This window comes from Ananas comosus, linkage group 5, assembly GCF_001540865.1.
Source record: "Ananas comosus cultivar F153 linkage group 5, ASM154086v1, whole genome shotgun sequence".
NCBI lineage: Eukaryota > Viridiplantae > Streptophyta > Magnoliopsida > Poales > Bromeliaceae > Ananas > Ananas comosus.
The window spans coordinates 6790604-6930132 of NC_033625.1; the positions used below are offsets into that span (position 1 = coordinate 6790604).

General features: G+C 37.6%; 14 protein-coding genes across 18 annotated transcripts; 8 read left to right on the top strand and 6 right to left on the bottom strand.

Annotated features, from left to right (window-relative positions):
• Window positions 443–4750, bottom strand: LOC109710851 (ribosome-binding factor PSRP1, chloroplastic). The gene is made up of 5 exons (XM_020233631.1): window positions 4328–4750; window positions 3252–3392; window positions 2653–2949; window positions 1248–1356; window positions 443–876 (listed from the first exon to the last, which is right to left on the bottom strand). Exons 1-5 carry the CDS (start codon window positions 4583–4585, stop codon window positions 740–742), a joined length of 942 nt encoding a protein of 313 aa, XP_020089220.1. The 5' UTR covers window positions 4586–4750; the 3' UTR covers window positions 443–739.
• Window positions 7130–14686, top strand: LOC109710954 (long chain base biosynthesis protein 1b). The gene is made up of 13 exons (XM_020233779.1): window positions 7130–7299; window positions 7578–7809; window positions 7922–8016; window positions 8756–8847; window positions 9681–9774; window positions 9962–10034; window positions 10480–10612; window positions 10856–11030; window positions 12579–12719; window positions 13022–13117; window positions 13220–13361; window positions 13844–13971; window positions 14297–14686. Exons 2-13 carry the CDS (start codon window positions 7704–7706, stop codon window positions 14462–14464), a joined length of 1443 nt encoding a protein of 480 aa, XP_020089368.1. The 5' UTR covers window positions 7130–7299; window positions 7578–7703; the 3' UTR covers window positions 14465–14686.
• LOC109711029 (phosphoglucomutase, chloroplastic) lies at window positions 15598–23868 on the top strand. Its single transcript, XM_020233904.1, has 22 exons — window positions 15598–16010; window positions 16127–16192; window positions 16280–16324; window positions 16422–16514; window positions 16697–16749; window positions 18050–18101; window positions 18210–18278; window positions 18519–18587; window positions 19571–19693; window positions 19769–19821; window positions 20613–20691; window positions 20784–20848; window positions 20923–20990; window positions 21218–21336; window positions 21446–21520; window positions 21852–21967; window positions 22639–22780; window positions 22896–22977; window positions 23072–23118; window positions 23228–23305; window positions 23396–23501; window positions 23596–23868. Exons 1-22 carry the CDS (start codon window positions 15780–15782, stop codon window positions 23661–23663), a joined length of 1899 nt encoding a protein of 632 aa, XP_020089493.1. The 5' UTR covers window positions 15598–15779; the 3' UTR covers window positions 23664–23868.
• Window positions 24112–29213, bottom strand: LOC109711031 (stress response protein NST1). Its single transcript, XM_020233907.1, has 7 exons — window positions 28942–29213; window positions 28826–28857; window positions 27301–27398; window positions 27074–27156; window positions 25815–25892; window positions 25614–25709; window positions 24112–24983 (listed from the first exon to the last, which is right to left on the bottom strand). Exons 1-7 carry the CDS (start codon window positions 29026–29028, stop codon window positions 24705–24707), a joined length of 753 nt encoding a protein of 250 aa, XP_020089496.1. The 5' UTR covers window positions 29029–29213; the 3' UTR covers window positions 24112–24704.
• On the top strand, window positions 30374–31759 carry LOC109711030 (probable carboxylesterase 8). The gene has a single exon (XM_020233905.1). The coding sequence runs from the start codon at window positions 30390–30392 to the stop codon at window positions 31386–31388; it is 999 nt and encodes a 332-aa protein (XP_020089494.1). The 5' UTR covers window positions 30374–30389; the 3' UTR covers window positions 31389–31759.
• On the top strand, window positions 32447–38099 carry LOC109711032 (UTP:RNA uridylyltransferase 1-like). The gene is made up of 6 exons (XM_020233908.1): window positions 32447–33379; window positions 34594–34965; window positions 35391–35614; window positions 35713–35776; window positions 36623–36819; window positions 37518–38099. Exons 1-6 carry the CDS (start codon window positions 32984–32986, stop codon window positions 37771–37773), a joined length of 1509 nt encoding a protein of 502 aa, XP_020089497.1. The 5' UTR covers window positions 32447–32983; the 3' UTR covers window positions 37774–38099.
• On the bottom strand, window positions 41626–44186 carry LOC109710377 (receptor-like serine/threonine-protein kinase At4g25390). The gene is made up of 2 exons (XM_020232898.1): window positions 44098–44186; window positions 41626–43996 (listed from the first exon to the last, which is right to left on the bottom strand). The coding sequence occupies exons 1-2, from the start codon at window positions 44184–44186 to the stop codon at window positions 41803–41805; spliced, it is 2283 nt and encodes a 760-aa protein (XP_020088487.1). The 3' UTR covers window positions 41626–41802.
• Window positions 49824–53515, bottom strand: LOC109711033 (general transcription factor IIF subunit 2). The gene is made up of 6 exons (XM_020233909.1): window positions 53165–53515; window positions 51838–51946; window positions 51559–51689; window positions 51393–51467; window positions 51146–51295; window positions 49824–50408 (listed from the first exon to the last, which is right to left on the bottom strand). The coding sequence occupies exons 1-6, from the start codon at window positions 53405–53407 to the stop codon at window positions 50289–50291; spliced, it is 828 nt and encodes a 275-aa protein (XP_020089498.1). The 5' UTR covers window positions 53408–53515; the 3' UTR covers window positions 49824–50288.
• Window positions 56693–62494, top strand: LOC109711102 (synaptotagmin-5-like). Its single transcript, XM_020234004.1, has 11 exons — window positions 56693–57078; window positions 58262–58363; window positions 58821–58871; window positions 59462–59582; window positions 59689–59807; window positions 59987–60085; window positions 60216–60296; window positions 60409–60494; window positions 60734–60959; window positions 61182–61349; window positions 61763–62494. The coding sequence occupies exons 1-11, from the start codon at window positions 56974–56976 to the stop codon at window positions 62090–62092; spliced, it is 1488 nt and encodes a 495-aa protein (XP_020089593.1). The 5' UTR covers window positions 56693–56973; the 3' UTR covers window positions 62093–62494.
• On the top strand, window positions 63269–78252 carry LOC109710153 (protein MICRORCHIDIA 1-like). Of its 2 annotated transcripts, none has more exons than XM_020232616.1 (19): window positions 63269–63655; window positions 64598–64687; window positions 65832–65866; window positions 66110–66188; window positions 66288–66377; window positions 69936–70011; window positions 71213–71291; window positions 71372–71500; window positions 73720–73818; window positions 74234–74335; window positions 74427–74576; window positions 75122–75214; window positions 75574–75625; window positions 75722–75833; window positions 76124–76395; window positions 76999–77069; window positions 77456–77541; window positions 77753–77795; window positions 77910–78252. In XM_020232616.1, the coding sequence occupies exons 1-19, from the start codon at window positions 63544–63546 to the stop codon at window positions 78006–78008; spliced, it is 1869 nt and encodes a 622-aa protein (XP_020088205.1). In that variant the 5' UTR covers window positions 63269–63543; the 3' UTR covers window positions 78009–78252. The 2 variants fall into 2 exon arrangements, with proteins under 2 accessions (XP_020088205.1, XP_020088206.1); XM_020232617.1 differs by having other exon boundaries at window positions 76124–76383.
• On the bottom strand, window positions 78350–101150 carry LOC109710155. 2 transcript variants are annotated; one of them, XM_020232621.1, is made up of 8 exons: window positions 100780–101150; window positions 100513–100610; window positions 99963–100012; window positions 99640–99873; window positions 79195–79344; window positions 78910–79005; window positions 78791–78811; window positions 78350–78680 (listed from the first exon to the last, which is right to left on the bottom strand). In XM_020232621.1, the coding sequence occupies exons 1-8, from the start codon at window positions 101034–101036 to the stop codon at window positions 78513–78515; spliced, it is 1074 nt and encodes a 357-aa protein (XP_020088210.1). In that variant the 5' UTR covers window positions 101037–101150; the 3' UTR covers window positions 78350–78512. The 2 variants fall into 2 exon arrangements, with proteins under 2 accessions (XP_020088210.1, XP_020088209.1); XM_020232620.1 differs by having other exon boundaries at window positions 78356–78680; window positions 100498–100610.
• LOC109710154 (zinc finger CCCH domain-containing protein 46) lies at window positions 101296–106250 on the top strand. 2 transcript variants are annotated; one of them, XM_020232619.1, is made up of 11 exons: window positions 101296–101583; window positions 102013–102220; window positions 102846–102928; window positions 103055–103150; window positions 103387–103480; window positions 103731–103948; window positions 104119–104360; window positions 104875–105070; window positions 105260–105323; window positions 105586–105652; window positions 105772–106250. In XM_020232619.1, exons 1-10 carry the CDS (start codon window positions 101540–101542, stop codon window positions 105622–105624), a joined length of 1284 nt encoding a protein of 427 aa, XP_020088208.1. In that variant the 5' UTR covers window positions 101296–101539; the 3' UTR covers window positions 105625–105652; window positions 105772–106250. The 2 variants fall into 2 exon arrangements, with proteins under 2 accessions (XP_020088208.1, XP_020088207.1); XM_020232618.1 differs by having other exon boundaries at window positions 105586–106250.
• Window positions 106628–117767, bottom strand: LOC109710152 (pentatricopeptide repeat-containing protein MRL1, chloroplastic). The gene is made up of 19 exons (XM_020232615.1): window positions 117401–117767; window positions 115519–115993; window positions 115199–115412; window positions 114961–115024; window positions 114731–114875; window positions 114537–114652; window positions 113498–113626; window positions 112383–112556; window positions 112136–112300; window positions 111913–112053; window positions 111344–111443; window positions 110578–110686; window positions 110405–110496; window positions 109899–109989; window positions 109216–109447; window positions 109034–109126; window positions 108206–108254; window positions 107705–107798; window positions 106628–107241 (listed from the first exon to the last, which is right to left on the bottom strand). Exons 1-19 carry the CDS (start codon window positions 117704–117706, stop codon window positions 106998–107000), a joined length of 3033 nt encoding a protein of 1010 aa, XP_020088204.1. The 5' UTR covers window positions 117707–117767; the 3' UTR covers window positions 106628–106997.
• On the top strand, window positions 122158–126273 carry LOC109710157 (cytokinin riboside 5'-monophosphate phosphoribohydrolase LOG1-like). 2 transcript variants are annotated; one of them, XM_020232622.1, is made up of 7 exons: window positions 122158–122560; window positions 123037–123134; window positions 123321–123351; window positions 123607–123706; window positions 125327–125397; window positions 125606–125749; window positions 125849–126273. In XM_020232622.1, exons 1-7 carry the CDS (start codon window positions 122405–122407, stop codon window positions 125939–125941), a joined length of 693 nt encoding a protein of 230 aa, XP_020088211.1. In that variant the 5' UTR covers window positions 122158–122404; the 3' UTR covers window positions 125942–126273. The 2 variants fall into 2 exon arrangements, with proteins under 2 accessions (XP_020088211.1, XP_020088212.1); XM_020232623.1 differs by lacking the exon at window positions 125849–126273 and having other exon boundaries at window positions 122160–122560; window positions 125610–125728.

Genomic DNA, 139529 nt, shown 5'->3' on the forward strand with positions numbered 1-139529 from the left:
ATCTCTTAAAAAAAAAAAAGAAAAAAAAGCATGAACATATATTAATATGATGTTGCCAACACAAGTAGAAATACCAAGTGGGGATTGGCAAGCAGCTGGTAGGTAGGGTGGTTATCATGTCATAACATTCATAGCGAGCCATAAGAACGAAATAAACAAAGACAGAGAGAAGAAGAGTTGCCATAAAACTGATTAAGACAATTCTAATAAGTTATCTAAAATTGATGAGATAATTATAAGATTGTTAGGTAGTCATGGTGTTCGCGAATAATGATTGTTATGATAATGAGATGACTGCGTACCCAATGAACAAAAGTTATAATACTGTGTTTTCATTAAGCGGCAGTACGTGATTCCACAGCGAAAATTGGGAAAACACCTTCCCTTCTTTTTATATATACACATAGATGACAAAAAAACGCTGATGAAGAACATTGGTCAATTCACTGGGTAACAAAAGCAAAGCATATCTTTTTTTCTTTTCTAAGGTTATTACCACAAACAACACCAACTGTACAAGTACAATTATCAGCAGTTGCAATCAATTATCAGTAGTAATTGCAACTATAACAAAACTTTCCAAGATACATTCTCACATATAGTCCCATATTCCTGATGCATGGAGGAAAAAAAGGGCCGAAAATTGCCCTTGAAACTGCATTAGGGACCTAAAAGCTAAGGGAATTAACTTGGAATAACAAGAGTTTACAATTTACAAATCGCAGTGTTCCCATGAAGATCACCCACTTAACTGCTCGGCCACGGTTTTCTCTTCTTTTGCAGGCTCTTCTGTGATTTTCTGAACCTGGCCATCATCCTTAGGTATTATCAAGCCATATCCTCCATCTTTTCTCTTGTATAAGATGTTTATCTCACCTAGAAGAGAATACAGTTGTCAATTATCACAAACAAAAAGGAAGGGGAAAATGATACTTCGACTACCTAGAAATAGTCAATTGGGTCCTGAACTTCAAGTTTTCTCAGTGAATCTCTCAACTAGCAAGTTGTTTGTTTCAAAAAGCCTATCAAGTTTCTCAGAACTAAATGGTCCTGGTGATTTTGTTTGGCTAAGATGTTAAGTTTTGGCAAAACCAAACAATTATTCCTTTTCCAAATCAAACAATATACTAACTTAGGGCTTCATATACAAAAATTGAAAGCGTAAGTTCACGGACTTAATATCTAAATTACCTACAACTTAAGAGGTGTCAATATTCTTTTATTGCAATACATCAATATAACTTTACCAGTTTCTTCATTCCTGAAGGCATAGAAATCGTGATCGACATTCTCCAACTGCTCTCGTGCCTCTTCAACAGTTAAAGGTGGCATGTCGAAGTACTTGGTGCGCACAACCTGAAATTAAGTATTTCGCAACATTTGAAAGAATAAGATGGCTGCTTTGGAGAAGAACTCGTACCGCTGCTCAAGAGTATCATTGGATGAATTATCACTAAAAAAAAATGTTATAAAATAGCAAACTTCAATAATAGTTCTTTTTTTTTTTTTTTTTTTTTTTTTTTTTGGTCTATGACTCCTTTTTACATGAGATATGGATACCTTTCAAGCAAACCAAGAAACAGGAACAAGTTCAACCAGACTAGATTGATCCCGACCTCAAAACTGAAATGTGTCGTGACGTATTTATTGTTTCTCTCCTTATAAAAAATCCCAAGGCTCGCAATGGCCAAATATAAAAAGCACATATCATAGTGTAACATAGATTAGTATGCAGTCAAATACAACATATTATTTTTTGAATGGTGCATTATTATTCCAAGCTGTTAAAAAGGTTGCCACACTGCAGAAAAGAATTGTGATACATGAGAAAAATATCAATCTATTTCAAAAATCAACAAGCTGAAACATTCATTCTGACATAACCACATCTTAAATTTAATAAACATAAAGATAGTTGAAGAGAAGAGAGCAGTTTACATCTTAAGCAGACCTCCGTTTGAACAGCTCAGTTAACCTTGTGAACAATACTTTTGTCTTCATTTTGAATAAAATAAAACTTCATTGATGCCTTAATTAATTGCTGGTACTAACGACTCATACAGTCAAGATGATCATACTCTGAAGAGGCCAAACAATGGCAGAGTTGGAGAAGCTGTTTCCTTACAATGCTGTTCTTAAAACATAAATTCTGGAGCAATATGGAAAGATCATCAACTAAAGTTCCTTATATCACAAGTGCGACTTAGTTTGAATCTAATAATAACTAGCTGAACTCTTATTTCTGGAACTCTACCCTACATGCACAATGTGTTTAGTCTGGTGGATATTCAGAATCAATTGTTTCACGTGAAGTATCCAAAATCTCTTTCAATTACATATTATGAAGGAACATATAAAGAATTATGCAGCATTCAAAATTATAAAAGATTTGGAAAAACAGCTACTCACAAAAATGAACATTTTAGAAGTTCTATAATGAGTTTCTACTTTCCACTAACACTCTTTGTTTCAGTAACAGAGAAATGGGTTAAACAATAATGAAACTATATATATATATTAATCAAGGGAACAATGCACTGAGTAATAATACTAGCTAAATCAACTATGGATCATCAGTATTAGGCACAAGCTCTACTTATCTAACTGAAAAGAAAAGGGAATAAATGATGACCGCTGATTGGGAATACAAACCTTGTCTAGTACTTCTCCATCCTCTTCTTCGAGACCTGGAGCAGCCAAATCCTGTTCTTCTTCCTCATCCTCCCTCTCAACCTTCTGTACCTCTGGCTCCCGAACACTCTGTATCTCTGGTTCCCGAACCTTAAGACGGTTAAACCCTTTCATGTGCCGCCCGTGGTCCGAATCTTTCTCCTTAATCTTCCTCAGCTTCCTCTGTATGATTGATGCAGCTGAGTCTATGCTCCCGTACGTCGTGTCTGAATCCTCCTCTGCACGAATCACTCCATGCTTCTTGGTGAATAGAGTAACCTTGCATTCCAAAACAATTCGAGTGCTAACACATTAAAGCTAGCGAACAACCATTTTGATAAATGGTGATGAATGAGGTATAAAAATGTTAAATTCAATACCATCACTCATCCCAAACACAATTATACAAATGACAACCAATTTGAGTGCTCAATACATAAAGCTTCTTAAAAGAAAAAAAGCAAATGGCAGTGAATGAGGTAATTCAGCAACTTTGTTCATTCCAAACACAAATCACCGCATATAAAATACACAAGAACATTTGTGAAGGAAGCAAATGCGATAAATGGTAATCTTGTTACCTCGCATCGACGGAGCTTGGGACCTTTGAACTCTCCAGTGCGAACAGACAATCGAACATCAACCTCCCGGACGAGGTGGCTGTGCTTCATAACGGCCTTTCCTACCTTGTCTTCTATGTGCTTCTTCACCTTATCAGTCAACTTGTACACCACCAAAATCCAAAAAGAAGCATGGGTTACTCGAAAAGTTCTTGGAAGCCAAAACAACAGCATATTAAACCACCTCCTTCTGTTTATATAGGATCTAAGGCTACAGTGACATATTGGTACCTTAGAATTTGCTAATTAGTCAAGATTGAGTTAGGCATCAATAAGGCCCAAAGAAAAACACGGGCTCCTCAAAATTCGTCCTAGAAACCAAAGCAAAGCAAAGCAAAGCAAAAGAAAACACCTTTGCATTGAGTAGCATGATGAAAGGCCAAAGATTAATACTGAATAAGCAAGATAAAGCAGAATAAAACAATAGGTAGGGACCGTAGGGCGACTACATTAACAAAAAAGATAGACATAGTAACGGAAATCTAAAAAAAAACATAAATAGCAAACCAAACTCAGCATATTGTCAAGTGATTAGTACGCCATCAAAGTACAAAAGTACGAAAATGGGTAATTTTAAAAATTTGTACATAACATTGAAGAATGCTGCGGCTACAACAAAGCCTAGAGAAGAAGAACAGGTGGTTCTTCAAGTAAAGGTCTGCATAGATCAAAAACAAAATGAAAGGGGCGCTATATCACCTAAGCAGGGTAGTGATTCAATTGCAAGTCTACGTCGTGTTCGACAATAGTGTTGCTCATGTCACCTTGAAATTTGGTGTAAATGTCTGCAATTGGAGCTTAAAAAATTCTTATTCATGTCATATGTTGTCCGTGACGCATCATGTTCGTGTTAGATGGATTCATACCGCATCAATTTCAAGTTTTTTTTTTTTTTTTTTTTTTCAGTGCCTTCGTGTCATTTTCAATTCGCGTTAATTACCGTGCCTTGTTGCCAAACAAAGCATAATGGTACCTTGAATTAATGCTAAAACTATGAAGATAAACAAAAATAATTCAACTTGTAGAGGGATTATTACGTCGAGATTTTTGCCCTGGACGATGAGCCGAACGGAGGAGAGGGGCCCGTCCCACGACATTCGGATTCCGCCGCCGCCGCCGACAGAGCTCTTCCTGGCGACGGAGCGGAGCTCCTCGGGCTTAACTAGCAATGCGTGCCCAAGCAATTCCGAGCGAAGCAACAAATTTCGCGAAAACGGAGGATTCTTAGGGTGAATTAGAGAAGGGACTTGGGAGTGGAAACATGCGTGGCCCGTGGCCCAAGCGACCGTAGCCATTGACACAAAACAATCGCACCAGTACTAGTAGAAGAAGAAGAAGAAGAAGAAGAAGAAGAGGAGGAGGAATTAAAAAGTAGAGGGTTTAGGGTTTTGGGGGGATTTGCGAGGGGTGCGTGTGCGTGAAGGAGATAACAGGGACGAGTAGGGGAAGAGGCCGGAAGAAGAGAATATCTTTGGATTGGATAGAGTCGACAAGTTGTTGCGCGGACCGGGTGTATAAGTCCACCTTACACACCGCACCCTCCCAAAACTCAACTTACTTTATGATATTTAAACTTTCTATATCTAAAAAAAATTATTAATAGTTGTCACTAACATATTTTACATCCCGTCGATTTACGAGATTGCTTGATGTAGATTTTAATATAAATAGTTTTATATAGATGAAGTTGTTTTTTGTTTTTTTATATTCAAATCGACTGAGCTAGAGTATTTTTATAAATATATATTTTTATTTTTTTTATACAAAATATTACTATTCTGAATAGTAAACTTTAGGCATTTAAAAGAGTTCAAAAGTTGGAAGCATTGTGATTCTAAAAATATTCTATTCCGATTTTGTTAAAGTTAGATTTATTAAAGTTTTTAAAACTTAATTAATTATCACGGCATGTGGTGCATAGAATGTGGGTATACACTGGGTGCAACTGCAGGCGCATTCGACAATGGATGGGATATTTGGAGGGGAGGTGGGGTGCTGTCCGCGGACCACGTGGAGAGGAGAGGCTAATCGGGTATGCAGGGAGAGAAGGAAAAGAAGAGGATTTGTGTTGAAGACGCACGGGGAAGGAGTAGTGAAGATGAGGGTGCCAGCATTTTTGTCATGAGGTTGAACCTGATGGTTGGATAGTGATGGAATAAGATCTTGGATTTATCACACCATTGTCATTTTTTTTTCCGGTTTTTATGAAGTTTGCAATAGATTCCTACCCTCACAAATCTATACTTTTTATACATTCTGAGGACCAAGATTACGGAATCTTATTTTTCAAAAAAAAAAAAAAAATTATCGAATCTTATTTTTTAAATTTAACTGAACGTACAACTATTATATCAACACCGAACTATGTTTATCATAGAAGCAGTAATGCTTTCCTCGTGGTAAGTTTAATTAGAATAACATATAGCAGTTTTCATGAATAAAAACTCAAACTTAAAATTTTCTTAATTTTAACATGACTGTAAAAAATTTAGAAAACTCAATAAAAAATTCCTTTCCTTTTCAAGTAATTCCACTCAAAAGTTTACTTGTATAATAATCAAGTTAAAAAGAAAAGAAAAGAAGAGAAGCTTTACCATCACGAAAGTGAATGAATGAAATTCCAAACCCAAACTAGACAGTGCGGACTCTTTGCCTCTGTTGAAAAAAAAGAATTAAAAATTATTGTTCAAATAAGACTTGATTGAATAATACAAATATCAAAAAGGTCCTTTGACTACGCCAAATTGCAGATCGTGACTGATGACCCCCATTTAGGGGTGGAAACGAGCCGAGCTCGAGCGAGCTTATGTCAGCTCAAATTCGGCTTGAAATTAATTTCGAGCCTAAATCTAGGCTCAAGCTCGGCTTGAAATTAATTCGAGCCGAGCTCGAGCGAGCCTAATTTCGAGTCGAGGCCAGCTCAGAGCTCTAAACGAGCCGATTGAAATTCTCGATATTATATAATCAATAGTTTAATTTTTATAGAACATTACCTATAATTTGATGCAACATGTTCAATAGTTTAAAATACAAAATAATTGTAAGAAATGTGAGCTAGGGTGATTGCCTGACTGGATGAGGGTCAGAGAGAGAGAGAGGGAAAAAAGTTTGAGATTTGGAATTTGAATGTTATCATGTTTTAGGTTATGTGCAACAGTGAAAGTCTGAAAGAGAGAGTGTGTTATGTAAATTAAGGTTTGGCTCAATTGCACGGTTGTACTTGTTGGGTTTATTTTATGGGCCAACAATAATGGCCCAAATTAAATTAAAGCCAAAATAATTAAAATACATTATATATATATAAATATATATATATATATATATATATATATATATATATATATATATATATATATATATATATATATATATATATATATATATTTTCGAGCTTTCGAGCTTTTCGAGCCTAATTCGAACGAGCCGAGTAATACTCAAGCTCAGCTTGAAATGAATTTCGAGCCTTTTATTTTGTTCAAGCTCGGCTCATTTAATTTCGAGTCGAGCTCGAGCGAGCCGAATATCGAGCCGAACACGAGTCGAACGCGAGCCGGCTCGCTCGTTTGCCAGCCCTACCCCCATTTCCTTCATTCGACTTAACGGTTCAGTGGGCTTCAGTGGGCTGTTTGGACATTGGACCCTTATTGGGTTTAAATTTGCTGAGGGGGTTCATTTGTTCTTTTTAATAAAACTAAGGTTTTACTTTTATATATATCTTTTTCGTATAAAATTTACGACCGCCGACACCATCACGATCCCCAAAACACCCGTTATTTGGAAAGCCGACGAGGGCAATTCAGTCATTTCGCAACAGAATAATGGTGATTGACCTCCGAATCGTTGTTCAGCAACAAGCTGGGACTCTCCCCCGAACCCTTTTCCATCGTTCGCTTCTCCCCCCCCCACCACCGTTTGAATCCTTCTTCCTCTCCCACGGCGTAGAAAAATCCCTGCGAAGATCTCAGAGATCGATGTTTTCTGAGACAAAGCTAGGGTTTCGATCCAAACGGTGAGCCAATTTCTCTCTCTCTCTCTGATTTGGTTCCTGACCCTTTCAAATATTGGTGTGGATTTACGTGGGTTCGGTAGCATTCGGAAAACCCAATTCCATTTTAGGGTTTTAATTCAAATGATGAGCCAATTTCTCTTTTTGTTTGCTCTGATTTGGTGCTTGGGTACCGATCGTGGGTTTCGTATAATTAAGAACACCCAGTTGGATTTCGCGACTTTTTTCGCTTTGATTTGAGCAATGGAGTTGAAATATCGCATGCTGATTTGTTTTTGCAGATCTGGGGGAGTGTCGAAGAAAACCGGTTGAGATTTGGGGCTAAAATTTTCATTTAAGTTGGTGATACAAAATTTCGGTGGATTTGGGAATTTAGGTTTCCTTGTGTGAGAGGTGGGGTGGAAGGGATGATGTCAGCCCTGATGAACATGACGACAGCTTTGCGGGATTGGGTGTCGGCGTTGTACGATGCTCCTCCGACCCGTGCGGTTGTTTTTGGGATTCCCATTGATGGTGGGTTCTAGTCTGCTCCAATGCACTTAATTGAAAAGTTCTCCTTTGTTTGTTTACTTTTCTTATTAGGAGAGGGGATTGTGTTGATATTGGTGATCTTTTGTGGTAGAAGGTCACCTTGTGGTCGAAGCGCTCCTCATTGTGGTCATATTGTTCCAGCTCACAAGGAAGAGCTATAAGCCCCCAAAGAGGCCGTTGACAGAGAAGGTTTGTTATTTTTCGGTATTAAATCTCACTCTATGTTCATCTAGCATAAACTTGGAAAAAATGTATAGAACTTTATAATTAATGATCCAGTTTGAAACAACTAACTGACTCTTCGAATTTTATCTTGCTGCCTAACCTCGTAATTCATTTGATTTGAATTATTCGATGACCTTTTCCGTAAAAAAAATCGGGTACATCATTTATCTTATTAAACCATTTTAGAGTATCTCACATGATTTATGTGACTCTAAGTCAGTTAAAACAAGCAGAACATCTTAATTTCATAACGAATGAGTCAATTTTCAAGTAAGCTCAATGCATTGTTACCCTTAATGTTTATTGAAACTACAGCTAATGTGCTTCTCAAAGTCTAACTACTTCACTAGTATAGGCTACTTATCGAGCCTAAATCTCAAGAATCCATGTGGGTTTCCGGTACTGTATGCTAGTTCCCGGGGGAATGGCTCTAATACCATATGCCATAGCCAGTAAGCCTACCAGTATTCGCAACTTGTTGGGCCTAAATCAGCGAAACAAAATACTTTAGTAGAAGTTCCGCATGCAAATGTATTAAGTCTTATATACCAAAGAGATCTCTTGCTATCATCTAAGGCGGCACTATTGGTGTTCGACAGTTGTGCTTGTTTTTCTTTTTCAAATTCTTGTTGTCTACTTTGTTAGTAGATATTGGCTTTCTCGGGCTCTTCTCAAATAGTAACTCTCTTGTTGCAAAGTGCAGGAGATAGACGAACTTTGTGAGGAATGGATGCCAGAACCTCTTTGCCCACCTATCACGGAGGATATGCAAACAGAACCTCCAACCTTGGAAAGGTTTGAAATGATTCATCCCTTAATGTTTCAACTGGAGTAATTTATAGCACAGCGTTTGGTGGACAGAAATGCCTCGAGCTTCTGTTTTTGAGGGAAGCTGTAATGAGATTTTTAAGCCTTAAATGCAGAAGCTCCAACTTAGAGCTTCTAGTTCTGCTGAAGAGAGAAGCTGCTGTGCGTATTTTAATCCAATGCTTCTCCTAAAAGCACTAGACAAATAACACTTTATCAAACAATACTGCAACCTACAACAAAGCCAAACATGCTTTTAGTTGGAAAGATCTCGGATATATTTTCTACCTGCTTGCATTGATGCATTTTCTGTTGAACTTAAGCATAATCTTAATAATTCGTCATGTTCTTGAAGGTATTTATCATTTGGTGGCAACCACTTATTAAAAGTACTATTAGTGCAAATATTAGCAATTTAGGATGAGATTATTAGGGTGTGTTATTCACTTATTCTCCTTTCAAGATTTCATCCATTCCGTTGGCACAATTAAGATAGTGGAAAATGAGTTTGTTAAGCTTTCTTTGAACAGAATTACTGAGAGGACACTTCTGTGAGGCTCTAGCCCAAGATTTTCCCATTTGACCCAGCCTGATCCTTCCTGGCCTTGGTTATTTGGACCGGGGCTGGCCTAAAATAGCTGTAATATTTTCAAGTTAAGCCTGAAACTAGGCCTAGCCTTTTGTTTAATTAGGCTTTCTCCCTCACTCTGTGTATGCATGTGGGTGTGAGCATGCGCATTGATGTATGTATGACCAGAATTGGGTGTTGTTTCAGAGATTTGAAATAATAGTCTTCTCTGATGAGGTACTACATGGTGCAGTGCTGCCAGACCGCATACAACGATTGGTGGAAAAGAAGTCATCAACTTTGCATCAGCAAACTACCTTGGGTTGATAGCGAATGAGAAGATAATCGTGAGAAAGCTCTCCATCTTATTGTTCTTATTATAATTCATTTGTTTTTTTCCATTATAACCCTAATAATAAAGTAAATGGCATGATTCATGCATTGCTCCTTAGAGAATGTACTCGCCCATTACATTTGTATAATTACTTATTTGTTTCATTTCACTCAATGTATGATATGATTTTTAATATGCAGGGTTCATGCATTGGTTCATTGGAGAAGTATGGTGTTGGTTCTTGCGGTCCCCGTGGTTTTTATGGGACAATTGGTAAGCCTGCTTTTTTCCATCCACTGTTTATGGCTTTGTGCTAAGGGCATGTTTTGTCGAATTGTAGCTTGTACAGAAATGTTGTTGGACTAGAGCTGATCTAAGAAGCACTAGTGGCTTTGTTTTTTTAATTAAAATCCACTCTATGGCTTATTCCGGAGAAGCTTCAATTTTGTTTTTCTGCTTTTAGAGGCCTAAACGGCTCAATTTAGCTCCTCCGTAGTATTATCTCCAGAATAGTTGTTAAATAAACACCTTGTTTCTGGAACCTTCTGCTCTTTGGAGCAGAGAGGCTGTTCAAAAGCCAGATCAAAACAAGCACCAACTCCCAGAAATTGCTACAAAGATGGCAGTAAATTATATCTTCTATTCTTAATAAAGTTTTTTTTTCAAGTACCAAAATTGATTTTAAGTTTTATATCTGACAAAAGTGCATAATTTCCAGATGTTCACCTTGATTGTGAGACCAAAATTGCGAAATTCCTTGGTACCCCAGATTCCATCCTCTACTCTTATGGCATTTCCACTATTTTTAGTGTCATTCCTGCCTTCTGCAAGAAAGGAGATATTATAGTGGCGTAAGTACACCTTTTCCCTCTACACTAAATAAAGAACCTTCACAGAAAAATTCATGAAAAAAATTAATAACTCCTTTTAGCTGTACTCATTGTGATTCAACCAATATTGTGCCTTGTACCTAATATTTGCAAATTTAATCTATTAATATCAATGACTACTTGCTCTCTTTCTTAATTACTTCTTGGTGCTCATACATGTCTGTTCGCTTGTTTTCTTTTTTCTTTCTTTCTTTCTTCTTACAGAGATGAGGGTGTTCAGTGGGGAGTGCAAAATGGTCTCTATTTATCAAGAAGTACTGTTGTTTATTTCAAGCACAATGATATGGCCTCACTGGCAAACACTTTGGAGAAACTGACTCGAGGAAATAAACGAGCAGAAAAGATACGCCGTTATATTGTTGTTGAAGCCATATATCAGGTTTGTAACATTATGATCCTTCTATATCTAGATGACTTTTAAGTCTCTCTTTGGACCTCTATCAAGTTAAACTACATGAAGTCCATAGCCAAGAAACAATTTTGTAGTGCATCCATCTGCCTTTGTTTTCTTGCTTCTTAACATGTAGTAATTCTTTAAGCTACTTTCTCCAATATAAGCAGATGCGAAGGTTCTTATTATTAATTTCCCTATCTGTATGTTGTTATGCATATTCATACACATGTACATGCATTTATACATAGTGTTTGCATATATATATATATATATATATATATAGAGAGAGAGAGAGAGAGAGAGAGAGAGAGAGAGAGAGAGAGTCCAGCTACTATCCTTTTAGGAGAATGGAGGCCTTCGTCCTTCTAAGTCGTTTTAGATGATAGGAATCTCGAATCGCTGATCAGAATCGTTAAAGTTGATCTAGAGTATTTATAACGTCTAGAAACTAAATTTCATAAATTTTAAAATTTGTTATCAAGTTCATTGAAGAGTCAAAAAATGAATGGTCAAAAACAAATAACCTTGTGAAAATAGATGTTGGACTTGTTTAATTTATGATTGGAGTTATCAAACGTTATCTAAATAGTATAAAAAATTGTCTATCAAAAATTCAAGTTGTTTGGATTGTTCTACACCGTTAAACAAGCAAACGGCTTATATAGGCTGTCAAAACTGTCGATTTTGTAATCCTTTCATTACTACACAAATAATTTTTAAAATTCATGAAATTTAGTTTGTAGATACTTTAAATACTCTAGATCAACTTTAACAGTTTCGATTATCGATTCGAAATTCCTATCATCTAAAACAAATTAGGAGGACAAAGGCCTTCGTTCTTCTAAAAGGATAGTAGCTGAATTCTATATATATATACACGGTAGGATTGGAATACTATCGGCAGTAAACGGCTCAGTTGACTACCGATTGTTTTCGATGATAGAGTTTCGAAACCAATGATCGGCATCGTTGAACATGGTTTAAATCTTTTAAACTATCTAGAAATCAAATTTTATACTCTTTTGGTATTGTTCCCTTATCCATCAAGTGGACATCAAATGAAGGGCTGAAAATGAATATCCTACAAAAAGTGATGATACAATTTTTGTATTCAAGATCTAATGTCTAGATCTTGTTTTAAACAGTTTAAAGAATTTTTTAACAAAAATTCAGCTTATTTGGACTCTTTTATACTGTTAAATGATCGAACGCACCTTATTGGCCATTAAAATTACAAGTTTTGTGACCTTTTGCTAACAATCTATTTTCCTGGTATAGCAACCTAACTGCACTTGCCACAAAGCACTTCCTTCTTCCATATGAATTTTTTATATATGTATATAGAGCAAGCTACCTGTTCAAAAAAATTTAAAATTTTGCTTATACTTTTTCCAGTAACTTCATTTGGATGCTTAAAAATAGATTGTTAACAGAGTAGTTTAAAGAATTCATTAATTTCATTTCTATTTTTGAAGTTCTAAGCCAATGCCTTCCCTATCTCTAATAATTCATTTTGTTCATCAATGGTCGCAGAATTCTGGTCAAATGGCCCCATTGGATGAGATTGTGAGATTGAAGGAGAAATATCGCTTCCGTCTTATATTGGAAGAAAGCCATTCCTTTGGTGTGCTCGGTAATTCTGGGCGAGGTCTCGCTGAATATTATGGAGTTCCGGTGAGTTCAATTGTATAGATAACCCATTAAATGTTTACCTGTGCAATCATTTATTTACAATTATATTTTTGCAAAATTACATATATAACCTTGTACTACAAAAGTAATCCCTCTTTGAGAAACTTCTAATAGAAAATCAACTTTCCGTCATAATTTGGGTGATTCCCAACTTAAGGTTATGTTTCTAAGAAACTGCACTATGGAGGATGTAAATTAGAATTCAGATTTTTCAAGGGTATACTGTAAATAGGTGATGACGATATTTTTCCTGGACATTTTTTTTATTTGTTATGTTGCTACAGATTGAGAAAATTGATATAATTACTGCTGGAATGGGTAATGCATTGGCCACTGATGGGGGTTTCTGCACTGGAAGCGTCAGAGTTGTTGATCATCAAGTATGAACTGTACTGATTTGTTTTGTCGTCAGCCATTGTTTTATTTCTTTTTTTCCCCCTTCAAGCTAAATTCTTGATTACTTTTCTAATTCCGTTTTGTAGCGATTGAGTAGCTCTGGCTATGTGTTTTCTGCTTCCTTGCCTCCATATCTTGCTAATGCCGCGATTTCGGCTGTTGATTACTTGGAAGAGAATCCGTCTGTTCTTACCACACTGAGGAATAATATTGCTCTACTGTGGAAAGGTGACTTTCCTCTCATGCCCGCCATTATACAAAGTTTTCGCTAATTACTATACACTAGTCAATTAGTCCTGAAAAATTTGCAGGTTTGATTTGATCAATTGCTGTACTATAGATATCAAGAAGTCAGTATCTTTTCTATTAGGAGAATTAACTGTGAAATGAAGATGGAAATTTAATAAAGGTTAAATTTGAAAAACCGAGTCAGATATATCGTCTATAAATAAGAGCTAATGAAAGATATTTAATAAAAATAATATGGACTTTTTTTGGTTGTGAAAAGCATATTTAGAGACTGTCTGCATAAAGTTTTTCTGCCAAAAATTGTACATGTGGAGCTTTCGGAGATATCCATGTCGCCAAAATCAAATTTAATGAACCATCCACATGGTGAAAGCTCAGGGGGCCTTTCACTTCTGCTTGTCTACACAGAAATGTAGATACTCGTTGTAGAGACACTCAGTTTTGACGGTGATACTTTACAGGCTTATCAGATGTGCCGGGACTTGAAATTGCGAGTCATCCTCTGTCACCCATCATCTTTCTAAAGCTGAAGAAATCAACTAGTTCGCCAAAGGGTGACCTGCAGCTTCTCGAACAAATTGCAAAACGAGTAAGTTAATCGATATAAGATCGAGCCCTGTACTTTTGAGATATTGTGACTTTAGTCAATTTGAAAGTCAATTTACAAGAAAAAGAGGCGGAGTGGTCATTTGAAAGGATAAAGGTCACGTGCTGAGCACCTAAGAGTAATGTAAGCCAGAGATTCTGGGCTTTAAATGGGGGCTCAGCAATGCACTTGCAAAGTTTGTGTAATTAAATCGCAATGTTGTGGAAGTAAAGGGATTATCCATGCAATTCACCCTATAAGTTTTAAGCTTAGTTTGTATGTTGAGTATTGAATTGGTCCATCTAATAGTGTTTCTGTTTACTCGCAGGCCTTAGAGGAGGATTCAGTCTTTCTAGTGACGACAAAAAGGTCTTCTCTGGATCGATGCCGGCTTCCAGTGGGCATCCGCTTATTTGTCTCAGCCGGCCATTCTGAATCTGATCTCGTGAAAGTATCAAACTCGTTGAAGAGAGTCGCAGTTTCTGTGCTATCTTAGCTTCTTTTCTCTATTTCTCTTCTATTTGCAGTTGGAGGAACACATTCTATGTATATAAGTCGGTCAACTTCTTTAATTTGACTTGGATAGATTTTTGTTGTTTTAAGACGAATTTTACAAAGAAATTTTTGTTGATTGTAATGCTCTAGTCGAGAAAGGGTGTAATTGTGCTCTACATTTTTTTCTCCTTTCATTTTTGTCAACAGTTGTTTTCGTGCTCTACATTTTTTCTCCTTTCATTTGTGTCAACAGTTGTTTTCGTGCTCTACATTTTTTCTCCTTTCATTTTTGTCAACAGTTGTTTTCGACGCTGGTCTGGGGCCTACCAGTTAAGTGGGCCGTGGAACGCAAATCCTTAAATCTTATAATTAAAATCTAATCAATGTGTGCGTTGGGTTAAGAGCTAGCCTACGGAATGCAAGATCAACTCCAACAATGTCACAATCCTTTAATTCGTAATTTTTAAATTTCACATAATTCGGGTGATGGTTCCAGGTGTCTGTGTGCTGCTCCACTTGAAATCCCAGCTGCTTCGATGCCACGCTCCAACAAACCCACCACAATCCGCCACGTGATCCTCCGTCCCACAGTTTTTTTTTTTTTTTTTTTCTTTTTATGTCTTTATTTTACGTGTATACTAACTGAACGTACCCGAAACTGCACCCCGTTCAAACCACAGGATTGTAATCGTAATTTCATCCCCCACTCTAAGCTTCACACGCACCGTGAACTGCGATGCAGCGTTTTGCGGGGGACACTTTGGTGGCCCCATTACGAGTCGGCGAAGGAAACGATCTCGACGTGAGGCGGAGTCGTGACGACACGTGGGCTCCACCTAAAAGTTGGTCTCTTCCAGGTGAGCCACAACGGACCCCGAGTGCACCCAATTCGAAACCGAGGGTCGTAATCGTAATTTCGCCCCAGCTAACGCCTACCCCACGCACCGTGAAGTGCGTTTTAACGTTACTCGGGGTACAATTTGGGAATTCATTGCGGGCGCCCGTAGCAACACCCGTTTTGGACGGATCCGGACTCAAGAATGCTCAGGCGCTGAAACATGGACCCTATCTTTTGCCACTCTGACACGTGGGAATGGTGGGATCCACCGCCCGTTCCCCTTCATAAGTTTCGCGCGCACCACAAAGAGCGTATCTCCGCATCATCTGTCTCCTCTCTCTCCCTCTCCCTCCTCGGCCTCGCCCTTCGCCGCGAGTCTCGCGCTCTCTCGCTCTCTTCTCTACTCATCACTACTACGTAGAACACGCACGCGCACGCGCACGCACACACAATCTCTCTCTCCCCGCACTACTCATCAATGGCGACTTCGTCTCTGGGGTTCCGTCCCTCCTTTTCCGTCCCCTTGCCGACCCGACCACCTCCTGGGACCGCGGCGGCCCGAGGGTCTGCGGCGGCGGCGGCTCTCCGCCCTCGGCTCCTTCTACTCACCCCCCTCTGCTGCTCCACCACCCCGAGGAACCGAGGATCGCTAGGGTTTCTTGTTAGGGCTTCTTCTTCTTCGGGTCCCTCGACCGCCGAAGCCCTGAAGGTCTCTCTTTCTCCCCAATTTAACCCTAAATTTGTCCCCTTTTGGTTTAATTCCTTCCTTTTTTGCTTCTGTGTTGTGTGGGATTGGTGACGTATTTGTTGTGTGGTTGTGAACAGTTTAAGTCGATTCCGACGAAGCCCGTCGAAGGGCAAAAGACGGGGACCAGCGGATTGAGGAAGAAGGTTCATTGATGTGTTTTGGGTCCTTTTTCTTTTTGACCATTAAATTCTTTTTCGTTTTCAACTCGGTGTTGATCGATTTCTTGTCAGGTTAAAGTCTTTCAACAAGAGAATTATCTTGCTAACTGGATTCAGGTATTGGGGATTCATCACGTTGTGTTTGTAGTTTCTATAATTGATTGGGAGGGAGATTGATATTCAGTATATATACTTTTCTTTTCTAAATTTGTAGGCTTTATTTAACTCGTTGCCCCCAGAGGATTACAAGGATGGGTTGCTCGTCTTGGGGGGTGATGGCCGTTACTTTAATCGCGAGGCAGCTCAGGTACTTGACTCTTGATGCCTACTGATTTAGAGAGTAGTTCTGAAAAGTTGAAAAGGTTTAGATCTTTTGGTTCTGTATTCTGTCTTATGTTTAAGTGACTATATTCTTAGGTCGTCTTTTCTTGTCTCTGGCTATACCCTTTTTCTGTTTTTTTTGTTTTTTTTTTTTTTCTTGCAACACAGATTATCATCAAGATTGCAGCAGGGAATGGTGTTGGGAAGATTCTTGTTGGCAGGTTAGTAATTTAAATTACAAATTTGAATTAGAGAGTAAATAAATAAGATATATTTATGTAGAAATTGAGTTTTGTATGTGCATTTGTATATGCCCCTTTCTTGCTTCGGAAAGGGGATTTGAATATTAGGAATTCGAGTACGGAAATCAATTAAAGACTCTGGGGGGAATGTATGTGGGGGTGGATGGATAATAATTGAAACTATCAGCAAGCTAATCATTTTGTGAATATGCATGTAAAGAGAAGATCGAATTGTAAAATAATAAGGACAATAATATCAGAAATACCATCTATTAGATTAATTCTTTTTCTTCCTTCTGCTTTATTGTTTGCATTTTATTGGTGTTTACAAGAATGCCTTGTGTGCTTTCTTCTTGTTTAAATTACAGTTGAAGAGAATTACTTAGCAATAAGCTGTCTAGTATTTGTTATTTCGTACTAGAAGTTATTATGCTACCTGTAAACATATACATAGAGTCAGGTCTCCTGCTTTCAGCAATTAACTGCAATTTGAGTGATCAATTCAAACTTCACCTTTCCCTGTTTACTTTGTTTTCTGTTTTATACATGTTGCTTTATACTGAAAGAAGATACATATAGAGATTTATGTGCATCCACATGTATAGGTTTGCCTATATGTAATTGAACAAGGTTTGATTTGTACATATCTACAGAGATAACAACATATTAGAATGTATGTATGTACATTTTGTATTTTCACTGATAATTAGGGAGGGAAGGAGACTACTTTGGTCTCTAAATCTAGCACATGTGCTTCTGTGAACCTACTTATGATAGGATCTGTGAGCCTACAAAGGAACATGCCTACTTTTCTTTTATTTCTCCATAATTTAAACAACCTCTTTGATGGACCTAGCATTCATAAAGCTAATCTTTATGTCAATATAAGATTACTTGTTGGTTTGGCTCATTTGACTGGTTTTGAAGTTCTTTATATTTGATTCTCTAATGTATGGCGCTGAAAATAATGCAAACCTCTTCAAGTTGTGAGTCCTCAATTAAAAAACAAATTAAATTGAATATTGTGGTTGAATTGTTTTTCCTCGTCGAGCACTGGACGGCCTTTTATTCAACTTATGTGTTGACTGCTGTAACCGAATTGTAATATGGTCTTTACAAAATGTTGTTAAGTGGAATGCTTGATATGTCTCTTCAAGGGAAAAAGATATTTTCATGCTAGCTTTAAAAATTTTGACTTCCAAAATGCTTTGGAAAGATCATGTATGGTCTGCTTATTTTTACATATGTAACTAAATAAATTATGCAATTTTCCTGTCAGGGATGGTCTCATGTCAACTCCTGCTGTTTCTGCAGTAATTCGCAAAAGAAAGGTATGCATTTGACTTGTTCTTTTTTCAGAACCTATTTTGTTATTTTCTTCATGTATTTTGCCTCTTAAGCTAATATTGGTGTTGCCTTTTCGCTTAAATGTTCGGTAGGCGAATGGTGGTTTTATCATGAGTGCAAGCCATAATCCTGGTGGGCCGGACTATGATTGGGGAATTAAGGTATATGCTTTGAGTTTCCTTTTAGTAACTAAACTCAATAGAAGTATCCTTGTAATTGTGTATATGCTTGAATATTCTGAGGATTATTTGGTTGGAGGATTATAGGGGGCTTATTATTCCCTTATTCTACCAAATGCAATGTGAAAAAAAAAGGAGGAACAGAACTGGTCAGACGCATAAGTGAAATATACGGGAGCAACTGCCTGGCATTATGTATTTTCTGATCACCTTTTTTTTCAGTTTAACTACAGCAGTGGACAACCTGCACCAGAATCAATTACCAACGAAATATATGGGAACACTCTTTCGGTATGTCCCTTGTTTTTTTTTCTCCTTTTTTAAAAAATTCTAATTACTCTTTTGAAGTTTGCTGAATCTCATTTGGTCAGTGATTGTTTTCTTCTGATGACTTCTGTTCCATCAACAATTTGGACTCTTATTGTTGCTGTATCATACAATTTCGCCATTTTTTGTGATTATTTTGTTCCTTTTATTGCACATTCTATTTCCTTTTTTATCACTTTTTATTGCTGAAACTGCAGATTGTTAATTGAACTTCAACTAGTGAAATTTATGAGGTTACATGTAATGTCTAATGCTGAACAAGCAACTTCTTGCAGTAAATGCTTCTTGAACTATACCGCATCAATGATTTGAATAAGTTTACAATTTTTCCATTAACATTTTATGTTTTTGGGAAACCTGGTGTTCATCTTACCAGTTTCAAATAATCTGAGCTGTTAATGAACAAGTTGAATTTCAGAGAGAGGCGTTTAATCGCTGGCAAAAATCAGAAGCAAGTATTATACCTACTTGAATCATTGAGAAAAGTTATGTTTTATATGTTGTCAATTAATTGCTTTACCTATAAAACATGTTTAATAATGTTGTGTTGAAAAGGCCATGATATTTCTGGGGTTGCTAAAGAAATATAAAACTGAAAGAACCTTGCACTTATATGTAGCCCTAAATATAGGTATTTTTGTAAATTTCCTAACAGAACCACTTTTAAGTGAAAAGTGTATTAGTCGGTTTAATAGGCTCAGTTCGGTGGCTTCGGTTGGATAGGTAATGAGCCGAGCTTTAGCATTTAGGTCCCAGTTTGTCTTGAACTAAATTAAGCCTGAGCACATCTTTAAGTCTGAAGCTTGGGCATGGTTCATCCTGTCTTGTTGAAAGCCCTAGTTACTGTAAATATTAACTAATATATTTGTTGTTCAATTCTATGGAGTCTCTCTCGACCCTTATACATCAATTTTCTGGCCAATAACTAGTCAAACTTGTGCATACAGATTTCAGAAATAAAAATCGCAGATATTCCGGATATTGACCTATCCTCTCTAGGAGTTACCACTTATGGCAACTTCACTGTCGAGGTGATAGACCCTGTTTCTGATTACCAGGAATTATTAGAGGTATGTATTGAAGGAGAGAAATTCATTATAGCTTGTCTACTGTTGTCTTTTTTTTTTAACTTGTTTTTTTTGCAGTGTGTGTTTGATTTCCAGCTTATCAATGATCTTCTTTCTAGACCAGATTTCAGGTGAGGTTATTGTTCTTAATTTGCAGAAGGGATGACTATTAGATGATTTAAGAATTTTACTTAGTGATCCCGATTTTACAGTTCTTGACCCTGTTTATTGTCCATAGATAAACTTTGTTTTGCATTGGTTCTCTAGAACAGCTATTTTGATTTATAATCGGAATGAAGAATAAGTTGCCTCATGTGATTTGATTATAAGTGCGTTGAATAGGAGATTGGGATCTTACTTATGTGCCTAGAGTTACTGGATCTAGAAAGACATGGACAACATTGGGGGACCACCATGTGAAGGTTGTACTTAATTGCATGCAGAATCACGGACACTATAATTTCTTTTCTTTTTGAGCACTAAATCTTATCATGTACGGTTTATTCTAGTCATTAGATTATTTTTTAGAAAAATACATTTGTTTAGGTTCCAACTCAACAAAGATTGAAGATTGGCTTCTTATAGTTTTATCAATCCTTTCATTTCTTGTTCTCTGTTAAAAACAATGCTCTTTTCCAGCTGAAAAAAGAAAAAGAATTTTTATTTCTATCCTATGTTCCTAGCTAAAGAAATGCATGAGACCATCATCCAACATTTCTCTCAAATTATTACAAATTTTTTGTTGTTGTTCTCATAATTCTTAGTTGCTTTTACTAGTTATTTGTGTTTTTTGTCTAACACATAAATGAAATACCTCTTCTACATTAGATCAGTTTGTTCTATGCCTCTTTCTGGATCCACATAATTTTATAAGAGAGTGAACTTTGTAATTCTGTTTTTGACCTTGGACTTACATTTGCAGATTCATATTTGATGCTATGCATGCAGTAACTGGTGCATATGCAAAACCTATTTTTGTCGACAAACTTGGAGCCAATCTGGTTTGGTTTGAATCTCTCTAAATTTTAACTATGAACTGTTTGCAAAGAAATTGACTGTTTGACATTTAACAGTCTTGAGTCCATTTTTGCAGAAGTGTATTTTGAATGGAGTGCCTCTTGAAGATTTCGGCCATGGTCATCCTGATCCCAATTTAACGTATGAAAATATTCCCCATTTCAGGCGACTTTTTTTGCTACAGTATTTTTTGAACTCTTTTAATTTGGTGACAGGTATGCTAAAGAGCTTGTTAGCATTATGTATGGTAAAGATGCTCCTGACGTCGGAGCTGCAAGTGATGGTATGTAATTGGTTATAAATGTAATGATCTGAGGAAATCAGATATGCTTTTAAGTTGGAAATGAACATCACTGATCATTATTTGTTAAAATTTTAAGATGGTTTATGGAGAAGAAAAGTACATGCATTTTCTGTTGATGCATTTTTCTGTCATGTTATCCATCGAGAATAGCACTTTTGATGACGATTTTCACCCTTAGTCTTGCAACAACAATTTTATTCATCCAGGTGATGGTGATCGAAACATGATTCTCGGAAGAAACTTCTTTGTTACGCCATCAGACTCTGTTGCCATTATTGTAGCGTATGCGCAGGCGGCAATTCCTTATTTCCGTGATGGCCCCAAAGTATCAACATGCTATTTTTTCCTTTCCTTCTTGTGTTCATTTCTTTTACTAATAAAATAGATATCCACCAATAATTTTCTATTTCATCAGTAACCACATTATCTTTCAGGGACTTGCCAGATCCATGCCAACCAGTGGGGCTCTCGATCGAGTTGCAGAGAAATTGAATCTTCCATTCTTCGAGGTATGAATATCTGTGAGGACAAGTTTATCATATAAAACACTTGGTGCTTCTTTGGCCTGCTTCCATAACAGCCGCTTTACTCCAAATGGCAGAAGCTTTCAAAAATCAGGCCTTTAGCCAACAATTAATCTGAAGCTTTTGCTACAGCAGACGGAAGCTAGGATGAGGTTTTGGGCCTCAAAAATAGAAGATCCAATTTGAAGCTTCTGCTTCTGCTAGAGCAGAAAGCTGTAAACAGCTATTAGCTTTGAACAACTCTTTAAATTGTACTTCCAGATATATCATGCTCTTCTTGTTGGCTTTGGCTAAGCTGATCATTTTTCTGCATTAGGTTCCAACCGGTTGGAAATTTTTTGGGAATTTGATGGACGCTGGGAAGTTGTCGATATGTGGGGAGGAAAGCTTTGGAACTGGTTCCGACCACATCCGTGAGAAGGATGGCATTTGGTCAGAACTTAATTGAGTGATTATACAAAAAACTTAACATATCTATGCCTTTCAATGTTAAAGAGAAATCATGATCTTTATCAAAATATTATAATACTAAAATGTAGTTCCTTCAAGATCAATTTTCACTTGCTTCTGTGCCACTGCACTTATGATCATGCCTGAGAGCAGCTGAATGAAAATCTTGTTGTTCGTTTAGAGTGGTGTTCCATCCGCCCAGAGTAACAGTTCTAGGATGAACCCAGAGTAACAGTTCCATCCGCCCATTAGAGTGGTGTTCACTTTATCCCATACTTTTACAGTTATGGCTCATCAGTTCAATAGCCAATGAAACTTAGAATTGATTTTATTATTGGTTTGTCCCTGAATAGTAGGATAACATGAAGATGAAAACATAAAAAAGTTATCACTTCTATATTTATCCCCAAACAATGCAGTAGCATGGAAAATTGTCGCTTCCCTCCTTTACATCTAATTAGAGTATACTGTTATTCCTATGGCGGAAGCTGAATTATCTCTTTGATTATGGCTATTGCCTCTCACTTGATCATTATTTGATTTAAAATATATTTTGTTTAGGCATTGAATGTCAATTTTGTATTGTAATTAACTTACTATCAATTTATATTTTGTTTTACTTTCAGTTAATTTATATATTCTTTTCTTCCTAGGGCTGTTTTGGCTTGGCTTTCCATCATCGCATACAGAAACAAAGACAAGAAGGTGGGAGAGAAGTTGGTGTCTGTCGCAGACATTGCCAAGGAGCACTGGGCCACCTACGGCAGGAATTTCTTCTCGAGATATGATTATGAAGTAAGCATACGCTCTCTCGTAAGTCTAAAATAAGTATATCTTAGCAAATTTATTTGCTTTTCCATATTAAATTAGCAACTAGAATTGGATCTCACCAAATCTTGGTGTCGTTCAGGAATGTGAATCTGCAGGAGCAAACCAAATGATGGAGCACCTTAGGGACTTGATCTCAAAAAGCAAACCTGGCGATAAACATGGTTTCGTATCTAAACAGAAAATTTTGTTAAAAAATTTAGGTTAATACCAGCCCATTTAATGTTTTAATGATGCTATTCTCTGTTTTTATTTCAGGGAATTATACCCTCAAATTTGCCGACGATTTCTCCTACACTGATCCTGTAAGTTTCTCTTTAATTATGGTCTTTTGATTACTTAGTGCTTCTTATACTTCCTGGGAATATATACTCTTTCTGCATACCTCAATTACTAAATATCCCGCTTTGTCAGGTCGATGGAAGTGTGGCAGCGAAGCAAGGCCTTCGGTTTGTTTTCACAGATGGATCAAGGATTATATATCGTCTTTCGGTACGCATCCTGATCTATACATGGTAAAATGAGTTTTTTACGAGATCGCTTGGATTTTATTACTCAAGTTACTTTATACCGCATGTCCAGGGGACTGGATCAGCAGGCGCAACAGTACGAGTGTACATTGAGCAATTCGAGCCTGACGTCTCCAAGCACGACATGGATGCTCAAACAGCATTGAAGCCTCTAATAGGTACCTGATCTTTTCAAGCGCTCATTTTTGAAGGGTTAAAAGAGGTCCATATTTTTCTTCTTTAACACTTACCCTTTGAGTTCCCCTGCCCTAGATATCGCGTTGTCGGTTGCTAAGCTGAAGGACTTCACCGGAAGGGAGAAGCCTACAGTCATCACATGAACTATAGTTGAAGGGATCGGCACGACCAATTCTTTTATTTATATGATGGGCCTATGCCCATTTTTGGCAATAAGATAAAGCATTCAGCTCCCGTTTTCCCCCTTTTTTTTTTTCAGTGTGTAAGCTTTGCATAAGGGTTGATACTTAAATTTCATGAGTATATTTTATCTTGCTATTAAGTATAATAACGTATTGTTGCCTCTGATGAGACCTAGTGGCGTTTATTGGTTCACTTTAGAATAGGAATTGTTAGGTGGTATTTCCAATCACGCAGTTTACCCCATGCCCAGATAATTTAGATAAATATAAGTAGGATACCAGAAAATTTTCAGCAGCGTGAGTCCATGTGCATAATGTGTTCTTTAGCTTGCAAGGATAGATTCACATAACCTAATCAAAAGTAATGAAAGATACAGAAGCCATATCTATGTCTTTAATCACAATGAACTTGAGAAAAAGTAAAACAAACGAAACATGCATAACAACATGAATAAAAACCACAATTATTCGTTCACAAGGGAAGCTACTGTTTCAATTACCCAAGTACTACGAGAGAGAGAGAGAAGCATAGTCATACAGTCATTCATTCCATCTGGGTTCGAAACGAAGCTGTTTTGTTCGGTGTTCAGGGAAAGCCTATATTTCTACAGCAAAAACTGCTTTTGAAGCAGCTGCAGCTTGCAACAAGTTGCAACATAAGCCACACCTTCAAAATCAATTTCAGGTGCCCGAAGCAGTTGAGGGTTCTGAAGTGAAGTCACTTTAATTTGAGATCACAGAGAGTATCATATCAGTTTACCGTCTCTTTGCCTTCATCCTTTACATCAATTAATCAATGAAACAGTGATATCACGTTTTTAGAAAATGGGACATCCGAGATCTCCAGAGAAAAAAAAACTTGACGAATAGAGAAAAATGACAAATGATCATATTGAACCTACAATATTGATGTACTATAATATGGGAAAGAAGATTGCTCAAGGTGGATACCCAAACCTGTAGAGAGAGAGAGAACGCGAAGGATGAAAAGACTATTTTATCTCACGTCCCACCATCAACATCAAACCCTGCCCCTGTCCATCCAGATCCAGAAGAAGTTCCTCTCCCCTTGTGCAGGACAAGAGAGCCTCTTCCTCTCCCTGGGTTGGGGGGTCTTTTCTTCTCTTTCATCTCAGTGGTTCGTTGCGTGTTTCCGCCGGAGGAAGCTGACTCTCCAGAATTATTCACGGGAGAAGTCACATTTTCTGGCGCTTGAATAGCTATATCTGTTTGTTGTGTAGCTGTTGGGTTGCTCTGAGCATGTTCCGTGGGCTTCCGATCCTTAAAAAAGGGGAAGCTTTAGTCACCACTCACACCAGAAATAAATATGTTGATATTATGTTTAAAACTTCCAAAAGGCCAGCTCTTCTGACAAATGACTTGGTGCCAAACCATGGTAAACAGCTTACCACCAAAGCCAAGAAGCAGCACCAATGAGTTTGGGAACCAAAAGTTTCAAGCTTTTGCTTTGGAAGAAATTGAAATGAGATTGTGGGTTCCAAAACTCTAATTCTGCTAATATAGGATAAGGAAATTCTACTAAAAAGTAATTATTACTTCTTCGGAAAAAAACTCCTACTCAAATAGATCCTATGCAAAAGATCCAGCCAGTACAAACAGGTCCTTAATATTACGAGCTATGGCAGGCTTTTTTTTTTGGGTTAAATTTTGGTTGAAAATCTGAATATTACACAAAAGAAAGATGTTTTGCTGAGAACATGGATGAAGGTGGATGCAAGCAAAAAATGTTTAAAACATTTTTTTGGTTAAATTTTGGTTGAAAATCTGAATATTACACAAAAGACAGATGTTTTGCTGAGAACATGGATGGAAGTGGATGCAAGCAAAAAATGTTTAAAACATTGAAAAAGAAAAAGGTTATGATGGTGGGAAAGACCAAGAAGCACTTACAGAAACATCAGAAGAGAGTCTGCTGGGATTGAGAGCCTCTAGTCGTTTCTTTAGCTCCTCTAATCTCGAATATTGAGTAGCAGCACCCTCTTGGACCTATTTATATGCAGTCATTAATTTTGTAATAAGAGAAGATGCAAAAACAAAGCTGTAATGACCAAAAAGCATGTGTAAAAAATTTTAAAATAAGTAAAAATATACCAGCTGATTTAGATCGTCACAAAGCTTCTTCTTGGCTTCCTCTTCATCTCTAACAGCCTGTGCTGCAGCTTCCCACGCCTGTAATGTTTAAACATAGTTTATACATACACGAAAAAGAGAACCAGAACTTTGACATTAGTGTTAATTTTGTACATTGAAGTTCACCCAACAATATATTTTGGCACATTAACATATCATAATGCATCATATCATAATGCATTTGCATAGTACATGTTGGGGACATGGACGATGGTTAGAGAGAAAGCTACAGTTGTCAGCCAGAAATAAAAGAAATGAGAAGGATTTCAATCCCAAATACACCAAGAATAAAAGAGAAAGGTGAATAGTTGATAAGACAAAATTAAAAAAAGGTGACAAAAGGAGAAGTAAACAGAAGATAGAAGAAAGGATTAGTCCTACTGCACCTGTTGTTATGGTTTATTTATGTCGTAACAAAGTAATGGCTTCCAATAGAAAGAAAGCTAACAAGTTGATTTATCCTCTTCTTGACCCATTGCGCCTGAACAAGGTTTTAGGTCCAATCAGGATCTTAAATAAGTAATCGAGGACAGTATAGGTCAGGCTGTGATGTGCTACAGCTGGACTTTGACTTTTGTTAGACAAATTATATCTTTAATATATTAAAAATAATGGAGTGGGTTTATCTAAGTTTTGAAATTCAACGTGGACACCCCAATTCAAAATTCCTGCCTCTGATGTATCTCCCCTTCCCTTTCTTCGACAAGATCATGATGTGGACCGCGAACACCAAATTGATGCTTCTCCATTCTCAAGCATGATGCTTTCAGCTACTCGATCTGGTGGCCACCAAGCTTCTTCTCCAACTCTGGCACCGCCCCTCTGCGCTGACTCTGGCGCCAATGCCCCTGCTCATTGCTTGCACAGTATTTTTCTCATTAGGGATTTCTTGCGAAGCAACAAATTGATGGTCCCTTTTTACCACTTCTGCAAATTGAAAGCAGCATGCAACACACTCCCAAACACTCTAAGCACAACCGTCGCCAGGCAGGCCATGCTTAATAGCACATAACAGTAGTTAATATCCTCTTTCCGAACAGGGCATACAGATGCACAACTTATATAAAACAATACAACATGGTGGTGAGGAAAATAGGGAATTTTTAAGCTTAATGAATATATAAGTGAATTGAAAACTTGTAAAAGATAAAGCAAGCACCATGTAGTAGCAAGAGAGAAGACGATAATCACATTAAAATCTCTATTATAACAAGGCATACCTTTTTTGCTTGCTCTTCCTTTAGCTTAGCCATGCGTATTCTCTCAGTTGCCAACTCGATCTTCTTTCTGAGATGCTCAAGTGCTTAAAGCATGACAAAAATGTTAAAAGAAAAAAAAAATCAGCAAAAAAAATAAAAAATAAAAAAAATCAAGGAATACAACAAAACTTGCACTGAAGCAGGCACAATAGGCATGCAAATAGAAATCATTCAAATGCAAAATGAACCTTGTTTCTTTGGTCCAGCAGTTAGTTTCATCTCCAATGATAGATTCTCTAGCTCACGTTCCACATCACGAATTTTTGAGTAGTTTTCTTGAATATATCTGCAACAAGATTAAGATTCGATATTATTCAAAAAGATAGTTTACTAGTAAGATTTATAAAGAGTGAATAACAGGCAAATGAATCGAGCCTCATTGAGCAGTTTTGACAGAAATTATGCAGAAGAACATGGCATTCATAAAATTAATGCTATCATCAGAGGAACACATATGGCGTCCCCTTTGATGACTATTATAGAAGACGCATGCTACAAGCATCTATCGGCACAAAATTTGGCAGGCGAATAAGCATGTAGTGTTTTTATCAAAATTATAGTCTAGAGCCTCCAGTAACTTGCCACTACGAATATGACACTTTAAAAACTATGATACATTTTGCAGATTATAAAAATTAACAATCATTTAGCCATGTCACCATCGTGCTGCGCCTAATCATTTTTTAGTTGTCAACTAACAGAGTTCAAGTTATATTGAGTCCCATGCTTTATGTACGTTCAACATAGATAAAATTCTTCCTAAGAACTTCCACTTACACATACATTAACCGAAAGTGTTTTAGAAGCAAATAATTACCAGGAATCTATGTTCAAATAAAGTTCCTTGTTGCTTATCAGAGAACCGGTATATAAATTTGCTTCGTCAAGATTACAAGAGAAGTGACAAATATTGTTACGCATGCCATCAGCATATGAATAAAACATAATTATTCATATAGAAAATCGTTTGAGACTCAGAGAAGCAGTTAATTTAAAGGAGAAATGATGGGCAGTGAGGAATCGACAAATTTTAAAATCATGAACAATTGAATGTTGATAGAATGAAGAATTTAAAATTGCAGGTCTGATATTACCTGACGATGGAATATCAGAAAAGGATAAAACGGTTTAGGTATGTAAACAAACACTACATTACATATCGGTAAGGAGGATTAATTGATACAAGTTTACGGCGTCACGAGCATAAAGGAGTGAAAAAGAGTAAGCACTGATGTGCAGGCCCAGTATTTGAATTAATTGAAAATATATCTCTAAAGTCTCCGCACAGAAATATTTGGCACATGAGGCTGCTTTTGTAGTCCTGATTGCGTTATTGTACTTTTGTTATCATTAAATTGTATATATAGAAAAAAAACCCAATCCTTGACGCTCGAGATAGAACTACTCAGACGCTTAACAACAAAGGGTTAAAAAGAAAAAAAAACAAACAAAAACAAGAAAAACAAAGTTGTTGTGATTTGTGAAGATCGAATTTACAGGGTCCATAAAGAGCAAGAGACCCACATATCACGTATATATAGTAACTAATGAATGAAGGTAGAGGTACTACTAAATTAAGAACCCAAGCATTGGTTCTTAAACATTCCGATCCACGCCTACATTGTTGGTAACGAGGTGCAAAACCCTAAAGAGGGACGAATTAAGGAGATGGAAAAAATAGATCTGAGAGGAGACGAGAATTATCACACTCACTTCTTCAGCTGAAGCTGCTCTTCCTCGATGACCTAGAGCACCAAAACAACGACGATGAGAAACTTCTACAGCGATCTAAAGAGATCTACACAGAGAGAGAGAGAGAGAGAGAGGACCTTCTCGGTGTAGGCGATGATGGGGGAGTCTCGGGCGAGGCCATCGGGGCCGATCTCGGGGAGGAGAGAGGGGCGAGAGAACGCCATGGATGGGCGCCGTAAAGAGAGAGAGAGAGAGAGAGAGAGGGTGGGGGGTTATTCTCCACTTCCCTCTTCTCGTTCTCTCTCTCTCTCTCTCCGCGTCGCAGCGGGGGTAGAGTCTCGGATCTGGGAATCGGAAGTTCTTGGAATCTTGTTCTGCTTTATTTTTCCCGCAGGCACCCTTCAATTTTTCTTAAATTTTCCAGAAATAATACTGCATAAAAACAAATTAGTAAACTCGATTGATTATTTTTTATTTTATATTTTAAAAGGCCAAGCTGCACCTTGCAACATAAGTAAATCTCTTACACTCTAAAGGCTATTTAACGTAATTGGTTAAAAACTTAAACGCCTGAGGTCCAAATTCCAAAATATAATTACTCCTTATCTCTACTAATTAAGTTTATTTTTAAATAAGAAGCAGCAATTTTCTATTTTAAATTAGTGAATCATTCACTATATTTAAATATTTAACTGCTTCTATATTTTGAACGGAATAAATTATTTCTGTTTTAAATTAGTAAATCACCGGCTATATTAAAATATTAATTACTTTTATATTTGAATTCCATAAATTATTCATCCTAGTAATAAAAAAAAAACTGCATCCTCCCCACTTGGCACATTTGCCTGGATCACTGGATGGAATGGGCCAGGACTTGAACAAGATTTGCTGAGCCAAGCCTGTTCGGGCGGGATTTTGGCTATCCAATATTAAAGTAGTAGATTTGGCAAGTGTCCTAGCCTAGCTGGGCTAAACTAGTTTTAAGCAAGCCTATTTTTTGAGCATAAATCCAAATCACATAAGTTGCAATTTTTTTTATTAAATTTAATAGTTTTATTAGCTATTAATTATTTTAATTTTATTTACTAGAAAATATTTAAATTATCAGATTGAATAAAATTATAAATAAATGTAATAAAATTACTAGTTTATTTAATTAAAAGTAAAAGTATTCTCTTTTTTTTTTTTCAAAAAAGTTGACTTAAGGGGGGGCCACTTCGAAATGGCCTGTAGGCTAATAGTCGAGGAGGCCACTTCCGAAAGGCATAACATAACCCTCTTGAAGCAAGCATTTCGTCAAACGGCTTAACTACCAGACACAGATACAACGAAATAGAGAAGGGGAGGAGGGGTGGGTGGGGAAGTTACCATTTACCATTTACTATTTTCCAACCGAGCGTGGCCATTACCATTGTCGTTGCCATTGCCATTACTTCTCAACCAACTTAATTCCAACCATACGTGGGTCATCAACCACCCACGCGCTTGAAAGTTGACTTCATGAACTACTACTACTACTACTACTACTACTACTACTACAAACCCTTACCCTAGCCCTAAGACGCTTCCACTCCACTCCGCCATGGATCCGTACAAGTTCCTCGGCATCTCCCTCAACCCCGACGGCTCCGTCACCCGCGCCGCCACCTTCCCCCTCGTCCCGGCGAGCCCCGTCGAGGGCGAGGAGGTCGCCGGCGCCACCGTCCTATCCAAGGACGTCCCCCTCAACCCCGCCACCTCCACCTCCCTCCGCCTCTTCCTCCCCTCCGCCGCCGCCGCCGCAAACCCTAACCCCAAGCTCCCCCTCATCGTCCACTTCCATGGCGGCGGCTTCGTCCTCTTCGGCACCGCGACCCCCTTCGTCCACGCCTCGTGCGAGCGCCTCGCCGCCGCCGTCCCCGCCGTCGTCGCCTCCGTGGACTACCGCCTCGCCCCCGAGCACCGCCTCCCCGCGGCCATCGACGACGCCGTGGACGCCCTCCTCTGGGCCCGCTCCGCTTCCTCCGACCCCTGGCTCCTCCGCGCCGACCCCTCCCGCTGCTTCCTCATGGGCTCCAGCGCCGGGGCCACCATCGCCCTCCACGCGGCCCTCCGCGCCAGAACCCTAGACCTAGACCCGCTCAAGCTCACCGGCCTCATCCTAAACCAACCCTTCTTCGGCGGAAACGAGCGCACCGCGTCCGAGAACGCCATGCCCCACGACAAGGTCGTCCCGCTGGCGGTGGCGGATCTCATGTGGGAGCTCGCGCTCCCGGAGGGCTCCGATCGCGACCACGAGTACGCCAACCCTAGGGAGGAGGGGCTCGAGGGGCTACCCCCGTGCCTCGTGAGGGGGTACAAGGGGGACCCGCTCATAGATAGGCAGAGGGTGTTCGCGGGAATGCTCGGGAGGAGAGGGGTGAGGGTGGTGGCGCGCGTGGAGGGGGAGGGGCACCATGGGGTCGAGCTCTTCCGTCCGGAGAAGGCCGCGGAGTTCGTCGCCGACGTCGCGAGCTTCGTCCGCCGCTGCCATGGCGGAGACGGGGAGGAGGAGGAGGAAGACGATGGTGATGGCGCCGCACAGCGTCGGGAGAGATTATAATTTATTTATTAGGGTCCTGCTTATTAGAGTTTTCTGCGTCATTGCGATTCGGTCCCTCCGTTTTTTTTGTTTTTAATAAATATAATAATAATAATAATAATAATAAATCGGGTCCTAAACTCCTAATCTGAGATTTCATATATTTTCATTTATTATGTATTTCTTTTAAAAAAAACATTAACTACTGTGTAAGCGTGTAGTACTGTGATTTCCAATCGTGTATTCGTGTAGGCAATTGTGTTGGCCCGCTGGGCCTGGGTCCCCCCTTATGGAGAAACTATTGCCTGCACCAGGTGTATACGTATACTCCATACAACACAACGCCCTTTTAAAGATTTAATACAATGATATAAAATAATGTAACTAATAATATTCAAAGAGCCTATGTATGTATTAAAAATGAATATTTTAAAAAATTCATCAGATATTGTGTGCAGCAATATTGTATGATTGAATTGAAAAATAATAAGGTATTGTATTTTTCAAAAATAGTAATATTTTATGCAAATTGTACTAATTTAATTACGATAAATTTTACAATTTCATCAAAAAAAAAATAAAAATAAAGGAGCATGTAATTATATATTCTTGTGCCAATTCTTTATAGTTTTAAATTTCTCACTCCAACAAAGCAACAACCTAATACTATTATAAGGCAACCCTTAATGCCAAAAGTAATTTATACATATATCTAATTACAACTAATAAGAGACTGGAGTTTGAATACTGTTTTCAAATTCAAACAAATATATATATATATATAAGTAAAAAATTGGGCGGTCCACGGCAGACGTGGTGGACAGGGTTCCAGGTAACAATTGTTCTCCTACCACCCACGTGCCGCTTCGCTAATAGCTACTGCTTCCACTCGCCAAAAGCGCCCTTTGCTTTTGTTTTTTTTTTATTTTATATTTTTCTATTCCTTTAGTTATTATTTATTTCACCCACTCGCTTTGCCCTTCGCGACTTCGATCTCCCGCAAGAAACGAGAAGTTGCGGAGGGTTTTAACAATGGCCGACGACGACGACGGCGGCGGCGGAGGCGGAGGATNGCCGCCTCATCCTCCTCCTTCGACGGCGGCGCCTTCCTCCTCCGGCTAATCCAGAAGCCCCCCCAAAACCCTAACCCTTCTTCCCCTCTCCCTCCTCCTCCTCACCTCCCCCAGTCCCACCCCTTCGACCCCGCCGTCGCCGCCCTCGGACCCTCTCTCCCCCTCCCCACTCCGCCGGAGTGGCCATCCTCGCCGCCGTTCTCGCTGCCCCACGGCCTGTGGGCCTCTGCGCCGCCGGGGTTCGCACCCTTAGGCCTCGACCCTAGGGCCCCGAATCACCGGCCCTTCCCTTTGGATCGCCAAATTCCCGAGCTTCCTCTTCGCGGGCTCGGGACCAGCCCTCTCGGCCCTCCAAGGAGCGAACTTTATGCAAATACAGCGGGGAGGAATCAGCCGGTGCCGTCTATTAGAGATCTCGGATCTCGGGTTGTCGAAGAGAGGAGACATTTGAAGCCTCCCCCCGGATTTGGGAAGGTGTTGGTGCGGCAGGAAGTGAAAGCTGAGCCCGAAAAGCCTCGGGCTTTTGTGGTTTCTGCCAAGGAGATGCAAGTAGGAAGCATGAAGATGGGGCGCGCTGAAGGTGTTCAAAGAAATGACATTCATTTATCTCAGCCTCACCGAGAAGAGAAATTTGTCCATAAGGAGTTCTCCCAACTTCCTAAAGATCTATTTGGTACTAGTGGCCGGCATTCGGGAGAGGAGAAGGACGATGAAGAGTATGAGAAGGATTTGGATAATGAAGTGGATGGGAAGAACATAACTAGGATTCAGAAGTTTGAGAGTTCTTACCGGAGTAATGTTAGTGTTCTTGTTGAGTCTAGTAAGGATGATTTGAGGGAAGAAGATGGATTAGGTGATCAAATAATGGGTTCTTTAGGGCTTGGAGATGATGCGGAAGTGAAGAATGCTGTGGCACGGATAAGTAGTAAACGGGGTAAGGTAAATCAATATTTCCTTGAATTTGCCTTCTTCACTTACACAGGAGTAAAATTCTTGCACTTATACTTTTATCCTGCTGCATACTGTATGATGAAAAATTTTATATTTTTGCAGAATTTGAAGTTATGATTGATGTTTGTTTGCCATCGCATTTTGAGTATGAGTTATTTATCTAGATTTTGATCTGTGTGAATGTATGTAAAGTTCCATCTTCATACAATTTATTTTAGTAGGACCTGTCACAACTCAAGTACGATAAACCATAAACATTGGGTTTACGAGTTCCATGACTCTGAATTTGTTGATTATTTATCCACTAAACTGTTCTCATTGTGAAATAATACATATCTTTCTCTTTAGTGGCCATGCAATGGGTGCCAGTATAACGCTTAAAATGCCCGTAAACTTTGTCTTCTACTTTAGAATTGAGTAAAATAGTGGCCAAAGGACAACTGCGCTGCAAGATTATTTTATAATCAATTTTATGCTCTCAAGTCGTGTCGGATCTGTATGCAATTTATTTGCCTAAAAACATTGTGTTTTGTTGACAAAATGTATTCCAAAATGTTAGTTGGATCATATTCTTCCCGAAGACTCGTCAAGTTTCAGACTTGTAGTAGAGGCACTTCTTGATGATCATGTTGTTGAATCCTTATATTATATGCTTACTATGGCATGAGATGTACTTGCTTTAGTGAGAATAGATGAACAGAAGCTTTGGACTTGAGCCAAATGTCCAAGGAAAGCAATGGAAAGATGATAGTCGAAAGATGACTTATATTTGAAGAAAGAAGAGGTAAGGCATGAATCCCAAAATATGAGAATTTTATGCTGTGATCAGCATATTAAAAACTCCGAGACAATAACTGATGAAGTAAGATGATAGAAGTGCAGTTGTTAGCTATTGCAGTATCAAATGAGGATTTGATTACACTTGCAGTGAAATGATAGCTGATTGAAGAAGTTCAAGCCATAGAGATTATCTGGATGCCTTCGACACCTGTATTGATAATTGCATCTATATTTATCTGAAAAGAAAGCATGCAATTACCTCTCTAAAGTTTATATTACCTTATTTATTCTTCCAAGTTTTTAAAATTTATGGATATTTCGGCCCTGTCTAAATGATTAAGTTGAGCGTGCCAACATCTACATTGTTATTCATTTTATATGTGAATTTTGGTAGTTCATTTGTTTATGTACTTTTTTTCCAGGACTTTAGAACAGATTTCTCTAGAGGACACCGTGTATCAAGCCAGCGAATGAGAATTCAGAGAAGAGTTATGCCATGTCGCCGAGACATAGATGCATTTGCACCTAGTTTCCTTGCCATTTTTGAATCCTTAGTGCCTGCTGAAGAGGAAAAAGCAAAGCAGAGGCAATTGTTACTGTCTCTCAGCAAATTGATCAATAAAGAATGGCCGAATGCTCAGCTCTACCTTTATGGATCGTGTGCTAATTCATTCGGTGTCTCAAATAGCGATATTGATGTGTGTCTTTCTATCGATGATACCGAGATAAGTAAGGCTGATATTCTGCTGAAACTGGCTGATATTCTACAGTCTGGGAACCTTCAAAATGTGCAGGTAATTTAGAACTTCTATGTCATTACTTGTTTTTAGTATATTAAACTCTTCTAGCAAGTATGTTCTAATTTTGATTGTTTCCAAAACAACAGCAAAGTTCTATAATGCTGGAACCTAATGCCTATTATCATGTTATTTGGTAAATGAAACCGATTTTCAAATCATATTTTTGTGCATTTGATCATAGGCATCTGGGATTGGGTTGTCTACATAAATTTTTGTTTCTTGGTCCCTAAGACATCTTCCTTGAAACTGCAAGTCTTTCTTCGTGGTTATCGTGGTGGTTTAATTTCAGTTTTAGCAATTAAATCTCTGCTGAGATATGAAATGAACATCAACAGATAGTCATTCTAAGCAATAAGTCTGTATCAATAATCTTACTATATACTTACTGATTTCTTACTCCCAGTTGTTATATGTACCAGGCATTAACTCGCGCTAGGGTTCCCATAGTGAAGCTGATGGATCCTGTTACGGGTATCTCCTGTGATATATGCATCAATAATCTCTTGGCAGTTGTTAACACAAAACTTCTCGGAGATTATGCAAAGATTGACGCAAGATTAAGACAGCTGGCTTTTATTGTAAAGCATTGGGCCAGATCTCGACGTGTGAATGAAACATATCAAGGGACGCTTTCTAGTTATGCGTAAGTTACACTATAGATGAACTGCTGTAGCACATGCGAGCTTTGTAACATCAATTGATCTAACATTAGTGTCTGGTTTAATTTGCAACCATGTTCAGCTACGTAATAATGTGCATTCACTTCTTGCAACTGCGAAGGCCTGCAATTCTCCCTTGTTTACAGGTACATAATGCATTGCAGTTGAAGTCCTACAGCTAAATGAACTTGTTCTTTTTTCATTTCTCGATGTGTGTTTTTGTTAACAGCAGTGGCACTTCTCATGGTGAGGGACGAGTGCTTTTACAGGGCTGAACTTAAATAGGCATAGTTAGGCAGTATACTGGGCTCATCTCAGCTACAACTGAAAAGGATACTAGTAGTTGATATTGATTTCTTTTTGTTTAAAATACTTTCTTATTTTGTCTACATGAGTTGTTGGAACCTAATAATGGTATATATGAAAATCAACCTAATACATATTTAACCAGCATGAGATTTGTAATATTTTTAGATAGATTTACTGAAATTGAAATGTGGAGCTTCTCAGACTTCTTTAAATAATATGAATCTATTGCATGTGTGTGTGTGTGTGTGTGTGTGTGTGTGTGTGTTGTGTGTGTGTGTGTGTGTATCCTTGTTCTGTTAATCTCGCATTAATAAGACCTGTTTGATTTTTACAAAAGAAAGAAAAGACATAATGCTGTTGTAGATCAGAATCATTATATTTTACTTTACATTTTTTCTAAAAAGCAGGAAAACCTATATAAATATGACAATTTTCATGTTTACCTCCTGAATTACTGAAACCAATATTTTGCCTGTTTACCTATAAGTGAAGCGACGCATATTCTCTCAAACACTAATGCGATAGCACAGAATGATTTAAAGGGCAATGTGCAGGTTTCAGTACTTTAGGGTGTCAAACAGAAAATCATGCTGTCTGTTGGTCTTTAATTTGATTTTGTTGAAGAATAAGATCTAATCTGTCAATATTTGGATTAATGTTTGCTGATTTGTTTCTATTTCTAGGCAATGGAGGCAACTTATGTTGTGACAGTAAATAGTACAAAGTACGCCTACTTTGACCAAGTTGAAAAGTTGAACGGTTTTGGTGGCCGAAACAAGGAAAGCATCTCAAGGCTCCTTTGGGCGTTCTTTCAATATTGGGCGTATCATCATGATTATACAAATGATGTCATATCTGTTCGCATGGGAAGCATCATAAGGTAATAATCCTTGATTGTTTCTCGATGCTAATTTAATGTGGTTAGGGACGTAATCAAGGATTTAAGTGTCCATCGATACGGGCCGTATCTACCATGCCGTATCGTGCCAACAAGATATTGGCACGATACAGCCCCGGTGCCGATAGCACAGCTCAAAATCCTCTATTTTTTAAATTAGTAAGTAATTTTCTCAATAAAGTGCAAAAGATTTGATAAAAATACATAATAAACAGTTAAAATATCTTGTTGCTAAAGAAAATGATTATTTCATGCTATTATGTGTCAACACATATGAATTTTTTGTGACCGGCACGACTCGGCATGCACTGTGCCGTACCGTGCCACCAAGTTTCCGACACGACCTTGTGCCACGGTACTTAAATCCTTCGACGTAATCTTGCTTAGTTATTTATGGACATTAACTTAAATTCACACCTTTTGACCTATCTCTATTTTATTGTAATTAGATGGTTTAAGCATTATAATCTTCTCCCTAGTCGCGATATGATTGAGCAGCTGCCCTCATCTCGTGATTTATCATCTTGATATTATTCATGCATACTCCTGCTTGGTTGATTCTATTTCCAACTTCTCTTCTCAACATCAACTAATGAATTTTAGCAGAAAAAATGACATACCAGATGCTACTTTCCTTTGTTACTTTTTCTTTTTCTAACACTTGAAAATGTTCTTGACAGTAAACAAGCGAAGGATTGGACGAGGCGGATTGGAAATGACCGTCATCTAATATGCATAGAGGATCCGTTGGAGATCACCCATGATCTCGGCCGCGTCGTAGACAAATTCAGCATCAAAATTCTTAGGGAGGAATTTGAACGGGCTGCAAATATACTGCAATATGATCCAAAGCCTACTGTTACTCTTTTTGAGCCTTACGTGCCGCCTCAGCGACACCTCCAGGATAAAGACACGTTGAGCATAATCGAGAATTGAACTATATGCCACAAACGCCTATCGTCTTATAATTTTTTCCGTGAAGGAAATATTTACTATGCTCCTTTGTGTATAGCTGTAACTATAGTGGCGTATTTTGACACTACTGTAAAGAAAATTGCTCGTTTATTGGGTATCCAAGCCACTTCTATTTAGTAGTTAGTAAGTTCTGTGTTCAACAAAAATTATGTTATGGATTTGCTTGGGGTTGTATATTTTGCAACCACTGGTTAGTTATGTAATGAAATTATTGGCCATCGAACAAGAATGGAAGTGATTTGAGATGTAATGGAAGTGATTTGAGATGTTAATAGTTTGGATTGAAATTGGGAGAATGCGTTTGTGTTATTGCTTTGTAGCTGCTACTTATTTTCGGGCATATTCGGATGTCTAATATGCCTATAAAGTTGATTCTTTGGGACTTATATCAATTGAGATTATAGAAAAAGGTGTAGATTAGTGGGTCTAGGACAAGAAGTGTCTACAAGTCTATTTTACAGCAAAATCATCATAATCTCAGAAAATAAAGAAGCAACATGTTTACTATTATGCTTCGATCCGTATTATTAACTCTGATTTGATTTTTTTTGTTAGATACAATTTCAATTTTTAGTGGAGTCCATCCACACGCATATCACATAGATTGCGTTGAACACACGAGGAGGACATAACAATATGATCGTGCAATTTAGGAGCCAAATAATTTATGTTAGTAAAATTAAGTCCAACGTAAAAACGAAGAGAGAAAAAAAAGGAGGGTAGATAATGGCAAGCAGGCTCTTGACTAGGGTTTTCGTAGGGAGGCAAAATGGAAGAAACTGCATATATAGGAAATGAAATCACAGATACGAGACCGCCAAAGTGCTCAAATAATCACACTCTGCAACATTATACGAAAATGGAAGCACCAGTCAAATTTAGTAAAATTACTTATTCCTCGGTCGAAGTCGATACAAAAATCAGCACAACAAAGAATGAATTAGTACTCAATTTGCACCAGTGTACCTTCATCGAAGCCAATTTTCTACAGAAACCCTCAAGATGATCTTACAGATTGAGTTGTAATTGACAAAGTAAATTATTCCTGCAAAACCATTTGTGAGTAAATAACATCACCATATCGCCACCAATTTCTACGCAGAAAGATTCGTGACACGCTTTGTAAAAATTATTCCGAAATTAACATACTTTATAGTATTACCCTAGTACTCCGATGTTGGCCTGCATTAGTTTGGTAGCAGAGCAAATCGAAAAAAAGACTAATAAACTTGCCTGCCATTAATCGTTTTCACCTCTATATTTGATGTTCCTTTATCCTCAACCTCAGTGGTTGAGGACATGAGACCTACCAAACTGCCACCATTGTTGATCTACAGATCAAAATTGCTATGTTTCTCAGAAAGGTCTTACTAGAAGTTCCCTTTAACCCTCATCCGCCAATTATGCATCTCATAAAGCAAACAAATCCTGCCCAGAAACCCAATAATTTGTGAAGTTTCTGATCTCTATACAAATCAACCATGACTTCCCCCCGCGCTTCAGTATCAAGTCAGAGGAGAATGAAGCTGCAGTTTCTGCTCTACAAAATTCAGAACCAAATAGTAGACCGGTCTGTTTAGCCAATGGAAAGATTTCAGCAACCACTTCGGAAGCCAATTCTCATTCAATCGCTTCTTAATTCAAGATACGGCTCTCCACTTCATGTATGAAGTATCCAGACGAATACAGCTATCTTAAGATGAGCAAATGCTAAGCTAATATAGAGGATTCTTTCAATTCTTATGAACTACAAGTCATCTTAGGAGAAGGTTGTTAAAATCGGGATCCTATTGTAGGACCAATCAGGCTTTATTATAACCAAATAGTGAAATCAGATCAAGGATTACAAAATGAGCAGCTCTTTGTCATGGACAGGGTTCAGAAGAAATTTTTAATTCATACTTTCAGTTGGCATGGGAATATAACATGAAGCCATTGAAATACACCCTAGAAATCTTCCAGTAAATAAGAAACGAAGATATGGCTGCCCTCAGTAGTCTCATAGTCTTGTGCTTATATTTTGTACTTGAAGAAAGTATCATAGACTCCACACAGGGAATACAATGTATGCAACTCGCGCCATCATCATAGCCACCGTAAACTACCATAAACTACCACGACTCTTAGAGCCTGCTCTTCGCATTACCGTTAACATCATCATAGCCACCACTGCTGCCACAATCTCAATCAGCCACCACCAATTCTAGTGATTTCAGAAAGTAACAGATCCTAATTTCTAGTGATTTCTCAGTGAATTGGCATTCTCTTCTCTTGGGTTGGTCGTTGATATCAAGGAAGATTTTATGTTCAAGAAGACAATATTTGGTGGGACTTTCCTAATAAATAGTAACTCAAGAACTCAATCAGAATGTAATATAAGATTTATTTCAAAGTAGCCGTGTTTTCCTACCACCTCTCTTTTTTCTCCTTCCCTCCTCCTTGCCAGCATCTTTCTGTAATAATTCTCTGCTACTAGAAAAGATAAATTTCTGCAGCATTTGTTTGAAGTGAACATAATTTTCAGTGACTTCATTCCCCTCCTTGCTGCTGTAAAGGATATAATACGATTGTTTCGCTTTTCTTCCTTTGCAACAAACAGATTGCAGTAGAAATATTTTTTGTTGCAATTTCTTACCTTAATTTCTCCAAATCCGGTTGGCTCGAACAGATCTATCACTCTTCTATTCAGATCTAAACCCTCAATCCTCTTCCCAGAAACTTTGGATCTATGCCAGAAATGTCACTAATAGTTTAGTGCATAAAGGACAAGGACATATTTAGGCATCATGTCAATGGAACATGTCAAACTAATTGGCGCACAGAAGAAACAAATCTATCAGGCAGCTGACAGAATCCAGCAAATGTCAGTAACAAAGTCAGGCTACAAATACATTTCCCTTCGAGAATAAAAAAAGAACGAAGTTTGAAAGAATTGACAATAAAAATCACCAGCAACCAAGTGGTATCAATTTATATTCTTTCTCTGTAGTGGACATAGGAATTTTTTTTAATCAAGATAATTTCATAACACTACGTAGTAGTACGAATCTGAAACTTAGAAAAGCTCACATGGTAAATAAATGCTATTAGTACAGAGTATTCATAGCTGACCTGTTCTCATAATAGATTCCATGGGTTACATGCCAAAGTGGATAGCTCTCCTACCACACACTTACAAACTTGTACATGGATTCTCCGATCAAGAAGGTACGAAACCAAGTCATCAAAAGCCCATTTCCTAATACCATTCCATTGCAGATCCATAGAGTGGCAACAGCACAGGACATTAAAAAAGTTGGAGTCTTTTTGGGGGGGCAAAGTCACTACAAAAGTTACACGGTATAGAATATTCCGAGAAGCAAATTGCATCAACTGTGGAGAATCTGGTAATTGGTAAAGACAACCATTTGCGAAAAGAAGTGGAAGGACATGAGAACTTGGAAAGAAGAAGCACGGTAGCAATAAGGCACACTTTAATAAAGGTTGCTTACACAGAAGAGGAAGGGGAGAGAGAGAGAGAGAGAGAGTGTGTGTGTGTGTGTGTGTGTGTGTGTGTTCACAGGGCCCATCAAGCACTAACTTTATGCAGGTCTAAAAGCAGGATGAGTTTCAAATCAATACCAGAACAAAAAGAGAACTCAAATCATTTCCTTTTCCTTCCTACCCCCGGCAGTGAAAGGATTTCTCGTATGGTAGTAGTAAGTCATGTAAGCATGAGCCTCCCATCATTCAAAGAGACAATCATTTCTTCTCATCGCCAAAAAGGGCTTCACCCCTTCCACTCAAATATCAGGAGGATTGGATTAATAGATGTATGACTCGTCAAATCGGAACTCAAATTGCTTCCTTTTTTTTTTATAAGAATTTTATACATCAATCATCTCAAAATAGATAAAGAACTAGAATTGATGTGAAGAAAAATCAAGGCACTACAAGACTACTACTACTACTACTACTACTACTACTTAGCGCACTTGAATTAAAATCGACTCACCGGGCCTTCCTGCGAGTTTTGAACGAAAACCCACCGGGGGGCGACGGCGAGAACTCTACGGGCAAGTGCGGCAGCTCAGCCTCACCGGTGAGCATCTCAAGCACCTCCTTGATTGAAGGCCGAGAAGAAGGGGTCCGCTGAATGCAGAGGAGGGCCACAGTGATACAGAGCAGTGCCTGCTCCCGATCGACATCTTTGAGCGAAGGATCTACGAGATCAAGAAGCCGCCCCAGGTGCGCCAGGTGGCGCGCCCACGAGACGAGGTTCGCCCGCTCAAACTCCGACATGGGCGACGAGGACGCTACCTGGAGCGGGCGGCGGCCTGAGACGATAACCAACAACAGAACACCGAAGCTATACATGTCGCATTTTTCGGAGATCACGCCGCTGCTATTGTACTCGGGGGCCACATAGCAGACGGTGCCGCGCATACTCGGCGTACTGCTCACAGTGCATCCGCTCTTTGGGATCTCACCGCTCGCCCAATCGCGGCTGCTCCGCCGACCGCCGATTGCAGCACTGTCCATCCACCAATCCATACTGTAAAGGCTACCGCTGCCGCCGCGGCTACTAGAACCGCTCTTCTTGCAGTGCTTCTTCCTCCTCCTCCTCTCCGAAGGGGAAAGGAATTCTTCATCTCCATCTTCATCTCTCGGCCACCATTGGTGATGATCGCCATTGGGGCGGCGCTTGTGCTTATTGGAGAGCTCGTCGCAGAACTCCTCCCGCCACCATTCTCGCTTCGGCCGGGGCTTGTCTTTTTTAACGGACTTGTCCTCGCCCAGGGACTCCCACCACTCCGGGCGGCGGTGGTGGTGCTTGCGGCGGTGATCAGGGCGGCCCCGGCCAGACGAGGGCTTTGGGAGGCAGTCGTCGGCCGCGGCACCGGAGGCCGACATCCATTCGCCCTTGGGCCGCTCCTTCTTGATCTCCGACCGGATCCACTCCATCACGTAGTCCTTCACGCCACCGGAGCCCGAATCAGGCCCTGCAGCAGAAGCGGCGGTGCCGCCATTGTCCTGCCGCCACCACCAGTCCTTGCCGCCGCTCTTCTTGCGCTCTATGCCGCTCCTGCTGTCGACGCTGGTCCGATCGAACCCGGACGTCGAGGCCGCCTCCACAGGGGATGCCGTAGTGGCGTCCTCGTCCACCTCCGGCGACCTCGGCGGTGGCGCCGCGGCCGCCTCGAGGCCGGTGGCGGTGGCGGTGGTGGTGCTCTCCGCGGCCGTGTCGCCCGTGACGGATGCTTCGTCCTCGGCCCCCGAGGGCTCCTTCTTCCGATCCCTCTCCGCCGCCTCCCCCTCGGCCTCATCCGCAGCTGCGACCGGGGAGTCGCCGTCGTCCTCGTCCGCGGCGGCGGCGGCGGCGGCGGGGGGTTTGAGGCGGGCGAGGCCGAAGTCGGCGAGCCTCGCGGAGAGGCGCGCGTCGAGGAGGACGTTGCTGGGCTTCACGTCGCCGTGCACGACGGGGGGGTCGCAGACGGCGTGGAGGAAGTGGAGCGCGCGCGCGACGTCGAGCGCCACCGCGAGGCGCCGCCGCCACTCGGCCACGAGCTCCGGGCTCCGCCGCCCCAGCAGCGCGTCCTGGAGGCTCCCGTTCGGCATCAGCTCGTACACCAGCATCATCCGCCGCCGCCGCCGCGCCGCCTCCTCCTCGTCCCCATCATCGTCGCCTCCTCGGCGGAGACGGAGGCGACGCCACCACGGGAGGAGGTCGCGGGAGGAGGAGACGGAGAAGGCGAAGGGGAGGAGGATGTAGGGGGACGGGGAGGGGAGGAGGTGGCAGGCGAGGGCGAGCTCGTTGTGGAACTCGCGCTCGCCCTGGAGCGATCCGGTGGCGTCCATGAGCTTCACGGCGACGGCGTCGCCGGACGGGAGGGCGCCGCGGAAGACGGGGCCGAAGCCGCCCTGCCCCAGCTTCAGCTCCGGCGCGAAGCCCCCGGTGGCGCGCCGGAGCGCCGCGTAAGAGAGGCGGCGGAGCGCCGCAGCGGTCGGCGTCGGCGGCGGCGGCTGCTGTGATGGGGACGGGGCCGTTGGGGCGGTGCCGCTGCGGGAGAGGCGGCGGTAGAGGAGGATCCCTAGGAAGAAGGCCGCGGCGAGGATGAAAAGCGCCGCTGCTCCGGCGGCGGCGGCGAACGCCGGAGCGGGGAGGGGCGGCGGAGGAGGAGAAGGAGGGGGAGATACGGCGGTGCTCGTGGGAGGAGATCGAGAGGCTGACGGGGAACTTCACGGCGGAGGTGGTGGGGGTGGGGGTGGGGGTGGCGGTGGCGGTGGCCTAAGAGAGTGGTGGACTCCGGCAGCGGTGCCGCCGCATCGGCCGCCGCATCTGCCTCCGCCGCCGCCGCCGTCGCCGTGGGGGGCGGAGGTTGACGCGAGGGCATGTCTAGCGTTTGATGGGACTGTAGAGGAGGAGAAAAAAATAAAAAAAAACCCAAAAAATGGCGATCAAATTCGAAAAGGCCGAAAAAAGATGGAGCGAAAAGGGTGTTGGCTTTTCATGAGAGAGAGAGAGAAGAGAGGAGAGAGAGATTGGCAATCGCAGAAGAGTGAACGGGCTCTCTCTCTCTCTCTCTTCTCTCTCTCTCTAGCAGTGGAGAGAAATTTTTTATTTTTTAAAAAAAAAAGAGAGAGAAGGAGAGAGAGAATGTATGACAACCCCCTCAACTGTAGATCGTGTTGAAAATGGTTCCTTATCAATTTCTCTTTTTAACTTTACACTCCACTTTTTTCTTTGAAAAAAAAAAAAAATTTTAATTTGGACATATCGTTAAATAATTCAATATCGTTAACTAACGCCGTTAATAGTTAAAAAATTCACAATTTCATTAGCTAAAAGAATATTTTTCAATAGTCAAAAAAATTAATAACTTTACAAGGTTCTAGATAGAGAGTGAGATCATTATAAAATTAAAATTTGAAGGGAAAGAATAAAAGAGAGAAATATGGTTCAAAGGTCCATTTCCAAATTCCCTGCAGGTGAGGGGTTCTTTTATTTTAACCAAAGAAAAATTATGAAATAATTAGTCAATTCGGAAAAAAAAAAAAAAACTGTTTTACGTAGTTGTATGGAGATTAAGAGAGAGATGTGAAGGTGAAGTGTAACAATCAGGGAGAAGGATTTGTTCACTAATTAAGAGTGGCTTTATTATGCCTAATTAATCCCCTCCCCAACGTTCCATTTTTTGATTTGCTTGTTATTAATCCTATTCTTTCCTTCTAAATTTAAATTTTAACTAAAATTTAATTTGGAGTTTTTTTAAAAAATTATCGGCATCATTCAAAGCAAAAAAACATAGAACATATAATATAAATTATTTAGATGACTTCGTAAGTAAATAATCTTATGTTAACTCGTTGTTTAAGTTTAGATTACCGAGAAAGATGCTCTAAAAATTAGTGTAAATCACAAAAAATTAATGCAACTCTCTGCTTACCCGTATGCTTTGCATATTTTAATTGAATAGTCACTGTAATTTACAATAAAAAAATGTTTTAATAGATAGGTCAAATAGTAACTATAAAAAATAATATGCATATAACATATATATGATAAAAACCTAAGATATGAGTAAACTATTTTTTTTTTATAATTTTTTAAGTCAGCAAAAAAAAATTTCTTTTTCAAATTTTTAAGGATTTACTCTTTTGAGAGGTGAAAAAGTAAACTTTATACTTTCCCTTAATCGTTGGAATCACATGACTACAAGAGTCCACGTGAAATTTAATGCGAGGTCATGTGACACCCACCAAAACCCAAAAATTGGGTCTATCAAACAAGTCTGTGCGATGTTTCCACCAAATCCAAATCACAAATTCATTTTACTACTATATAATATATACTTGTGTCGTCGCACAAATTTTAAATTAAATATTTTAACATAGTGTTTAAAATCCTAAATAAATATTAAATTCTAAACTAAATAGTGGTCAAAATAGTCCTTGTTGTTGTGTGGTGAGTGGTGACTTCTAAAGGAAACAATTAATTTTAGCTGGTGAGAATGCATGGTGAGCCCCTCAACTTTCTCGGTTCTGAAACAGAATCTTCTCCTTTTAAGTTTTGATTTTTTTTATTTATTTTTTTTTTATTTTCTTTGCAACTGAATGATTTTAGGCAATGGAATTGAGAGTTTTATGGAAGTTGTTGATGGTTTTATCAAAGTTAGCACTTCAATCCCTTTTTAGATTGCCCTATAAACAGGAATTGATTAAAAAGTTTTGTATATTTTGGCTGTGAAGATTCTCCTAGTTTTATCAAAAAATTACACCTAGAAAGTATGGTTAACTTGTAAGATAACAACCAGATAAGATACACTAAAAAGATATGTTACGGTTGGGAACTCGGATAATAAAGATTTCAAATATTTTTTTTTTTTTTGAAAATAAAGTTCTCTTATCTCATTTATTCTAATTAAATTATGCAAATGTCAAGTCAAACGAGATTGAATAGTAGTTATAATTCAATTTGAAATATTAATTGATGAATGTGAGAGCTTAATTTGGCTACTGAGAGAAAGTAAGTGTGCATGCAAGGAAGAAGAATTTCTACTATAAAACAATCACACTACATCATCTATTAGGCTTAGTTTAGTATCAAGGTCTATTTGACGCTATTAGTTAAAATGAAGTTGAGATAAAAATGTATAGGGATATATTCTGCGTTCTTCGGTAGGATCGCAGAAAATATATCGTAACCAATTCATCTTGAACGCAAATATTATGTATAGAACAAAATAGAATATTTCCTTATCGTACTTTTTCACCGCAATGCAATCTTTTCTCAATTCAAAACGAAATCTTAATAATCAATCATATCTCCCTTTAAATAAAAAAGTATAATAATAATCTTTTTCTAATTAATCATAATGGGTTTGATAAACTCAAAAGAAATTAATTTGACTGATTGGTGATGTTATATCAAAAACATAACTGATATGTTTTTAAAATATTTCTTCTTCTTTTTTTTATGAGGCAGAGAGATGTAGGGATGCAAACGGGGCGGATCCGGGGGCGGGAGAGTTCCCCCACCTCCCACTCCATTTTTTATCGGGGCAGGGCGGATTCGGGGCGGATTACTTTTCATTTTATTTTTAGCTCCCACTTACCGCTCCATTCGGGGCGGATCGGGGCGGGAGCCGGATTTTTGACGGATCAGGGCGGATTGAAGGAAGAAAATAGTCTCCCACCTCCCGCTCCATTTACTTGGCGGATCGGGGCGAATTCGGGACGGGTTATATTTTTTTATATTTTTTGTTCCCACTTACCACCCTATTCAGGACGGATCGGGGCGTAGCTCCACCAACCCGGATCCATTTGCATCCCTAGAGAGATGGGGAGACATAAGCACGTGAGAGTAAGTCCTCAACATCTGCTGATCATGTATACGTGACCTCTCCTGCAGTCCTGCAATATATATATATAAATAAATATATATATATTCTGCGACCTTTTATCTCTCCTTTTGTCTATGCATTTGTCACTTTGTGAAGCTTGGGGGATCGAGCCCCAGTTGCGACTTTGCGAAAGTAATGGAAAAGACAAATAGTGGTAAAATAAAAAATAAAATAAAAAGAAAGGGAACTCCGTATACCGTTTCAACTCTTCCACTTTTCATTACAAGACCATAGAAAAAGCAGGTCAACTTACGTGTAAGGGAATCCCCTTAAATATTATTGACCATTTTGATATAATATTTCTCTCAATTTTTGTCTTTTCTCTTTTTTTCTTATTCCTGTCGAACACCGCCTTTATTTTCGCTTGGGTTGATTTTAGTTTTTTGGGAGCTTTTTGGCTGATCAAATCGTCGATATATTCTTATTTATGAATGCAGGTGGAAAATTTAGCTACCATGGGAGAAGAGTTGAAACGGTGGAGCGAAAAGTAGAATCTAAAAAATATATATAGCTTCTACATTAAAAATCTAGAAACTCATTTCTTTCACTTTTAACAAACTCTAATTTTTTTTTTTAGTTTCACGTGTAAAATTTTGAAGAATGTGATGCAAACGAAGTCCACACGAAATTCCAAATTTCAAGAATGACACTATATATATATATATAGAGAGAGAGAGAGAGGGAGAGCCCAGATATTATACTGTTGATGGTACTAAGCTTTTGATATTATTAAATTTTTTACTGTTAAATTTATTCTTTGATCATTTTCATTTGTTAGATTATACTATTCAACTAATAATCCATTCAATCATAAAAAATTATTATCATCCTAACCGTATATTCTTTCATCGATCCGATAGTTGAAAATTCGATAGTACCAAACATTTCATAATATTGATAGTATAGTAGCATATATATATATATATATATAGAGAGAGAGAGAGAGAGAGTTAGTTGAGCTAAAATACTCTCGAAAGCACTAAAAGAGTGTTGCTTTTGAATTTTTAGTCATTAGATGGAGAGATGTAGGATTGGGATGATGATGGTAGGTGGAATAGTATTTGATCTAAGAACTATTAGTACTGAAGGAGTAGATGCACAGGTTCGAAATCTAGAAACATTAAGAGATTGATTCTTTTAAAAATATTCTAACTCAAATCTCTCTCTCTCTCTCTCTCTATATATATATATATATATATATATATATATATATATGAATGAAGGAGAATGTGATTGTGACTATTGCTGTCTAGAACAGTAAATAGGAAGTTCTTTCTCCTCTGAGAACAATGTGACCCGACATTAAATACGCTATTCAACTGTATAAAATCTGACTACGGGCATCTTCCTCAACAGGGCAAAAAGAAAACAGAAAAAAAGAAAAGAAAAGAAAATGTGAATGTTATGGGCTCCCAGTTCTCCCCCGAGAAATTAATAAAGGTTGGGTTTGGAATTATACCTCTCTCCGTGGCCAAATATGGGTTTAATAATAGGGAGGGGGTGGTGGTTGTCCCCAACGGTCGGTTCAATTATTGCACCGCGACAAAAAATGCACCTCTGTAATCCCCACACTGCCTAGTGCGTACTGCGTACTGCTACATCTATCTATTTGTTAGTAGATAGCTATAGAGAGCTTTTTTTTTTTTTCTTTTTTTTTTTCTCATAATATGTGTGCCAGACGAATTGTTGTATGGACGTACCAACCACCTATGTTCAAACATATATATATATATATATATATANAAAGAGATATATATATATATATATATATATATATATATATATATATATATATATATATATATATATATATATGGAGTACTACTGCTCGCTCAATTTGAAATACTTAGGCACCTGATTTTTACTATCTGAAAAGGAATATGCTTCGGAATTCCCCAGTTAAAGATCGAAAATGTTATCTCAATCACAGGCTACTTCATTTAGGTCGTTGATTCCCTATTTGTTTCATTTAATGTGCACGTTAAATAAAATTTTGAATTTCTTTTTCTTACTGGAAGTCTATTACTATTCTAAATTCAAAATTCCCCTCTTAAGCTTACTATCCTAAACTTCTTGAATTTCTTTCTAAGCCTAATTAGCCCACTCAGGCTTACTCAGAAGCACTATATCATAAAGCTACACAATAAAAAGACTAATAGCTTTCTCATTAAGAATCTCTACTTGTCAAAAGCTCTTTTCAACATTTCAGTAAAAATTTCAAGTTTTAAGTAATTCATTTTTACTTTCTGCCACAATAAAGCTCCTGATGTTCTTCTTCTTCTTCTTCTTTTTGGCTTTTCCTAACCAAATTACTTTACTCCTAATAAAAAAAAAAGAAAAGAGGGTACGCCACACTTTAACACACATATCGGATACAGTACGCTGTACGCGTCCCCATCCATAACATCACCATCCATAAAGTTTTACACAAACCAGACCAAGCAAAAGTTTTAGGATTGGTCAAGGTTTGCTGACCCAACTGACCCACCCTTGACCTGTTGTCCTTGACACAGTCAAAATTCCTTACACTAAAAAGAAGGGCTCATGTGCTCATTAAGACTTAAGAGAGAGAGAGAGAGAGAGAGAGAGAGAGGCTCACTGGATTGGAAAGAGTCGATTCCAGACACATTGACCTTAAAACCTACAATTCTTATGATCATAAAAACCACCCAAAAAAAAGAAACTAAAAATAAAAGATACCATCATTCACTCGCTTACAAAACTCGTGCCGACTTGAAACAATCATAGATCTTATAAACTAATTTACACTTCTATGCAAGATATGTTTAGCCAAAAAAAAGACAAAAAAGACGTACACGATTCCTCTACAAAAGCAGTAGGATTGACAGATGCTGAGGCAGCTAAATACATTTCATGGTGAAAGCTCATAACTAAGTTCAAATTCTCATTCATCTGCTTCGGAATGCAAAACCTCGATACTAGAATTGACGTTTATGGAACATATTAGGGTTTTCTTCTTTCTTTCTTTTTTTTTTTCCTTTTTCTTCTGAAGAGTTCTTGGTAGAATGGAAAAGAGACCTACCCTGAGAGAAGTTGCATCCGCATGAGAATCATAAGCAGCAACTGAAGTTCTCAAGCAGTATCTGCTTCCTCAGTGGACTTCTTGTATTCAGGCTTAAGCTCATGGGTCCCCTGATTTGGCCCTCTCTTGTTGTACACGCATAAATCATTCAAAATCTCCTTTAAGAATTGCTGCACATGGAGTCAAATGGTTTTATAAGTCAGCAAAAATATTTGAGAAGAAAGTCCATTGGCAATTTAGCACTTCCCACTAATCAGCAGCATGCTTATTACAAGCAAGAAATGATAACAACGTCAAACTCTCAGAGCAAATAAAAGCCGACTATATATATATAGAGAGAGAACTAGGCTGGAATACTATCAATAGCACCAAACTATTAGTGCTATTAATTTTTTAGCTCTTGGATTGAAAAATGTGCGGTTAGAATGATGTGGGCCCCTTAGGGTTGAGTGAGTAGTTAGTTGAATAGTATAATCTAACGGGCAAAAATAATCAAAGGGTTAAATCTAACAATAGAAAACTCGATAGCACCAAACCCTTGGTACTATCGATAGTATCCTAGCCGGACTCATATATATATATATATATATATATATAAAATTCTCAGGGTTTGTAGTCTCACTTTTAACATGCAGCACAATTAAAACCGAAGTCAACAACAAACTTTTAGCAAGATGATTCTTTTCTTACACAAAAGTAATGGAAAAAAGGAACAACAACAATGCATTTTCATTTGAAAAACTTGTTATCAATATCTAGACATGCATTACTGTGCAACAGCTTCACCACTATCTTTAAATGGAATTGCTAATAGGAGATTTATATCTAGCATCAGAAGATTACATAGAAAGTCATATATCTTCAGGTGAAGTATATCTAATGTTAGAGTATTGATTGAATAACAAACCTCAGGTTGATCAGTTTCTTGCACCAGCTGCTTCAAAGCCCAGTTCGGTTGCCTTTCAAAGAGCTTAAATATTATATTCTCCAGTTCACGTCGGTCCCTACGTGTTCTCTTAACATCTGATGCTTTTGTTGGTGTTAATTTCTTCTTGTCCTGATACAATACACAACCGGGGAAGAAAAAAAAAAATCAGCCCATTATAACCTTTCATGCAATCAAAAATAATATTTGAAAACATAACTGGTTTTACCTTTGAACCAGATGGAACCAGGCCAACCATACCAGGCATTGGCCTCATAAGCACTCCACGATCGTTGTCAATAACCTTGAACAAACAGTGTTACCATAAGTGGCTGGCCACAAAAAAGAAATACCAAAGAAGACATTTAAAAAGAAAATGATAAACGTATATGTACCTGAACTTGTCTCGTTTTGATCATGGATTTGTTAGTCCTTTCACGGCATAATTTACCATATTCCCGCAAATTTTCACTATGAGGCTCCATGTCAAACTTGTGCTCCACCTTTCCTTCCAGTGAAAATTTCCCTACAATTAAAAGGCTTTATTTATACCAAAGTGATTATATAATAAAGGAATCCAGTAGAGTAATCAGATAAAGAGAAATTTCAACAAGCAAAAAGAAAAGTAAGCAAAAATTAGCCATCATTCACTACAAGTAATGATGGATTTGTACCTTGATTAGATTCTGAGATAACAGACATTGGAACAAAGTCTTTGAACATGTTAAGAGAGTAACTCCTAGGTGTATTGCCAGAGTCAGTTTGAGCCATCTCCATCTTAAACTGTAGAATCACAAAGGCTAACAAGGCATAAATAGGCCAAGCCAAGTGAACAAGCGCTGGAAGTCCCATCAATCTTATAAAATGCAACAAAAATAACAATCTTAAGCATAAACAGATAACAGATTCTACTGATACCAACAAACTATGATGTCTCAAATGTAGCATTAAGTTAATGCTGTAGTTGCAGTAATCTAGGGGTTTCAAGATTCAACGAAATGCAGCACACACGGTGAGGGGGTTCATAAGGTTTGAGAACATATACCACATGATTCACAGAACTGAAGCTTTTTTCTTTTACAAATTGCAAATGAGTATCACGTGTATAGGTTTCAAATCCGCTGAGAATTCGAAACGTACCAAAGGGCATGGCAAGCAGCATAAAAAATTTTATAAAAGAAATTCAGCATACAATAAGACAATACAAAGGAAAGTTCATAACACCAACTATTCATTTCGACTCTGTTTGACACTAAAGATTGTGGTGGATAGGATAAGACGAGAGCGAAGTTGGGGAAAATAACGAATTTAGCACCTTGGAGGCATTTGGCATCTCGAGAGAACAGGATCAGTATATGGAGTCAAATCAAATTAATGGCGGGATGGAATTATCGAATGCCAGCCAACCAACCGAGAGGTTGGGCTCAAACAGATTGGATTCAACAGAGATTGGTCATCTTAATATCTTATCAAAGTTCAACTCGAACAAAACCAATCTACTATTAAACAAACACCAAGCTATTCAAACAAAAACTCTGGCAAGAGCCCTCAAAAACCCCAAACATTGCGCAAAATGAGAAAACCAAACAGAAATTCTTGGAAACTTCATGAATTCCCCGTATTTCGAGAATCGAACCACCCAACACAGAGTCGATTACCAACCCTAACAAAGATCTCCAAAAACCCTAAAATTGCCTAAAGAAACTCTAATTACTAATTAGATGTGCACAATCCCCACACAAATTCAATCAAAATAAAACGCTCCGCTAAATTCGGGCAGCATACGCTCAAAATTACCCCAAAACGAAAGCCCTAACAGAAATTCTCTAATCGGGGATCGAGCCACCCATCACCTCATCGATTACCGACCCTAAAACCATGCCTCAAACCCGAATCCTTACAAACTAAGCCAAAGATCGCAACTCGAGAGAAGATCCATGCCAACAATCGGATCAATCGTAGAAACAACAAGGGGGGCGAGAAGGGAGATTGGAATTTTACCTGGAGAGAGGAGGGATCGTCGGGGTGGAGGGGGTCGAGGGAGAGGACGACCTTGGCGACGACGGGGTGGTGGGCGGAGGCGGAGGCGGAGGCGGCGGCCCCATCGGCACCTGATGAGGCGGCGGCGGCGGCTGCCGCCGATTGCCAGGATCGTGTGACCACCGGGGGGCACTTCATGAGCCACACAGACCGATCCGCCCTCGCCGTCTCCAGCACGTGGCGCCCTTCCTCCGCCATCGACATCTCTCTACTCCTCTTCTTCTTCTTCTTCTTCTTCTTCTTCCTCCTCGAGATCGAGAAAGAGAGATTTTGGAGTTCGCGTGAGCGAAGATGCGAGCGATGGAGATGGGGAGGCTTTTATTAACTTTAACTAACGCGTAAACACTTATGTGGTAGATAGTTGCAAGCGGGGCCCACATGTCAGTGTTAACATGTGTAATCTCTTGGCCCGTTTGGCCCACATCCTCGGTTCACATTTAGGCCCATGTGGACCACCTGCTGCAAAGGCTTTCAGGGCCGTTGGGCCCACCTGTTTTATTAACCTTTTCGGCCCATTCGGGCCCAATGTGAGACGAGCTAGCGAGAAATTGTTGCCTGCGATCGGTGTACTCGTACACTTCATACACCGCACCGCAAAAGCCCCATTCTACCCACCGCAAAATCAAAATCTAATTTGGCACCTCAAAAGCTGTGAATTTTGTATCCTTCTTTCTCATAAATCTAATGATGATGATGCTCTTTTCCAAATAATTAGTTTTTAGGATACTTGATGTCTAGTACTAACACAGTAAGTACGCAAAATCTTTTGCAGTCGGCCAATTCTTTTTTCTTTTTCTTTTTTTTGAGAGATAAGTAGCACGCTACCCGTTTCGTTTATTTCATTTAGAAATAAACTTAGCTAGAAATGTGAATCAACTAGAATTCGAACTTGGGTTTCGGATACCAACCACCAAACCCTTTGCCACTTGCTCCAGAGACGGTCGGTGAGTCGACCAATTCTCGATCAGGTGTTTATTCGGTATAAGACAGGCCCGTCCTTCACATTCTGACCACACAATATATGCATATTGATATTCGCCCGTAGGGAGTGCTGGATCAAGACAATATTTTCATATATTATAAGCCTTTTTTTGGTCTATTTATCATTAAAAAAAGTAGCTAGTAATTCTTGGTCTTGTTATTTATTACATGTTCCTTATTATAGTTGTGAACTTTCTTCGGGAGACGTAAGCCTTGCTAAAATTCATACCTAAAAATATAAGCTTCATCTGGGTACCTCCGTATCTCGTGTTGGTAATAACTAAGCTAGAATCTTCTTTTTACACTGTACATGCTTAAGATGTGGTCTATTAAGAAACTTTTTTTTTTTTTGAGAAAGAAATATGTAGCACGCTATCCCTTTTGTTTATTTCTTAAAAGAATAAATTTAGCTGAAAATGTGAATCAACTAGGATTTGAACATGGGACCTTAGGTATCAACTAACAAGCCCTTTGCCACTTGCTCTAGGGACAATTATTGCCTACACCAGGACCACCATTGATAGATAACCTCTTGCGGGTGTAGGTGTGAAATTTTGATTGTGATTGTTTGATGTAACATTGAATTAAAGGATCTACTTACGATCGAAACAAGTCATATACTTTGAAAATGTAACTCTTCCATAAAAATATATAAAGATCCTAAGTCTGTGGGCCATTTTGCAATTGCTCCTTGAGTTTTTATTCTTTTATATATTGCTTGATTATATATAGTCGATTAGATCACAAGTTTTTCTCCTATGGATATATAGTGACTTAGTTGATATCTGGGGATAGTACAGGAATTACTTAATTCATACTACCTAAAACATCACACTGACCCGTCTCTTTTATAATCCATAGGTTGAGCAGGAACTTAATTAGACAAATGAGTTAATAAACAATTTTAACAATTGTTATTCTGATAGCCAATCTAAGAGGTCGGTGATTCGAATTAGTTTTTTTTTGTTTATGCATGTATTAGTAAGGTGCTTAAAGTTCTGAAGAACAAAGTATTTTGACTAATTTTTGAGGATTGTGAGGCGAATCTACAAGCAAGTTCGAGAAAGAAAAAGACCAAAAAGAAAGAATTAAAATCGAGGCATTTAAGTTCTATACAATTAATTAAGTTCAAACAATAGTATACTAGTATATAATATATAATAATATAATAAAATCATGTTCCTTTCAAATTATCTTGATCAGAGGGCATATTTCAGCTACGTAGAACGAAAGATCTTTCGAAAGCAATTGATAAGTAGTTTATTGAAGAAACCAAAGATATGAGCTCAGCTCATCTTCTCGATATTAATATAAAATTCTTAATTATTTTTCTTTTTAAATATTACTTAGGGCTTTTTGGGAATATTATCCTTATAAATTGTCGTTGTGATAAGATGTGTGATGTAAAGTATTTTGGTTGGTTCATAAAAATTAAAATATTTAGAGGTAATATGTACATGCGGTATGGCATGTGGGTGTACGTGTGTATATATATAAGAAAAAATTATGTACAACAAATTTGATAGTTTGCAAGAACTATTTATTCAAATAATTTTATTGTATTATATTGATCTCGTCGATCACTTTGTTTGCAGAGCAACGGTTGGTAAACGCCGCAGCAAAACGTTTCTCCAGAGACAAACACACCAATGCATGGACAGCTAAATATCTATAGACCAATTTCTCAAAAACGCAAACCTAAACACCTTAAAATCTATATGCAAATCATTAAAAGAGATTATCTATAACATTTGAACAATTTACATATAAAAATTATTATTTTTGAAAATTTATTATTTACTACGTGAGTAAAATAACTTGAAGACCATTGAAGCAGTGTAATATTGTAGATAGGTGAGTTTCCAAAGAGCATGATTTATGAGAATTTTTTACAGCACGCATGCTATGTATCGTTATATGTTGTGCACAACGCCTTATCCTTCTTTTATGAGATTATTTATCTCATATTTTATCCTAACTTTTAAAAGTTGCACACGTTCATTTGTTTAAAAATGGAATTGTGGTGATATTTATGAGAGATGCCTCATTAATTTCAAGAGATAGATATAAATAGAAATTAAAAATTAAATATTCAATACTATTTAATTAATAAATTAACATAAATCACTGAATAATGAGAAGCCTTGCACACTTTTAAAATATAGACCAAATACTTTAATCCATATTTTATATCACATCACCTTTTTATGACTATCTAGAGTAGCATACCATTTATACAAATTACAAAGATGAATAAATTATGGTATTTTTTTGTCATACGATGTAAGATCCATTAATTTACGCGATCAAAATTTGAACTCAGAATTTCCTGGTAAGGCGCATGTGGTAGAGAATGATGGTGTACAAGATTTATCCATGCACAGGGTGCACTCAATAATTTATTCCAGCCTATAGACCAATACCATGCAGTAACAAATAATAATTAATAAGTAATAATTAAATAGTGATTCCTCCCGCTATTGACTAATCAACTTAAAATATTCCATTATACGCTTCTCTCTTTCTCGTTCCCCCCTCGTTTTCTCACGTTCTCCAAAGCTGCTTCTTCTTCTTCGGTCCCCGCCTCTCCAAATCTCTTCTCATCGACCCAATTTTCTCTTTTTGCTCCCATTTGACCTCTTAATTCCCCCCTAAACGCCCCCAAATAATCGAAGAATCGGAGAAGAAGAAGAAGAAGAAGGAATTGGGGGGATCGGTGGGTTTAATTCATAGTTTTTGGTGGTTTTTTAAGGTTTAACAGGAACAATTAGTAGTAATTATCAGCTATAATGGGGTTCATATCGGGGATGGTGTTGGGGACGATCGTGGGGGTTGCGTTGGTGGCCGGGTGGAGCCGCATGATGAGGCATCGGAGCAACAAGCGTATCGCAAAGGTCGGTTTTATCAATCTCTATTCCTTGTTGTTTTTAAATTTTCTTCTAATTTCACGATTAGAGATTATGATTATGAGACAAAGATTTGATTTTTAAGAGGGAACACTGTGTTTGTGTGCATCTCAGTGAGGGATTTTACATTTCAAAAGTTGTAGTAAGAATCGGTCAATTAGTAACCAGAAACCAATCGGTTTACTAATCAAACGCTTTTTAGCATGTTTCTGATGTTTCTCGAGATTGCAGATGGATTTCATAGCGTATTTTAGTAGTGTTGTATACTATGTGTTTGTGACGGTGTATGGTTAGATAATAAGATAATAGTTGTAACATGTAAACTAACCATACTGTTAGAAACAGAAGCTTAACTTTAGTGCTTTTGCATTTTGGCAACCAAGAATCTCATTTGAGCTTCTCTCTGTAGCCGCACGCTGTACGCTACTTGTTTTCCAAACACCTCGCATTTGCTTGTTGAGCAGAGAAGCTATCCTAGAAGCCAGGAACAACATTTCTTTTAGATGTTTATTTTTTTTTGGATAATGAGTGAGCAGGATATTGAGTGCAAAGCAGGCATAAGAACCTCATATTGTTCTTTCTTTTTCGCTATTAGATATCATCATGATTACAAAAAAAAAATTGTCTTTAACAGGGAATCTTGTGTTTGTGAATATGTTTGCATGTGATTTTGTTCTGAGATTTTTTGGATTGATCAGTTAGTTCGAGCTGAATTTGGTAGATTTGCTAACTTAATTGAGAGTTATCTACTGAACGATTGGAAGATGTAGGCTCTGATTATACTTAGCGTGTGTTGGGTTCGAGCTTTGTGGGAGTCCTTTTTCAGTAGTAACTGTAGAAGACAACCTAGATTTTTCTTAGGGAACAAAAAAAAAAACGAACTCCTAATAGCTCTTTTTACTTCTAGAAATAGAATATTTGAATTGGGTCTTTTGTTTTCGGGACCTAGAAGCTCATTTTAGTCTCCTTCCGTAGCCATACACTCTAGATTCTTTTTTTGCCAAACCATCTGTTCTAGTAGTCAGGCAAATGCATTTAGATGCTCACTTCTGAAACAAGCAAATCAGACATTAGAAAAGTTTTTACTCATAAAAATCATCTATTAGAATAGTCGGTCAAAGTTTTTTCTCATAAAGTGTGTATTCCGGCTTATATTTGTTCTTATCTACAGGCTGTCGACGTCAAACTTCTTGGTTCTCTTACTAGGGATGATTTGAGGAGACTTTGTGGTGACAATTATCCTGAATGGGTATCTTTCCCAGTATTTGAACAGGTTTGTTGCTACTTGATTGTCACCCATGCTTTTCATAATAAATTTCGGAAAATAGAGGGGCTTTTCATGAAAATAAATGTATAATTGATGATTTCAATATGGATGACTAAAAGATGATAATATTTCAACAATGGAGTTGATTGTAAAATAGATATAAGCTTGAAAGACACACTTAGTGAAATACATTCTTGATTAGCATATCTGTTCTCAAGTACTTTGATGTATAGGATTACATGCACCTTCTTGCAGAACAACTGTACAGTAGTGCATATTTATTCATAAAGTCATTTTGTTGTCTATTCTCATTGGTATAGAGATCAGAGAAATAAAGCTTTTTTCATGTTTTATTTGGTTTGTTGGATTTATCTTAATATTCATCATTTTGTTCTTTTTTTTTTTGGAGAGGAAAGGTAGCATGCTACCGCTTCATTCAATTCATCATTTTGTTCTTGTACAGGTGAAATGGTTGAATAAGCAACTGAGCAAGCTCTGGCCTTTTCTCGCAGATGTAAGGGACATGCTACTTTTGCTTTTAGGTTTCAACCATTTCCACACTTTATTAGTGCATTAATATGTGCTTTAATCTACTCCCATTTCCTGTTTATGCTTAGTCTCTTATTTTAGGCCTTATTTTCATATTTGTATGACTTGCATTACGGTTGAAGCTCTGTAAGGACGTGTTTATTTCATAGTGATTGTTATTAGTATCTGGAAAACATATGAGGGAGAATAATACTTCTGTTCAAGGAAAGATATCAACAACCACAATAATTGCCTAGTACTAAAGTGATATAACACAGAGGTAATCAATAGAGATTTTCGCAAGGGATTGAGAAACTTCAATTTTACAACCAGCTTGCCTCTGAGTAGTTTCCAACATTATATAATCTAGTGAATAACCGTTGTTCGGAGACTTAAGAGTGTGCACTCCAATCTGCATTTAGCTTCTGGATTCTCCTCATTTTGTTTCATCTTATAAGATGAATTATACTTATCATTCCTAAGAATAACTTCTCATATTTCTGGCCCATATATTACGTTTATTTGATGTTGTAAATTCTGCACCGATGCTGATTTCAACTCTGTGTTCGGTCTTAGGCAGCATCACTGGTCATTAAAGATTCTATCGAGCCGCTACTTGATGATTATCGACCACCTGGAATATCATCTCTTAAATTCAGCAAACTTTTTCTTGGAAATGTGCCACCGAAACTCGAAGGTTTGTATGCCAATCGAAGTCTTGAATTTGTAAAATCGAAGTATTTCATGAACAGAAACACTTGTCATTTTACTTTCTCTAAATGCATATACATTTTTTAATGAAGGAATCCACGTTCAAAGTCTTAAGAAAGGACAAGTCATAATGGATATTGATTTACGGTGGGGTGGAAATCCAAGCATAATTCTTGCAGTTGATGCTCTCGTCGCCTCGCTCCCTATTCAGGTGTGCTTGCTAGATTGGAAACCCATATGGTTTTGTAACCACGTAAATTGCAATCTCATAGATATTACCATGCTTATTATTTATCAAAGCATTGGTATTATCAGCTGAAATTTTTTCCTGAAGTAATGTTATGCACTAACTAACATGAACTTTGTCAACCACCTTGCTCCAATTTGCAGCTAAAAGATCTTCAGGTCTTTACTGTCGTGCGTGTCGTTTTCCAACTCTGCGAAGAGATTCCATGCATCTCAGCTGTTGCTGTTGCTCTCCTTGATGAGGTATACCGGATCATCTAAAAGGGATATTTTATCCCAGCAAATGCATTAACCTTTCTTTCCTCATAAATACTAATTCTCTTGATCTCTTCCAGAAAGAATAATTAGAGAACTACTGCTATGTCTATTTCAGCCAAAGCCTAGAATTGATTACACACTAAAAGCTGTGGGAGGAAGCTTGACTGCTATTCCTGGAATTTCAGATAAGATCAGCGTAAGGTTTTAATGTCTTATTCCTGATTCTTGTGCATCTGCTGCATGTTGATGCTCCACCTCTTAGGCCTAGAATTTACCAGAAAACTTATTGTGCTGTCTCTATTACATAGGATACTGTACAATCCATTATTTCGGACATGCTTCAGTGGCCCCAAAGAATTGTAGTCCCATTTGGTGGTGTTGCTGTTGACACAAGGTAGCATATGTTCCCTCTTATTCAGCATATTTAAGTCAAGAGAACATTGGCGGTATGTCAAATGCTATTGTATTATCAAAATTGAGTTTGCTTTAGGTTCATTAATGCATTCTCTGTAATAACCAGTAACAATTCTCATGCTAGTTTTCTTGTTCATGTTACTTTTGATTACACTGTTGGGATGCTATTTAGTTTTTATTCTTTATTATATTTATTTGCTTTTTTTTTTTTCTGTGCAGTGAGCTGGAACTAAAGCCTCAGGGAAGGCTCACCGTGACTGTCTTAAGAGCAGGTTCCTTGAAAAATGTGGATATTATTGGCAAATCCGATCCCTATGTCGTTTTGTATGTACGCCCAATTTTCAAAGTCAAAACTAGAGTTATTGATGACAATCTTAACCCTGAATGGAATGAAACATTTGAGCTGATTGCTGATGACAAGGAAACACGATCTCTTATCCTTGAGGTATCATTATTTCAGTATCTAGAGTCGTCATCTATCAAGCTGTCTCCCATCTTTTTGCTAACCTCAGACGTCAATCTATACATTTATATCCTGCCATGCTTCGTCTCTAATTAGATAATTTATATTTGCTGCTTCACTTGATATGGTCGTATTATTCTGATATTTACTACCATCGTATTGGCTGTAGTGAATAAAACATAACAATTTACCCTGTTCTTTCAGGTTTTTGATGAAGATAAAATTACACAACATGAGAGATTGGGTATAGCCAAGTTACCTTTGATCGATTTGGAACCAGAGACTCCCAAGGAGTTTTCTTTAAATCTGTTGCAATCTCTAGATACAGTGAAAGTCAAGGATAAGAAGGATAGAGGGACACTCACGATCAAGGTGGGTTTTTTATTATTTTTTAATCATTCTATACACTTTTTTATTTGGAAAACTTGTTTCAGAAATACTGCATTCATGTATAATCACTGAAATTATGCTTTCTTGCAAGAATGTTTGGCAATTAATATTCCATCAACTAGTATTGTGATAATAGGATAATCCTTCCACCAGCGCACATAAGATAACAAGTGCATTCATAGCATATAGATTTTTCATTTATAGAAAGAAAAGCGACCTGCAAAAATACCAAGCTCACTGAGATCTTGTCGCATAAGATATTAAGATTTCAGAATCTGATACTTCTCCTCCTATTTGAGAACAATCATCCATACAAGTCATCTGCAAAGTATACTTGTTCCTTTTATGAATGATTTGTGGCTAATGTTTCTGTTGTGCATCTCAAATTAATGCAGGTCTTATATCATTCATTCACAATGGAAGAACAAATGGAAGCCCTGGAACAGGAAAAGAGAGCTATTGAGAAGAAGAGGAAAATGAAAGAGGCCGGTCTGATTGGGAGCACTATGGACGCAATCGGCGGCGCTGCATCGTTTGTTGGATCCGGCGTCGGGCTCGTGGGCTCGGGCCTCGAGGCAGGGGTCGGGTTTGTCGGGACCGGATTTGGTGCTGTGGGGAGTGGCCTAAGCAAAGCAGGGAAAGCAATGGGTAAAAGCTTAAGCCATTTCAGTCATTCCAAGAAGAACAGTAGCAACTCCCTGGCAATTCAAGGGAATGGACAGTGAGATGCAACGAGCGCAAGAATACATGTTGTTGATTATTTAGGAGTATATCCTCGCAAATTGTTGTGTTGTTTTGTATGATTTTGTATGCGTTTAGACACTTTAGTGGGATAGGTTTATCGTTGCTTTGCTTGTATTGGTATTTGTTCTGTTCTTGAATATTGTTTCGCCGCGAACAATTTGATGTAAAAATAACTTATGTAGTACTGGATGGTCCGTTCGAAGTAGGATGAGAGAAAATGGAAACAAAGGGGATCATGTACTCTACATGCATGAGATTATGTAATTGCAATGTAATGGGTGAGTGTTACCACATACCCTTACATTGTTGTACTTTATCAACATGGGACTTATTCCATGTACTTGACCTAAAAAAAAGCAGGTGATAGATGTTGCCTAACTAAACATGATATAGAGTTGTCTTTCTTTTTTTCATTCTTTTTTTAATTGTGGTGTTAAATTCAATAAAATCCTCAATTATCTAATATAAGTAATTTAAATTGAACTAATTAAAAATTAAGAAAAACTTAATACGTGTGATATTCTTTCGAATCATCGCAAGCTGTACATCTCAGTCGGGATTTTTTTCATCTTTAACCCTTTAAAAATTTATAATTGGCTAAATAATTTTGTAAAAAATTTATTTGCTGAAATAATCCTATTTTATCCAACAAACTGTTGGACTATAAAAATAATTAAACAATGATTAATTATCTACGGTCTTTAACAAAATTTAAAAGACAGTGAATCCTTTATTTTTTTAAAGTATAAAAAGTGAATGATTTATTATTTTTTTTATTTTCATATATAATCTTAACAACTATATATACAGATTTCAACCAATTATATATAATTCTTACAATGTAAAATATTTTAACAACATATCTATATAATTTTAGCTATAAATAAAAATTTAATAATCCTTATACAATCTTAATAATCTAAAAAAATCCTCACAACATATAAAAAAAAAACAATATTAAACGGCGAATCATTCATCTTGTTTCTCATGTTAGTTACTCAAATAAAATTTTAAAAAATTTATTTAGCAAATTAAAAATTCTAATAAGACTACTGTGCAAAAAGTCCTCTCAGTCCCTTAAATTATATAATATGCAGCAGTAATTTAAAGTTTAAAGAATAAGCATTATGCTCCCTCAAAAAAAAAAAAAAAAAAAAAGAGTTTGGGAAGCAATTTCAAAAGTACACATAGTTGTGGGGGTTTCCATTCTCCCGTTCCGTTGATTAGTGCTTCCCCGCCCTTTTCTTTCTCCCGTTGCGAATTGTGCGACGCATGGATCGATCCGTTTTCTTTTGAAAAAAAAATAAAAACCCTAGAAACCCTCGAAAACCCTCCCTCGCCATTAACAAACCCCTCCTTCTTCCTCCTCCTCCTCCTCCTCCTCCTCCTCCTCCCTCGCCTCTTCTAGGGTTTCTCTTTCTCTTCCTCTTCAATGGAAGGAGGAGGAGGAGATCGGAGAGAGTACCGTGCCCTAGAGTGTCGAAGCTTCTGGAAAGCGGGCTCCTACGAAGTCCCCTCCTCCGCTCCTTCTCATGCCCTTTTCGGTTCTCTCCCCGCTCTCCTTCGCTAGAAATATATCATCTTTTATATTCCTTTTCTTTTTCTTTTTCTTTTTATTTTCCGTTTGTTGTTTTTATTGTTGTTGTGATGAATCTTTTTATGGTTCTTTTCTTATTTCAATTTACTGTTTCCCTTTTTTTCGCAAGAAATACGGTTTTTTTTTTGAGTTTCTTTCTGGTATTATTATTATTTTTTTTGTCGTGAAACGTTTTATGTTTCTTTTTCTGTCTTATTTTATAGTCCTTTTTCGCAACGAATTTGGTTTTCTTGACTCTCTTCTTTTTGTTCCTAGTATTCTCTCTCTCTCTCTCTCTCTCTCTCTCTCTTGATGAATCGCGATCTTTTTTTTTTTTTTTTAATCTTGTTATTTTAGGGTTTTTCCCCTCTCTTTTTTTTTTGCGAGAAATATGATTATCCTAATTTTTTGACTGTTGTTGTTATTATTATTTGTGATTACTCGTTTAATGGTTCTTTTTCTATTTAATTTTTAGGTTCCTTTCCCTCTCATTTTTGCTGAGAATTATGATTTAAGAAATACAATGAATGAAAGGAAGAAACTCTTTTTCACGAGAAAGGAAGCCTTTTTCCCCCCAAGAAATTCGATCTTCGTAAATCATTTTTATCCTTCCTGTTATCGGTTTCCTTTTTTTTTTTTTTTTTTTTTTTTTTTTTTTTTTTTTTTTTCCCCGATGAGTTTTGGGTTGTATCCCCGCTCTTTCCCGACTGAAATGCTTTTCTTAGATGTTGTCGTCTGTTATTACTGTTGGTATTTTCTGATGATTTGCTTTACCCTTTTTTTTTTTTTTTTCTTTTCCATCTTATTTTACTGTTCTTTCCCTCTCTTCCATGGGAGAGTTGATACTGTTGTTCTTGTTGTTATGGTCAATCTTTTAATGGTTATTTTTCTAATCATATGTTGGGGCCAGATGGGTTGGAAACATCTGATCTTGACCGAGCTCGTGTGCATCCGAAGTTTCTTCACACCAATGCGACCTCGCATAAATGGGCTTTTGGAGGTTGGTGCTGTTTCTCTTCTGGAATGGTCTTTTGGGTAACGCTTAATCTGCAAATTTTTGTTGCAAAGATACATATCATGTTATGAAATAGAAGATAAATTGAGGTGGCTGAATAGCTGATGCATAAAATGAGTGCATATTATAATTATCTACCTTATTTTTTCAAAGTTTTATTTTGTTTCAAAAGAGAAAGAAAATGGGAATCTTCGGGGTGCTATCGTGTTTCCTTTGGAGTAGTTATCTGATAATTGCTCTTTACTCATCCAATTTCATACGTCATAATTCGCGTTCGACTGCCCGTAAGGCAACCCCTGTTGTTTAACCCTACTATAGTGCAAAGCAAAACACTCATTTGCGGTGAAGGTTCTCATGATTGCACATATTCACTGATTAATACAGCATTATTATTGCTGCTAAGAATAAAAAGTAATTTCAAATGTTGCATAGTCCTAGGATAATGAGTTAGGGTAGACTTGTGAAGCTGCATTGTAGAATTTCCTTTGGCAGTATTTCATGAACAATTGCATGAGATCCACTTTAAATAACTTGTACAATTGGTGTCTAATATTACAACCATGAGAAACTTACTAACTTTTTCCCATGATATACCTTGATGACTGTAAAGTTGTACTCCAAAACGGGAGTAGAAGAAACTACAGGAGGAATAGTGAAATTAAATTTGAAGAAGAACACATTTAGAAAGAGTGAAAGGAGATACGGCCTTAGCAATTAATATTGTGATTTGCGGAACAGATGGGTTTTTATAGAAGTTGCCACTTCTGTAATGCTTTCCTTTGTTTGGTAAGCTGTATTCTGTTGTTGGAAATTTGGAATGGTGATCATACTTATGTATTTACTCTGTGCTTTCCTAATTTCCAATCTATAACAAACACTTATTTTTAATTGATCAAATAAGCTCTACTTGTTTTCATATTTGTTACTGGCTATCACTTTTATTCTTGTATTCGGATGTTCACAATTGTATTTTTCTTTTGTTCATTGTCGTGAAAAAGATAGCCCTTGTATACACTCTGGGCTTCTTAACTTTAGATTACGTGAATGGTAGTATAGAATCTTTATCATTTTAAACCCATGTAATAAAAGTAATAATCTACTGAGTTGTTTTTTTTTCCCTTTTGCGCAGCTATAGCTGAACTTCTGGACAATGCTGTTGATGAGGTTTGTGTATAATCTTTTTAACAATTTAATCCTTAATTAAAATAAAGTTATACTACTGTGTTTGCAAGTTCTTGTTAACTCATAAAGAACATGCAGTTGATGTGGTTTGTACATAATGTTTTGTAGTAAGTGATGTTCTTTTACGATGTCTTCAAGGCTTCTGTTGCTCTTGAACTTCTTTTTGTTTCTAGTGAATTAAACTATTTTCAATAAATTGGTATATGCTGATTTTCGGCCTTCCAGATCTGCAATGGTGCAACATACGTGAAGGTGGATAAGACTACCAATATGAAAGATAATAGCCCTATGTTGCTTTTTCAAGGTATTTGCAAAGCCTATAAAGCAGCATGTTTTTGGCTAATTTGTGCCGTGGACGGATTGGATTCTCTTCTGAATACTCATAATGAAAGGCTTCTTGCAGATGATGGAGGGGGGATGGACCCTGAAGGTATACGGCGATGCATGAGTTTAGGCTTCTCATCCAAGAGGTCAAAATCAACGATTGGTCAATGTAAGTCTAGACTTTCTCACATTTAGAATATTTACTCTCATAATTGGACATATAGGCTTTGACATTTCAAGAAGGTAAAAACATACAGAAATTATGAGGTGCAAAATGGAATTCTTCATTGTATTCTGGGCATCAGAACGACAGCTTTTTGAAAACTAATTATCTTTGAATACCAAGTAGTTTGGAGGTTGAAATGAAGTTAGTGTAAGGGATGAAGAGAGGGAGAGAGTTATTTTTGTGAACTAGAGGGAAGAAGTCAAGAAACCTCCATTGAGGTTCCTCAGAGAGAGGTGGATGTAGGCAGCCTTGAGCTTTTTAGAGATCATAAACAGAGAGGTCCAACCATTGTACATAGGAAGATGAGGTGGCCAAGGAATGGAAGAAACTATCACCAATGTTTAAATTAGGAAATGGTAACTTCAGAGATAATTTGGGCTATTCACTGGAACTTACAATAGCAAGATTTATGACAAAAGATCTTCCTTTGTTCATAGGATGTAGCCTGGTTTATTTATTGGGTTGATCTAAATCCTTCAGTTTTGAATTAATGTTTGTCAAATATATTTTGTTTTGGTGGTGGTTCTTTTAGAGAGCGGACGATATGCATGCGACAATACCGGTATAGGAGTTTCACTAGTAACTGACATGCTAACTTGATAATTGATGTTGTCTGCATTGGGAATAGGCTGCTAAAGTACCTACTAACTCTGTTCTGATATGATTAAATTATTTAAGAAGAAAAACTAATTGAAATATCACATGCCTCTCTCAATGGTTTAGTTATTAATATTTCTCAAGCATGTAATTCAATAAGGTCACTGAAAATTGGTAAGCAACAACAATGTCTAGACCAAAAATATATTTGCTGTATGATCAGGCTTTGGTAGATACTAACATATGTTAAACCCTTTGCCTATATATATATATATATATATATATATATATAGAGCTAGTCTCCTATACTATCTAGAGTACCGGAACTCCGGTACTATAGTCTCGTTTTCGATCTTAGGATGTTCAAATCAACGATCTACACCGTTAAAACTGATCTAGGGTTTTTAAAGTTTTTAGAAATAAAATTTTATATTTTTTCGACATAGTTTACTTTATGATCAAACCATTTCAAAATTGTCAATTTTCAATGGCTACTATGGCTAGTTTGGAGTTTAACGGTGTAGAAGAATCGAAATTTCATCAAATTTTGATAGAAAAAACTTTAAACTATTCAGATTAAGGTTAACATTCTTGATCTTGAATTTAAAAATCCTATGCTCAAATTTTAAAGATTATTCAATTTCACCGTCCATTTTGACATAATTTATTTACTAAGTAAATGATGTAAAAAAAAACTAAAATTTTATTTCTAAGAACTTCATATACCCTAGATCATATTTAACGGTATGGATCGTTAAATTGAACACCCTAAGATCGAAAACAAGACTATAGTACCGGAGCTCCGGTACTGTAGATAGTATAGTAGCCTAATTATATATATATATATATATATATATATATATATATATATATATAGAATTAGGCTACTATACTATCAATAGTATCAAGCCCTTGGTACTATTGAGTTTTCGGCCGTTGGATGAAAAGATGTGTGGTTAGGATGATAGTGGTCCCCTAGGGTTGAGTAGGTGGTTGCTTTAATAGTATAATCTAACGGGTGAAAATANTTGGTACTATTGATAGTATAGTAGCTGGACTCTCTCTCTCTCTCTTTCTCTCTCTCTCTCTCTCTCTCTCTCTATATATATATATATATATAGTATATTCATATATATACAGTGTTTGAAAAGGCGCAAGGCGCAAAGAGGCACCAGATTCTCCTGGAGCCTAGGCGCAAGGCGCATTGCGAAGCGCGCGCCTCAAGAAGGCGAGGCGCACATTTACTAAGCCTAATTTAATTTAATATAATATTCTACATTAAAAAACCTAAAAATAATCATACAAAAATAAGATAACCATCAAAAGTAAAGAAAACACATGCATATAGGTTCTTAAATTAAAAAATATATATATATTTCAATTTTCAACTTAAAAATTATAACTGATTGTAGTTGCTACTGCTGCTTGTTCTTGCTGCTATTGCTCCTGTTTTTCCTGCTGTTGCAACATGCAAACTTCTGCTGCTCTTGCTTTCTTGCTAGTTGCTACTGCTGCTACTGCTTGCTTGTTTGATTGTTCCTGCTGCCAGCGATGGCCGATGTTGCTGCTGGATGCCCACGAATAGAGAAAGGATGTGGGAACATGAGTGGGAGAGGAGAGGGCGGACGAATGGGTTTCACTAGGATTTTTTTTTAGGATCTTTTAACTATCTTATCGGGTTAAAATATAAAACTTAAATTCGAAACCCGACAACCCAAAAAAATTAAACCCAAACCAATATAATAATAAATATTGCTAGNCTAATACTTAAGTTTTCGACCCTTAGATTTATTCTATTGATCATTTTCACCCGTTAGATCATACTATTCAACCAACTACCCACTCAACCCTAGGGAACCACTATCATTTTAAGTGGGGGCCACCATCATTCTAACCACACATCTCATCAATCAACGGTTAAAAATTTATTAGTACAAGGGTGTCTATACTCATAAAAGTATAGTAGCCCCAGCCTATATATATATATATGTATAGAGTTCAGCTACTATACTATTATGAGTACGATCGCCCTCATACTCATAAGTTGTTTTCGATGATAGAGCTTCCGAATTTGACGATCCACACCGTTAAACGTTATCTAGAGCATTTGAAACATCTAGAAATCAAATTTCATAATTTTTCGACATCATTTACCTTACGATCAAAAGCTCACAAAATTGACAATTTTTAACGGCCGGTATGGAATACTTGCTAGTTTAACGGTGCAAAAGAATCCGAATAGGTTGAATTTTTGATAGAAAATTCTATTCACTACCTAGATAAAGATCAATAACTCCGATCTTAAATTGAAGGATCCGATCATCCATTTTTAAGACATCGTTCGATTTTGACCGTTCATTTTATGCCCGCTTGATGGACTTTATTATGATTTCGAAAAATTACGAAATTTATTTTCTAGAAGTTTCAAATACTTTAGATCATATTTAACGGAGTGGATTGTCGATTCGGAAGCTCTATCATCGAAAACAACTTATGAGTACGAAGGGCCCAATACTCATAATAGTATAGTAGCCCTCTATATATATATATATATATATATATATATATATATATATATATATATATATAGAGTTCCACTATGGTGCTTGTAAAAGCACCAAGCACTTGGTACTTGTAAATTTTTTACTATTAGATCTACGCTTTTGATCATTTTCACCCGTTAGATTATACTATTCAACCAACCATCCACTCAACCCTAGAGGGTCCATATCATCCTAACCGCACATCTCTATATATATATTTGACAGATTGTGTGGAAACTTAGACTGTCTTAACTTTCTGAAAATATGCTGAATGAAGCATTATATCTACACGTCATGGCTATTTTCTCCCTCTTATTTGAGTCTATTCTAATCTGCTTGTCATGCTGGGGTTACTCACAAGATGGCAATGGCTTTAAGACAAGTACTATGAGATTAGGTGCTGATGTGATTGTTTTCTCTCGTGCAAGCCGTGAAAGGTGAGAATTGTTTATTTTCCATTTCTCATAAATAGTATAACTGTTCTACTAATCCTCCCTTTTATTAATGAAACTATCCTCAGCTGTTATACATGGCTGATTTTACATGCTAATGTGTCAGCATCTAGTACCCTGTTCATTTGAAACCAACCGAGAAAACCACAACCCCCCACTTATGCAAATATTGTAAAACCTCGTGTGTCCGTGATTGCATTTATGCGGCTTTATTTAGGTGAAAGTTTGTGCGAAATGAATAACGAAGTGCTGTTGTTCATAACAAACATCCACACCCCCCACAAACAAGAAAAAGAAAAAAGGAAAAGAAAAAAAGGTATCCCCCCTGTCGCTCTTATGCATAGGCTATATAAAACATCATACGTCTTTGATCGCATTCATGTGGCTTTACGTAGTAGGTGAAAGTTTGTGCCGAATGAATAATGAAGTGCTCTAATTTTTCTTTTTTTTCCCCTTTTTCCTTCCTTTATCTTCCTTTTAAGTAATTGAGGGTTGGCGTCTGAGATTTTTTCAATTGGACATTGAAATGTTTTGTTTTGTTCACCTTCTAATAATTTCTCGCTCTATGCTAATATGTCTTCAGGAGTACTCATTTCATTGTCATGCAAACTTTCTAGTTGCTGCATCTCATATCCCTGAGAATCCAATAATCATGGTTGCTATAACGAATCAGATTTTAGCTAGTTATGTTGGTGGTACTATTGCAACCAAATTTCTAACAATGGGTTCAGTATCCAAGGTTGTTGTTTTTGATGCTAGGACTGCTACGCCAGGAAGTTTGTCAAATAAACTGAGTTGATCTGGGTCTAGTAATGACTTGGAAAACAACAAAGCATGGGGGATTGTGCTTTTTTAGTTGAATCACAAGTTAATTCACGGTATAGATTTTGTAAAAATAATGTAGCCATGAATTAAAGATGCTCGTTTTTCTGGTCTGATCGAGGCTTACCATTGCCCATTTCAATCCCATCTGATCTAGGTGGCTAGTTTGCAGTTTTGGTCTTGACGCTAATAATATCCTCCAGCTTCCATTAAGGTCTATGATAGTTCTATTGCATATCTTATCATTCAAAATTTACAATGTTCTCTCTTGTTTGTTTACGTTATGCAAGAATCTATGTTCTTGGTATTATAATTTAGCGCTATAATAATTGTTACTGATCTAATATTTTGGTTTTACTTCTAGCCATGAAACAATGAGTATTGGCTTGCTATCATATACATTTTTGAGAAGGATGATGAAAGATGATATAATTGTCCCTATGGTAATACATTGTTGTTCAACTGCCTTATCTTTATGCGGAAGTTGTTTTTGCGCGTTATTTACTTTTTTATTTATTTCCAGCTTGATTACCAAATTCAAGGAGGCCACATTTTACCTTTAGTCTACAGTTCACAAGATGATTGGGATAGTAGCTTGAAAACAATCCTTGATTGGTCTCCCTTTTCTTCAAAGGAGGAACTTTTGCTTCAGGTTCTTATATACATTCAAACCATATTGGTGTTATTTTCTGTATATATATATATAGCGAGAGAGAGAGTTGAGTTGGAATGCTATCAGTAGCAAACGGGTTCCGTTGTCATCCATTTGTTTTCGATGATAGAGCCTCCAAATCGACGATTGGCACCGTTAAATATGATCTATACCATTTGAAGTATCTAGAAATTAAATTTCAAATCTTATCGACATCATTGGCCTAATGATCAAAGGGTTTCAAAATTTGTAATTTTAATGGTTGATATAAGATGTTTTCTCATTTAACAGTGTAAAGATATCTAAATCAATTGAATTTTGGTTAGAAAAACTTTAAACTATTTAGAACAAGATCTATACTCTTGATCTTGATTACAAGACTATCATCTCTTTTTAAAGGATATTCATATTCAGCCGTTCATTTTTGTGTCCATTTGATGGACAAGAGAATAATATCAAAAAAATATAAAATTTGGTTTCTAGATGCTTTACGTGGTATAGATTATGTTTAACGGTGCTGATTGTCGATTTGGAGGCTCCATCATCGAAAACAAATAGGTGGCAACAGAGCCCGTTTGTTACCGATAGCATTCCAGCCCAACTCTCTCTCTCTCTCTCTCTCTCTCTCTCTCTCTCTATATATATATATATATATATATATATATACACCTTTCATTGGGTACTTGTAGAGGGTATTTTTCAGTTCCATCTTTTGTCAGGATTTTGTTGCAGATTTAGCTCAAAGACTTTGACAACAAAATAAATATAGATTATGTATTTGGATGTGAAGCACTTATAATTTGTTAAAGGATAACATTCAAAGTTGTAATAATTTACACCTTACTGACTTTTTTTTTGTGATTGTATATTTTATTTTGAGAATCGAATCACACAGCAAAATACCGAAATTCATTTTCTAGTCTCTAGACATAGTGACTTGGCTGGTGAACTTTTGGGTTGCTAACCATATCAATAACGCATTAGTTGTCATTAGTTTGGATGATGAGCTTTGAATATAGCAACTGAGACCCTTATATCTTTAGGGATCAGTTTTGAAAAGGACACATTTTCACTTTTGGTGTTCACTTTTGATGTTGCTGTGGGCCTTACTGCACCTAATTTCATGGAAATGTTGAGAGTTACACTTTGTTGGCAACCTCACTGCATCCTAGTAAGAAAGGCCTGTGTTGTACTGTTTGGATGCTTAAAAGAATTAAATGAATCCAATTAAGTTCAGGCTTCCTTATCTCTTGGAAATTGGAATATACTTGGCATACCTATGCAATGTTGAAATGTGGCCTAGAGTTCAATTTGTTCAATCAACTCAATCAATTGCCATGTATTTATAATTTGTGGCAAAGAATGAAGATTGGAAATGAAGCTTTATGTAGATCTGCTACCTATTCTGTTAGGGTGTACTGGGATTCTCAAGCTCATTTTTTACTTTAACTATGTGAACCAGTCAACTGGAGAGAATATTATTAAATAGTAATATAATGCTAGTGTTTTAGATGGTTCATTTTAGTTGTGCCAACTTCAAAGCAGATCTGCAAGACGGCAACCCTTTGTGTATGAGGGAAGGGGTTTCTTGAGTTAAAATTTCACTTTGTTATTGGAACCAGTCAGTAGAATCACATAAAAAAAATACTAGTATTTAGAAGCGTTTTATTCTTTTAATTTTATGAAGAATGAATGGATTTCGTTAGATTGGTAAAATGTGACTTGCGTTATCGAGACTTAAGAATTTGAGATAATATATTTAATTATACAAACAATGCCATATTTAGCCCTGGAAAAAAGGGAGCTATGTAACCTAAATGTGAAAATAGCTTGCTGAAAGGTTCATTATCATGATGAATAGTGTTGCAAAGTGGTTTCCTGGTGTCTGGAAAGAATGATATAGAGCCAATAACACAATGGTTTAGCTACTAGCTTTATAATTGGTTTGAAGTCAGCAAGTTTAAACCTTATGACATATGATGAACATTACTGTAACTCTAAAATTCTGGTTTTCTGGTGAATAAAATATAAGTTGTAATCGATTCTCAATACAGCTCGAGGTTGCAAGATAGGAAATGTCTGCTCCTTTTGTTTTAGAATTTTATTTTAGTTAGTTTGCTTTTATTTCCTTCCTCAAAATTATTGAAGAACTTTCTTCCAAATGAATGCTGTAATAGAAGTCCATTACGAAAATCTTTTTTTTAAAACTTGATACTCAGTTTGAGGATGTTGGTTCTCATGGAACAAAAGTATTCATATACAATTTATGGATGAATGATGATGGCCTCCTGGAACTGGACTTTGATGACGATGATGAGGTAATCATGATTTTATTAGTGATGCTTCTTGCTTTGCTTGATGCTCAACCCTTTATTGATTTGATTGTTCAACCTTAGTACTTGTTCGCTAATAAGATTTGCCCATACTATATAAAATGTTTGTCGAATGAATCAGAATATAATGAGAAATTGCTTTACTTATATTTGTCAAAATGACTTTTCACTTTCTCTTACACGCATCTTGTATTTATCATAATGATTGATCAATTTTTCTTATTTGCCACTTGGATTTATTATTTGAAACTTTTAAGTTTGAAAGATAAGATTGTCATTTACCATACATCTTATTTGCACATAAAACAAGACTTGCATTATCTTACTTCTATAGTAGCTGTCTAGCCGATGCATTACTATAATGCCAACGATTTCTCCTTTTTCTGTTACTAAATTGCAGGATATATTACTCAGAGATGAAACCGGCACTGGAGGCTTTTCAAGGTTCCACAGAGAAATTGTGCAACATCATATTTCACACAAACTAAGATCTTCATTACGTGTTGGTTTGATCTCCTTTTTTTTTGTGTTTTTTTATTATGTTTCTTATATATTTGATATTTCGGCATTTAAGTTGATTGAAATTTTTGCAGGCATATGCCTCCATTCTTTACCTGAGAAAGTTCAAGAATTTCGAGATTATATTAAGAGGAAAACCTGTTGAGCAAGTACACATCACTGAGGAGATGAAATTTAAAAAAGTTGTGACTTACAAACCTCAAGTTGGGGTTGGCTTGGAAGCTGTATGTTTCCTTTTGTCCAGTCATCATCTGTTTTTTCAATGTTCTGTTTATTTGAGTGACTGCTATCACTTTCATGAGCACACGTAGAACTATAGATCTGAAATTTTGATTGTAGTTTGGTCCATGAAGATGAGGCCTTTCCAGAATGCAGGGCTACATTATTTTGGTTTGAATAATTTTTGAATATGCTTCCCATACTGGGGATGTCCTGATGTAATCCGATATCTTGACTAGTTTTCTAGCTTACATTGCACTTCTCTATGGCAACCATAGCAAAAGATGTGGATAACATGATAACCGACACATGCTCAGCTGCATCTTTTTTGGATACCAAAATGCTTCCTGATTACCTTCTATTTCATTTAACCTTTGTTAAGAGCTTTCTCAGTGTCTAATTCTTAACTCTGGCTGATTATTGCACCCATTTATGCCTTTTGTTTGTTTTATGCATGTAACCATTTCCTATTGTCATTTATGTGTTTATATACCTGTTTTATTTTACTATTTTTATTTATTTATATGGTTAAAGTTTTTGATTGTTATAGGTCTCAGTTCGTACAACAATTGGCTTTGCAAAGGAGGCACCAGTTTTGGGCATCTTTGGCATTAATGTTTATCACAAGAACCGCCTTATCATGGTATTTATGCATTTTAATCTGGCAGCTAGCTTAAAATTTTAACTTATTGTTTGTAAGCACCGTTCTTTATGAGTTATGTAATTGCCTATTCTAGGTTTTCTTTATGCATTTTAACTAGTTTAGGAAAACATAGTTTGTCTTATCGAACATGTAACTGTTGGGCAGGTTTGGTACTGCCTACATTTAATTTCTCTTTTCAAAACTCATTGATTGGATGCTCTGGCAGACGGAGTTTTCCATTCTATGTTTATTATTGAATTTTTGCCTTTGTTCAGATCAATGAGCTAGCCATGCCTGATTATATAGCTGTCATTTGGTTGCAACTTTGTAATTTTCTTCTTTTCGATGAATAAACACAGCCCTTCTGGAAGGTCCTCCAGGACGGTTCTAGCAGAGGGAGGAGTGTTGTTGGTATGTTTTTCCTATCAATGTGTTGCCTCTCCAATTACCTCAAGAACAGAGACACAGCCTATTATGCACTTTCTGCTTGTTATCATTAACATGCAGGAGTTCTTGAGGCAAACTTTATTGAGCCTGCTCATGACAAGCAGGATTTTGAAAGGACGCCGTTGTTTATCCGACTAGAAACAAAGCTTAGGCAAATAATTATAGATTACTGGTGAGTTCCTCTCAGTAAGTGATTTTGCTCATTCCATCTCATACTCCATAACAATTCGATGTAGACTAGTAAACTTTAAACTTTATTCATAATTCCATCTGTTTACAACCTCTTTTTATGCTTGAAATTTGCTATTAAAGAGACGCTAATTCTAGATTACTTTCATGTTAATTGCTATTCTCCATTAAATATTTACATGATGAGGGCTACATAGTAAATACCGATGCTAATTTCACACCTATGGGGTAGATTTTAGTTTCATCATATAATATCTTGTTAGTAATATGCAGGAACAATCATTGTCACTTAATTGGCTACCAGCCGATCAAAAGAAAAGCAGACATGGCTAGTAAGCAGAAGGGCTCTGATAAAAGTTCAAATGGACAGGTGCAAAACATGCAACAGAAAATGAATAGGTCACACAAAACATTACATGAGGAACCAGTGATTGAACTTGCAAATAAGCCACAGAAGAAATTACATAAGGAGCCGGTTGTTGGACTTGCAGCTAATATTCAGGATCAGCCATCTCAGCATGTTATTGGACTCGGTACTACTGATGGTACTCTTGTCATTTCCTCCCCATCCTATGTTATTGTTGTAACTTTTCTTGCAAAGCAATGTTGTTGAAAATGCCATGGCTGTTCTAGAGATAGGGGGAATGTGGTATCTTTTGAAAATTTTAAGAAATGCCAGGGGTATAAATGTATGAAGGGTATAAAGCCATTGGTAGAATTTTGTTAAATTTTACCAAAAGCTATCAATCTTTTCTGTAGATCTTTTCTCCAGGACAAGGCTTATAGGATAGCTCTTGGGTACAATGCATAGATAGTCCTTACGCTTCACAACATTCTTGGCATCCAAAAAACCTTATGTATGTTATGCCACGTGCTCTACCCTTGACACTTTTCTTTAAAATAACCAAATTTGCCACAGCTTCTACTCTAAGTTTAGTCCTTCTTTGGCCTTGCCTCTTTCTCATTCAGCTCATTCTTTGCCGTTAAGTGCTCCAGGAAATCGGGTTCTCTATTCATGTTGTTGTCGATCAGCTTGTGAGCTCATCTTAAAAAAATTAAAAAATGAAAATGTGAGACTAGTGCTTATGACCGTAATTTATGTTTCCTGACTTAAAAGTAGTTTTGGATGTCTAATGTTTCATGTGAAGGTTCTGCTGCACTACCTATAACCCTATGTGAGGAGGAAGATTCCCCTATGGAGCCATCTGCTTCAGGAGAGGTGCATGCCTTTTGGTTTCACTTGTTCCCTTAGTCACAGCTCTTTTCTTTGCATTTGAACAAATTTGTGATTTGTTGACTTTAATTAATTAAGGAGCATGCTAGCTTTTATTTCACTCTATGCTGAATCAAAACCTTCCATTGCACAAAAAAGAAACTTAGTTTATTTTTAATTAGAGTACATTGTCTTTAATATGGATTTTTTTTTTTTTTTTTCGGTAGGGGTATATGCCTTCTATGTGAAAACAACTCGGCTTGAACCTTGACATTAAATACATGACTTCCTTTATGTGCAATTTCACCAAAAGCAAGCTGATTTTCAGTTGTGTGGGATGAGTTTCTACAGTGATGAATATGTTTTAATTCGTAGTACTTCACGCTTTTCAGGAATTAGAAGAATTTGGATCCTTTGATTCAATGGATTCCAACTTGATTGAGAAACTGAGCGAAGAAAACATTCAACTGTTCACAAGGTAGGCGTTGTTCTTCTGTTATGCAAATTTGCTTTTAAGTTTACCTTCCACAAAATGAGAGCAGAAAATTACTTTATAATTGTAAGGTGTACATTTGAATAGGCGAGAAGTCAATTGTACTTGATTATATTTTTGTTGTCATACAATTTCCCATGCACTCTAATTTTCATTTATATATTTACTCTCTCTCTCTCTCTCTCTCTTTGAGTAGGCGTGAAGAACTTCGGCTCAGGGATGGACAGTTAAGGCAGACGGTATGTTCACTACGTATGAGATCTTTTATCCGTAATCACATAAATAAATTACAACTCTTTGAGCATTGGTTTGAATAAAGGTCTTCTTACAAAAACTAATGCTTGTACAAGCAGATTGAGGAACTGCAGCACGAATTGGAGGAAATGAAAGGGAAATGCGCTCAGGTTGCTTCTCAGCTGGAACTTCGAAAGAAAAATCAGCGGGTAACTTGAGTAAGGAAGCTCTCCGCCAATGCATCGTGTACATGTGCACCACTTGGATACTTTCAAACAACAGTAGGAGCAGCTTTATTTGCTCTTTTTTTGGTGAATCCCATTGTTTATAGAGCTAATTGTTCTCTTATTTTGTTTTTATCTGCTAATGATCTCTAGGACTCGTAAATTATGCTGCTAATCTCACTATTAGTGCCTGAATTTAGCTGATCCAGTTAGCAAGCTTAGTAGTGTGGTTAGTGGATGCCTCTAGGTTTTTGTTTTGTTTTTGTTTCCTTTTCTGATCTTAAGACCGAGACGTAAGATTTAAATTACCACAACAAGCTGGACATTAAGATCTATTAATCTTAAGCAAATGTTCGGCAGATGCATGCTGCAAAAATTAACAAATGTGCAAAATTTTGCACTTTCACCAGCGTGTTACAGGCGTCCTTCTCTTCATTACATTACAAATGGGAACTGCAATTTATTCATGACGAAAATAAGCAAAATGGAGGACTGATCTTACAAAGGCACAGTTGCTGTCACCGTTCGATGTCGCGGATCTGTGAGGATTGTGTTTACATTAACAAAACCGGCTTCTCTCATTGTTTCTTCCAAGTCGAGTAAGTAGTACTCATCGAGAAACGGTTCAGTGCTCTTAAGCAAAGTGAACAATACAGGGGACAATTCCTGGGTAAATGTTAAAAAAAAAAATCTTAAGGTTAATACTAAAATGATCTAAAACAATCGATTTTAAAACCATTTTTCTATCTCTCAACACTGGGCCAAGAAAAGCGTACCTGGAGCACCTTGGATTTTGGCTGCATAAAATACAAAAACAAACAGAATTGCGAATAATTGGTTAGCTTGTGATGAATGGATGTTTATAATGCAAATTTGGATTTTAGGGATTACTTACTGAGTTATCAGTCAAAGCAATTGTTCCTCCGGGTCGAAGGAGTCGAAAGGCTTCTTCTACTAATCCGATAATTGCCCGCGCAGGACATTCATGGCACTGCAGATTGTTAGAAAACCTATAATTCAATTCCCTAAGCAGCATTTTGAAAAGATACTGTAACCTCTGATGAAAAGTACAGTATCAGGGGAATAAATAGAATGCATTTCCTACAACTTTCCAGCTTGTTGATAGATTTTATACTCAAAAAGCAGCACTGCTGTAAAATTAGCAGAGGGAAGATCATACCACATAAGCAAGAGTGACAAGGTCAAATGATTTTGAAGGCAATCCAGTAGCTTCTCCATTTGCATGGACCCATCTGATGGGGTTCTTCCTCTTTATTTTCTTCTCCTTGTACTCTGCTACAGCGACGAAATAAGGCGACAGATCTAGTCCCTGTACCGAGGAATAATGACTTACATGTTAGCATTGAGCACAAACATATCTAAAAAGCAAAATTAACATGTACGATATCTTCATATAGAGAGATTTCCTTTTTCCCTTCATAAGAACTTGTTCAGCTTCTGTTGCATCCATGAGATGCAAGTAGGGGTGTAATGTGGGCCGTGCCGGGCCGGCACGGCCCACATTTCCCGGGCCGAACCGGGCTGGACAGTGGCNATCCCAGAAAAAGTGTTCGTGCTCTCCATGTCTAGGGTATAGTACAAAATGTCCAACGTCTCATAACAACCAGCACAGGCCACGTCGACCTAAGTACCTAGAACGGGCGTCTGGACAACCACAATCCCGTCGACGTCCTGAAGCCGAACAACAGCCATCACGCCCTTAAGAGGCTACACAAAGGGCGCCTCAATGGCCCCTATGGCGGCCTAGCCCTCTAGCTCAAGCAGTATCTGAACTAAGGGCCATGGCGTGGCTAGAGCTTCCGAGGCATGGCTTACCGCGGCCGCCTTGACTTCCTCAACTCTCCAGTCAATGTTTTAGAGGAACTGTTTGTCAAATAGACCGGCTCGCATAGTGGCAGCCCTCGGGGCCACAACAAACATGCCTTCTTCCTACCTAGCAAAGCTGAGACACACTTGATGGCACTCAACTTGTCTCAGTGCTAGTTCTTATTTATGGGTGAAAGGGCTTAACTGCTGGATAGGCTGGTCGACGTTCCCAGCACACACATAAGTTTCTATCTAAACGTCAGGCCGATGGTGGTTGACTTCTAGTTCGGCCACCTACATGTCTTTTAGCGCAAAGCATGCGTCATACCCGTGATACTTAAGTGCCAGTACGGTAAGCCCGAATGCTTACGGGGCCGCCACAAGTACCTGAACTACTTGGCACAGAAGTCCCTCATGAACCTGGCAAAACAGCACCAGAAACATCTGCTGTATAACCAGATAAGAGCGTTACTGCTCCTCGTACGGCACGTAAATTCTTATCACGAAGTTCAGGAAGCCCTCCTCTTCGATATACGATTCGACTTCTTCACACTGAAGACCGAGGCGCTCCAGCGCAAAGATCCCGTACACTAAAGGCACCCACCTCAAAGACATCTGGGCTCTTTTCAACTCCGCTAGTTCCTAACCGGCGCGGGCTGCTTACAGTGCCTCCAAGCTTTGAAGCACCCGAACCGCCCGATGATATCTGCCGAGCACCTCCCGAAAAGCTTCTATCATTAAGGCGAATGGGCAGACTGAGTCTTTCCGTGGTTCAAGCAAACCTCGCTCCTCATGCTGACCTCAAAGTTTCTCAACTTCCTTTTCGATTGAAGCTGAGGCCATGAGCAAAATGGCCACGTCCCACTTCTGAAACACCAAATGTCGCTGCGTAGTATAGACCCTAACCCCACACAGGACTACGTCTCGCCCTTCCATTAGCAGATACGCAGGGTAGTCGACTTCTCAATACTCTTTTTGATGGGGTAGGTACTAAACCTCGACCGTCGCCACTAGAAGCGAAACTTTGACACCTCCGTGATAGATATACCACGGGTAACGCTCTAGATGTGGCTGGTGTTCTCAGACTTTATAGTTAAGTGGGTCTTACTCGATTTGTACGTTGTTGCCGCCACCAACCTTGATGATTTCCTAATACTACAACTATAGGAAATGGTGGGCCCCTTTCGTTTACACCAGTGCCTACGTGAATCGTCCTTCAGCCGCTTCTTGGAGCGATATACCCAATGTTTAGTTCGCGGGGATACCGACCTGTACCTCGCTTACTTGGAACTCCACCAACGAGAGCTCTAAAGCCGAGTCAACAAACGCGAACAACAGGTTGGCTGGAACAACCTTTCCTAGTTCTTAAACGTTAGGCGTCTGGGTCTAGAGGTTTTTCACGCTGCGTTGTAGCTCTTCCTAACACCGCCGCTAAAGTGCTATCTGTGGCCATCACGTGAAGCTAAGGCTTTAGCTACCACACACGGCTTGGTACTTTTCTAAGCTTCCAATTAGAACGTTCTCCGTGTAATCAGCGGAATAACACTAGTGGGCCCGCCGTGGTTTTACATAGTTCCTAACTCTTACGTGATAACCACCGGACTTACTTTTCACTACAACCTGCGAAGCACCGTTTTATAAATCATACGGTTGTTCACTTCCGCCTCACAGCTAAAGATCGCTTTTTTGACGTCGGATGGTTAGGGGCAAACCTTTACCCTCCTACACAGTTACCTGAAGCACCAGCCGAACGGAGCAAGTTGCCCGCCGGTGCTACGTTAAACCCACTAACACCTAGCAAACTGCTTCAGCCGAGTGAAAAACGGCTAGGTGTGATACACCTGTCCACTGTTCAACCGCGTCCAAATGGAGCTACTCTATCACTCCAACGTGCCCCACGGTTTCAGTTAGCACAGCCTAGCGCTGGGGGCTAAGTGAAGTGTGAAGACCTTCTCGGACGTCCTTCGGGAACCGTGTGTCGAGTTGAAGTCGTGGCGTAAAGTAGGAGTCTGTCTGCCCGTTTGTCTCTCCTGGTAAGTTTGAGACCTCCTATACAACGCTCGTATACAGTAGCTGATATTCCCTTCAACCACACTAGTGGATGGCTACCGGCTCAAGCGGATGTTGTTATCAATAGTACGATCACACCTCTACCGTGGCAAGCTCCGAGAAATACCCGCCTTCACAGCTAGAGGATATGTGACCTCACTACACCCACTTGCACGGCTCAAACCGGGGCTACCAAACGCTCTTCGCCTCCTCTTCCAAGCGGAACGAGCGTTCTCTAACGAGTGCCGCCTTAGCTCTGTCTTCTCAATACGTCTATCCGCGGCAGCTCTGTATCTCAAGCGCCACCCGCTGGCGCACAAGAATTTTCAAAGTGGCTACGCGCCACACTTCGCTAAACCTCACGCCCCTTTCGATTCAGGGGCCATGTAGCCCGGAATATTCTATAACCTCGCTCGTCCGTGCCACCGGATAGCCGAACGGGACGGCGACTTCGAGCGGCTACACGTATTACATAAGATGCAGAGGTTACAAGCGTTCATGTAGGTACTGGGCCTCGTGCGCTACAATATACTTGGCGGTCTTGAAGCTCTTCTGAACTCAATACTTCTCAAAAGCCACTTCTAATAGCGAGCACTTCACGCTTTTGACGCTTTAGCACTCTAAGGGGTACATTTCTAAGCCACCTCGTTAGTGCTACTAGCGCTCCGGTGGACCCTTGAGCTCCTAGACTACTCTTTCGTAGTGGGAGTGAACAAACTCCTTATCTCATACTCAAATTCAACTCAACTCTTTAAGCTAATCAAAGCTCCTGCTTTGAGGAAAAGTCCTCCCGTCCTACATTTTTTCACTTAAGAACTTTGGGCTCTCAACCTGGAGCATGTCTTAGCTGATTAACAGTTCACCCACACGAAGCTTTTTCGGCTTCTTCAGTTTTTGGGTTTCCCACGTAACGTTACCCGGGCATTCTCGTTTTACACGTTTTTAGACGTGACCTGTCTAAAACGAGAGCTCTTGGCCAGGGACCATATTCCCTAGCCAAGGGCATCCTACCCACGCGCCCCTTTTGGGAGACGCGTGGTAACAACGAGAGCCCCTGACCAGGGACCGCCCTCCCTGGCCAATGGCATTCACAGGACGCTCTCGTAACGAGAGCCCCTGGCCAGAGGCCTTCCTCCCTGGCCAGGGGCATGCGCATTTTCGACCGTCTCTCGAAAGACGGACGGACCCTACGAGAGTCCCTGGCCAGGAGGGCATCTCCCTGGTCAGGGGCACGCGCTTCTGACGGGTCCGTCTCGTCCAACTCCCTTCGTTTCAACTCCCAAACCCACGTTAACAATGTATTCAACTCCCCATATCTCCCCAACTCGGGAGAGAAGAGAGAGTAAGGGGGGGGGTTTGTGTGTAGAGAGAGAGAGATTCTCGAGAGAGAAGAGAGAACTTCGTTTCTTCTTCCTCTTCTTCCTCTTCTTCTTCCTCTTCTTCCACTTCGTTCGATCTCTTCCGAAACCAGTAGAGAGAGAAGGAGAGGCGTGGTAACCTCGTTCGAACCCTCCATTCGAAGATTGAGGAGAGTACCATCTTGGGATCCCAAACCTTAAGATCGAAACATTTACCCAGTTTATCTGGAGATCGTACGAATTATCTACGAATCCCGATCTTAGATCCCAAAAATAACCCTTAAAACGATATCACGTTTGGATCCCGAGGTTTAACCACCAAAAACTTTTAAATACTCTAACTAGAGTGAACTCCCGTAGATTTGGATTAACGATCCACAGATTTGCGCCCTGCTTCAGCCTAAACGCTAAGCAGCTCGGCCACTTTTCAATAGCCGTTTTGTTCCAGCTGGTTCGAATCAAAGCTGGATCCTCCGGCTTTATAGCAGCATTGCAAGCAACCCTTCGTAAAGATCTTGGAGATGTAGCTGTTTTCCACCCCCCACAGTAGGGCTTCGTTGGCCCAAGGAAAGATACAGAATCTTGTAATACTTTAGAGTAGAGAACGTATACGTATCATCCTAACGTAACAATAAAAGAAAGGAATACGAAAGATTTACTATTGGATCACACTCAACTTATGAACCATTTAACCTATCCATTCCTAACCCAGCCTTGTAACTTATGATATCACGATTTCCTTTCTCTACTTGAGCCACTACTAACCACTATATTACTCACCGTATATTAACTATACACTTGTTTTGCTCACCGTAAATTACATCACATAAACTGTGATCTCCAAACATTTGAATCCCTGTCCACCTAAGGGATCATTTGCTGAGCACTTGTTTCTTGAATCATATCGATTCGTGTATACGTACTAACAGCCTTATCCACTCAAGGCTCTCTCAACAACCGGGATCAAGTATCCCACAGGAGTGCATCTCTCCTATCTAGTTCGAGTGCCAGACAATAACCCCACCATATCGGTAGGCCCCACCATATCGGTAGGTACAGCAGCTCATGAGGCCTCACAGCCCGCTGCCCCTGCTCAACTACAGGCATCTGTCAGGGTCCAAGCTCTCGTTCAACTCAGAGGCATGGGATGCCCTACCTATACACTCCGCTCCCGCTTGGGTTCCCTAAGCGGTTTCTAACCCATTTACTTTCTTATCGTAACAGTAATTTGTAGCGAATAACCTGTACTAAACAATTCCTAAAATATCCAACCGCTTAAAGCATTTCAACAAACCTCAGAACTTCTTTACTAGCCTCTTCAAAAACTCTTTTCAAAGTTTAACCTCCTGTTTCTGAGCAAGCCTTTCTAGCTGTGGATTCCATACTTCTTTTCTAATAAACACCACTTCTATGTGTTAAACTTATTCAAGTCTTCCGAATCTGACGAAATTTTTATTAAAAGACTTGTAAGTACACAAGACCCTGGCCAGAGACTCTACCTCGCTGGCCAAGGGGGTTCCAGGAGTGACGCATTTGGAACTCCGTTGGCCAGAGGACACTACTCTCTGGCCAAGGGCTTGGAACCACCAAGACAGTGCGTCGCTCCCTGGCCAGAGTTCAAACTCTCTGGCCAAGGGCTTGCACCCCAAAAACCAATGCGTCCCTCCCTGGCCAAAGAGTGAACTCTCTGGCCAGAGAGTGTCTGGCCAGAGGAGCTGTCCTGGCCAGAGGCTCCTGCTGTGTCCAAAAATTTTGACCGAAAAACGTTAGGATCAGATGAAGATTCAGAAGATTTGTATATTTATTCGATACACCCAGCAGATTTTAATTACGAAACTTAAAAACTAGTTAAGGTTTGGGATCTTTGAGCAAAGTTACGAAGCTAAATGTGTTACTCAAAGATCGTTAGTTGTAGCCAAACTAAGAAGTAAAAAATGAGTTATGAAGAATGCTCTTAGTTCATCTACTAACTAATTTCCGCTTGGGTGTATCGAATACCAAAAGTTTTCTATTTAGTGGTGTTTAGAAGTTAAGATGTTCGAGGCCTTCCTCCAAGCCGCGCACCTAGAGCGCACTTCGGCTCCTCAGCCACCTGCGAAGTTCCTCAACTCCGCAACTACGACGCTCCTCAACGTCGTTCCAGCTAACCACCTAAGGATAGCTAGCTCCTGGCCGTTTCTAGTGGTAGTTGCTCTTTAGCCATTTAACTCAGCACACAAAAACAGTTTTAGTGAACATGAGTTCAAAAGAATCACCTAAAAGAAACGCACTAGCCAGGGCACCCAAAAAGTGAGGCTTAACCTCAAAAGGGTGCAATTTAAACTCTAGACCATGTAATGATATAAATGCTTCACTAATGAAAGAATGTGATGCACAGGTTTCAACTAATGCACAACTTAAATACCAAAATCAAAATAATACCTGCCACCACTCGATCTGCGGCCGCGGAATCTTTAGTCTGCACTTCGTACATGCTACCACTTGATGCCAGCCCTCGCTGCTCACTCAGCTGTAGCACTGCAACTTCATCCGCCTGTCTGTAGCTGAGCGATGCCTCAACAGCCTCCTGAAGTGCTGGCGGTACTGACGTCGTGGATGGTGCTGGAGATGCTGCTCGGGGACAGGCTGTCCTCATGTGTCCAGACTGACCACAAGTAAAATAGCGGCCTTCTCTCTGCTCACACTGTCGGGGCCAGTGTGGTCCCCCGCAAATCACACACTGCGGCATCCTCGGTGTCTGTCCCTACTGATGGGATCCCTTGGAACTCTTACACCCTAAAGACCCACGACCCTGAGAGTGTGATCGTGGAGGTTTCGGCAGACGCCTGCTGCTCGACTGTCCTCCGTCGTCTAAAGCTGGGTGCTTCCTGTCCTGACTCTGTCCCGCTGTCTGTGTCCGCTCACGGATCGATGTATCACCTCTCTCAACCCAAAGTGTCTGCTGCACAGATGCTCTTGGATCAACACCCGATCACTGAGTAACAATCTCGCACATCCTCTGCAAAAGTACACCCTGCTGTCTGATCACCTCAGTCAAGGCAGCCAACTGCGCACTCACGTCAGGGGGTGCACTCGCCTCCGGTCGGGTACTCTGCTCCATAATAGGGGGTGCACTCGCCACCGGCACTCTGAAGGTACGGTACGGTCCTGCGTCAACTGCGCACGCTCCTGTGTCGACGGTCGGCCTCTGCGAAGATACATAGCTACAAGAAACAGAATGGGTCTGTAACGCACTAGACCTTTGCAAATTATGAGGTTCGAGTGTTTGATCAGTGTTCTGAGTTTTTTCAAATATTCTGGATGATCGTTGACAGGGTTTCGACTCGTATCCCGAGAATTGTAGTTTTCAAGTAGCACTAAGGTCGCCAAAATGATAGACTTAGGCTGCTCTCGGGTTACATTTTGCGAGGCTGTGCACTGGTACACCTAGGGGTGTAATGTGGGCCGTGCCGGGCCGGCACGGCCCACATTTCCCGGGCCGAACCGGGCTGGACAGTGGCCCGGCCCGGCCCGTGGCTAAATCCGGGCCGGGCCGTGCCGGGCCCGAACTCCCTACCATCCGGCCCAGCACGGCCCCTAGGCCCGGAAGGCACGGGCCGTGCCGGGCCGGGCCGTGCTCCGGGCCGGCCCTTTTTTTTATTTTTTAAAAAATGTACATATAATTTAAAAAAATATAAACAATAAATTATATTTATATAAACTGATATTTTGATTAAAAAATTTAAAATTTATAAAAATAATTACAAAAAATAAATATTTAAATTTATTTAATATATTTTTGTATTCTTTTTTTGAAAAAAAAAAAAGTTGAGAAGGGTTTTTGGTCCAATGGACCAAAATTGCTTTGGTCCATTGGACCAAAATCACTCCTCCCAAGGTCTGCAGGCAGACCTTGGGAGGAGCTCTCCTTGGGAGGAGGGCCAAGCCCTCCACCCGAGGAGAGCAAACCCCAGGCCCAAGGCAACTTTGCCTTGGGCCTAGGTTCCGGGCCGTGCTGGCCCGGCTGGCACGGCCCAAGCGGGCCGTGCCGTGCCGGGCCACGGGCCTCTCCTCGGCCCGGCACGGCCCAGGCCCGTTTCGGGCCGTGCCGTGCCGGGCCGTCGGGCTCCAAATGTGAGGCCCAGCACGGCCCGAAGTGCCTGCCGGGCCCGGTCCGGCCCGGGTGCTACAGTGGTCGTGCCGGGCCACGGCCCGGCCCGTAGCCGTGCCGGGCCGGGCGGCCCACGTGCCGCCCGGCCCGTTTTACACCCCTAGGTACACCTTGATGGTTGTACCGGTACAGAACGTGTACCGGTGACAACTCGATGGTTGTATTGGTACAATGTACATTCAAAGTCATATACCAAAGTCTGTTCAGGTGATGTTAGTGTATCTTAAAACCAAATATTTTTGCTCTTTTCCCGTTGTTACGTCCTGTTCTGTTCGGGTACAGAAAGTCAAACCTGAAACCTGATCAAAGCCAGGATAAATACTAGCCATGGTGGTTTTGGTTTTCAAGCCGGACCAAACCATGACAACGGAAAATCTTTGTCAATTTTCAAGGCACACTAACCGTTTTTTGTTATGTTTCTGTATCATCATTGTAAAAACGAACGTTGAAAGATAATTAAACGTTCCCGGTAATGTTCAATTGGTTGTTATTGCTTTTATCTTGTTAGGTATACGTTTGTGTAACTTAGTGTATTTTAAACACAAATTTCTTTGTTTCCTTTGTTATCACTATGGTTTACTCCGGAAGCCAAAGCCAAGCCTGGTACGAACGCTGGTTTAGATCAGGTAGCGATGAATCAAAGACCAGAAGAGAAAGGTATTATACTAAATGTAAAGTAGTCGTACGACTGAGACACGTTTATCGTATGAGCGACTGGAGGGGCGTGTCGAAACAACCTATCGTAACTCCTACAACGCTCATAAAACCACGAATAGTCCAGTAGCTTAGGCTTATTAATCAAACACACGGTAGTAAAATACTAAAGGAATTTATACAATACGATGAGCAAATAGGAATAAATAAAAGAGTAAAAAGAATATTACGGCCGAGAACTTAACACACTAACCTAAACAATTCATACGGATGTACTAGAGATCATTGAAGATTTACTAGATCAATTGTAGTGCCTAACCTCCACTCGTAAACTCTGGTAAATGTCGAGTGCTGGACTTACTTAAGACTTTCCCAAGGTTCTAAGCTGACAAGCTCTTACTGAAGAGAGAGACCTTTCGATCAAGAAGCGCTTCAGAGGAAGACAGTTAAACCACCGAACTTTCGTCGTCGCCTACTTTCCCTACAATTACAATATCAACCAGGGACAAAATAGAAAGAAAAAAATGGGGGAACTAAGGTTCAAGGACATTGTAAAAAAATTACAATAGGCAAAACAATCAGAAAACCGGATAATGAAACAACAACAACAAAAAAAGTGTAAATTTCTGTTGTAGAAACACAGAGTCTAGGAGACTTTGACTGTTTAACATAAATTGGAAACATTAAACTTAAAATACGACAACTCATTGACGTTTCGACCAAAGAAGAGGAAACACATGTAAGAATGATTGGACGAGACTCTACGGGTAATAATAATAATAATGATCATATTTTGGGCACAAAGCAACGCTTATTTATTTTAAAATTAATTAATTATATATTAATAAATTTTAAATTTTAAATTTTACATTTTACATAAAATTTTTTAATTTTTATATTATGTAAACTTTTTTAAGAATCGAAGAGTTATAGTTTTTTCAACACTTAAGTTTTGGATTTTGGGTTTTGTAATGAGAAAACAAGTACTTTTAGTTGAAGTTTTAATATACTCTAGTTTTGATTCCTTACCTCTATCTTCGTCACGAAAACTTCGAAACTAACAGAGAACTTTTCCATTTTTTTTATAAAAAAATTATATAATAAAAAACCCTTCCACTTTTTAGTTTCTCTAAAAAACTACCCTCTCTCCTTTTCCACGTTTCTCTGTTTAAAAGAGAACTTTCCCACTTTTTTAAATAAAAAAATTATTTAATAAAAAACTATTCCACTTTTCCATTTAGTTCAAGACCAAAGGAGAGAGAATTAGGGTTTCGTTGGTGCATTAACACCCAACGCTGGAGTTCGACTCACCGTTGCAGCCGCCCATGCCATCGCCGTTGCGGCTGCACCAGCTGTGCCGCCGTCGCCGCAGCCGTTCCTTGTTTCATCGCCGTCAATACCCACCGCCGCTGAAGCCTGCCGCAAACCTGTCGTAGCCACTCATGCCGCCGCCGTGGAACTCAACTAGCTGCTGCAGCTATCACCTACGCCTCCGTTGCTGCCGTTGCCGAAACCCGCCGCAGTGACAATTTTTTAACGCATGCCATTTTTGCGTCGCCTTTTTCTTAGTTTATTTAAACTAAAAACTTTTGAGAACTCTAGGTTAGAGTTTTTGGTGCGTTAATCCTAGGGAGTACAAGAAATTCTAATTTCCTCTTTTCTTTCTAGCTTAGAAATGGAAAAAGGGCTTATTTAGAAGTGGAGTTAAACTACTAGCACCTTAACCTAAGAAACTTCGGCGTGTACGCAGGCCGGAGATATCCATAGGTGTGCTCCAAGAACTAAACTAGCTAAAGGAGTGGCCTCACGATCGAGGGAACGTTTCCTATAGAAAACGATCTTCTACCTTATCTCTCCTCTCCTTTCTACTGCCGATCCCAAAAGATTTTTGAGGGCATATAATATATCTCCTTATATTAGGAAAAAGATTATTATATTACTGTTAATTCCTATTCATGTTTAGATCTAAATTAAAATAGGAAAGGAATTAATCAATCTAGCTAGTTTAGGATTAAACTAAGCTGAACTTAAAATATAATTAAACTAGAATAGTTTAATTATTACGTTATAAATGTGTATTCAGGAGAATATTAAATGATTGATAATCAAGGAGAGAACATTATAAATGTGAAATTATGGTGATTAAACATTGTTAATGTTTAACCAGGTTAATAGTTATATAACTGTTAATCCAGGAGGCCGCTAAGTTATTAGCGCTAGATCGATAAGCTATTTAGTGTTGGAGAATACACACACTGGGGTATCCAAGATAAGATAGACCATCACTCTATATAAAACTAGTGATAGTTGTTATAGTGACTTTGAGGAAAGTCAGCTAGCTTTGTTAAGGTTGAGTCGGGTTATTCTTAATAGCTAGTAGATTTATTAAGAGTACTCAGAGTGTTAGGTGGTCACTGCGGATTGTCGTACATCACTGTAAAGTCATTTTATCTTATGACTTGGAGAACCACATCAATGACACACTATGTTAGGAAGATAGTACTCAGGGCTGATCTGCCTCCAATACCTTATTGAATAGTTTGGGGTAGCAGACAGTATACAATTTAAATAAGCTGAGCTCAAAGATTATAGCCTTTAGGAAAAGGCGATAATTGAGATGGGACCGGTTCCAGAAGATTTGAGCCAGAGTATTTAGTGTATCCTGATTGTGGGGATAGATGGTTTCCTCCATCTAAGGTAGATTCACACGTGGGATAAGCATGTTACTTGGATGACGTCGGTTGTACGTGGCATTCCTGGGCTTACCGATCCCTGGTTCACATACATGTCAGTTTGATGTCATTGGAGTAACACTTATCGGCTCCGTGGCGTCCAGTTTCCTGGTCAATGTGATGACGTTGTAACTGATTCAGTGACTGCTTACTCATCTGTAGGTTCACTGAAGAGCGCAACCAGTGCGAGCCATGGGAATACATTCCTTCACTTAAGAGCTTTAGGCTCTCAACCTGAAGCGAATCTTAACTGATTAACAGCTCACCCATACGAAGCTTTTTCGGCTTCTTCAGGCTTTTTGCTTTTCACGTAACGTTGCCTGGGCGCTCTCGTTTGTCACGTTTTTAGACGTGAACCGTCTTAAACGAGAGCCCTTGGCCAGGGACCGTCTTCCCTGGCCAAGGGCATTCGTAACACACGCCGTCTTTTAGAGACGCGTGTTCATAACGAGAGCCCCTGGCCAGGGAACGCCCTCACTGGCCAGGGGCATACGCATCCTTTTTCCGTCCCGGGGGACGGGTGTTTCTGACGAGAGCCCCTGTCCAGGGAGATCCCTGTCTGTCCAGGGGCTCGTGCTTTTGACGGGTCAGACTCGTCACACTCTCTTCGTTTCAACTCCCTGAACCCACGTTAACAACGTAATCACTTCCCATATCTCCCCTCTAGTGAGAGGAGGAGAGTAAGAATGTGAGTTGGTTTGTGGAGAGAGAGAGAGAGATTCGAGAGAGAGGGATAGAACTTCACTTCTTCCTCCTCTTCCTTTCCTTCCTCTTTTTCCACCTCTTCTTCCTCTTCGTTCGAACCTCCTTCTTGTAGAGGGAGAAGAAGTAGGAGTGGAACCAACCTCGATCGAATTCTCCATTTGAAGATTTGGGATGTTACCATCTTTCGATCCCAACCCTAAATATCGAGATCTTTACCAAACTAATCTTGGGATCGTACGAATTATCTACGAATTACGATCTTAAATCCCTAAACAACTTCATCTAAACGTTATCATGTTTAGATCTCGAGGTTAAACCCTAAAACAACTTATCACTCCAAACTAAAGTTAACTACCAGAGAATTGGATTAACGATCCACAGATTTGCGCAACTGCTTCTGCCTTAAAGCTAAGCAGCTCGGCCACTTTTCAATAGACGTTTTGTTCTGGCTAACTCGAAGCAAAGGTGCATCCTCCAGCTTCGTTGCAACTTCGTTCACGGTTCATCGCAAGAATCTTGGGGTTGTATCAGCTTTCCACCCACCACAGTAGGGCTTCGTTGGCCCAAGGAGAGATACAGAAACACGAGGTACTAAAGCGTAGAGAACGTACATACGTAATATCCTAACGTAACAATAAGGTAAAGGAATACGAACGATCAACTATAGTTACATACTCAACTTACGAACTATATCACCAATCTATTCCTAACCCAGAACTGTAACTTAGGATATCACGGCTCCTTTTCTCTACCTGAGCTACCAATGGATCACTGTATTACTCACCGTATACTAACAATTTATTTGTCTTGCTCACCGTATATTGAATCACATTTCACCGTGATCACAAACACTTGAATCCCTATCCACCTGAGGGATCGCTACTGAGCAACTTGTTCTTGTATCACATCATTTATGAATGTGTACCTGTAACCCTATCCATCTAAGGGCTCACTGTCAATCGGGATCAACTATCCCATAGGAGCTCAATTCTCCTAACCTAGTATGAGTGTCAGACAAATATAAACACCACCAGCGCGGTGTGTTCAGCAGCACGTGAGGCCTCAAACCACGCTCTCCCCGTCTCAACTACAGGGTGTCTGCTAAAGCCCAAACTCTCGCTCCACTCAGAGGAATGGTATGTTCTACGCTCCACTCAACACTCGCTGGGTTCCCTAGCGGTTCCTAACCAACTTCTCTCTTATCGTGACAATAACTTGTAAACGAGTAACCTATACCAATCACCTGTATTACCGTACAACCATTTGATGAATGATATCCTACATACGTATGTAATGTGTACTAAACCCGTATCATCGTATCAAAAGAATGATACAGTAAATGTCAAAAGTATAGATAGATAGATAGACGAAAACGGGTGAGCCTGGATCACCCCTCTAGCCGCCTCAGTCGCCGGCTTGGGTGACCCTTGATACCTGTTATCAAGAGTGGGATGAAACAACGTTCCGGATCAAGCTCGCGCGGCACGCTCCTAGCGCCGTTTCCATATCATGGACTCGTCATCGTATCATCGAAAGGATAAAACGTAATCGTGGTGGAAACATATACTCACTGAATACAGTCACTCCTAACCTCCCGATACATACATAAAACCACTACTGGATCACCTGAACATAAGTAAAAACCATTTCTACATTTACATCAGTTTACATTTACTTACGTTACACTACATTATCGATCATTAGATAAAAATAAAAGGAACATATACGAACATCTATGAACGAGAAAGAACAACCGTGAACACCATGAGGAGCAACTAGCACATACGTACTTAAATTAAAAGGACCCGTTTAAGAACATGTACTAGTCCAACAATCGGAACCCGCCTGTCCTCTTCACGACAGGCAAGCCGCAGACAAGCTGCGCGGGCTTGGCCTGATTTAACCATCGCCAGAGCCCCGCACTGTGGAACAAGAGATTGTTTGGTGGTCGTATAAACGAAGTCACAGGGGTGTGACAGCTGAGCTCTGGGCAGATAGGTTTTTCCCTTCGCTGGATACGTGGTTAGAGTAGCCTAGTTAGTGGTAGAGGCACTAGTAGGTAACTAGCCATCGTAAATCCTTAATTAGTGGTTACTGCGTACAGAGTTTAAGAGTTGAGAGCTCTTATATACAGTAGTAGAATAATTAAGGAACCTGCTAAGTACCTGTGTATGTGTTGTACTTACCTTTATTTTTAGGTTTAAACAAGTATTATAAAATTTCAATTTATGTTTTAATACAGGATCTTTCTTATGTACACAGCCGGACCAACCGAAGATCCCGTATGTAGATTGTCAGTCGCTCAAGCCGCCGCCACCTGTCTTTTCTTCTCAAATAAAGATATATATATATATGTGATAAATAAATAAATAAATAAAAATTGAGAGAAAGATGACGGAAGAGAACGAGAAAAAGGAGAGAAAAAAAATAAAAACAAAACAAAACGTTGTCTTCTACACCTACTGGGGAGAGCGCGTCGGCGAAAGCGGCTAAGAGGTACACTAGGAGACACGCTACGGGTATAGGGGGAGGGGCGGAGCTCGAAAAAAGAGCTCGATAAATATTTCGATTTCGGAATCTTTAGTTCTAAAAAAGTCTAGAATTTTCTCTAGAACCTTTTATACAAAATAAAGATAAATGATAAACCTTTCTCTTTCTTTCCCTTGTCCTCTTCTCTCTCTATCTCTCTTCGCCTTCTAAAATTATAATAAATTAGTATATTTATTGGATACTACTGGAACCAGCTTGGAACTCTTATAGAACCAGGTTGGAACCCCTCCTCGATATAGAACTGGTTCTAGGAGGTTGACCTTGGAAGGGCAACCTAATAAGTATTAGAGAAGATATATACTTTCACGTGAACACGAACTATCCCATCTCACAGTTTAAGATAAACACCTGCGTCCTTTACAATGGTGCATATGGAATGTTTGACAGTTAATTAGATAAACATACCTAAAGATAAAATGACAAACCTTGCTCTCTCTTCCCCTTCTCCTCTTTCCTCTCTATCTCTCTTCGCCTTCTAAAAATATAATAAATTAGTATATTTATTAGGATACTACTGGAACCAGGTTGGAGCCTTTATAGAACTAGGTTGGAACCCTTCCTAAATATAGAACTAGTTCTAGGAGGTAAACTGGGAAGAGCAACCTGATAAGTGTTGGAGAGGATATACACTTTCACGTGAATACGAACTGTTCCATCTCACAGTTAAAGATAAACACCTTCGTCCTTTACGACGGTGCATATAGGATGTTTGACAGTTAATTAGATAACCCAATAAACGTATGTGCAGGGACGTTTGTATCACTTAACGTCTTTATAGGAACGTTTTGCTTTTAAGGTATTCAACAGTGATGTTTTCAGAATTCAATACGTCTATACAGAGATGGCAATTCCAGACAATTTTTTTTAAGCAATTGGTGTCAATTTTTAATTGGTATCAATTAATTATTGCATTTAACTGCCAAAATGTGAAGAAGGAGAAAGAGGAGAAGGAGAAGGTAGAAGAAGGAGCGGCCGCCACCGCCGTAGCCGCCGCTGCCGCTGCCGCCGTAGCCGCCGCTTGGAAGAGGGAGAAGGAGAAGGAGAAGAGAGAAGGAGAGGGAGAAGGAGAAGGGGGAAGAAGAAGGAGAGAAAGAAGTAGAAGGGAAAAGAAGCAGCGGCTGCTCCCTCTTCTACGCCGCCGCTGCTTGGGAGAGGGAGAAAGGAGAAGGGAGAAGAAGAAGCGGAAAGAAGAAGGAGAGGGAGAAGGAAAAGGAGAAGAAGCAGCGGCCGCTCCCTCCTCTACGCCGCCGCCGCCACTTTCGTTTGGGAGAGGAAGAAGGAGAAGGAGAAGGGAGAAGAAGAGGGAGAAGGAGAGGAAGAAGGAGAGGAAGAAAGAGAAGGGAGAAGAAGCAGCGGCCGCTTGGGTTGGGGCGCTGCGGCGGCGGCGGCAGGTGAGGCCACCGGGTTTTTCCCTCTCTTTCCCTTTCTCTTTATAAAACCTCCGTATACAAACACTCCCATTTTTTCAGTAAAGTGTTCTTTTGACAATTTTTTAATTGTCAAAGGATTGTCTAAAGTTGGTCTTCCTGTATAGACGTATTGAATCCTGAAAACGTCCCTGTTGAATACCTTAAAAGTAAAACGTCCCTATAAAGACGTTAAGTGATATAAACATTCCTGCACATACGTTTATTGGTATTAGATAAACATACCTAATAACCCCAAATCCGAATCTAAAATCCGGGTCTTCTTAACAATAATATTGATATTTAAACTTTCACCTTCGGAAGTTTACGATAACTCAACACTTATGCGAGGACTCGAAAAAAAATATCTCTTTTGAAGTTTATGGTAGGGACCCCAAAGTGTGAAAGAGTGAAATTATGGGACACTAAATTTCACATAATTAAATCACGAGACAATAAAATAAAATTAAAAAAATAATAGCTAAGATGATTAAAAAAAGTAATTTAGTCACTGTTTCAATTTTGATTTATCATGATTTCCCTTATAAACTATTTGGATCCACGGCATAGACTTAAAAAAACATATATTAAATTGCTTTATAATTGCCTTTTCGACTGCTTTTCTATTTTATTTTAGTATCCTGTGATTGAACTATGTGAAATTTGGTGTTCTATGATTTCACTCTTTCACGCTTTGGTATCCCCACCATAAACTTCAAATGAGAAAAAATATTCGTCACACTTACACTAATTACTGTTTTCTCCTTTTTATTTACCTCCATAGGGTAAGTTAGGAAAGTAAGGTTTGTTTTTTAAAGTCCAAGTCTTAATTAAGTCTACTTAAATACTTTAATATTTAATTAAGTTTAGATAATACTAAACTACAAAACCAAAATTTGTTCTATGATTTACATAGATGAATTATTTAAGTTTCTCGTTTACCACCTCTTTTCGTAGTTGTTAGTGTGTCCTGTATTCCAAAAATCAGGATAAGAGAATCTATCTATCAGTACTTTAACGCCACCTTACACGGTAGGAGTTATTAAACATCATATTGGAACGTCGCCTGAGTTTATTTTATGGATAAAACGTTGGTTCTTTTTAAGTTTCTTTGTGATTTACATTTTTATTAATTTACTCTTTTTCACGGTCTTCCTTTTTTTGTGATGTTCTGGTTTCTAAATTCACAGTACTATACTTTAGTACGGTTTGTGAACGACTGTACCGTGCTGTGTCACGCACGGCGCGGTGTGATACGGTTACATACAGCGCGGTATGACTACGTAGTACCGTGCCGTGTCACGCATGGCGCGGTGTGACACGGTTACATACAGCGCGGTATGACTATGTAAGGCCAGTGTTTTTTATGTACACATGGTTGTGTATTACTGTACTTTATAAATACGAAAATCATTATTTTATAAAATTAACGAATCATATATAAAAATAGTTTAGCAAATTTAAAATAACTCTTCTAATAAATGATTAAATTTCTTATCTTTTAAAATTTGATACAGTAGCTGTGCTCTTGACATAGCCACGACTATAAAACAACCGTGCTATGGCCTACCACCTATACTGGGTACAGATACCCATAAATTTAGGGACATGTCCTGAATATACTCCGTAGTAGTGTTAGTGTTCCGTTTTAGTTTGACCTGTTCGTCTTATAGTACCTCTTTCTACAAACGAGGTACAGAAAAATTGTTACAGACTTTCACTTAGGGGATGTCTAGTTCTTTTTGTGTTGACTCGATTTATAATACGGCTTTAAAGTTAGGTCCTTTTGTTTTAATAAGAGAGTCTTCGGCTTACTTGAAAACAGAATTGACTCGTTTTCAACATGTGTACCAGGTAAAGTGACTTCCGAGAGTTATTACGCTCATGTTCGAGAGTCAAAATCTACAGTTCTTGTTTATATGCTTTAATCGATTACAAGGTAAGGATAAATACGATTTTCTAAAGTTAAATGGTTCCAATGTATGGATTATGGGGAGTTTTAAGTAAAGACAATAATGAAAAGTCTGATATTATATATATTATTATCTGTACTATAGTTCCAATTCTTAGTAGTTACTTAGTTCCTCGATAAAAGAAGAAGAGTCAACTTCCCAATATAACTAACAACTAAAACTACAAACTGAGAAGTATTCCTAGAGAAAGTAGAAGGAACGGTTTGGGTTCGAGGCTGTACAGAACAAAGCGGTAGTTCAAAGACTTCTCTCTCTCTCTCTCTCTCTCTCTCTCTCTCTCTCTTCCCAAATCTTGATCATAAGTTTATAAATCCCGAACAAACCAAGTGGATAAAATCTGATACCTTAGCTTTACTCTAAGTAGCTAAAGTTTATAATAACAAACAAGATGTCCTTAACCTAGGATTAAGGGTAAGGTGAGATTTTACCCTTACCAAGTTAAGTACATACCGGGTTAGCCCGAAACTTAGGGCCTAACCGGATCAGCATTCATTTACTGAGTTTTTGAAAAGAACGTTTGTGTAGGGGGAGAAGAGGGAAAGTAGTCAGAGGAGAGAGAATTGGCTTTGTGAGTTTTAAGATCTACAAATAAAGTTAAAGAGAGAGAATTGGCTTTGTGTGAGTTTTAAGATCTACAAGGTAAGGTTTTAAGATCTACAAATAAAGGTAAGGTTATACTTGGTTTGTAAAAAGGTACTAAGAGGTAAGGTAAAAGATAAGGGTAAAAGATAAGGTTATGTTAGGTTAAGGTAAAAAGTAAGGGTAAAATTAGTACTTGGTTTGTACGCACATTCTCTAACAGCTGTCCTTTAAATTATTTGATAATTGTTTATAAACAATAGCATCTTCTTTTTAGAAACGACACAATATGGAATCCTAAACACCGTGGTGATAAAACGAGTTCAACAAAAAAAAAAAACTGAGGAGCTACTAAACATTGAGGTTTCTTGAGATATTATCTTTACATTAAAAAGGTTGTCGTTTTTAGTCCCTCCTTCTTAATGTTTGGAGAGGTAGTACGCTGTAAGGTTCATGAAGAAGCTCTTCACGGATGTAAAAAGGCTGACTTTCGGACTACTAAAGTTCGTCCGATGCATGAGAAAGAAAAGGACGCAATTCTGTATTTAGAGTGTATAAGATAGGGAAAATGACACTTAATACTTATTATTTATTATGTAAGATCTTATCTTCCTAGAGTAGTAGTTTCTGTCAAAGGGAGTTTACTTTTTTTTAATGTTCTTTGTTTTTTCTATCACGTGAAGAGGATGGTTCAGTGTGAGTACGTTTACTAGGTTTCCTTTATGTGGAAAAAGACCTCCATATCCAGAGCGAGGGGATAAAGGTGGTTTACGTGGCGGATGGCTTTTGTTATTTTGTACGACTTTTAAACATAGTCAAATTTATCAGGTTTAAACTTTAATTATTTTTGAGATAAACATTTTTATATCGAAATTCTGATGTTCCTTTTCATCTTTCAACTCTAGAGACTACGTCAGGTTGATTGTAGTTCTGATTTTGATTCGTTTTATCTCGTTTTTAGTTTCTTCTTTCGGAGTGGACCAAAGAGGTGCTTTATCCCGAGTTTTCCCGAGACATTCTCCCAACCCCATCCAATATATCTCAACGTTGTTAACGTTTATGTTGGGGGTTGTTTTAGTCGGAAAAGTTGTTTCACATGATCATGTGCTCTTTCACATGGCCATGTTTGGGTCGCATACGGGCTTGGGCTCCGAACCCAACCGTCTTTTTGGATAGNCCGTGCCGTGCCGGGCCGTCGGGCTCCAAATGTGAGGCCCAGCACGGCCCGAAGTGCCTGCCGGGCCCGGCCCGGCCCGTAGCCGTGCCGGGCCGGGCGGCCCACGTGCCGCCCGGCCCGTTTTACACCCCTAGATGCAAGAATTGTGTACAATGATTTGGTGCAAAGGCCTCCCTAATAATCTAAAGGTCAGTATGTTTGATTTGATGCAAAACAACTACAATGTGCTCGAAAAGTTAACGTAATTTATACAGCCTCACAATCACAAACAGAATAAAGGATTTAGTAACATTCGATAATTAATGAGTAATATTTTACCAAGTCCAGTTTTGTAAATCAGATTGAAATTAGTTAGCAGTGTTTCTTTTGGCATCGAACTGCAGTTAACCGGTCACACTGCTATTAAGGAAAAGCTTGTGTTGTTTTATGATTTTAACCCATAAAAGTATAGATCCAAGTACTCACAGTGGCTTTAGCTGAAGGAAACCTTTCTGCAAGAAATCTTGTGCTCACTCCTACCGAGCAGCCGACATCGAGAATGTCATTAATCTCACAGTTCCCGGAGTACTTGAGATGATGCTGTTCAATTGCAGTTAACCAATTTCCGCGAACTATTTTGTTAGCTTCTTCCACCGTAGAAGCTTCCGGTATTGCTCGCTTTGCAATAGACATAGTTGCAGCTTCTGCTTCTGCAGCAGCCTAAATTCAAAGACAAGCAGGTGTTAGGGCCTTTTCGCTATTTAGAGGAAGAAATTTAGAATGAGATGAGAGGAACAAAATCAGATTACCAGCCAAGATAGGTTTCCGTCATCGTACGCGTGAAACGGATTTAAATAATCTGTTGAGAGGAAAAAAAAAAAAGTTTATATTGATAGTAAGTTTCTATGCCAATAATATGTTTTCTTCTCCAGAGAAGCAGAGAAACTGTCAACTAGCTATTGCAATTATATGAAGATAAATATAATAAAATTAAGTTTATCTCATGATTTTTATAGGTAAATAGAGGGCAAAAAGTGAGACCAATTCTAAATTGGGTTTAACACACAAAACTAACCCGAGAAGATGAGGCTAAATAATAATGATTTCCTCCACTGGACTGCTATGAATCACATAATTTACTGAAGAAAATCAGTTAAAAATCTCTCCTTTTTTTTTTTTTTGTTCCCCTCCCTTTCAAATCCTCTCTTTGTCTCATATACTTGAAATTCAGTTGTTGCTTCTATCTCGGTACCCAGTCCTATTTCAACTCGGCATGTGATATGCATAATGCATTCAAATCCAGAAAAATGAAAACACCAAATCAGGAAATTAAAGAGAGCTCACAGTCAGGGTACACAACAGAAGGGTCTCGAATTCGCTCGAATTCTTTGTGAACATCCGATTCGAGGATCTCTCTCGCCATGTCCCTCCACGGGATGTTCGACTTCTCAGCCGTACTATCCATTCCAAAGCAACCACCCAAATGGAAGGAAAACAAAAAAAAAACAAAAAAAACCATCAAAAGCAAAGCATATATAGAGTCACAATGGGGGAAAAGAAAACAGTTAAGTGTAGCAGGGAAACAACATCAACAACAACAACAACAACAACAACAACAACAAGTACCTGATGATAACTTGTCGGGAAGCGAGCTTCATGACTGAGTAGAGGGGCTTGAAGGAGATGAGAGCGCCAACGAGCCGCGACAGTGGCGTCTCTCCAGACCACCGCGGCCGGTCCAGCCTCCCCTCCTCCATCTTCGCCGGCGGAGGCGTCGCGCGTGCGGTCGATGCCACCACAATGCCGCCATTGCCGCCTCTGCCGCCGCAGCGGCCGCCGAGGAGAGCTCCGGTGGCTGGGCGGGGACAGTAGAGGGCCATCATCAACGGTCGGTCCAAATTTTTATTTATTTTGTTTTTATTTTTCGGGAGGGTGGTGAATTTGATGCAGATTCGGTGAGAATTGGATTGATCGGTTGACGGCGCGACGGGGGGAAAGATTCGCTTGCTATCCTAAACCGTCTTGGAGACCAGTAACACGCTGACACGTGGCTGACGAAAAGGTCCAATAGTAAATCTACTGGACGAGGATAAATGATAAAAAAAAATAAATAAATACTGTACTTCGTCTCTTAATTGATTAAAGTCGGTGACGAAGTCGCCTACATTGCCGAATCCTAAACGGAGCCCATTAGCACCGGTTCTGTAGCGCCGCTGCCTCCTCCTTCCCCGTCTCGTTCTCTCGTCAACTTTTCTTTCCCTCCGCACCATTACCAGGCGAAAGAAACCCTAGAAAGGCCCTAGAAAGCGAGCGGAGGCAAATTCCGAAGAAACCCTAGAAAAGCCCTAGAAGTCGATCGATCGACGCCTCCCGAAAAGGAGCAGCGATGAATCGGCGGCAGGAGCCCTGCAGGAATTTTCTTCGCGGCAGGTTCCCATTCTCATCCATCTCTATCTTTGATTTGATTTGATTTTTATTTTTTCCTTTTAGGATGGAGGGGAGAGGATTTTTGTGTAATGTTCTAGGTACATGATGCATAGGTAAATTCAGAGTTGCTCCTTAAAAGAAAAAAAGGCTTCTTTGATCCCTTCTGACGAAAATCCTTTAATTTTTGGCTTGAAAACTTGGAATCGTAATTTCAAATCAGCTGTTGATCGAAACAGAAATATTTCACCTACTATGGTAGGAAAAAGATAGGAACCAAACAGTGTGCTAGTTCAAGCTTTATCATCTGCTTGTTCCGCGTAACTTTATCTCATAATTATCGTCCTTATCGATGTTTAAGTTTTAGTTGTTCTATATTTTGCTTTTCTAGAATAATTAGATGTTCACTTTTTTCTTTTTTTGTTTCCTTTTCAGTTGTAAATATGGAGCCCAATGCAAATTTTTGCATGTATCTCCGCAGCAGTCAAAATCTAACTCTTTTGGGTTTGGAACTCAAAGCACTTCCCAATCTATACAAACAAGTCAACAGCAGAAGCCTAATCCTTATGGATTCGGTGTACAGAACAACTCCCAATTGAAAGGCGCATCCGATTTTGGTGCCAGAAATCAGAGTCTAGCCAAGGTTAGTTTATAGAGCTATGCTTTTATTTTGGGGTAAAATGTATTGGGATTGCCCATATGCTATCTTGATATTGTGACTTAGTCCCCGATATTCTCATTCAAACACTGTAGTCTGTGCTTTTGTTTCAGGGTAACATGTAGGGATAATCCTTGACTATCCTAATATTGTGACTTAGTCCGGAACATATCATTGAGACACTTTCACAACTTCTTCATATACTGTAATATCGTCTCTAGATGCTAATGGAATCTGACGAGACATGACTTTTTTCTATAAAATGACATTCTTTTCAAGTACACTGAAGGAAGGGTGTGATTTGCAGAAAAAGCATAAAGTGATCATTTAACAGGAAAACTGAGATTCTTTTGATTGTCAGGTATGAAATTCCAATGTATGAGAAAGTTTTTTAAGGGTAAAACTGTTTAAGTAAAAGAGTTTACGGACTATGTCGCTATAACAGGACTCTGCAGGCATTGTTCTACAGTTTACATTTTTATTTGAAGTCCTCATGTTCCACGCTGCTATAGTAAATTTGGAAGTTTTCTGTTGATTTCAGCTGTCATTTTTCTTTTTTCATAATTAATTATCCGAACGAATTGATGTCGCTTCTAAATATTGTGAGCAGCCATTTGAGAATAAGTGGACTCGGTCCTCCTCTGTTGCTCCTTCGAAACAGACAGACACGCAGCCTCAAGCACCTGTTCATATGTGAGTCTCTCTCTCTCTCTCTCTCTCTCTCTCTCTCGCGCGCGCGCTCTCTCTCTTGCGTGTGTGCTCTCCATTCTGCTTTCTATCAGAAATGGATTACTGAATCAGTTCCTGTGTTTCCTGCAGATGTACAGATCCTGAATCCTGCAAGCGGCAAATTGCAGAGGATTTTAAGAATGAGGCACCAATCTGGAAGCTTACATGCTACAGTCATGGTAAAAAGTAAGTTGAACAATTTTGATAATCAATTTGAATTCTCTATGATTCTTTTGATCATTAAGTTGATTATTTCACGTACTATACCCCCATCCCCCCCCCCNCCTCCCCCCCCCCCCCCCCCCCCCCCCTTGAAGGAAGACTACATTCATAAGCACAATTTAACTAAGTGATTTCCTATTTGTGTTTTTACAAATAGATGTTTCTGCTTTCTGTAATTTGTATTTACTTTCTACTTTCAGTGGTCCCTGCGACATTCTTGGTGATATTAGCTTTGAAGAATTACGAGCTGTAGCATATGAAGATGCCAGACAAGGATGTAGCCTACAGTCAATAGTAAGCTGATAATTTCTCCTCCCCACCCCAACCCCTCCATCCTCTCGTTCCCTTTTCAGAAGTTCTTTCGTACATATAGAATAGTCCTAAACCTTGCAGATAGGAATGCATTGATCTATTACTGTGGGACTCTTTGGCCTGGATTGATTGCTTTCGACAAATTGAAAATCAACACAATTCTAAAGTCACTATCTATGTTTATAAGTTGGTGTAATTACACATAGCCAAGGGCTTACCTTTCTTTGTACAGGTGGAAAGAGAGAGGAACTTACTTAATTCCAAGCTGCTTGACTTCGATAATTTGCTCCGCAATCCATATGTGTTGCAAAAATCTGGTGTTCCCATGGTGGGCCCGTCTCCGGGTACCAACAGTGTTGCACCATTTGGAGCTTCTCAAAGTAATGCACCACCAGTGTTCTCAAGTTTTAGTCAACTTGGGGCAGTAACAAACGCTGGATCCAGCTTCAGGCAATGTTCCTTCCATTTTCTGGACAAATTTATACTTTTCATTAGTTTATAGAAGTTACCGCAGCTTATACACGAAGCAACTTCTATTCAACATAATAGCTGTGATTAGCGGTCAGTTTATGTTCTTTAATATTCATATTACCTTTTTAAGTTTGTTTATTCTTTTTCAGGGCCTCTGCACCAGGAACCCCATCAAATACTGTTTTTGGTCAGTCGAACTCTTTCCAGAATCCGAGCCAAAATACTACTTTTGGTCAGTTGAGCTCTTCCCAGAATTCCAGCCCAAATAATATTTTTGGTCAGTCAAACTCTTTCCAGAATACCAGCCAAAGTACCAACTTTGGTCAGTCAAACTCTTTCCTGAATACCAGCCAAGCTTCTGCTGGATTTGAAATGAAATTTGGGCCTCCAGGTGTCATACCATTCTATGATTATTCATCTTTATGTTTTCTCTCTTTTCTGATTGTTTTAAATTGTTTGATTCCTGTCTGTGATGTTTATGTCTGTAATGTTTTTGTTGACTTATCCTATGCTGATTTGATAGTACTGAATGAAGTGTATAATCCATTTCCCTGCAAAAAGGCTTCTGTTTCTTTTCTGATATTTGGGCTGTAATTTCGCACAATATTCCCATTTATCCCTGTTTCACTTGTCGAATGTTTTATTTTTTTTTGCTGTTTAAGTTTTCTTTATTCTGTTACAGCTACGCCTTAAATTAACAATCTCGTCAGAGTCTTTAATCTGTATTCTGATATATGTGCTATCATATTTAGGAATAGGAATTTAGGAATTGATGGCTTTTACTCCCATCAGAGGATGGCTAAATTTAGTTGTCTGTTTTTTTTTAGTTCTGTCAATTTTTTTGTATGAAGTGTACTGCAAAGGGTTAACTGGGTGGTTCCCAATGAATATATTTTCTCATGCAGTTGCATTTGGTAGCCAATTGGCAAGCCAACCCTTTGGAAGTTCCCCAGGTATAGGCATGTCGAACTTCAGCGCCGGTGATTTCAAGGCTACAAATAACCAGTTTTTCCCTCAACCCGGTAGTTCAAGCAGTCAATCTAAAAGCTTTGATGATTGGCTAAAAGTTCCTTCTGATAGCGCTAATCAGTCTTCCAATGAGTAAGTCAACATCTGGTGAACTGGACATATTAATTATGATCTTGGAACTTTATGTATATAAATCTTACAATTCATAGTAAATATCCTGCTGTCTAAATTACTGGCTTTAAAATGTAGTCATATATTATTCACATCTTGTCAATTAAATTGCTAATGTTTTTTGTGCTGCTTTCCTTTTTCCTCTCGCAGGGACACACACTCGGAAAGTATTGATGCTAGTATTTGGTTAAAGAAAGAATGGTCAATAGGAGAGGTACAAAACTGTTCCATTCTGTATTTTTAAACTTGAAATTGCTCAAGCATTATGAGTTTTAGCAAATTCCGTTCTATTATTAATTCTTAAAAAAAAAGAAAAATCCTGTTCCATTATCCATTATTCCATATGATAATTGTGCTTCTGATTCTTGCTGAGGTTTTCTCTATGTAGGAAATCTACTCATCAATCTAAGCTATTCCTCCATTTTACCTAATAAAGGAGTGAGAATGATATAGTAATATGAACTCTTCTTTTGCAGATACCAGAGGAAGAGCCGCCCCAAAGGTTTTGTACCTAAAGGATTTGATAATTTGATCAGGCAAAAGGTTCTTATCACTGAGCTTCAAAATTCAGAGGAGCTTCACTGGGAAATGCATTGCTTTCTACTGCTGATATAGTGCTTTCCCTCGCACTCTTCATTGAGTTATTTTGTGGTCTGCTGCAGTTTCAGGGAAAGCAGAAGCTGAAAAAAGTCTATTTTCTACTGCCAGAAGCAGAGGTATCTGATGCTAAGCGCGAGAAGCCCAACATTATGGTTTCAAAAATAGCTCTTCTCCAGGAACCAGAAAGGAAGATAACAAGAACAGAGAAAGTCTTATGTTCACCAGATGTTTGGTGTTGATGCATTACCAGGCAATTCATGCAAGTAAAATTAGAGGCCTTCTTAGAACTTTCGGGGAACAGCAAATGTGAATGGGATTTATGATGTATAAATATTCATGTAAATTTAGGTGGCATCTGGCTGGTGCTTCAGGAGTTGCTTGTATCAATGATCCTGTCTCTCTCTCTCTCTCTCTCTCTCATCTATTTCTTTTTCATCATTTATACTGATGTGGTAAGCTTTGTTTTTCTTATTTTTTCGGTAATTATAATATTACCATCGCCCTCAATGCTGCTATCCTTGGATAGTTCTTTTTCGGTTCAGCAACCTTTTGTGCTTGTGGTATTGTGAGCACACATTGTGCTTTTGTTATGTGTATCATGCTTCGTTGTATTGTGCGTGCATGCTTGAAGGTCTGCGCAATTGATGCCCGCATGTTCATTGTTAGTATTTCTACGTACTTGCAGCTGCGGTGCCTGTGTGTTTCGTGTACTTGTACGCATGCGCCTGCACTTGCGATGCTTTTTATCCTCCTGCGTCGCGTGCTTATCTTAAGACTGCAACAAGAAGTGTAAGGGACAAGCGTTGAAGGAAACAAGCCCTTGTGAGTGCACGAAGTAATGTTCGCAAAACAAGCATGCTAGGAGATTTGGCCATTCCAATTCAGCTTCATTTTGATTCAGGCTCTTGAGTTCGGTTGAGAACCAAAAATGTTCCAAATTTATTTCTCTAAAAATAAAATAATATAATATAATATAACCAGGAAGATACAATTATCTCCAGTCATCAGGTGAGCATTAGTAGTAGAACTCGAGGCACCAGAAAACCACTCTACATTGCAATAGATAAGTGACTAATTTTTTCATATACATTATGCTTCTCAATGCCCACAAAGGAGTAAACACAAGTCCTAGAAAAATAGCTGATAACTACAGACAACCACACAAGAACCTATCCCCTGCCAAATGGGCCAAGAATGCGCCCGATGAAATTTGAATAATTGAAGAGGGCAAATTATCAGGATGGTAGCAGAGGTTTCTCTAATATGGAGAGAGATTCTTGTGGTTTTACTAATAAAGAGAGAGATTCGTTGTGCTGCGAATGCTTCGTTGTTGATCGGCTATTCCTTTGGCAAGCCGCGTTTCAATCGGAATCATTTCTACTGGTTTTCCGGCAGAAGATGTGCCACCACTAAGTTTTGGGGTGAACCATCTCCTTAGGGCAAGACCATTTATTCTTATTTTTCCGTGTGATTCGCCCCCTTGGTAAGGAATCCCCAATCTCCTTAAGAGCGAACCAACTGCTTGACCAAGCCTGCATTTACAACTTTAACTCAGTCCACATACAATAGCCAACTTTAAAAAAAAAGTCCTTTGGAATTGTAATAATGCAGGAAGTTGATGATTCAAGAAGGCATAGCAATTTCTTTCTCGGGATAGTGATAAAGAGAGTAGCATTTGAGTATGCATATGTGCATGAACAGCACTATGTTATATTATCAACCTGTGTCTTTTGGAATAGTTGTAAACAGATGTTAGGAAGTATAGTTTATAAAGCAAATTTCTAAAATGAGAGTCAACTTCTAAGAATGGGCTCTAATTAATAAAGTGAATATGCTGAAATTTTTGTTTCAGTGACTTGAAGTTTGCATAATGTGATAGTCCTATTACTATAAACACCATATCTTATAGCTGTTGCAGACTCGCACAGAATAGTAAATGAACTACTTATACCAAATATAAGTGCGGTTGAATAGATATATTAATAAATCCATCACCTTCCAGCTATGTTAACTGATTTTTCTCCTTCAACAAATCCAATTTGTGCCTTTGCTGTTGGTAATAAAACTGTGATGCTGGGTAATTTCGCGCCTGTGGAAATGGATAATACTAAATAATTAATTGCAAAAAAAATAGTATTAAAGTACTCTGGTGCACAGACTCTCTAGAAGCATCAAAAAGAGCTATAGCCAGTAAACTGTATTTTTTTTGCTTATTAAATATAGCAAGAAAAATTAAATGTTTGCCATTTTTTATTCAAGAGCAGCAATATTTGTTAAGTCAAAAAGCATACATGTAGGGTATACATGAACATCTGAATTTTGTAGGATATCTGCAATAGGTGAGGCCATAACGGTAAATGAAAAATAACTCTACATGAGCCTTATATCATGTCAACTATCAGCTAGTACTAACACCTAAAAGCTTCAACTGATTAATAACAACAACCGTGCAAAACTGATAGGTAAGGAACAAAAGAATTACAGTAGACTTGTTACCTGCAGCTAGTCGATGCTTCAAACTTTTCAAAGTTGTCAAAAGATAAACCTGAACATACATTGAAGATGGAATCAAATGGATTATGAAGAAATAATATTTTGCCTTCCATAGTTATTATTATTCTCCTTGAATTGAAAATGCCACCAATCAAGTGTAATATTCTCGCTAGACAAAGAGGAAAGTGTCGAATCAACATGAAGCAACACACTGAAAACTGACATACTATACTCGTACATAGCAACTCCTAGCAACGCTAGAACTAGTATGAGTAAGCAAATAGTAATTGTGAAAGTACGATGCAAATCCAATAGTTTTATAAGAAGACCATTGTAATTACATTTTTGTGAACTTGTATTGTTAGGAAAAGAACAGAAAGCTACCTTTACAAGATCCCTCGTACAGTCATTGTATATTATTTCCTAGCAGGAGCATGGTGAAGAGGGAATAAATATGTGGTCTTAAGATTCAAGGCCTTGTATTAGGCATAAGAATCCTTCAAAACTAGTAGCGTATTCTGTGCACAACAACAAATGGTAATAAAGAATGTATTCTCCCACAGAATTTCTATCCACAAGTTCCATTCTATCATTTATCATGAAGCAGAATCTAATTAACTATTACCTCACAGTGTGCAAGGAAAATTCACTTATCATCCATTACATTTAAGAGAATAAACAATATCATGAGAAGAGGAAAGGTAGAGGCTTAAAAGAGTGTTTACCGTTATCTCATCATAGTCTATTTCATTTAAGTAGATAATTCACTGATCGTTTTATTTACAAAGGACTAGTGGGCATGGCAAAAATTCATTGATCTAGGATGGCTACCTCAACGGTATGGAGCTGTAGTTTCCTAGCATCGACAACAATCGGGCTTTCTTTAAAGGATAATCGTGGAACTACTCCAAATGAAGCAGCTTCCTGAGAATACATTATTGTCAGGTACTCGCTGGTGATGGAAAGAAATTGAAAGAGAAATATTAAAGAAAGTAACTTTTGTTATGCAATACCTCGAGTATCGAAAAAGAACGGGTATCATACTCCCCAAATCCATCAAGCACTGAACTTATATTCGAGGATTTTGAGGCATCAAAGCTGATCCCCGAGTTCTCAATAAGCTTGTTTCTCAACGAGGAATCATGAGGGAATTTCAAGCAACCTAAAACTTGAGAAATAACATCAATTGTAGGCAGTAGACTGGCCGATATTGCTTCACGATATACTGCAATAGCTAATGATGTCCTGCAATACTTTACCAATTAGAAACCGCACACCCGAGCAATGTTACATAGGATCTTCTTTCAAAAATAGACTGAATCTTGAAATTTGATGCAAGTCTAGTAGCATGCTTGACTACTTGCTAATATGAGCTATGGACAAAAGTTCAAGGACTTGGATCTCTAAGCTAAACAAGTCAATGAAATGACGCTGACATTCTTAATTTATACAGTATACAAATCTTCCTAATAATTGATAATACAATAGGTGACATACAGCTTTTAACTTGTCCCAAAACAAACTAGTACAGGCTTTTGTGTTTAAAAATCTTCATGAAACAGTTTAGCGGAAGTTATATCACAATGGAAAATATGTAATCCGGGAATTAGAGGTCGTTAAATTAAAAAGATTGAACAAACTAACATCTTACAGAACATATCTATAGCTCTCAGGATCACTCAGAGAAGTACTGTACCATTTGTTATCAATTTGTGGTCTTCCGGAGTTGAACGTGACAACAGTATTACCAAGTGAGCATTCGTTCTCAAAGCTTTGTAGGCACAAACCTTCAACAAAGTAATTTCATTATGGAAGCTGATTGTATTTACATCCGAAAGGAACAGAATTAAACCCACCACAAGAACATATATTTGATGACAATGGGAATAGCACAGTTCCACCCTATCCCCATAGAATTGATTACCATGGATAGGGCAGCAGATGGGGATATTCAGACTCATGGTGGAATATCCACTAGCTATAAATGTGATAGTTCGAATCGTGGGGATATCTACCACTGTCCCCACCTCTCCCTTTTGCTAACACCACATTAAGCTACTATAAATGTGAAGTAAACAGCAAATCAAGCCTTGTCAAATAAACAGACACAATCTCTGATAGAAACAATCTAGGAAACTAATCAAGAGCAATTTCCTTCAATTTTAAGTAGCTAAATAATGGATTGACTACAGACGAACTTACCAGTGAGGCAGCGTACCATAATGAGACTTAGACGAATGCCATCAATTTTAGCTTGCTCAAATAGCTTAAAACCCAGTTCTGCTTCACCTTTCCTTTAAATCCAGAGATTAATAATCTGACCGCAATCAATAAATTAAAAAAAAGCGGCATAATTCAGAAGTTATGATTATTACTTTTCACATGCTACTATAAGAACGGAATACGTGATGTCATTTGGGTGCACTCCTAACTTCTTTGTTTCATTGAAAACCTGAACAGACTTCCAGATCAGGCCACCATCGCCTGCAATTTTGTTGTATAATCAGCTTAAGTCTGGGGAGTATGTGGAGTAACCGCTATGTAATTCACAAAACAGAATTCCAAATTACCAAAAGATCATAATAAATAAATATTCAGAAAATAGTAACTTTGCTACAATGTAAAATGGTAACTAATTCAATTTTTACTTATTGTAATCTGATGAGATGGCTAACAATTTTATCTAGCACCTAAATGTAATATCAACTTCATGTCTCTGGAAGCAAACAATGAGAGAGATATAGCATTTACCTCCGACTAAGTTATCCATGTTTTTTATAAGAGTCACAACCATTAGAATGCTAATCCTCCCTCCCTTTGTCTAACTAATTCATGTTTTCCTAATGCTCCCTCTCGTTGACTAAGTTATGCATATTTTTTATTAGAGTTGCAACACACTAGAATGCTAGTCTGTCCGTCCATCCCCCACCCTACCATCAACACCTAAACCACTACTGCTATGCAACCTATGCACCATAACTTAATAGAATAACATCGCTGCTGGTTTAATCAAAAGAAGTTAGTAATTTTTAAGTTTTGGCATTGATCTATTAACACAAACAGAATTAAAAGAGTACTAAGCAAAAGCTAGAACAGATATAAAGCGACCAAAATAGTTTTCTGGGACGAGAAGAGGCATACATAAGGAGGTGATTAAAGCATTTAGCATTGATACTGTTGGAAGAATGTTGCTTGATTTGATCTCCTCATACAGCTCCAGTGCCTTTTTCCAGTTTTTTGCCTACATAAAAGCAGATACTCCGTAGTCATGACAACAGGGTTCAAGTCAAACAGAACCATATGAGAAATATACTGGAAATAACTTGCTAACTACTCTTAGCATATTAGCATCAGAGAAGCATAAGTATGCAGAAGAGCAAGCATATAATTTCTTCGGTGAAGCAAATAGACATTGTGATTGTCACTTTCCCCAATGATAGGTTCCATTGCCCTGTGAAATAGGTTTCAGTCCCTTAACCTACAATATGTCATCACTTTTGCCTCCATTTTTATTCTAGATCTATCACTTTCCTCACGGGTTAATGGGCTGCTTAAATATCAGGAAGAAATGTAAAAATCATGACATCTGTAGAGAGAGGCCTTCTTCTAAAGTCAAACAAAACATGAGTTATCGAGGATTGTTGAGGGTATGGGAAGAGAAAATAACTCCAAAGTCGTATGAGAATTTGGTTTCATACTCAACGACGTACATTACAACAAGCTCCCATTAAGGAATTATATGACATGTTTCCAACTCGTATTCCTTGTCTTTTAGCGTCTTGTATAATTTCAAAGGCAGCATCAACCTTCCCAGCATGCCCAGCCACGTCTACGATGGTGCTAAGAAACATCTGCATATAAAACCAAATAACTTAGAATAAATGAATCTTTCACTTATTTTCAAAAAATTATGGTGTAAGGAGAGATTATTACCTCATCAGGTGTCACCCCATTCCTTTTCATATCATCATAGATTTTAAGCGCAAAGCCAAGATCATCATTCAAGCTACAACTCCTGACAGCAATCGTGTAAACTTCTGAGGTGCCTTTTATATTGTAGTGATTAAGCATCTTATACACTTCTCGTGCTCGGTCAACCTAAGGATAAAGAATGAACTGATCTGATATTAGGAAGACAAACTTAAGTTCAACTAACCATTTTTAGGACAGTTATAGAGACCTGGCCACCCTGAATACATGTCTTTATCAAAGCTCCAACTGTAACATGATCTGGCTCTATTGGCTTAGGCTCTGCCATCATCTCTGCTAAGACATCAAAAGCACGATGAACAGCTCCTGATTCACCACATGCAGTGATCAAGGCATTGAAAATAACTCGATCAGGCTGCACTTTCTACTGTAAATAAGATATCATTAGGTATAAAGAATAAACCCATAGTTAATCTAAAGTATTCAAAATGAAGATATATCAATACACATATATATCACTGCAAAGTTATCGAGTGACACATACACACATATCCCTGCAAAATCTATATATTCATATATTCCCTTCAAAAACTTAATTTCTCGCCATATACCCTTGTAATTACAGATATATGTCCTGCTTTTAAATGATATTTCTAAAGCAAAACCCACTTCCACCCATAAATCGGGACACTTCCCAACTTAAAAGTTCCGTAAATTGCACTTTCAAGCAGCATAAATGATAATTCAGACAGAGTCATATATGTATAATGATGATTTTGCAGGAAGATACGTACAAAATTGCCTTAGAGGGAAATACGACTACCAATTGCTCTTAGGAGCCGTTTGGTTGCATGCAGTTGCAACTGCACTGCAGTTGTAACTTCATGCAAATACAAATTCGGTGTTTGATTTGACGTATTTAACTTCAACTGCTGCAGTAGGAACTGCAGGAGTTTTAACTACAGTAGTTGGAATTATGCCCAAATTGGCCGCAGTTTCAACTGCAGTATTTGGAGAGAGTAACTTTAAACAAAAGGTATGCTTACCTCCTTACTTATTTTTTAAACAAGAAATATATATTTTTTTCACAATGGAGATAATCTCACCATCATATATATATATATATTATGATAAAATTTTAAAAATCATTTCCCAATTGCATGGAACCAAACAAATTATGTATAGTTGTAGCGCTTTCTACTGCATCAAACCAAACAGGATGCATGAAGTTGCAACTGCTGTATTTCCAATTGCATGTATCTCCAACTACATTGTATTTATAATTACATCAAACCAAACAACCCCTTAGTGTAGCCAGTCAAAAGAACTAGAATATAAGAAACGTAAACTAATTTCGAATCATACCTTGGATCTCATGATTCCATAAGCACCAAATGCTTTTGCCAATTGTCCAGCTCTGGCACAACCATCAATGAGTGCACCGTATGTATTGGCATTTGGCTCTACGCCAGCATTAACCATCTCATGGAAAACCTAACAATATCAGTGATATTAATTAATTGCCTAAATCTAGAATATGACAAGACAACTACCAAGAATATACATATCAGAATAAGGGTAGTGGGTAACAAACCATCAACAACAATATGTACTGATCAATCTCCTACTTCATTAAAATCCCATTCACGACTCAATGGCAACTAATCTTGGGCCGCAAAGGCTTCTCGGTTTCTCCCTACCCACAGCTCACTGATCTAGGCTGGTTTGCTAGTTAATTGCACATGTGGCCTCACATGATGTATGAAGGCTCTCCATATACAGTTGCATAGAGAAATGCGATCTGCTTATTTGGAAGGCAGGAGGTATGATATGGCACGTGTCTCTCAATGTGACCCGCCCACATAGAGGGACTGCATATGGCATTGAGGTGCAATATACACACAAAATCATTAATGTGGCTGGATTAATTACTTCTAGAAGTTTGAAGTATTGTGAGATTAAAAAAAAAAAAACATGACAAATAGGTTTAGAAGAGCAGATAAAAAACTCATGTTTGATAGACTGACAGCTATATTAGATGGCCATGTGAAAAGTTGCCTATATCTCTGTATTACATGCCAGTATTTTGTAAGAATATTTCCATCTTCCTATAGTCACTACTAATCTAACTCTAAGAAGAAACTAAAGGTTAGTGTTCTGATTATACAATTGCTTAGATACAAGTATTCAACATGATTTGTAATTGCTTAGATACTTGCATTTGACATAACTAAGTCGAGCTGCATAAATCACCATACAGAGCAGCTAATATTGTTGTGTATGATACGAAAACGAACTACACTAAAAAGAAAAAATCTACAAGCCATTTTATAACTTTGAATAAACAAGAAGGAATTGAAAGTCACTTTGTTCCATGCTTGTATACTTGGCTAGATTACCATACTTCAAACATGGCATCAACTTTTCGACTTTTGGCACAGGTCGATATAAGCGTGGTATAAAGTTTGCAATCAGGTTTCAACCCAGCCTCCTTTAGCAGTAGCATAACCTGGAATGCTCCTACAAAGAGTATATGAAAAACAAGTATTAATAGGCAAAAGTGAATCAATCTGCTTTTAACGAAAATAAAATAATTACCATCAAAGTCCTGTGAGCTTGCACACACAGACAATAGCATGTTGAAGGTGCTCATAGTTGGATTCCTAATCAATTTGCCAAACCGGATTGCTTCTTTTACAGCCTTTTGACTCTTGCAGGCATTCAAAAAGCTTTTCTGATGAACCTGGAAAGATGGTAGATATCAACAATCTGCACAGAAAGAGGCGAGAACATAGTACGAACAAATATACTGCAGAAAGAATAGATACCTTTTCCATGTCCAACAACCCTTTTCGGTCCATGCTCTCTAGCAAGTCTAGACAATCCTTCAACCTAATTATTAGAAATACATAGAAGTTGAAACAATTCTTCAATTTCAAGATGACCAAAATCACTTGGAGAGCATTGAATACCCAAAATCAACAAGAGAGTATTGAATACTCTAGGTTGCTTTTGTTTAACGCAACGAGTTAGAAAACACTATTTTATATCAGAATGGAATAGTACCTTCCATCCCTCAACAAGCTACTGTAGGTTCTTAAATATGCTGATGGATCATTTGTGCCTTTTACGTTGGATTGTGGATACATAGACACAGTTCTACTGTTATTTCCATGAGAGAGACTTCTTCCTTCACCTTCTGTAAAATCGCGGACTTTCTCTATTTTCTTTTCCTTACCTACAGGACCTTCCCTTAAGCATGCGAGAGGAAACCGGCCTTCTGAATAAAGAACAAGGAAAGAACAGCAACACCTAGAAATTGTCAAGAGCTTGAAAAGTGAAGAATATATAAGTCAAAGGAACATGTACCAATTCCAAGGTTCGACCTGCCATAGAACGAGAACCTTCTCCACAGATATTGGAAACCTTCAGTGCATTCATTGATTGAGAGGAGCTAATGCTGTCTTGAATAAGATAAAGAGGTTCTGGCATCAAACTTCTAAAGCATGATATAGTAGTGATCTCAGGCTCTTCTTCATTGCAAGAATAAATCTCTTTTGCGACTTTCTTCAGATATTCATAATTGTTCGCTAACTCAACACTGTCAGCATTCACAGGCTCTAGATTAGAGTCTTGAGTAATTTCCCTCTGTATCTTATTCATTGCTAGAGAAGGAGAACCAAAGTTATCTTCAGCTATCATATTGGGCAGATCAGAGAATGTTTCAGCTTCCTCTTGCTTATCTCCCTCTACAGTATCGGTAATGATAAAAGGAGGAATAGAACAACTGGCTTGAAGTCCTTTAGTCCCACCATCCGCAGAAACGCCAAACTGAGGCTTAAGGAACTGTGCATCCAACAGCTGAAAAGTGTACAGCTCACATTAGAAAATTTCATCAGCTTTTTTATCCAAAAGCACTATGCCTTTTATAAATGTAGGACTATACATTAGTACTAATAAGTTGGGCTTAAACATTTCGCACTGTGTGATCAAGGCCCATCAAGTTATTTATACTAGGGCAACTCACGGTTTACAAGAATCACTCAAGAACAATCTGCTACTTAATTGTTCAAACAAGAGAAAATGCTTAAAACTAGGGATGAGTTATCTCCGTTTTAAGAAATATGGTAAATCAGCCAAAGAAATAAGAGCTTGAAGGGACAGAATTTGTAGTATCCCGACAGTCCCAAATCAAAAGGAAAAGACAATTCTGATGTTCATAGCATCTGGAAGGCCGGAAGTGGAGCATTTCCTCCTGAGAATATAATGGCATTGAAGAAGCAACAGAGGGAGCGAATAAGCAGCCAATGGAAAGAGAAAGACTAGTCCCCTAAAAATTGCTTGACACAATATTATCTACGCACAGGGGTATTTCCATCATCTCGAACTAAGATATGCATGAAAGGACAGCAATCCTATGCCTCCATGATCATAAAGGCATACCTACATGCTTCTCACTTAGTTTAGGCCAAACCAAATAGTCTACTGTTGAAAATTGAATACTAAATAAGTGTCCACTAGTGGCGTAAACTTTTAAAGAAATATAGGTTTTTCAAATGATATCATAGTAGGATGTCTGGAGTTCAAGTCTTCCTAGACTCATAATCCCGTTTAATTTTCTTCCATTTAACTCAGTCCACATCTTTGGCCGGTGAAAAAGTCTTGTGCCCACAAATGAAGAAGAGCATCAAATATAAAATACTAAAACACCATTCTTTGGAGTCATAAGATTTTACAGAAACCAACCGTTCCTAGAGCAAGTGGCAAAGGGCATGGTGGTGGTTGGTACCCGAGGTCTAAAGTTCGAATCCTAGTTGATTCACATTTCTAGCTAAATTTATTTCTAAATAAAATAAATGAAATGGGTAGCGTGCTACCTATCTCTCTCTCTCTCAAAAAAAAAAAAAAAAAAAAAAAAAAAAAAAAAAAAAAAAAAAAAAAAACAGAAGATTCGTGCTATTTGCTTCGAATTCAGAGCACCCTCTGATCATAGGGCGTCACCCAGGACAATGGGTGGGCCCTACAATCCACCGTGCTCTAAATTCCGAGCACCTATTCTTTCTCTTTAGACGGAAAAAAAAACGATTTTTTTTTACTTTCGCTTGATGCAGCAGAGTGAGTACAACAAATTATAGTCACTTTAATTCCCTACAATTACACAGAAAAACAACATCCGATTCGCCTGAACACACACAGAACTCAAGCTAGCGCAGAATTAAGCAAGAAATACAGATAAAAATAACAATGAAAAAACTTTAGCAAACTCACTTCGGAAGAGTACCGCTTCCTAGCGAGGTAGGCCACCTGGAGAGCTGCGGCGGCAGCAATGGCGGCGGCGACGACATGAACGGAGCTCTCAGAAAGTGATTCATGGAGCGAGCACCTAGCGTTAAGAACCCGGAACCCTAATTTGCGGCACCTGTGTCGAGATCGCCGTCCACAGGTTCTCAGGTGGTGGTGGTGGTTGTGGCGAACGCCAATGAGGAGGTAAGAGGAAGAGGAATAGGAGGGAGAAGGGAAGGGGATGATGGAGGGGAGTAGGGTTTGTGGTTTCGGGGAGAAGGTGATCTCCATTTTTGTGGGGGGAAGAGGATTAGGAGAGGAGACGAATGGAGAGATGGAGAGGTGGAGAATTTTGGCGGATATTTCTATAGGTAGTTAGAAATATCACGTGCAAACCACGTGAAAGGAGATATCTAAATAACGGTATTTTTCCCCAAAACATTAAAAATAAAATTTAATCATCATAATATAAAGTTAAATCTTACTTCATTAGAAAAATAAATGACATATAGTTGGATTTTATGGCAAAACTATAAATTAAGCTTACATAACCTATAAACGCACTAAAATTTTACAAATTTCTTTTCTTTTTATTGCTTTAAAGATATTTCTTTGTCATAATATTATCTTACATATTTAGCCCAATTGACCCATAAATAATGTTGCGTCCTAAATCTTATCGCGTCCAACTCAACCGATCCAAGAATATGAATAAAAATTTTTATGTAAGTTTCGGTCATATGCTTGTTCTGTTTGTGGGTTGGCCTGCTATCTGATAGAGCTGATGGGCCGGCCCGATCCATCTATGTTATGTCGAAAATTGATATTAATACATTATGTTAGCAAATTTGGTGATATTATATTTGGTGTTTTTGAAGTTGTTTAGAGCATTAAACAAGCACTGAAGTGGCCTATATGAGGTTGTTGTGGGATTTAGGGCCTTTTGGTTTTGCAGCAGGGTATATTGTAGTTCGATGAAGTATTGTCTGAAAAAAAGCTTAAAAAATAGAAGCTGCAATTAAAACTTTTGCTTTTAATGAAGTAGAAAATTGTTGAACTGATTTTACTAAAAATCTTTTTTGTATTTTCAAAATGTCAGTTATCAATAAATCAGAATGATCAATTGAATAGAGTTAGCAGTAAGTCGAAATCAAATGAGCAATCAAATCAAATATCGAACGCTATACGTGGGTTTAATGTTGTTTACCGGGCATGTTAGCTAATGTCATGAGAGAGTGTTGTTAAAATATTTATTTGACAGTGGTTAAAAACAATAAAGTAATCAGCTCTATAAATAATCCTCCAGAGTCCTCTCTGTAGCTACTATTAACTTAAAACTTTTCCAAGCTACAGTACTAACCCTTTATTAACTTAAACTTTTTCAAGCTACAGTACTAACCCTTTATATAGGAATCAAATAATAAAAAACTAGAATAGTGGCACTGTGACACCTACCCTATATACTGAGTAGCCATAGTGACAGATACGGAGAAGCCCAAAAATAGTAATAGTCCTTTACCTAAAATGTGGCAATGTATCCCCACCTCAGTATGGAATGGGGTCACGACTATTACATAAAGTATCCATTAATTTTTGTGCCATTAATCCACCCTCCCCCTCCAATTCATAAAAGCATTTGTTTGTGGTCACATCACCAATATTCTACATGCCTTAAAAGAGTACAGAGGGGATATCCCACAGGTAGATGAAGGGGAACATCAAAGACACTACCCAGAAACACCAATTAAAGCTGATGTTGAAAGGCTTAAAAGCTTTTGATCTTGATTTTGAGAGGAAAATTTTCTAGGGTGGTAAGATGGAAAGGGCATCACGCAATGTGAAAAGGATTTGGGGTTGTTACAAAGCGGAACTGACCGACATTAATTATCATTCACAATTGAGAAAATCTCGCACACACCGAAGCCAACTATCCTAGAAAACCAAAAGATTTTATTGATAGATCTGATATTATTATATTTAAAAACCATCTAATTAAATGTAATCTTAACATTCATCGCATATCTTATAATATTGCGGGAGCGGATTGATAGAGATTTCACTCGTGTTGGAAAGGTAAAACCCGCAATCTAGTAAAACTAAGTGAGCTTCTAATTGAGCTTTCGCGCAATGTTATCCATATATATNATTATACTATTCAACCAACCACCCACTCAACCCTAGAGGATCCACATCATCCTAACCACATATTTTTTAATCTAAAGGCCAAAAACTTATAAGCACCAATGTCTTGGTACTTTTAAAAATATAGTAGTTCAATTATATATATATATATATATATAAAAGATTGAAAATTTTTTATTTTTTTTGTTGTTTGTCTTATTCTAGTCAACTTAATGTATTTAACCCAATCCTGTGGGGGATTGTGGTCGTCTAATTTTAGTGGGCCATCTCTAGAAATATGACAAGCATGTGACATTTTCTTCAAATCCATGCCCCCCGTGTCATTGGACGACCCCATAATGTCAAAAAAAAAAAAAGGAATCATCTTTTTTGAATAAAGAAAAAGAAAAAAAAAGTTACCATTTAATAATTAAGAATAATATATATGAGTCCGACTGGAATATTATCGATAGCACCAAGCATTTTGTGCTATCAAATTTTCCACCGTTAGATTTAATTTTTTGATTATTTTTATTCGTTAAATTATACTATTAAACTAATAATTTACTCAAGCCTAGAAGACCCACATCATTCTAACCGTATATTTTTTTATTCAAAGACTGAAAACCTAATAGCATCAATAACTTGTGTTATTAATAGTGTTCCAACCTAGTTATAATATACATATATTAGAAAAAAAAATTGAGAGAATAAAAAAGTTTATACTTAAGAAAAAGAAAAGAATGGAGAAGGTTATGCTATGCGAACTACCTTCAACAACCGAAAGTTATGCAGGAATTTTGGACAATGTAAACGAAGTCGGAAAGTGCTCATGGAATGAGAATATTACTAGAAATTAAACATCTCCAGTCAATATAAAGGATTTGTATATTGAAAATTTTAAATTTTAATCAATATTGATAACTAGGGTTATTAAGAAATTAACAATATTGAAAGTGCCAAAATTGAAGATCAAAACATTTATGCTATGTGTGGAGAGGAGATTATGAGAAGATATGTAGAAACTAAGCATGAGTTAATTATGAAAGCTTATGTAACTGTCACACAATATATAATTAGTGTGTACAGAATTTGAGTAATTCAGCTAAGTGTATGTGTGTTTATGTGTATGCGCATTTTTATTTTGGTAATATAAGTTGGATAATTATTAAAAGAAATTGCTCATTCACATGGAAGTTTTGAATTTTCTTACAATTTCAGTGATCTTGAAACTTAATTTTTTTATTATTATTATTATTTATGAGATCCACTTGGCCTGCACAAAATACCACTGAATTCCTACTGGGCCACATAAATGCGGCCGTACATATATAGAGCTCCTTTCTGGTCTCTCTGTTAAAATTTTCACCACTTTTTATTGAGATTTTATAATATTACTCTCTAAATCTCTAAAATTGCATGGTACTTCTCCACAATTTGTGCATGATAATTATTTTTTTAAAAAAAAATCATAAGTTGTGCATATCAGTATCTTATATCATCTTTGCTAGTATTACTTTATATAATATTATATAAATCATTCTTTAACAGAAGATTGTTCAGATACTTATATCTTTCAATGTTTCTAGATAAATAATAATATTGATATTTTTGAGAATATTAAAAGTGGTTAAAAAAAGAATGAAAGAGCAAAAAAATAATCTAAGGACTTGTTTGGTTCATCTATTTTGGGTATGGAATGAAAATCGGTTTGATCAAATCCAATTAATTTTGTTTGGTTCGCATGAATCGATTTGGGATTTCTATTTTGGACTGGAATGGGAATGACCCATTAGCCTTCAACTTGATTTCGATCTTCTAGCCCGGATTGAGATTTCATTCCGGAAGCCCACTAAGTTCTCGAAGTCCATGTGACCATCTCATCCTCCTTCTCTTCACCTCTTTCTCAACAAAAAAAAAAAAAATTATCCTCTCTCAAAATCCTATTCCTAACCCACATCAATAAAAATTTTTAAAAATAAATTTGATTTTTTTTTTGAAAAATTTATTAGAGAATAGTATTATATTTTTCATAAATTTTAAACAATATAAATTTATATTTGAGAGTAAAATTAGTATTATAGTATTCTATAATTTTTTTAGTTTATACGAACCAAACAATAAAATATAAATAACTCATTTCAATTTCTAATCCATAAATAAATCAAACGTCTTGAAAGAGTGGGCCATTCTAATTATCATTTCAGTTTATTTCCATTCTATTATTCATTTCAATTCCACCCTCAAATCAAACGAGCCCTAAATCTAAAGTAAGAGAAGATTTCAAAGAGTTTATAGATTTCGAATAAAGTAAGAAATTTAAAAGCAAAATAGGTTTAAGTCACGAAGATAGCCCGCGTGGAGAAACTTTATATGAAAAGACTAATGCGCACGAGATATAATAAATTGATAAATGAGAAGTAAATAATGATAAGTTTGAGAGACTTGTATGAAACGTTAATTGACTTACAAGGACTAACATGTAAAATTTCTCCACTTTTACTGTTCATAAATGCCAAAAGGCCAGGAATGCCTTCTTTTTTGGAGAGAAGGAGATATCAAATACGATTATATTATAATTTATTCTTTTATTAATTAATTAATTAATCCTCTGTTCTTCTTCCTCCTCTTTCCTGTTTTTTTCTTTTTTTTTTTTTGAATATTTCGGGTTTAAAAAGCCCCCCAACCATCCAATCCTTTCCTCCACCACAACAAGAGAGGTGAAGTGAAGGGAGAGAAACCCATTAGAGCTAGGATCAGAGTTGCTTTGAGATTCGGAAATACATCATACATATATTGATATATAGATATATATAGTCGATCTCCTCGGTACCGGTAGTCCAATAGGAACGTGGTATACAAACGGAAATGGAGAAGCAAGAGGAAGGGGCTCTCTATTCAACACCATCACCACCACCATCACCATCTTCTTCTCGGTTCAAAAGGGTTTGTGTTTTCTGCGGCAGCAGCCCCGGAAAGAAGGCTACTTACCAGCTTGCTGCTATTCAACTGGGCCATCTATTGGTCAGTTTCCCATTCCCCATTTCTTATCATCATCATCATCATCATCATCATCATCATCATCTTTGTTCTTCTCTTTTTTCTTCTTCTTCTTCTTCTTCTTCTTCTTCTTCTTCTCGCAATAGCTTCTTTCTGCAGCAGAATCAGACTATAGCAGAAACTCGAGATTTCTATCATTGCTAAACGGTCTACTTGCGGCCGCTTAACGCAGAAGTAGAAGTATCAAATTTGAACTTCTGATTTTACGTCCCAAAAAACCTCCTTTTTTACTGCTGCTGCTGAAAACAGAAGTAGAGGGTTTTGGTTGCAGGGTGCTGCTCTGTCTCATCATCATATAGAGGGAATTTGGGGAAAAACCCAGTTGCCCGAATTAGGAATAAGAGATGATAAATTACAAGTGTAGTTGATTCACAATTGGTCTCTTTCTCTCTTTCTCTCTCTCTCTCTCTCTCTCAGATTACGAGTGTTTACTTTGGCAGGTGGAGAGGAACATAGACTTGGTGTATGGAGGGGGCAGTGTTGGGCTCATGGGACTTGTCTCCCAAGCTGTCTACAATGGAGGTCGCCATGTCCTTGGGTCTCTCTCTCTCTCTATCGCTCTCTCTCTCTCTCTCTCTCTCTCTCTCTCTCTCTCTCTCATGTGACTTCACAATTTTCTTTTTTTGTTTTCTCTTTTGTTTTTATGTTTGAAGACAATATGATTTCAAAGAGTTGCAGACAAATTTCTCAGGCTCTTTTTTTTGTTATCTGGCTCATTTTGCAGGGTTATCCCCAGGACACTGATGCCCAGAGAGGTACGCCCTTTTATTTTTAATGCCTTTTAATTGTTTTTTCTGTATTTATTTTTCTTTATAATTATTTTTTAAAATTCTTTTTCTTTTTTTATAAAACCAAGAAAAAAAAAAAGAAGTTGAGCACGCCCAATTAATTATACATCTACCACTTCCTACTAATTAACAGGTTCTATTAGTGACAGCATCTGTTCAGTTTATTTTTATATATATAGTTGATAAAAATATTAACTGCACGACAATTATGCGTTATTTCAGATAACAGGAGAGACCGTTGGAGAGGTGAGAGCAGTCTCCGGCATGCACCAGCGAAAGGCTGAGATGGCTCGGCAAGCCGATGCCTTCATCGCACTACCCGGTAAGTCCTAAACAAGTAAAAGAAAAAAGCCATGAATACATGTAAGAATGGGTGTACATCCTACTCTTCATCCATTCAAAGATGAAGAATTATTCAATACTAGTCATATGATGTGGCTAGAAGCTAAAGTGAATCTCACCCGCAGATGGGATGGTTGTAAAGTCTACACCCACTTTTGGGTGTATATTTAGTATTGGAGCTAGGCTACTATACTATCTATAGTACCGAGCTCCGGTACTATAGTGTTTGTTTTCGATCTTAGGGCGTTCAAATCAACGATCCACACCGTTAAAACTGATCTAGGGTATTTAAAGTTTTTAGAAATAAAATTTTATATTTTTTCGACATAGTTTACCTTATGATCAAACTATTTCAAAATTGTCAATTTTCAATGGCTATTATGACGAGTTTGGAGTTTAACGGTGTAGAAAAATCTAAATTTCTTCAAATTTTGATAGAAAATACTTTAAACTATATAGATTAAGGTTAACATTCTTGATCTTGAATTTAAAAGTCCTATGCTCAAATTTTAAAGATTATTCAATTTCCACCGTCCATTTTGATATAATTTATTTACTAAGTAAACGATATCGAAAAAAACTAAAATTTTATTCCTAAGAAATTCATATACCTTAGATCATATTTAACGGTGTGGATTATTGATTTGAACGCCCTAAGATCGAAAATAAACACTATAGTACCGGAGCTCGGTACTATAGATAGTATAGTAGTCTAATTCTTTAGTATTGCTCATTCCTGTTTCTACAGTATAATAATTTATTCCAGCTTTTTATTATATATAGTTAAAAATTGTAGACTATTTAAACGGCAAACTCTTGCTTGCTACTTCTCAGGACACAAAAACTGTTACCAAAAGCGAGACAATCAAACACTAAGTAATTGAGAAGCTAGATTCTTGATTCAAAATTATTAAAGAAAAACAGGGTAATTAATTAGACTGAGATCCTCATGGCACGTCGCATGGGGCCGTAGATCGATTTATAGCTCATGCTCCTCACCTGACTCGTTTTTTTTTTTTTGGGTGGGGGACTTAGATTAGTTAGCGCACTAATAGTAATGCCTCCATGTGAACCAACAGGAGCGCATAAGGGTCAGAAAACCACACAATGGTGACCCACGTGCCCACTATTATTTTCTTAAGTCAAGTCTAATGATTTGATTGAATTTTATTGCTCTCACACCTTACACAAAACATATAAATATATATATATATATATATATATATATATATATATTTATTTATTTATTTATTTATTTATTTATATATATGCCCCTCTAAACTAGTGGATGATTATGTACTTTTCATATTATTCTAATCACAATGTGAGATTGGTTTCCAAAATACTATTTATACTTTCAAATACACTATTTATATATGTACGTTAAATCGTGTAAGACTCTAACTACCAATCTTTTCGTCCTTAATATTACTATAATACGGTAATATTTGATTGGCCTAGTTTTATTCTTTTTATTTGGATTCTAATTTATGATCCCTTTATTTTAAAAAAAATAATATTAATTAATGGGAAGAAACCAGATTCATTGATTAAAAAATAAGAGAGAGAGAGAATTTAATGTGTTCTTTATGTGATTTAGGTGGCTATGGAACCTTAGAGGAGCTTTTAGAAGTCATTACTTGGGCCCAGCTGGGAATCCATGACAAACCGGTAACTAAATTAAGCTTCTCTCCCTCAAATCTTGCTTTAGTATTATATTAGATATACATACATATACAATGATCACACAAGTTTTATATTTAAATGATCATTAAGCAAATGGTTAGCAAAATATAGCACATTATTATCTATATAATAATGTGTCGTCTATGGAACGTCTACATGTTCATGCATTAATGCATGTCCTTTTTTTGGGTAGGTGGGTTTGTTGAACGTTGATGGCTACTACAATTCTCTTCTGTCTTTCGTCGACAAGGCCGTCGACGAAGGGTTCATCACGCCCGCCGCGCGCCATATCGTAGTCTCCGCCCCGACCCCTCAAGAGTTGCTATCCAAACTCGAGGTATATATATATACACACACCAATGTGTAGGATTCAGAATTTAGGATTAATCAAAGTTTAGATCTCTAAACAAACGAAGATGTTTCAATCTTTTTGCAGGATTATGTTCCAATTCATGATGGGTCCGGGCTCAAGCTAAGTTGGGAGATGGAGCAAATTGGGCTCACACCCAAATCGGACATTTCACGTTGACCAATTCCACCTTAAAAATTATTAACTAAAAACACCAAAATATTATCCTTGCTTCGTTTAGCAGCTTCTTTTTCCTAATGTTTTTATATATATAATATAACTAGTGATGCTGTGGATAATGGGCTCCAACGACTTGTCCTGTTAACTTTTTTTTTTTTTCTTTTTTCTTTTTCTAAATGGGTGTTTTTGACTTTTGACTCAGATAAGGTGTCACATAGTTGTAAAGACTCATTTGTACATGCTCCTTTACGTGTAACAATTGTGCCCATTAGCTTTTTATTTTTTTATTTTTGCTTTTTTTTTCCCTCTCATTTAACATTGTCTCTTTCTAATTATGTGTCGGACTCTTGTGTGTTTTGTTGGGCTCTTTTTTGGAAAAAAAAAAGGTGATAATTAATGACAGATGTGATTTTAGGTGGGACCCGGTATCTTGGGAGTTGCCCAATGAGATGTCTCTGTCGAGGGAGGGCCCACAATGTTGGACACGTGGAAGATGGGGTTGGAAGTAGGCTCAGTGTCGTGTCAACGTGAAGGAATGTCCTCTTCATATTCGTATCAGTTATTATTTCATCTTAAAATTATTATTCAATCTGTTGTGTTAAAACTTAATAATATTTCATCTTAAAATTTATTGCCCAGAATTTTTTAAAATTCTATGTATTGGAGATAAACGTTTGGTACGAAGGTCAATGGACGTTTATTATTGTTATTTTTATTTTTTAGGGTTCTTTACAAAATATTATTTTTTTTTATATGCCAAAAATATTATAAAGATTTGATCTAATATAAGTTAGATGGTTCAATTAAAGCAGTTTTAAATTTCTTTAGAAACAATCACTAACAGCAATGCTTATTAAAAAATAATATACATTATTATTTATATCTGAAACAAGCGAAAAAAAATTTAAATTTGTTTTTGTTAACTTCTTTAAATTTAGATAATAATCTATGAATTAAACAAAGCTTAAGTTGGTAGTTACGTGGAGTTGATCCTAATATTTTAAATATTTTTGTATTTTACTGAGTAACAATTTGATATTTTGTTTTTTATTTAATTTTATACAAAATAATTTAAATGATAAAAAATAATGATAATAACAACATTGAGATGAGACGTGTCTGTTTGAGTACCATGGGAAGGGGACACGTGTCATCGTGGGAGTGAGGGGATTTCATGTTGGTGGGCGTTGGATTATGAGTGGCTCTGACGTGTTATGATGGAGAGGATAAGGCGACGTACGTGGAAATGTCAACAACTGATGTGTGCACACGTGCACGAATTTTGAGGTTGCTTTTTGGTGCCGATAGTTGTAGTTACCTAATAAAGAAGGCAAATGTTTGTTTTTTTTTAGATTTATTTTTCCCTTCATTAATAACCTCCAACTTCATCACCAGAATTTTCTTTTTCTTTTTTTTTTTTTTTCTAATAAGCTGGACTTGTTAAGCTGATATACAAAATTAGATTTGATGAACAAAAGCAATAAATAATACTCACGAAGAGGTGGATTAGGTTCGTTAATTAGGATGAATGTATCAATTCGACGGTTGCAATAAAAGCTTTCAGATAGCATATTCTTGTACAATCCCCATCTCTTGAGACGCAACAAGCCATAAGTATGACTGGTTCAGCTAATAACCCAGAGACTTATCTCCAACTTAATTACATTTATGTGACAATAAACTGTACATAGTCTTGAAAAGGAACACATGAACCGACATATGCATAGTATTTTTTTGACCTCGATCGTGATCTATCATGATGGCCCAAAAGATTACCAAATAAGAATAGGATAGAAAAAGGTGCGCTTAACTTAATTTAGTGATCTCCACATTAGGTGAGACATAACTCATAAGTCAAAGCAAAGCCCATGCATATATGCCATTGGCAGATATACACAGAAGCAATGATTTTGTTGGTAAGAAAATATCTTCAAGTTGGGGTATGTTTTTGAAATGTACATCCCATCACGAAGATAGTGAATGTGTGGTGGATGGTAGAGGGGGAGTGGAGACACTGAAAAGGACTCGTAAAAGGTCAACTTACTAATAATAACCCTTTTGCCACTTATTAGTGTATATCCAGTTATTATATAATTAATTTATAGTTTGATAAAATTCAATTTACATAATTATATTAGGCTAAATTACATAAAACTTTCCTGTCAAAACCCGATTTTTCACTTTTCCTCCATGTCATTTAAAAATCTACACTTTACTCTCTTGTAAAATAAAAAATATTCACTTTGCCCCTTGCCGTCAGTAATCCGTTAGGGTTCCGTTTATAAAATATTATTATATATTTTTTTATACCAAAAATGCCCTCAGCCTTCTCTCTTGTAAGCATGGTTAGGGGCAAAATTATGAGAGGCAAAATGGTCATTTTGTCATCACAATTCACACCGTACCTCCTGTGAACATTTTTCATTTTACAAAGAGGCAAAGTATAGGTTTTCAAATGATAGGAAAAACAATGAAAATTTGAGTTTTGACAGAAAGGTTTTCTGTAATTTAGTCATTATATTATGAAAATAGTATATTTACATTACTCCAATAATAATTTCTCACCATAGTAAAATAATTAAAGAGCTCCAAATTAAATTTTTTATTTTCTGGGACACTAGAAGAATGGAACTTTTGTATGTTCTAAATATTATTTGGGAAATTTCTTTTCCCCTTGCTAGCCCTTTCCCTTTTCTTAGGTTTTCTTTTGCATGTTTTGTCGAATGATTTTCTAAGATTGAACGAGTTTGTTTGGTTGGATTAGATGCTTGATCAGAAATATATATAAAGATATATTAAGTGCTGCATTTTGAACAGTAGAGTTGTGATTATGACTATGTAACACAACGAGAAAGGAGTTGTGGTCCTCCCTGCTATTAGAGCATGTAAACAATTTTCCACATTTATTTACTTTTCTGCAGTAGTAAAAAAAATAACATAAAACAGAAATAACATACCATTTTTAAGCCTTAGATGGAGATGCAAACATGCCCTGACCCAAACAAGAGCCAATTGCATGGCTGAAATTCAAGAGCCCAAAAAGTGCATTGGGCCGGTTAAACTCTATCATAATTTGGCTCACATATAAATTTAAGGCCCGGTTAATTAGAGAACCTATGTAGAGCCTGATGTAAAGTTATAGTTAGTTAATTCGCGTTTAATTCGCGAATTATTCGCGACTGTTTAGAATGCTGAATTAAACGCCCGCATCCGCATTTTTTGGAAAAATGTGTAAAAAAATGTGTTTTTTTCATCAATAAAAATTATCTGCGAATTATTCGCGAATCGCGAATGATTCGTCCAAAAAAATGGCGGTCGTGGACTCGCGGCTCACGTAGTCGCCGCCATCGTCGTTCTCCTCCTCCTCCGCCGCTTTCGTTACGGAAGATCCTCGTAAAATCTCTCTGAAAAATATAATTTTCGCTGAAATTTTTTTTCCCCAAAAATTTGTTGTCCCTAAAATTTTTTTTTGAAACAATTATTTTATAAATTTTTTTTAAAAAAAATCGAGTTTGGGACTTCGGAGCTTGTAATGGAAGGGTTTGGAGAAGAAGATGGAAAATCGGAGCGTTTGGGGAATAGGATGACGCGCGGTCCACGAGGCCACTTCGGCCTCGTGGATCGCATGAGAGGGAGGTCTACAGTGGACCTCCCTCTCATCAATACCAACTGTAATCGTGCATTCGGAGAAAAGGAATATAAAATGGTGTGCGGTCCACGAGGCCAAAGGGGCCTCGTGGACCGCATGAGAGGGAGGTCCACGGTGGACCTCCCTTTCATTAGCCATTAACTCATTTTATATATATATATATATATATATATATATATATAGTGAAGCTACAATACTATTAACAATANGTATAAACTCTAGTTCTATCAGGTATAAATTTACATTTTCGAAGGTTGAAAACGAAACTTCTTACTTTTGAGTTTATCATGGACCAGGGTTTCAATACAAAGTTTTTAATTCATCTTTGGGGTCACTCAGTTACCAGGTACTTTCTGGTGTTGTTTTAAAAGGAAAACGTTCTCAGCTCTTTCTAGTACTTTAACTAATCCATATTATGTTCTCAAGGACCAGGGTTTCAATTAATTCTAATAAATAAATCGTGATACAAACCCAGAAGAAACACGTATTGTCTCTTACCTGTGTAAGTTAATTCGTGAGTCGGTGAACACATATTTTGTTCATAGGTAATTTTCGAAGGTTGAAAAAGAAACTTCTTACTTTTTTTGAGTTTAGCATGGATGGACCCAAACATTTCTTGGTGGGCCAATGACTAGATAGCAACCTATCGCCTTCGCCCTCTCCTTCGCCTTCGCCTTCGCCTTCTCCGCTGCTCCTCCCAAAGCTAAAGACTTCTCACTTCTTGGGCTAGAAGCTAGAAGCTAAAGACTTCTCCTCCGGAAGGCTACCGCAAGCCGCTCGCCGGCCTTCCCTTCTCCCTCTGGCGGCGTCCCCAGCTACCGTCCCGGCGTGGCGGCGTCCTCACTCTTCAATCCCGTTTGGGAAAAAAACCCTCCCCACCCCCACCCTCGCACCCTCAGCAGCGGAGCACCCTCCCCCCGCTACCAAAACCCGGTGACGCTCCGGGTGTTCAGGCGAGTGTCAGCGTTCGTTCTCCCGGCAAAAAACCCGGCTTAATAAGCGCTTAAGGCAAAAGAAGCGCTTATTAATAAAAACGAGTTTTTTGGCGCTTAATAAGGCTTAAAAACCGTTTTTAAGCTTTTGCCCACAAATTAAGCCGTAAAGTTTTTAAGCGCTTATTAAGCACTTAATTGATTGATACCTACTTTGAACTGATTTTTCTCAAACTCGTCATCCGTCAGCGTCACGTTAAGTAAATGGGGGAAAATTTGAAATATTATTATATAATATTTTATTTATAAGAAAAATATAGTTTGTTTTTTTTTTACTTAATTAGCTTAATTTTGTAGCTTTTAATTCTTATATTCTTAACAAATATGAGTATTTATGCTAATAGCATAAATCTTGAGAGAAAAAAATTTAATTTAATCGCCGAATTTTTGATCCCGAATTTTTAATTGGTGAACGTATAATATCCGTATAAATCACGTATCTGAATAATTATCGAATCCGTTTTTTAACCGTATTTTTCAATGAATTTAAAAATTAAAAGACGAATTTTATCCGAATTATACCCGTACCGAATTTTTGCCGAATCCGAATTAACTAACTATTGTAAACTAGCTCAAATATTTTCTTTTGTGTGTGTGTGTGTGTGTTTTGGATAATAAAACCTAAACATTTTCTTGGATGGATGGCTATAATGACTTACATGAGAACTTGATAAATCTAAAAAGGTTGACTTGTGCATTAATTTCTCTTGCAACCGCAAGTTTTAAGTTTTTTCACAAAATATTGCTTGTGATCATTTCTCAAAAAAATATTGCTTGCGATCCCTCTTAGACATTGTACAATCTATAGGACAATTTAGGAGACCAAAGCAAGTAATTAAATAGTCCTTCTGCGTCAGTCTTTATATGAGAAGAAGATATAATAGAATATAATTACATTACAGTAGTAACAATATTTGTAAAGTGCTGAATAGGTTTTGGGCTTTGAAACAGGCGGGAAATTTGTTTGCTCGTTGTTATTATGTAAATTAATTACACGGCCCAAATGAGGGAGGGGCCTAACTCGGATCCTGATAATGTTGAGGCCCCCGAGGGTACAAATCTAATCTACGTGCACGGTGCACTGTGTTGGGAATCCGGTAATCGCCCCGGTATCGGTTTTTGTAAATCCGCAACTCGCTCCGATACAGACTGTTGTTGATCCAGTACCGATTGTTGGGATTCCGGAAGCGTCGAATCGAATTTTTACCATAAATCCGTCCCCTCAACAAAAGCTGATATAATCATAAAAAAGAAAAAAATCAAAACAAAAAATATACAGATAAAATAAGATTTATTAAATAAGATAAAATTACACTTGACTTCTTTTCTGTAATAGAGTAGTTACAACCCAAGCCCTTTTTTTGAATCCTTTCTATCCTTCTTTCGTCTTCTATAAACCCTCATTCTTTCATCTTCTATAAATACACAAAGAAGACAACTCACTCTTTTTCTTTCTCACATGCACCCGTGTACTAGGTGCATGTAACTATTACTTTCTCTCTCCTGGTACGGCTTCACCCAAGAAAGCACTTTCTCTTAGGGCGTATTTGGTTACTCGGCGAAGTGAAAAAAGTCACTTTTATAAAAGTGACTTTTATAGAAGTGTCTGTTCAATTCGATTGTTTGGTTGCTATAAAGTAAAAAATTAAAACTATAATTTTATATTTTTTTATTATTAAATTATATATAAATATGTAAAAATATAAACAAACGACTTGCAATTTAAATTAAAAATTTAAATTTAAATTAATATTTAGAATTCAAAGTTATATTTTAAATTTTAAATTTAAACTTAAATATGAGTTGAATTTATAATTAAAATTTAGGACATAAATTTAATTTATAATTTGAATTTAAAATTTAAGTTATAACTTATAAGTGAAATTAAATTTTAAAATAAAATTTCAACACAAAAATTAGAACATTTATTCAAATTTGAATTTATAATTTGAATCATATATTAATTTATTCTTTGATCTTAAATTCTGAATTCAAATATGAATTCACAATTTAAATTAATATTTAAATTAAAATTAAAATATGAGTTTAAATCACAATTCGAATCGAACATTTGAATTCATAATTTGAATTCAAATTTAGACTGAAACTCATTATTGAAGTTAAATGTAAATAACAAATTTAAATTTGAATTTGAATTTGAATTTTAACTTGATAATTTAAATTTTAAATTAAATTTCAGTCAATAATTTGAATTTATACTTAGAATAATTTAAATTCAAATTTCAAATTGAAGTTCTTAACTAAAAAAAATTTGATTAAAATTTAAAATTTAAAATTTAAATTTAAATTCTAGAATTCAACTTTAAATAAAAATAAAATTTAAAAATTTAAATTTAAATATAAAGTCATAGATTTGAATTTAAAATTTTATGTTGAATTTTAATTCACAAATAAAATTCAAAATGTGATCATAATTTTAATTCAAATTTAAAATAAAATTGAACTTTAAAAATAAATTTAAATATTAAAGTTAAGATCAAATATAACCTCTTAACTGCCAAGGAGAGAAAATAGTAGAAGATTCTTCTCTGTCCCCATATACTACCGATATTTTTTTGTTTCTCTCTCATGCAATTTCTCACAAAAAAATATTTTATATTTTAAAATATGATTACTATTAATTTTAATAATATTTCTTTTTAATTTTTTGGCTTCTGTAGTGATTCAGAGAAGAAATTCAGCTGCCCAGGAGAGAATATAGTAGAATCTTCTATATGTCACACACCTTTACCTCTCTCTCCTAGCACAGACAAATATGCAGGATATTCAGTGTCGTTATGATATGAGTTCAACAATTTAATATTAATATTTTAAAATTAAAATCTAAGTATATTAATAAAGGCATGTTTGGTTGGCAAAAAGTGAAGCACCAAAAGTAACCATCTTTAATCCTATCAATAGTAAACGAGCTATGTTGAAAAGTAACCATCTTTAATCCTATCAATAGTTGACATTTTGAAAAGTAACCATCTTTAATCCTATCAATAGTAAACGAGCTATGTTGCTACCGATTACAAATATTATTATATTACAAATATTTTATTAATTCAACTAGTATAATAATGTTTAACTTTTTTATAACTCAAGAGAGAAATTTTTAGTAAGTTTATTATATCTATCTAGTTACGTCGATTTTTTAGACTTTGAAAAGTCTATATGAAGTTTCTAGCTTTTAGAGGATACTTTTGAAATACTCATCACTCTCTCTCCCATTTTCTTTCCCATTACTCTGTCTCTCACGCCCCAAGCCGTTAGGCTTCTAATCGCTCCTCTCTCTATTCCTCCCTCACACATATAGGGTGTTCAATGTAATTATAATACAAGTTCAACAATTTAATATTAATATTTTAAAATTAAAATCTAAGTATATTGATAAGATTTTCACTATTATGAAGAATCTACATATAAAAAATTAATAAAATATCAAAATATATTATATAGCCATTAGATAATCTAAAAAAATAATAATGTATAAATAATAACTATCCAATCCAAAAAAAAGTTTGTATTTAATATTTTTAATTTTTTAAGATGTAAGCATTTTATCTACTGTAGAATATATCTACCAAAACAAATTACAAAAGCACGGTATATAAAATTTATAGTTTTACACGATGGACGGGTTATAATTTTTGCTATTCAATTTTACGTATAATATTTTGAATGCACTTTTATTAAAGGCATGTTTGGTTGGCAAAAAATGAAGCACCAAAAGTGACATTTTGAAAAGTAACCCGCTTTAATCCTATCAATAGTAAACGAGCTATGTAGCTACCGATTACAAATATTATTATATTACAAACATTATTATATTAATACTACAAACATAATTATATTACAAATATTTTATTAATTCAACTAGTGTAATAATGTTTAACTTTCTTATAACTCAAGAAAGAATTTTTTAGTGAATTTATTGTATTTATCCAGTTACGCCGATTTTTAAGGCTTTGAAAGAGTCTATATGAAGTTTCTAGCTTTTGTCTGCCACATCAGCTATGAAGTATTCATCAATAATTAAAATTCCTATTATCCTATTAGTTATAATATTTTTAAAATTTTAAATTATTTTTTTATTGTAATGTGATTTATGGCTGAAGTGAAATTTTTTTAATTTTTAATACCATATTTTTGACTCCACCAGATTAGAACAGGGCAGCTAGTCAATCTTTCAATCCAGTCAAGATCTTTCAGTCTAGCAAGTAGTTGATTGCTCCGCCACACGCAACAGACGAGGAGCATTCAAATATATGTACATAGAAATAGAGGCATTGTAGCAGCGTCGACGTATCCTTATATCCAAAAACGCGGGCAATGTGATATAAGAAGAGCTGCGAAGACTGCAGCATCAATTGATGGGTCTGAAGGCTTATCCCCCAAAGAAGCCGGATCATGTTGTTCTAGTTGTTGGATACGGTACCGACAAAGATGAGGGCGACTATTGGATAATCAAGAATTCATGGGGCACAAGCTGGGGGAGAATGGACACGCACGCATTCAGCGTGGCGTCCCATTCGCCGGAGTTCCATTTGGTCTTACTAAACTAGTAATATTTTCATATTTAAGGTATGTCTATTAATTTGTTGTTAAATTATTTTTGAGTTTTTAAAATTTTTTATATGCTATTTCATATCTAATATGGATTATATTTGTAGGAGGCCGAGTTGGGAGACAGCCTGCACTACGTCGACAGGAAGTTCAAAGAAGAGGAGGCGTGATTTTGATGATATGTGATTCGATGAGTACTTGCTTAGACTCTTATACTCAGATCCCATGACATACTTAGATTGTTTATTCCAGACATTGTATGGTTGCTTGTTATTCGGCTAAATTTTAAAGCATCCGAACTTTACTTTTTAATTGGTTTATTATTTTCTTTTTCCGTTTTCAAATTTTATTACTTCTGATTGGATTAGGAATCAGGTTACTGTTTCTGAGTTTCATTAGCCTTGGGGTGAAAACGCGACGTCCATTCATCACTGAATCCTGTTGAATTCTTGAAATTCTAAAAATGAAAACAAGAGTTTTCCAAGTTGCGGAATAAATGAGTAATATAGATAGAAAAAACAGCAAGTCAAGGCTACATTTCTTGTTTCTCTCTCACGCAGGCTTTCTACATTTTCTCATCCAAAAATATTTTATATTTTAAAATATAATTACTCTTTTTATTTTAGTTCTTAATTATTATTAATTTTAATCATTATTTTTTTGGTTTTTTTGGCGTTTGTAGTGAAGCACCAAAAGTGATATTTCGAAAAGTAAACCAGCTTGAATCCTATCAATAGTAAACGACCTATGTTGCTACCGATTACAAATATTATTATATTACAAACATTATTATATTAGTATTATAAATATTATCATATTACAAATATTGTTATATTAATATTACAAACATAATTATATTACAAATATTTTATTAATTCAACTAATGTAATAGTGTTTAACTTTCTTATAATTCAAAAAAGAAATTTTTAGTAAGTTTATTGTATTTATCTAGTTACGTCGATTTTTTAGGCTTTGAAAAAGTCTATATGAAGTTTTATTTTGTATTTTACATTTTTTTATTTTGTATTTTAAATTTACTCAGCGCATTGCTGGGCTTTCGCAGCTGTTGGTGCAATAGAAGGGATGCACCAGATAATAACAAGGCAGCTGGTCGATCTTTCAGTCCAGTCAAGATCTTTTAGTACAGCAAGTTGTTGACTGCTCCGCCACACGCGACAGACGAGGAGCATTCAAATATATATACATAGAAATGGAGGCATTGCAGCAGCGTCGACATATCCTTATGTCGGAAAACGCGGGCAATGTGATACAAGAAGAGCTGCGAGGACTGCAGCATCAATTGATGGGTACACAGTTTTACGGTTGAGTAAAGAGTCTATCCTTATGCGAAAGGTGGCAAAGGAACCTGTTTCCTGCAGCTTAGCATGTACACCAGAATTTCATGCATATGCTGGTGGTGTCCTTAAGGCTTATGCCCCAAAGAAGCCGGATCATGCTGTTCTGGTTGTTGGATACGATACCGACAAAGATGAGGGCGATTATTGGATAATCAAGAATTCATAGGGCACAGGCTGGGGGGGGGCGAGAATGGACATGCACGCATTCAACATGGCGTCCCATTCACCAGAGTTCCATTTGGTCTTACTAAACTAATAATATTTTCATTTACGGTATGTCTATTAATTTGTTGTTAAATTATTTTTGAGTTTTTAAAATTTTTTATATGCTATTTCATATCTAATATGGATTATATTTGTAGGAGGCCGAGTTGGGAGACGGTCTGCACTACGTCGACAGGGAGTCAAAGAAGAGGAGGCGTGATTTTGATGATATGTGATTCGATGAGTACTTGCTTAGACTCTTATACTCAGATCCATAACATACTTAGATTGTTTATTCCAGACATTTATTGGTTACTTATTATTTGGCTAAATTTTAAAGCATCCGAACTTTACTTTTTAATTAGTTTATTATTTTCTTTTTCCGCTTTCGAATTTTATTACTTCTGATTGGATTAGGAATCAGGTTACTTCTGATTGGATTAGGAATCAGGTTAGTGTTTCTGAGTTTCATTAGCCTTAGGATGAAAACGCGACGTCTATTCATCACTGAATCGAATAAATCAGTAATATAGATAGAAAAAACAGCAAGTCAAGGCTACATTTCCTGTTTCTCTCACGCAGGTTTTCTACATTTTCTCATCCAAAAATATTTTATATTTTAAAATATAATTACTCTTTTTATTTTAGTTCTTAATTATTATTAATTTTAATCATATATTTTTTTGGTTTTTTTGCGTCTGCACTGAAGCACCAAAAGTGAAATTTCGAAAAATAAACCAGCTTGATTCCTTGCTACCGATTACAAATATTATTATATTACAAACATTATTATATTAATATTACAACATAATTATATTACAAATATTTTATTAATTCAACTAGTGTAATAGTGTTTAATTTTCTTATAATTCAAGAAAGAAATTTTTAGTAAGTTTATTGTATTTATCTAGTTACATTGATTTTTTAGGCTTTGAAAAAGTCTATACGAAGTTTCTAGCTTTTGGAGGGACTCTCTCTACCATCTTCTTTCCCATTACTCTCCCTCACGCCGCAAGTCGTTACGATTCGCTCCCATCTGCCTCCCTTTCTCTCCCTTCCCATTCCTCTCCTCCTCACGCCCCAAGCCTTTCTCTCCCTCCTCCCCAACCCACCCGCAGTTCCCTTACCACCTCCGCCCCTTCTAGCTAGCTAGCTACGACCCCTCCTCCCACTCATGGCGCCTCCTCTGCTTCTCTCTCCCCATCACTACCACCGGTAGCGCCTCCCTCCTCGTCCACAACCCGCTCTTCGACTCCACCCGGCCCAACCCGCGCTCTCTCTTCCTACTCTCTCTCTCACTCACGCACCATTTCCTGCTCCTCCTCTCACGCAGTTTCTTTTCTGCATTTTTCTCATCAAATATTTTATATTTTAAAATATAATTATTTTTTTTAATTTTAATCATGTTTTTGTTTTTTTGGTTTTTAGTTTCTGCAGTGATTCCTCTCTTCAGCTTCCTCTCTCTCTCACGCACCATTTCCTGCTCCTTCTCTCATGTAAGTTTTCTTTTCTGCATTTCTTCTTCGGATATTTTATATTTTAAGATATACTTATTTTATTTTATGTTTTTTTTTGGGTTTTTTTAGCTTCTGCAGTGATTCCGACGAGCTGCGCAAGCAATAATATGGAACCTTCCGCAGTGATTCCGACGAGCTGCGCAGGCGATAATATGGAACCTTCCGTATGTGTTTACCTCTTTCTCCTGTATATATGTATATATTTGCTCATGACTATTGAAAAAGTACTTTAAAAAATATAATATGCTACAGTGAAAAAAAACTGTAGAGTATTTTATAAAAATTACGGTAAAATACTATTATAACTAATATATAATTATATAACTAAATATATAATAAATTGTCCAATTAATTACTTGTTATTAATATTTTCTTAATTTTTTATATTTCAAAATTTAAAATAATTGATTAATTAAATTAATAATTTTGTCAAAATTTTCAGAAATACTATAGAGGTTATTACTTTTTATTGTACTTTAGCAAACTTAATTGGATAATTTAAATTTGACATTCAATAAAATTATTATATTCATTTTTTATTTAATAACTACAATATTAAAGTAAAACTTTACAGGAAATATCAATTAAAAATAACTAAAGATAAATTTTTTTGCTCCCACAAATATAATGTAATATTTTTTTCCTACTAAAAAAGGCCTATCCACAACTATTTTAATAATTATCTCAAATCCATATAAATTTGTGAATCATATTTATCTACAAATTTAAAATTTTAAATTGTAAATTCATAAGTTATATTTTATTGAAAAATATCTCATATTTTAGATATTAGTAAATAAAATTGAGATAATTTTTATATATTCACCTTTAAAAAAAATAATTAAATATTATATATGCGGAAGATATTACGTGATTGATATTTTGTAGGTGGCGGATATTAAGTGTGAGAAAGAAAATATTTAAGAAACGGGTAAATTAGGAATATTATTTGTGACAAAATACGATATTAGTAGGCGGCGGTTATTAGGGGATAGGGTACGAATATAAAAAGTGAAATTTGATATGCACTATATGAGAGCAATTTAGGTATAAAATATGACAGTCATTAAATTAGATCCAATGACTAAGAATTAATATGTTTTATGATAATTTAAAAATAAAAATAAAAGTCTAAATTACGGAAAACTTTCCGTCAAAACCCGCTTTTCCATTTTCCCCCTGTCATTTAAAAATCTATACTTTGCCCCCTTATAAAATAAAAAATATTTACAGAGAGATACGATGTGACAAAATGACCATTTTGCCCTTCGCCATTTTTGTCTTCTTCCTCATCCTCCT

Excerpts from the sequence above, each read along its gene's own strand:
- LOC109710851 (XM_020233631.1), bottom strand. The coding sequence starts at position 4,585 with ATGGCTACGGTCGCTTGGGCCACGGGCCACGCATGTTTCCACTCCCAA. Across the intron at positions 3,393-4,327 it reads TCCAGGGCAAAAATCTCGAC|TTGACTGATAAGGTGAAGAA; the intron begins GTAATAATCCCT and ends GTGGTGTACAAG. Across the intron at positions 1,357-2,652 it reads ATGGAGAAGTACTAGACAAG|GTTGTGCGCACCAAGTACTT; the intron begins GTTTGTATTCCC and ends ACTTAATTTCAG.
- LOC109710954 (XM_020233779.1), top strand. The coding sequence starts at position 7,704 with ATGATGTCAGCCCTGATGAACATGACGACAGCTTTGCGGGATTGGGTG. Across the intron at positions 10,035-10,479 it reads TGGTTTTTATGGGACAATTG|ATGTTCACCTTGATTGTGAG; the intron begins GTAAGCCTGCTT and ends CATAATTTCCAG. Across the intron at positions 11,031-12,578 it reads TTGTTGAAGCCATATATCAG|AATTCTGGTCAAATGGCCCC; the intron begins GTTTGTAACATT and ends CAATGGTCGCAG.
- LOC109711029 (XM_020233904.1), top strand. The coding sequence starts at position 15,780 with ATGGCGACTTCGTCTCTGGGGTTCCGTCCCTCCTTTTCCGTCCCCTTG. Across the intron at positions 20,692-20,783 it reads ACAAACTTGGAGCCAATCTG|AAGTGTATTTTGAATGGAGT; the intron begins GTTTGGTTTGAA and ends CCATTTTTGCAG. Across the intron at positions 21,521-21,851 it reads TGAATCTTCCATTCTTCGAG|GTTCCAACCGGTTGGAAATT; the intron begins GTATGAATATCT and ends TTTCTGCATTAG.
- LOC109711031 (XM_020233907.1), bottom strand. The coding sequence starts at position 29,028 with ATGGCGTTCTCTCGCCCCTCTCTCCTCCCCGAGATCGGCCCCGATGGC. Across the intron at positions 27,157-27,300 it reads TGCTGGACCAAAGAAACAAG|CACTTGAGCATCTCAGAAAG; the intron begins GTTCATTTTGCA and ends TCATGCTTTAAG. Across the intron at positions 24,984-25,613 it reads GACTCTCTTCTGATGTTTCT|GATCGGAAGCCCACGGAACA; the intron begins GTAAGTGCTTCT and ends CCCTTTTTTAAG.
- LOC109711030 (XM_020233905.1), top strand. The coding sequence starts at position 30,390 with ATGGATCCGTACAAGTTCCTCGGCATCTCCCTCAACCCCGACGGCTCC.
- LOC109711032 (XM_020233908.1), top strand. The coding sequence starts at position 32,984 with ATGCAAGTAGGAAGCATGAAGATGGGGCGCGCTGAAGGTGTTCAAAGA. Across the intron at positions 33,380-34,593 it reads TAAGTAGTAAACGGGGTAAG|GACTTTAGAACAGATTTCTC; the intron begins GTAAATCAATAT and ends CTTTTTTTCCAG. Across the intron at positions 35,777-36,622 it reads CAATTCTCCCTTGTTTACAG|GCAATGGAGGCAACTTATGT; the intron begins GTACATAATGCA and ends TTCTATTTCTAG.
- LOC109710377 (XM_020232898.1), bottom strand. The coding sequence starts at position 44,186 with ATGCCCTCGCGTCAACCTCCGCCCCCCACGGCGACGGCGGCGGCGGCG. Across the intron at positions 43,997-44,097 it reads GCGGCGGCACCGCTGCCGGA|CACCGCCGTATCTCCCCCTC; the intron begins GTCCACCACTCT and ends TCCTCCCACGAG.
- LOC109711033 (XM_020233909.1), bottom strand. The coding sequence starts at position 53,407 with ATGTCGATGGCGGAGGAAGGGCGCCACGTGCTGGAGACGGCGAGGGCG. Across the intron at positions 51,468-51,558 it reads TCAAAACGAGACAAGTTCAG|GTTATTGACAACGATCGTGG; the intron begins GTACATATACGT and ends TGTTTGTTCAAG. Across the intron at positions 51,296-51,392 it reads TGGTTCCATCTGGTTCAAAG|GACAAGAAGAAATTAACACC; the intron begins GTAAAACCAGTT and ends GTATTGTATCAG.
- LOC109711102 (XM_020234004.1), top strand. The coding sequence starts at position 56,974 with ATGGGGTTCATATCGGGGATGGTGTTGGGGACGATCGTGGGGGTTGCG. Across the intron at positions 60,086-60,215 it reads CTGTTGCTCTCCTTGATGAG|CCAAAGCCTAGAATTGATTA; the intron begins GTATACCGGATC and ends TGTCTATTTCAG. Across the intron at positions 60,495-60,733 it reads GGTGTTGCTGTTGACACAAG|TGAGCTGGAACTAAAGCCTC; the intron begins GTAGCATATGTT and ends TTTTCTGTGCAG.
- LOC109710153 (XM_020232616.1), top strand. The coding sequence starts at position 63,544 with ATGGAAGGAGGAGGAGGAGATCGGAGAGAGTACCGTGCCCTAGAGTGT. Across the intron at positions 70,012-71,212 it reads TCTCGTGCAAGCCGTGAAAG|CCATGAAACAATGAGTATTG; the intron begins GTGAGAATTGTT and ends TTTTACTTCTAG. Across the intron at positions 75,215-75,573 it reads ACAAGAACCGCCTTATCATG|CCCTTCTGGAAGGTCCTCCA; the intron begins GTATTTATGCAT and ends GAATAAACACAG.
- LOC109710155 (XM_020232620.1), bottom strand. The coding sequence starts at position 101,036 with ATGATGGCCCTCTACTGTCCCCGCCCAGCCACCGGAGCTCTCCTCGGC. Across the intron at positions 100,611-100,779 it reads TCCCGACAAGTTATCATCAG|TACGGCTGAGAAGTCGAACA; the intron begins GTACTTGTTGTT and ends TGGAATGGATAG. Across the intron at positions 79,345-99,639 it reads TTCCTTCAGCTAAAGCCACT|GGACTAGATCTGTCGCCTTA; the intron begins GTGAGTACTTGG and ends TCCTCGGTACAG.
- LOC109710154 (XM_020232618.1), top strand. The coding sequence starts at position 101,540 with ATGAATCGGCGGCAGGAGCCCTGCAGGAATTTTCTTCGCGGCAG. Across the intron at positions 101,584-102,012 it reads AGGAATTTTCTTCGCGGCAG|TTGTAAATATGGAGCCCAAT; the intron begins GTTCCCATTCTC and ends TTTCCTTTTCAG. Across the intron at positions 105,071-105,259 it reads GCTAATCAGTCTTCCAATGA|GGACACACACTCGGAAAGTA; the intron begins GTAAGTCAACAT and ends TTCCTCTCGCAG.
- LOC109710152 (XM_020232615.1), bottom strand. The coding sequence starts at position 117,706 with ATGGAGATCACCTTCTCCCCGAAACCACAAACCCTACTCCCCTCCATC. Across the intron at positions 110,687-111,343 it reads TGCTTTAATCACCTCCTTAT|GCGATGGTGGCCTGATCTGG; the intron begins GTATGCCTCTTC and ends ACAAAATTGCAG. Across the intron at positions 109,127-109,215 it reads GTTCTTTTTCGATACTCGAG|GAAGCTGCTTCATTTGGAGT; the intron begins GTATTGCATAAC and ends ATGTATTCTCAG.
- LOC109710157 (XM_020232622.1), top strand. The coding sequence starts at position 122,405 with ATGGAGAAGCAAGAGGAAGGGGCTCTCTATTCAACACCATCACCACCA. Across the intron at positions 123,135-123,320 it reads GGAGGTCGCCATGTCCTTGG|GGTTATCCCCAGGACACTGA; the intron begins GTCTCTCTCTCT and ends CTCATTTTGCAG. Across the intron at positions 125,750-125,848 it reads AGTTGCTATCCAAACTCGAG|GATTATGTTCCAATTCATGA; the intron begins GTATATATATAT and ends ATCTTTTTGCAG.